Source organism: Ovis canadensis, chromosome 24, assembly GCF_042477335.2.
Source record: "Ovis canadensis isolate MfBH-ARS-UI-01 breed Bighorn chromosome 24, ARS-UI_OviCan_v2, whole genome shotgun sequence".
Taxonomy (NCBI): Eukaryota; Metazoa; Chordata; class Mammalia; order Artiodactyla; family Bovidae; genus Ovis; species Ovis canadensis.
In genome coordinates this window covers 48,790,544-48,931,561 of record NC_091268.1, presented here as the reverse complement: position 1 = coordinate 48,931,561, position 141,018 = coordinate 48,790,544, and the positions used below count along the sequence as shown (strand labels likewise).

The 141,018-nt window shown below is 48.2% G+C and overlaps 5 protein-coding genes, 2 long non-coding RNA genes and 1 pseudogene across 15 annotated transcripts in view; 4 read left to right on the top strand and 4 right to left on the bottom strand.

Moving 5' to 3' along the window:
• The first annotated feature begins 16,319 nt into the window (after positions 1–16,319).
• On the top strand, positions 16,320–18,682 carry FZD9 (frizzled class receptor 9). The gene has a single exon (XM_069569486.1). It carries the CDS (start codon positions 16,559–16,561, stop codon positions 18,326–18,328), a length of 1,770 nt encoding a protein of 589 aa, XP_069425587.1. The 5' UTR covers positions 16,320–16,558; the 3' UTR covers positions 18,329–18,682.
• A 3,374-nt stretch (positions 18,683–22,056) lies between these two features.
• On the bottom strand, positions 22,057–75,736 carry BAZ1B (bromodomain adjacent to zinc finger domain 1B). The gene is made up of 19 exons (XM_069570786.1): positions 75,241–75,736; positions 65,964–66,080; positions 63,486–63,630; positions 60,050–60,251; positions 56,679–56,800; positions 54,488–54,685; positions 45,659–47,360; positions 43,660–43,798; positions 42,747–42,880; positions 41,082–41,187; positions 40,248–40,346; positions 39,106–39,283; positions 37,061–37,243; positions 31,128–31,275; positions 29,965–30,112; positions 28,057–28,172; positions 25,669–25,814; positions 24,440–24,543; positions 22,057–24,185 (listed from the first exon to the last, which is right to left on the bottom strand). Exons 1-19 carry the CDS (start codon positions 75,345–75,347, stop codon positions 23,828–23,830), a joined length of 4,452 nt encoding a protein of 1,483 aa, XP_069426887.1. The 5' UTR covers positions 75,348–75,736; the 3' UTR covers positions 22,057–23,827.
• LOC138429680 (large ribosomal subunit protein eL42-like) lies at positions 51,233–51,589 on the top strand (annotated as a pseudogene).
• A 132-nt stretch (positions 75,737–75,868) lies between the features above and the next one.
• LOC138429359 (uncharacterized) lies at positions 75,869–79,621 on the top strand. Of its 2 annotated transcripts, none has more exons than XR_011252783.1 (3): positions 75,869–75,985; positions 77,255–77,319; positions 78,159–79,621. It is a non-coding gene; the product is annotated as an uncharacterized lncRNA (long non-coding RNA). The 2 variants fall into 2 exon arrangements; XR_011252784.1 differs by lacking the exon at positions 75,869–75,985 and adding an exon at positions 76,077–76,252.
• A 253-nt stretch (positions 79,622–79,874) lies between these two features.
• On the bottom strand, positions 79,875–97,986 carry BCL7B (BAF chromatin remodeling complex subunit BCL7B). Its single transcript, XM_069570785.1, has 6 exons — positions 97,690–97,986; positions 94,513–94,588; positions 84,368–84,464; positions 82,027–82,197; positions 81,176–81,255; positions 79,875–80,938 (listed from the first exon to the last, which is right to left on the bottom strand). The coding sequence occupies exons 1-6, from the start codon at positions 97,779–97,781 to the stop codon at positions 80,846–80,848; spliced, it is 609 nt and encodes a 202-aa protein (XP_069426886.1). The 5' UTR covers positions 97,782–97,986; the 3' UTR covers positions 79,875–80,845.
• A 4,462-nt stretch (positions 97,987–102,448) lies between these two features.
• TBL2 (transducin beta like 2) lies at positions 102,449–109,882 on the bottom strand. Of its 5 annotated transcripts, none has more exons than XM_069571062.1 (7): positions 109,655–109,882; positions 108,041–108,171; positions 107,618–107,802; positions 106,815–106,966; positions 106,370–106,496; positions 105,861–106,013; positions 102,449–105,612 (listed from the first exon to the last, which is right to left on the bottom strand). In XM_069571062.1, exons 1-7 carry the CDS (start codon positions 109,782–109,784, stop codon positions 105,150–105,152), a joined length of 1,341 nt encoding a protein of 446 aa, XP_069427163.1. In that variant the 5' UTR covers positions 109,785–109,882; the 3' UTR covers positions 102,449–105,149. The 5 variants fall into 5 exon arrangements, with proteins under 5 accessions (XP_069427163.1, XP_069427165.1, XP_069427167.1 ...); XM_069571064.1 differs by having other exon boundaries at positions 107,618–107,764; positions 109,655–109,863; XM_069571066.1 differs by having other exon boundaries at positions 107,641–107,764; positions 109,655–109,852.
• A 7,461-nt stretch (positions 109,883–117,343) lies between these two features.
• On the bottom strand, positions 117,344–135,996 carry MLXIPL (MLX interacting protein like). 4 transcript variants are annotated; one of them, XM_069571059.1, is made up of 17 exons: positions 135,609–135,996; positions 131,784–131,890; positions 127,407–127,489; positions 127,151–127,240; positions 126,800–126,844; positions 126,045–126,246; positions 125,844–125,924; positions 122,804–122,973; positions 120,723–121,263; positions 120,463–120,530; positions 120,243–120,387; positions 119,963–120,075; positions 119,740–119,859; positions 119,457–119,584; positions 119,250–119,373; positions 118,418–118,547; positions 117,344–118,124 (listed from the first exon to the last, which is right to left on the bottom strand). In XM_069571059.1, the coding sequence occupies exons 1-17, from the start codon at positions 135,905–135,907 to the stop codon at positions 118,006–118,008; spliced, it is 2,565 nt and encodes an 854-aa protein (XP_069427160.1). In that variant the 5' UTR covers positions 135,908–135,996; the 3' UTR covers positions 117,344–118,005. The 4 variants fall into 4 exon arrangements, with proteins under 4 accessions (XP_069427160.1, XP_069427161.1, XP_069427159.1 ...); XM_069571060.1 differs by having other exon boundaries at positions 120,243–120,384; positions 135,609–135,978; XM_069571058.1 differs by having other exon boundaries at positions 120,243–120,530; positions 135,609–135,978.
• Positions 135,997–140,469: 4,473 nt separating this feature from the next.
• Positions 140,470–141,018, top strand: part of LOC138429469 (uncharacterized) — a 3,507-nt gene continuing 2,958 nt past the window's right edge. The window contains exon 1 of the long non-coding RNA XR_011252810.1: positions 140,470–140,611. This is a non-coding gene — a long non-coding RNA (uncharacterized lncRNA). The remainder of the gene's footprint in view (positions 140,612–141,018) is intronic.

Sequence of the window (141,018 nt, the reverse complement as noted above, 5' to 3'; positions counted from 1 at the left end):
GCACCGACTGAGCGCGACACCTCCCAACTCGGCTCCACCCAGAGCCATGAGGATTCTTGCAGGTGGGCAGAGTGGCGGGGGAGACGCTTATTCATGGGCTTCACCCTTGTGCGTTTCTGAGTCACATCTTTTGGTCAGCCTGGGGGAGACCAGGATTTATTAAGGAGGCAAAGAAAAAGGGGACATGGGGGCACCTCTGACATTCAAATGGACAATTCTGCCCTCTTGAAAACAGAGTGAACTTAACGCCAGTATCTCCTGCTGTAAGTGACCAGGGTCCAGGCTTGGAGAACTAGTTTTCCATAGAGATTATTATGAGGAAAAGGATCCCATCAAGAAGAAGGGGTGGGGTCTTCCTGGGAATCATGGGAGAGGAAGTGGCTGGATTGGGTGTCCCGGTTTGGGGTCCCCCACCCTGGCTTCTGCCTGGAGGGGCAGCTGTGAGGGATGAGTGGAAAGGGGCCCCCATGGGAACTCGGCCATGTCGGAGCAGAAACGGGTGGCCAGCCTGGTCAGGCCGGGGACTCCCTGGATGCAGAGTTCTCCGGGTCCCTCCCTGGGTCCTGCAGGAGGAGCCCTGGGGTAACAGCCAGAGGGTCATCCTCCAGGACAGACAGCTCTCAGACACAGGCAGGCGCCAGCACCAGCCCTGGGCAAGCAGGAGGCTGGACCCTTCTTCGCCCGTCCCTTCCTGCATCCAGGTCACCCTCTGACAGAGAAGAGATGTGTGCAAAGTGCAGTTCTCAGAGAGGCGGGCTTTGTTCTAATATATGCGATGCCCGCCCACCGCACCCCAGCCTCCAGCCCCCTCGTGGCACCTTCACACCACCCTGCAGAGTAATTGCGCTGGCATCATCATCCTCCCCCAGAATATGTCTGAGAGCCTCCTCTCTCTCGTTTGACACGTGCGCCCGTCCCCTTGCCCCTGGGGCTGAGGCCCCTCCAGGCAGGAACCCCTCCCACCCCCAGCCCTGGCTGCAGCTGGCAGCACACTTCCTTCCCCCTGGTCACAGCCCTCCGAGATGGCGCAGCTGGGACGGGAGCCCAGGGAACTGCCGCCCCCCCTGCCGTCTCCCCTGCCCGGGAATCCCTGCCGGGGGTCCCTGGCTCCTGGGCTTCCTCTCTGGGGCAGCCCCTGGCGAGGGTGGCTACTTGGGGACACAAAGCCGCCCAAACCCTCTCCTGAGTCCTGCTCCCCCAGGGGTCAGCAATGCTCAGGGGGTGCAGACCCAGGCCTCCCCATCCCAGGCCTGTGGCCACAGACCAACTGTGGCTGTGGGGTTGGGGTGAGGGGGGCAAAACCCCCAACACCCCGCTTTCCACCCCAGGCCTCAACTTCTCCGTATTTGTTTATTTACCTTGGAAAGAGCCCCGCGGCCCAGGCAGGAAACGGGCCAATTCCAGGAGGCTGGGCCGGGCTGGGGAACAAGGAGCCACATTGTGCTCCATGCCCGGCCGCTCCCCACCCTGGGCCTGCGAGGAGCCCGGAGAGGGGGACCAGTATGGGGGCCCGGCAGGAAGGAGGCGTGGGGCCGAGGGGCTGCCAGCGTTCCCGGCCAGCCCGCCCATGAAAGGGCTTCTGTGCAGGGGTGGGACAGGGGCCGCTGGGTCCCCACCCCGCCAGTGAGAGGATGAGGCGGGGATGCTGCTGGGGGGATGGCCCCTCAGCACCGCCTAGAGCCCACCAGCCCCCGACCTGCCAGCCCTGGGCGGAGGGAAGAGACCCGGGAGCTGCCTGGCCCTGGTGCCCCCAGCTTCTCATGGGCAGACGTCACTCCTCGGTGGGGGGACGGCCTGCCCTTGGCCTCCCCCTCCCCTGCCCAGCTCCTGCCAGGCAGCTGGCCCAAACTCAGGTCTCCCTGCCAGGCGGGAGCCAGAGGCTGGAGAGTCCTGTGGTCAGAGCCTGGCTGGGGCTGATGAGACCCAGGCTGGCAGGTGGCTTGATGTCATGGGGGAAGGCGGGGGTGCGGGGGCGGAGCTGACCCCTCCCCGTCCCTGGGCTCTTCCCCATCAGCAAGTTGGTGTCCCTACAGGCCGATCTTCCATTCATTCATTCGTTCAATACGTGGCTCCCTTCCGCTCTCCTCCTGTCGCCCTAATTTGCGGAGACAGCCTCCTCTAAGCACCACCCCCATGCCACCCCCATGCCCCATCCCAGCATGCTGGTGAGAAACGCAGATCTGATTACGTCACTCCCGCCTCTAAAGGTCTTCAGAGACTTCCTGCTCCTTCCTGGATAAAGAGGTTCACAGGCCCTTTGAGCTCAGCCTCACCTGCCCCGTCAGGCCTGTGACCACCAGTGACCAGGCTGGTGGGAGGAAGGGAGAAGTGAGGGGGTCAGAAGCGAGATGGATCTCTCCCACCCGGCACTGGGGGAGAGGGCCTCTGGGTGGGCCTGTCCTTCCAGCCGGAAGGGAGTCCGAGGGACCTCAGAACGGGGATGAAGACCTGAGACCAGGGAACTCTCAGAATCTCTCAGAACTAGAAACGCGCTCAGCTGTCACTTGGCCAGCGCCTCCACGTCCTTCCGGAACCACCCCTTCCAGCTGAATTGCCACCCCCCACCCCACCGAGGGCCTCGCTGCCCCCCAGCCCTGCTGCACTCACGGCCGACGCCACTCGTGGGTGTCTTCATCTGCAGGTGGGCATGCTCGACATTGTAAAGGTATCACTTCCCCCCAAAGCCATCTGTAAACTTCAGTAAGTTAATCTCTAAATCCAGTAGGATTTTTTCTGGGACTGAATGACAGAGTTCATCTAGAAGAGAAAATGAGGAAGGGGAGCCCAGACAACCATCAAAATAAGAACAGAGACAGGGAGCCTGCCCTCCTCGTAGAAAGGCAAACTGCGCATTTACAACAGTGCAGTCGAGTGGTCCCTGCACGTTTACTTCCTGGTCTCACAGCTGATGCTGTGCTGCCCTTACCCATGCCAGACACTGTCAGGAGCTGCTTTTCCTTCTTGACCCCTTTGACCCTCGAAATAGTCACAGGGTACAGCTAAGGAAACCAGGCCAGCCTGGTCTGCCCCAGGCCCTGTTCTAAGCACTTTGCCTCCAGTATCTCATTTAATCCTCACATCAGCCCCCTGCCATAAGTAGTCTTACTAATTCAGTCCAGCGATTCTATGTATATATATATATAATAGAAGTGATATATATATATATATAATCGAAGCGCATGCATGCTTAGTCATGTCCGACTCTCTGCAACCCCATGGACTGTAACCCAGCAGCCTCCTCTGTCCATGGAATTTTCCAGGAAAGAATGCTGGAGTGGGTTGCCATTTCCTACTCCAGGGGATCTTCCTGACCCAGGGATCAAACCCACTTCTCTTGCATCTCCTTGCGTCAATCTGGCAGGCAGATTCTTTACCACTGTGCCGCCTGGGAAGCCATATATATATATGTTGTTGTTTTTTGTTTTTTGGCTGTGCTGGGTCTTCGTTGCTGTGCGTGGGCTTTCTCTAGTTCTGGCAAGCGGCGGCTACTCTCTGTTGCGGCACCGGGGCTTCTCGTAGCCGTGGCTTCTGTTGTGGAGCGCAGGCTCTAGGCACATGGACTCAGGAGTTGCAGCACTGGGCCCTAGAGCTCAGGCTCAGTGGTTGTGGCGCACAGGCTTATTTGCTCTGTGGCATGTGGGATCTTCCCAAACCAGGGATGAAACCTGTGTCCTCTGCATTTGGCGGCAGATTCTCGATCACTGTACCACCATGGAAACCCGCGACGATATAGTAATGCTATAGAGCAGATGGCCCACTGAGCTTCCAATGGGAGCAAGACCCATCAAGTGAAAAAAAGGTACAGAATGACACCTGCATCTTTTAAAGAAAGCACAGGAAAACTCCTAACCCATGTACACATGTGAGTATGGATGTACGAGCACCGAAAAGTGTCTGGAAGGAAAGGAAATGAGACCCACGTCGTTAACCTCTGCAAAGGGGAGAAGGATGGTGCCTCGCTGTTCACTGAACCAGGGGAGGCAAGGCGCAAGCTAGGAAGAAGCTGGAAGAAGATGTGAGGAGCCGTAGGAACTACAGACATTCTTTATTCGCAACAGCAAGGCAGATATGCTTTACTCTCTAGGGGCTGACACAGCAGCAAGGAAGATGACGCTAGGGCTTTTCAGGTGGTGCTTACATAGGACAGTCAAGTAAGCACACCACGATGGGCGTGCGCAATGCCACAAACGCGCTCAGCTGTCGGACGTGCGAGGAGTGGGGCGAGAGAGCCTGACCCCCGCCACCTGGCCAATTGCTCGTTCCCTGCAGATGGAACTTTCCCTCTTTGCCTCGTACATTTCATGGCCTTTTTCCTTCTTAAATAGTAACATACGACACAGAAAAGTATGCCAGATGTCAGTGTTCACATTAAAACTTGTCATCAAATGAACACCTGGGTGACCCTACCCACTCAAGAACTATTACGCTGCCAGCCCCTAGAAGCTGCCACCTGCCCTTCCCAAACCTGCCCACCCCTGCCCCGACCCCACCTCCACACCCTGCCCAATGCTTATGATGGTCACCTCTTTGCATTTTCTTAACACCTAACCATAAATATCAATCTTGTTTAATTTTGCCCATTTCCCAACTTTGTATAAACAAATCATGCTTTCTATTTGGCTCGGCATCCTTCACTCAGGAGTATGATTGAAAGGCTCGCTGTGTTGGCACCCGTCGCTGCATTTCATTGCTCTGTAGATTCTTTCTTGATGTATTCTAAAGAAAATTTATAATGAAACAAGAACAGGATGATGTAAGAGAAAAAAGTAGAGAACAAGAAAGGGCTGTTGCAAATTAGAAACAGGATAGTTAAAAGTAAAAAGGAGAAGGAGAAATAAATAGTAACATAAGCTAGAAAGATAAAGATGACGAAACTTTCCAGGAATCTACTAAAAAGATCAAGGGGTAGATGTTAGACGGAAAAGACGATTCGAGATGAACCCAGGAGATCCAGCGTCCACCTCAGAGGCCTGTGCATTGGGCTCCAATGGGCACCATGCAGGGCCTGCAGCATTTCTGGGGGCCCACCAAAAGGCTCTCTCTTAAAATTGAGAAAAAGGTAAATCAATTCTAGGTCAGAAAGTGTTTTAATAAATAATATATTCAACTTTGTACTAGCGTGGTCATAAAATACAGTCTTTAAAAGTTTACTTTTATTGGAGGAAGGGGCCCGGGAAAGCACAAGTGCCTGAAGACCGTGAAAATCACAATGCGGGCCCAACGACAGCCTGGCTTCAAGTGGCAGCCTGAGTCGGTAGTTCATCCCGGGTCCTGGAGAGCAGAGTGGAGGATGCGTGTGTCCGGGGGAGGGGGTGAGAGCACGCCGGGGTGTGGGCTGGCCGTGACTGCGGCACGGCTCGCCTGCAGAGCCCGGGGCAGCGCTGGGCAGTTTACCCAACCCTCCCGGCAGTCCTGGGATGTGGGCACGGCCAGAGTGTTCCCTCAACTGCCGGGAAAAGTGCAGCCCAGAGAGGTTGGGCAGAGTAGCTAAGGCGACAGCTGCTAGGCCACCGCACCCAGAAACTGTGTCATCGCCTCCCGTGGCCTGCACACCTCCAGGATACACCCGAGGTGTTCCCTGTGTGGGCGCCTGCGGAAATGGTAATAGCAGCAACAGAAAGAGACCTGTGGGCAGGGTGCTGGCGGAGGGGGGCTTCTGTCCTTCACTGGAAAAATTCTCCCCCTTGCCTCTCCCCACTGCACACCTAGGGAAAGCCTGGACTGGGGCAAGGGCCAGGAGAACCCGAGATGGTTAAAGACCCATCCCTGCCCACGTGAGCTCCTGCTGTAGCCCTCAGCGGAGAGACCAGCGAGGTCTCAGACACACTACCTGGGCCAGGGAGCAGTGGACCCATCTGGCGGGCTGACCTCAGAGAGAAGTGAGGCGGGCCACAGGCCCAGGGTCAGGAGGCCAGGAAACCAGCTCCACCTAGCAGCCTCCAGGGCTCAGTCTCCTCCTCTGTAAAATGGGGGCAAACAAGGTCATGGGGTTGAAAGGGCCTCCCTCACCAGGCACAGGGACTGTGCAACGAAAGGAAGAGGAGGCGGACTGTGCCGTGGAGAGCTGGGCTGCATGAGGGGCCCTGAGGGCAACGTCCACACAGGAAGTTTCCCTCCCCACATCCACCCTGCTTAGGGATGACAGGGTCTGGGGAGGGTTAAAGGTCACCCTCTGCATCCGACGGGTCTCACTGGGCTCTGCCCTTGCCCCTTGAGTGGCCTGGAGCCAGTGCCTGCGTTGGCCGCAGGTTTCTGGGGAGAGGAAGGGAAGGGAAGCGTTCCAGAACACGCTAGGGACAGCTCCCCTGGAGCCTCCCCCAGCAGTGTCAGGGCAGGGTGATAAGCTGAGGTCACGGTCAGGGCCCAGGTATCCTGGAGGCAGGTGACCTTCCCTGAGAGGAACCACGGGGGCCCCCACCCAGCCAGCAGCCTCAGACAGGGTGGGGGTCCCAGAGCCTCCAGGCACCCCCCCTACACACACACACCTCTGGGAGCAGAGTGAGGCCCCCAGTTCCTGGGAGAGCCTGGGCTCCATCCAGGGCTCCAGGCTGGGCTGGGTGCAGGGTTTGGGGGTGCAGGGTGCAGGGGTGGGGCCGGTGGAAGCCAGGCTGGGCCTCTTTCCTCCCAGCTCGGCAGCTGAGGTTATTTTTTTCCCCTCGGCTGCTGCTGAATTTCTCTTCGAGTTGGATAAATAAGAAGCAGGATCCAAGGTCAACGAAACAGGAGCCCGAGCGGCCGCACAAAAGCAGCTTTCAGAAGTGGCAGGCCCGTCCCAGCCGCAGGGTGGCCACAGCGCCCCTGCAGGGCCTGGGGGCATGCAGGACGGGGCTCCCCAGAGGTGGGGGTGAGCCCCTGGCCTCACAGACACCACACGCCTTCCCAGAAGCTCCCCTGGAGCCCCGGCCTCAAACGCCTGCCTCGTCTCCAGGACCCACACGCTTGTCCCTTCTTCTGTCCCAGCCCGCCCCCAGCAGAGCCCATGCGTGTCCTTTGCTCCTGACAGCACGCTGTGCAGGCCGTGTAAAGCCCTTCCTCCCTTAAAACCTTCCTCTGGTGGCCGGAGGGTCAATCCCGGCTTTCCGGCCCCTCAGCTGTGGGCCCCAGGAGGCTGCTTCTGTTTTCTCTCCGAAGCTTTTGCAAAGGCTGTTCCCTCTGTCTGGAACACCCCCGTCTCTTGCCAGCCTTGCCCTGGCTTCTCTGCAGTCACAGACACCAGCTGATCCCAGAGTGATGACCACTCATCACCTGACCGTGAGCACACAGAGGGCAGGTTCACCTCCGGCGCCCAGAGCCCAGCCCAGTCTGAGCTGTGAGGGCACAAAGGAGGTGCCCAATTAACGTTTCCTGTTCCAGATTCCCATAGCGTCACACTAGCCTTCCACTTACAGAAACTCAATACAGACTAATCTGTAGTGACAGCAGTTCGTGGCCACCTGGAGAGGTGAGGGAGGGGACAAAAACTCTCAGAGGGGGAAGAATGTGATTTTTTTTTTTTAATCCAATGCTATCACCTGCCTGAAGCGAGTTTCTTCCACTCTTTCTAAGCCTGTTTCCTCATCTGACATTTAGAATAGTAACCACTTCATGAGGTGTTAAAAGGATTAAATCGAGATGTAAATGAAAACTTAATAGATGGTAGTTTTCTTAAGCTCATGTCATACTATACTGGCCATATATTAATACATATACCAGTTATTAACATTTTATTAGGGACGTCCCTGTAGCTCAGATGGTAAAGAATCTACCTGCAATGCAAGAGACCTGGGTTTAATCCCTGGTTGGGAAGATCCCCTGGAGAAGGAAATAGCAACCCACTCCACTATTCTTGCCTGGAGAGTCCCATGGATAGAGGAGCCTGGTGGGCTACAGTCGAGGGGGTGGCAAAGAGCCGGACGTGACTGAGCGGCTAACACACACACAACGTTTTATTAATAATGTACTACTTCACAGTAGGAGAGTTGCATTTTAACTAGAAGATATTGATTATCCAGATCAATTGTGATGATTTCCCAAGGATATCCTTTTATCAAAACTCATCAAATAGGGAAAAAAAAAACCACCTCATCCAGTTGTACACTTTAAATATACGCAAGCTAATTACACACGTTAAACATGTAGAAGCTAATAAAAAGTGTTAGTCGCTCAGTTGTTTCCAACTCTCTATGACCCCATGGACTGTAGCCCACCTGTCCATGGAGTTCTCCAAGCAAATATACTGAAGTGGGTTACCATTTCCTTCTCCAGGGATCTTCCCGATCCAGGATTGAACCTGGGTCTCCTGGATTGCAGGCAGATTCTTTACCATCTGAGCCACCAGGAAAAGTGCACCTCAGTAATATTGTAAAATAGTTCAAAGACCCATTGGCCCATCGAGTTCTCAGACTCTATGCTATGCAAATAAGAGCTCAGGTGCACTCAGGTCAGGGGTTTGTTTTCTGTGAAGGGCCAGATAATAAATGTTTTGGGCTTTGGGGCCATTTGGTCTCTTATTGTAACTCCTCAGTTCTGCATGTATAACTGGAAATCAACTATAGAGTCTACATAAACCAATGAGCATGGCTGCTGCTGCTAAGTCGCTTCAGTCGTGTCCGACTCTGTGTGACCCCATAGATGGCAGCCCACCAGGCTCCCCCATCCCTGGGATTCTCTATATTCCAATAAAACTTTATTTATAAAAACAGACAGCAGGCCAGATTTAGACTATGGGCCACAGTTTGCAGATCCTGACTTTAGATACATCTACCCACATCGAGATCATAACAGCAACAACCTAATTATCTATTCACGGGGGACTGGCTGAATTTTCATAATAAACCCCCACTGTGGAAATCAGAATAACTATTAAAAACAATGGGGAGGAATCTTGTGTGTTGACCTGGAAAGACATTCATGAGAAATTATTTTTCAAATATTTTACTCCCAAAAATGTAAAAATATACAGAAAATTTAAACAAAGTTCATAGTGAGCACCTGAATGCCCACCATGAGATTCCACCATTATTTTACAACACTTGCCTTTCATTGTCTCACCCATTTCTCCATGATAGATTCTTAGGTAAGAAAAATAAGATGTAAAATGTACAATATTAATTCATTTTCAATAAAAGAAAAGATCAGAAAAAGACTGCACTATGAATATTTGTGTTTGTAAAGTCTAGAAAAAACTATCAGAAGAGATGCCTGAACTTTTTTTTAAATTGAAGTATAGTTGATTTACAATGTTGTTTTAGTTTCAGGTGTGAAACAGTGATTCCATTATATAGATAACTATATATCTATAGTTATAGCTAGTTATATAGCTATAGTAATAGCTAGTGGAGGTGATGGAATTCCATTTGAGCTATTTCAAATCCTAAAAGATGATGCTGTGAAAGTGCTGCACTCAATATGCCAGCAAATTTGGAAAACTCAGCAGTGGCCACAGGACTGGGAAAGGTCAGTTTTCATTCCAATCCCAAAGAAACGCAATGCCAAAGAAGGCTCAAACTACTGCACAATTGCACTCATCTCACATGCTAGTAAAGTAATGCTCAAAATTCTCCAACCCAGGTTTCAACAATAAATGAACCATGAACTTTCAGATGTTCAAGCTGGTTTTAGAAAAGGCAGAGGAACCATAGATCAAATTGCCAACACCCGCTAGATCATTGAAAAGGCAAGAGAGTTCCAGAAAAACATCTATTTCTGCTTTATTGACTATGCCAAAGCCTTTGACTGTGTGGATCACAATAAACTGTGGAAAATTCTGAGAGATGGGAATACCAGACCTCCTGACCTGTCTCTTGAGAAACCTGTATACAGGTCAGGAAGCAACAGTTAGAACTGGACATGGAACAACAGACTGGTTCCAAATAGGAAAGGAGTACGTCAAGACTGTATATTGTCACCCTGCTTATTTAACTTATACGCAGAGTACATCATGAGAAACGCTGGGCTGGATGAAGCACAAGCTGGAATCAAGATTGCTGGGAGAAATATCAATAACCTCAGATATGCAGATGGCACCACCCTTATGGCAGAAAGTGAAGAAGAACTAAAGAGCCTGTTGATGAAAGTGAAAGAGGAGAGTGAAAAATTTGGCTTAAAGCTCAACATTCAGAAAACGAAGATCATGGCATCCGGTCCCATCACTTCATGGGAAATAGATGGGGAAACAGTGGAAACAGTGTCAGACTTTATTTTGGGGGGCTCCAAAATCACTGCAGATGGTGATTGCAGCCATGAAATTAAAAGACGCTTCCTCCTTGGAAGGAAAGTTATGACCAACCTAGACAGCATATTAAAAAGCAGAGACATTACTTTGCCAACAAAGGTCCATCTAGTCAAGGCTATGGTTTTTCCAGTGGTCATGTATGGCTGTGAGAGTTAGACCATAAAGAAAGCTGAGCGCCAAAGAATTGATGCTTTTGAACTGTGGTGTTGGAGAAGACTCTTGGGAGTCCCTTGGACTGCAAGGAGATCCAACCAGTCCATCCTAAAGGAAATCAGTCTTGAATATTCATTGGAAGGTCTGGTGTTGAAGCTGAAACTCCAATACTCTGGCCACCTGATGCGAAGAGCTGACGCATTTGAAAAGACCCTGATGTTGGGAAAGATTGAAGGCAGGAGAAGGGGACGCGAGAGATTGATATGGTTGGATGGCATCACTGACTCAATGGACATGAGTCTGAGTAAACTCTGGGAGTTGGTGATGGACAGGGAGGCCTGGTGTGCTGCAGTCCATGGGGTTGCAAAGAGTCGGACACGACTGAGCAACTGAACTGAACTGAACTATATAGATATAGATATTCTTTTTCAGATTCTTTTCTATTATAGGTTTTTATAAAATATTGAATATAGTTCCCTGTGCTATATAGTAGGTCCTTGTTGTTTCTCTATTTTATACATAATAGTATGTCTTTGTTAATCCCCAGACCTAATTTATCCCGCCCTCTCCCTTTTTCCCTTTGGTAATCATAAGTTTGTTTTCTATGTCTGTGAGTCTATTTCTGTTTTGTAAATAAGTTCATTTGTATCATTTTCCCTCCATTCCACATATAAGCGATATCAGATATTTGTCTTTCTCTCTCTGACTTACTTCACCTAGTAGGATAATCTCTAGGTCCATCCATGTTGTGGCAAATGGCAATATTTCATCCTTTTTATGACTGAGTAATATTCCATTGTGTATATAATGTTCCATCATAAATATAATATTTCATTATGTATATAATATATATATATATATATATATATATATATATATATATCCATTCCTCTGTGGATGGACATTTAATTTGCCTCCATTTGTCTTGCTGGGGCTTCCCTGGTGGCTCAGATGGTAAAGCATCTGCCTGCAATGCAGGAGACCTGGGTTCGATTCCTGGGTCGGGAAGATCCCCTGGAGAAGGAAATGGCAATCCACTCCAGCCTGGAAAATCCCATGGATGGAGGAGCCTGATAGGCTACAGTCCATGGGGTTGCAAAGAGTCGGACACCACTGAGAGACTTCACTTCACTTCACTCCATGTCTTGCTATATTATAGGTAGTGCTACTATGAACGTTGGGGTGCGTATATCTTTTCAAATTAGAGTTTTCATCTTTTCCAGATACATGCTCAGAAGTGGGATTACTGGACCATATAGTAATTCTATTGTTAGTTTTTTAAGGAACCTCCATACTGTTCTCCAGAATGGCTGCACCAGTTTACAGTCCCAACAGTGCAGTAGGATTTCCTTTTCTATACAGTCTCTCTAGCGTTTACTATTTATGGACTTTTTGATGATGGTCGTTTTTAAAAACTTATTTATTTATTCTTGGCTGCACCGGGTCTTTGCGGCTCCTCTTGTCGCCGAGCACAGGCTCCAGGCCGAGGGCCCGATAGTTGCGTTGCACGGACTGCATGTGCCGTCTTCTCAGACTAGAGATCCAACCCGTGTCCCCTGCATCAGGAGGCAGATTCTTTAACCAGTGGGCCACCAGGGAAGTCCTGGATGGATGGCCATTCTGACCAGTACGAGGGGATACCTCCTTGCAGTTTTGATTTGTGTTTCTCTTGTAACTCAGGATGTTGAGCATCTTTCCATATGCCTGTTTGCCATCTGTATGTCTTCTTTGGAGAACGTCTATTTAGATCTTCTGCCCATTTTTTGGTTGGTCTGTTGCTTTTTTAAATAATTTTACGTATTTGTTTTTGGCTGTGCTTTGTTGCTGTGCGGGCTTTTCTCTAGTCACAGAGAGAGGGGGCTATTCTCTAGTTGAGGTATACGGGCTTCTCACTGTGGTGGCTTCTCTTGCTGCGGAGCACGGGCCCTAGGGCGTTTGGGCTTAGTAGCTGCAGCATATGGCTTCAGCAGTTGCTGTTCCCTGGCTTTAGAGCACACTCTCAATAGTTGTGGTGCACAGGCTTAGTCGCTCCGCAGCACGTGGGATCTTCTTGGACCAGACATCAAGCTTGTGTCTCCTGCACTGGCAGGTGGATTCTTTACCACCCACTTACCAGGGAAGCCCTCTGTTTGTTTCTTTGGGAAATTCAGCAAGAGGTCCTTCAACCCCTGATACTGATTACCTGAAGGCAAGGGTTCAGGGGAATTAGTTACGGAAATTTGTAAAATGCTTCTTTAGTGAGAATGGAACAGTCTAGTCCTGCCCTTGACCTCCCAATAAAGGGACCCTGAGTCAGATCCAGGGCTGGAGCTTGCCCTGGGCCTGGGTGAGTGCGTGCACGCACAGTTAACTTGCCCCCAGACCCACATGCCCTGCACACACACATGCTGGCGCCCACTGCTGTCTGCCCGGGCTGCAGTGTCCCTCACCCCGCCCCCGCGAGCAGGCGTGTCAGCGTTGCACCCGCTGGGCCCCTCATCACCACCAGCAGCCCCTCTAGGGATGTCCCGGGCACTGGAGGAGGTGCAGGATGGCCCTCCTCCTGGTTCCTGCTTCCTCACACAGACAGCTCTGTCCCCCAAGGTCCTATCCTTCCCCAACTTCAGGCCCCACTTGCATGTAGCCTCTTCCAGAAGAATCTCCAGCCACCTCCTCCTCATGACATCCTTTTCATTCAACAAACATTTACAGGCGCCTCCTCTAGGCTAGGCACCAAGACACCCAGGAGCAGGGCCCAGCCCCCTGACCTCTGGAAACTCCCAGGTTTGTGGGGAGACAGGCATGGTTATGGTGGCGGCAGGAACCAGGGCCATAGGGCAGGAGGAGGCACATCAGTCAAGCCGGGGAAGGGCCAGGGTGTGCCCAGTGAGGGTGAGTGCTGGCTATGATCAGGGAAGGGCAAGGGCCCTTCCGGCAAGGGCCTCCGGGAGCGTGGGAAGACTAGGGGGTGGGGGACACAGGTCAGGAGGGTGTCCGCTCCCACTTGGGCAGGGCAGCTCATTGGCACATAGCCAAGGGCCCCCAGGAAGGGAGTGAGGAGGGGGTCTGTTCCCACCTCACTAACTCTGGCCCCTCTGCCCAGGGAGCGAGGGTGGGGGTGGGCACTGATGGCAATCACCCTCCTCCTGGTCCCCTCCAGTCCTCCTCATAGTCTCCTTTTCAGTGAGTGCTTGGTGTATTGTTCCGCCTTTGTAAAGAGGGGGATCGGGTGACAAAGCAGAGTGGGTGGGCAGGCGGCCCAAGAGGCCTCTTCTCTCCAAGGCAGCATCTGCATGGGGGAGGGGCTTTTCCACAGCCCCCCACCTCTGGCTTCGCAGGAGCAGCTGTTGTCATGGTGACAAGCCTGGCATCCCATAGCTCCTGGGGGCTCCTGGGGCGTCCTCCCCACTATGGCTGCCAGAGGAAGGGCCCCCGGCCTCTTCTTCACTCTGGTTGGGGGCAGAGGCACACAAAAAAACCTGGATCCCAGACCAGTCGTAGCAGGGGGAAGCCTCCAGCCTTCTCCGCCTCTCAACCGAGCTGCCTGCAGCTCCGAAGCCCCTGCTTCCTACAGACCCTGTGAGGTGGGGGCTTAGCCCATGCACCACTCTCATCCAAGCATCTGTGCCTCCTTGGGGCAAGGACACAGAGAGAAATAAAATGTCCCCAGGGTCCTTGAGCAGCTGCTGGCATTGGGGCAGAGTGGGGGATGAACGGGAGGCTAAGAGCATGTGAGTGTACAAGTGGCAACGGTGAGTGGGCCAGGACTCTGGGCCCACAGAGCAGAGCCTCCAGCCCTGTCCTCGAGAGCTGGGGTCTGCCCCTAGGAGGCTGGTGTGCCCAACAGAGCAGAAAAGGGCCTTTGAGCCAGGGATACTGAAGGCATGACGTGGCATGGGTTCCAAGGAGTTAGGCATGGCAGGAAAGGAAGAGGTTGGTGGGGGCTATACCTGGAAGGGCTCTTGCTGCCATCCCCAGGGGCATGGCCTTCACCCTGGGCCATGGGAAGCTCTTGCTGGCATTTTGGGAACCTCCTTGACCAGGGCATCAAAGTCAGGTCCTTGTTTCAAAGTTACCCTATTTCTGTGCTTCCTCTTTGGGACGATCAGGAGCTTGCCACTTCAGCTGTCACAGCCCAGGTGGGCCGAGGACGTGTCTCATACTGAGAACAGGGCTGGCTGCGTCTCCATGGAGTCCCAACCTCTCGGGTCCTCCTCCTCTCTTCCCTGCTCCAGCGCCGCTCCAGGGGAGGTGAGCACCAATTACAGCCGCTGCCCCGGCTCCGTGCTGCACACCGCCCCTGCTGTGTGCCAGGCTATCCAGCAGGGCCAAGCAGGGCCAGTCGGGCAGGTGCCCTCACGGTGGTGGCGACAGGCAGCCTTATGCAGTGGAAGAGCCTGAATGCCAACCCTGACCCTTGTGAACTGTGTATTCCCAGGCAAATGTCTTGAGTTTTCTGAACCTCAATTTCTCATCTGTAAAATGGGCTCAGAATTCCTTGCGTGGCTGTTGTGAGAGTTTAAAAGTTCACTGTGTAAAACACCTGGCCCGGGGCCCACCTGGCTCACTTTAGGTCTTCGACCAGTTTCCTAGGCCCCCTGCGGTACAGGTCTCTCCCTCAGCCCTTCATCCACTGAGCATCCCTGTGCAGCTGCTAGGGCTGGACCAATGCCAAGAGCTCACGTGGAATCTGAGTCTTCCAGGTACATCTAGGCCAAGCGGGTGAGGGCAGACGGGGTGGGCTGGGGAGGAGGGAGGCAGTTTCTAAGGGAACTCCAGACCACAACAGGGCCCCTTGGGTGGCCTCCTGGATGGCACTTGGGTTTCACCCACAAAGCTACCTGGGAACCGTGGTGGAACCCTGGCTGGGCAGAGGTGGGAGGGCAGAGGGCCTTTGGGGCCCCAGGAAGCCCCCAGCAATCCCAACCTCTCAGAAACACCTTCCCGACCTGAGTGGGGATGAAGGGTGTTATGTGGGCAGCTCAGGGGTCACAGTCTCAGACCCCACTCACTCGCTGTCACCTGTTACCAGCAGGCTGAGCCTAGGACTGCCTTGATGGTTCCATCTGTGCAAAGGGAAGAATAGGCCTCTCTCCTCCCCCTGTTCAGGTGCCGCCATAGAAGCAGGCTGAGCAATAGTCTGGAGGCATCCTGACAGCTGTCAGGTTTAGGTGAGGGGGGGTGTGAGCTGAACTGAAACGTTCCATGGGTGTCACTGTACCTGGCTCCCTACTCTGCAGGCGCAGGAGGGAGCAGGGGGCTCGGGGGAGGGGGACGGTGGAAAGGCACAGGCTTCCTGGGCAGAGAGGAGTTTTTAGGGGAGACCCTGTACCAAGGGAGTGCAGAGGAGGGGAGGGGGCAGAGGAGACTGGGTTTTCAGGCGGTCCCGAGGTGTCAAGGGGGCAAGTGGATTGTGAAGAGACAGACCATGAGTTCAAGTGCTCAGTGGGACGGGTAAGCAGCCTGCGCAAGCCACAGGTGGATTCATTTTGACGGGATTATCTGCCTGTTCTACAGAAACGAAAACAGGCTTACAGCGAAGAGCCCAGAGCCACATGCAACTAGTGAAGAGGCGGAGAGGCTGCGCTCGAATTGTCCCAGAGTCCAAGGTCGAGGCGTCCCAGGCGTAGAAGCCTTAGAAATGGTCCCGCCTGGGGAAAAATGTAGGTGACGCGGAACGGGGTGGACAGGGAAATCCTCCGGCTGACTGTCCTGTCCCGGAGAGAAGTTGGGCAGCAACCCCTCAGAAAGGGGAGAACCGACTGTGAGCGTGCAGACAAGGTCACTACTCGTACACCCCTCCCTGCCAGACCGCGCCGGGCTTGGTCCTGCCGTGCAGCGCAGCTGTGAGGCGCGGCGCCTTTAAAGCCCGGCCGGGGGGCGTGTCGGGCGCGCGGAGGCCCCGCCCTTGGGCGTGTCCGCCAGGGGCCCCGCCCCGAGGCTTGTACCCGCGGCCCCGGGAGGCGGCGCCTGCTCCGGCTCCGCGGCCGTTCGAGTAGAGGCGGCGGCGGCGGCGGCAGTGGCTCGGCGCCTCCTTTCCCTCCGGCGGCTTCCCCGCGCGCTGCCCAGGGCGCCCGGCCGCGCAGGGACACACGCGGTCGGCTCCGCTATGGCCCGCACCCCGCGACGTGGCGGGCGGGCACGGGGGCGCCGGACGGCGCGGCCCGAGTGAGGTGGGGCCGCCCTCCCCGCCCTCGGCCGGGACCGCCCGGGATGGCCGTGCCGCCGCTCCGCTGGGCGCTGCTGCTGTGGCAGCTGCTGGCTGCGGGCGGCGCGGCGCTGGAGATCGGCCGCTTCGACCCGGAGCGCGGGCGCGGGCCGGCGCCGTGCCAGGTGGTGGAGATCCCCATGTGCCGCGGCATTGGCTACAACCTGACCCGCATGCCCAACCTGCTGGGCCACACGTCGCAGGGCGAGGCGGCCGCCGAGCTGGCCGAGTTCGCGCCGCTCGTGCAGTACGGCTGTCACAGCCACCTGCGCTTCTTCCTGTGCTCGCTCTACGCGCCCATGTGCACCGACCAGGTCTCGACGCCCATCCCCGCCTGCCGGCCCATGTGCGAGCAGGCGCGCCTGCGCTGCGCGCCCATCATGGAGCAGTTCAACTTCGGCTGGCCGGACTCGCTGGACTGCGCCCGGCTGCCCACGCGCAACGACCCGCACGCGCTCTGCATGGAGGCGCCCGAGAACGCCACGGCTGGCCCTACCGAGCCCCACAAGGGCCTGGGCATGCTGCCCGTGGCGCCGCGGCCCGCGCGGCCCCCCGAGGACGCCCTCCCGGGCGCCGGCGGCACCTGCGAGAACCCGGAGAAGTTCCAGTACGTAGAGAAGAGCCGCTCGTGCGCGCCGCGCTGCGGGCCAGGCGTTGAGGTGTTCTGGTCGCGGCGCGACAAGGACTTCGCGCTCGTCTGGATGGCCGTGTGGTCAGCGCTGTGCTTCTTCTCCACCGCCTTCACCGTGCTCACCTTCCTGCTGGAGCCTCACCGCTTCCAGTACCCGGAGCGCCCCATCATCTTCCTGTCCATGTGCTACAACGTCTACTCGCTGGCCTTCCTCATCCGGGCCGTGGCCGGGGCCCAGAGCGTGGCCTGCGACCAGGAGGCGGGTGCACTCTACGTGATCCAGGAGGGCCTGGAGAACACGGGCTGCACCCTCGTCTTCCTGCTGCTCTACTACTTCGGCATGGCCAGCTCGCTCTGGTGGGTGGTGCTGACCCTCACCTGGTTTCTGGCCGCAGGCAAGAAATGGGGCCACGAGGCCATCGAGGCCCATGGCAGCTACTTCCACATGGCGGCCTGGGGCCTGCCAGCCCTCAAGACCATTGTTATCCTGACCCTGCGCAAGGTGGCGGGGGATGAGCTGACCGGGCTCTGTTACGTGGCCAGTATGGACGCGGCGGCGCTCACGGGTTTCGTGCTGGTGCCCCTCTCCTGCTACCTGGTGCTGGGCACGAGCTTCCTCCTGACTGGCTTTGTGGCCCTCTTCCACATCCGCAAGATCATGAAGACTGGGGGCACCAACACGGAGAAGCTGGAGAAGCTCATGGTCAAGATTGGGGTCTTCTCCATCCTTTACACCGTGCCGGCCACCTGTGTCATTGTGTGCTACGTCTACGAGCGCCTCAACATGGACTTCTGGCGCCTGCGGGCCACGGAACAGGCCTGCTCGGCGGCCACCACGCCTGGCGGCCGGAGGGACTGCTCGCTGCAAGGGGGCTCGGTGCCCACCGTGGCTGTCTTTATGCTCAAAATCTTCATGTCGCTGGTGGTGGGCATCACCAGTGGCGTCTGGGTGTGGAGCTCCAAGACTTTCCAGACCTGGCAGAGCCTGTGCCACCGCAAGATGGCAGCTGGCCGGGCCCGGGCAAAGGCCTGCCGGGCTCCCGGGGGCTATGGCCGGGGCAGCCACGGCCACTATAAGGCCCCCACTGTGGTCTTGCATATGACTAAGACAGATCCTTCTCTGGAGAACCCTACACACCTCTAGGGACACAGGCCTGCGTGGGGCAGCTGTGGCCCCCTCCTTGCCACTCCCTCCGGAGGAGACAGCTGACTAGCAGCTGCCCAGCTGTCAAGGTCAGGCAAGTGAGTGCGAGGGGCCGAGGAGCAGGGCTGGGAGCCTCCTTCAACCCTCGCTCGTTGGGACCCACTGAAGCTACTCCCCTGTTGCATAGTGCAAGGGGGTGGGCCTGGCTGAGTCCCCACCGGGACCTGGGGGAGCACGTGGAGAGGAGGAGGGGCAGAAGGGGGTGTGGTCCAGCAGAGTTTATTTAATGATGTAATTTATTGTTGAGTTTCTCTGGAAGCTGTGACTGGAATAAACCCCCAAGTGGCAGCGCTGCGTCTTCTGTGGAAAGGGGGACGGTAGGACGGTGAGGGCCCTGGGGGAGCCTTCCCCTGTGAGCGGCGCTGGGAGTGGGTCTTCTGGCTTTCCATCAATCAGAACATCCTGCCGGGGAAACAGCTGTGTTTTGTAGGAGCCCCAGATTCTGCGGGTGGGTGTGTTCTCTCGGCTCCTTTCAGTGGCCTGCTTGCCTGTCTGAGCCCTGGGTTCCATCTTCCCAGAGTGAGATGTCTGCTAGGAGAAGTCAGGGAATCCCCTGGGATAACACGCCCCACTCTGGCCCCAGTGAGTCTGGCGTTTGAGAGCTGTGGGTAAGACTTCTTTCCTCAATTTGCATAAAAAAATGAGGGCATCAGCCTTTCTCGAAGGTTCCCTCGGAGGCTCAGTGTCTGCTCTCGCTGGCTGGCCCCTCCTGTTCCTACCTTGCACCTGAGGGTCGGGGCCCAAGACAGTCCTCATTGCTGTTGATGTGGCCGCTCACTCCTTGGGCCCCCAGTCAGGGCACCCCCCCCCAACCCCCATCCATCTGGGTGGAGATGGGGCTGGAGTGTTACACGGGCATCTTGGGAGCAGACACAGGCACAGACAGCCCTCGAGGAGGGTGGGGATTGGGTCCCCAGCTCCTAAAGGGCTGTGGAGAGACTGCAGATGCTGAGCACAGCAGTGACAAACGGGGCAGGTGCATGCGCATGGCTCCCTCCACAAGCAGCTCCCAGGATCGCGAACCGGGAGAGGAGAAGGTGCTGCGCTGACCTATGTGCCGGGGCAGCCCTGGGGCTGCCGGGACCTGCGCCACCTCCAAGTGTGGCCATCCCGGAAACCCTGGCACTGTCTTAGGCTGGGCTGTGGCCGCTGTGACTCCAGCCAGGGGAGAGCCTTGGTTCCTGTCCCTGGTTCAGCGGCACTGACAGGAGGCCCTGAGGCCCATGACTGAGAAACAGAATGAGCTTATTGCAAGTGAGGGGGCCCAAGCTGGGAGCGAGAGGGGCTGTGGCTGCACTGGGCTGGGCTCACAGGCCTGCACTCGGGTGGGGGCAGCAGAAGCCACAGGAGGATTCTGAAACAGGAGAAAGGCAAATGATGGGTATGGGCCAAGGGTGGAGGGCAGGGTGAGCATCAGGAGTGGCGCCGGATCACCCAATCCCTTGGCAGTCAGGGGACAAGAGGGGTGGAGGGCACTTGGCTGTGTCCTGCTCAGTGGAAACAAGACTGACTTCCAGGACAACTGGGACGGGAAGGGGAGGCAGTGTAACCAGGACGGACCCCAAGGGAGCTTTGCTTTGAGGCTAAGATGATTCACAGAGGCCAGGACCCAGGAAGGAGGGAGAGGAGGGCAGGCCTTGGCAGCTAGGGCTTCTCAGCCTGGGAGCTTGGGATGACACTAATGAAAAGTCCCGGACCCTGAAGGACAGAGACGAAGGAAACATTTGATTCAAGACCTTTTACAGAAGCCCTCCATTTCATCCTCCCCTGTCCATTTTCAGACAAGGGCAGTGCCTGAAGGCCTCGGCTGGCTCAGGAGCACACAGCCAGGGAGACTGGTCTCCAGAGCTGCTGTGACTTCATACCACGGATTCCACCAGGCTGTGGGGTGAGATGGACATGGTGGGTTACAACCTAGGGCAAATTCATCCAGAGGTAACTGCCCCATGGTGGGACCTCTCCCCATCTCCAAAAGGAGACTCTAGAGCCCAAGAGAAATGCCTCAGAAGCCGTCACCCTCCAACCTGTGCACTGCGTGTCCCTGCCACTTCCCTCAGGGGCCTAGCAGCCCCACACACGGCCCCTCAGAGCAGCACATCTGTGCGTGTGTACACACCAGCCGAGCCTGAGCTTGTTCTTAACGGAACGTGTGAGCCCAGATCGCAGTCAGCAGAAATTCCAGGGAAACAAGGCCAAGTTTCCTGGAGTCAGCAGGGGGAATCTTAACTGAGGTCAGACTGAATGGTCCTGGGGGTCAACACCTGCCCTCTCCCTGCTCAGTCCCCCAGGAGGATGCTCCGAACAGTCCTGGTGTGAAAAGGCCTGGGTGTCCTGGGCAGGGGGAGCAATGGAGTGACCTCCTGCCTGGTTTGAGCATCTGCCTCAGGACCCTGGCTCTCAGGGAAGTGGGGGCCTGGTTCCCTAGGGAAGCGCTGCCCGGAGCAGCTGTGTTGGAATCCCGTCACCAGCTCGCTGCCACCTGACTGCCCCTGCCCCGGGGACAGGGTGTAAGGAGAGACAAGCAGGCAGGACAAGGGAGAGGTCTCCCCTGATCACCAGAGTAACGGTCAGATCCGTCTTCAGGAAAAAAGTTGTCTCGTCTCCATTTGCAGTAGTCAAGCCAAATCAGGCGTCTCCCCCAAGGTCACAGCCTGCTAGCGACGGCTGGGCTGGGCTGGTGGACTAGGAGCAGGACACAGACCCCCGCTGAGGTGACGGGGCCCCAGAGGTGCTGTCCTCATGTGGCCTAAGAAACCACCCCAGGAACAACAGGACTTCTCAGATGCAGGTGAGCTGGGGCTGCAGACACCGCTCAGAGGTAGCACAGCTCCTCCAGAGCCTGAGGGCTGCTCAAATCCAGCCTGACCTGGAGGCAAACCACTTCCTCCCTGTGGAACTGAGACTCCCCCAGTGCTCAAGCCTAGCTCACTGTCCACGCTCACCAAGGCCACAGAGACAGTCAGTGGCAGAACCCACACCCAGCGCTTAGGTTTCTCCTCAGATTTCACCCTGTTTTTACCTTCTGCCATCCCCAGTGCAGCTGGTCAGGAACTGGTGGTCTCGCTGCTGTCACTGGGATCACGCAGTGGCCCTACAAAACCCTGGGATTCGGGCAGGTTGCCAGCCAGCAGACCTACTCGAATCAGCCAGTCTGACCAAAGACAGACTCCCAGCGTAAAATATAAAAGGCATGAGTAAAACAAGACTGGCCCCACAGAACTGCTGAAGCGGAGTAGGTGGGAATTTGTCGTAGTTCCGCTGTGCATGGTTCAAGTTTTCCTTGAAAACTATTGTAAAATATCCAAGGCTTCCCCAAAATTAAGTCCTGAAGGACCACAAATTCCCACAGTGAAGCCTTAAAAAATTAGTTTCTTCTAATTCCTAGAAGTTTCCAATAGAATTGGGTGGGGTGGGGTGTGGGTTTGAGACGGAGACAAAGCCAGGAGAGGCTTGAAGGCCATGGCTTCGATTACCCAGGGCACCAGAACGCTGTCCTGGAAGCAAAGAAATCCAGTAGATGGATCTGACCTGTGGTTAAAAAGACCAAGCCAGAGGTCCTCTCCTGAAGAACGGCCTCCAAGAGTCCATGGGAAAACGCGCTCGGGACATACTACTGTCCACTAAGACCTCCAAGAGTACAAAGCAAAATTCACCAGAGTTGTCACTTCTTTATAAACACAAGTACATAATGTTTATTTGAAAGTCCAATTTATTACAAGTTTACCCTTTTAATGGGGCCCTTCCTCCTTAAAGACAGTTTAAAAAACAACAAGTAACTGAGGTGTCACTGAAGTGGGAACACAGAATTCTCACTGTTAACAGAAACAGACTGGCTTCCAGGGCAAGAGGCAGGGACAGTGTTGGAGCGGGGCTGTGATGCTGTGATGTCAGTGCTAGCTCCAAGCCCGGGGAGCCTGGCCGGCAGCCCTGGGGCAAACTCCCCTGGGGCAAACCCCGAGGTGACCGAGGCATGGGGACCACACCTTGCTGTCTCACTTTAACAGGCTTTAGTTCTTGGTGGACTTCTTTTCCCTTCATTTGAATCGGTCCGGAAGCGCTTAGGTGCTCACGTTTTCCAAATTCAAAGTTGACAGAAAAGAAAATTAAACCCTGTTCAGCATTTTTTATCAAAATATGCCATAAAAGGGAAAGAAGACTACAAAGCTTGGCCTATACGTGACAACTAGTGCTAGAATCACTGCGGGAAGGGCCACAGAGCCCTCCCCTCCTCCGCCCCCCGACACTGAGCGCTGAGACTTGGGTTCTTGGGGTCCGAGTCTGAGGCCAGAGGAGCATGGCAGGGGCACTGCACACGGAGGCGGTGGAAGTGGCCGCCAGGGGGGCAGAGGGACTGTCCACGAGCAGGTGGTCCCCACCGCCGGCCCCGCCGAGCCCCAGCCCACCTGCTCTAGAGAGAGGACGGGCTGAGGGAAGCAACCGGGCAAAGGAAAGCAAACACGTTATCATAGAAATCGTACTGTACATGTGCCAAAGCGAGATGACAGAGATCTTTTTACAAGATGTTCTTTATACAATATCACTGCTGAAACAAGCAACCTTTAATAACTAGAAAAGTCAATTTAAAAAAAATTAAACATTTTAAATTCTTCCTGCTTTTCTTCCGCTCCCCTAAGAGCTTGTCTGGTGTGTGGGTGGGCTGGGCTCCAACACCCCTGTGCCAGACCCCATCAAAGGAAAGGTTATACGCATGGTTACAAGCAGGGCTCCAGGCTCTGAGAGAAGTGCCTTAGGTTTTGTTTGAGGGGGCCAGGGGCGGGGAGAGAGCTGTCACAAAGAAGGGGAGGGGTTCTCAGGAATGGCTGTAGGACATGTCCCTTTACTCTACCAAGATCAACTCAACAGACCACAACTGTCTCCCGATGCTGGTGAATCCAGAACTCTGTGGCACTCACTGATACCGCCACCTGAGAGGCAGGGCGGGCGGGCTTAAAGAAACAGGACTGTGTATAAATATAGACTTAAAAAACCGACACTACCTCCCCAGCTGGCCTGATTACCCTTCATCCTTCTACGTAATGTAGTAACCCCTCCCCTGGAGACCAGAGGGCTTGGCACTGCTGTGGTGGCCAAAGAGGGAGGGACCTTAGCAAAGAAGAAAGAAAAGGAATTGGGTTCACGAGAAAAGCCTTGGACTCCTCCTGGAAACCCTCATGAAGAGGGATTAAGCCACCTCTCCCCACAGCATTTCTGGATGAAGACCACCGACCCAGCAAGAGGCTCTCCAAAGTGCGCTGCTTGATTAAGGCCCACGGAGAGTTCTGGAGAGCGTGTGAGCTCGGGTGACAGGCACTCCCGGGCTCCCCGTGACCTCCTCCCGTCCACGTTTTCTCCAGCTTCCTCTCTCGCCTCCCTCCCCCCTCCCTCGCTCTCTCCCTCAAGTCCCCCCGACCTCAGCTCCCTTACCAGGGCCCTGCCTCTCTACTTCTTCTGTCTTCGTCCCCTGGACTGTCCAATGGGCTCTGGCTCACTGTCCCCCTCATCTTCAGCAAGCCGGTCGGGAAACTTCTTGCGTTTCCTACGGACATATGGGTGGCCAGGAAGGTGTTTATGCAACAGAGCCACCAGACACTGTTCCGTCTTCACCATGCAGCTCAGCACGTGGCTGCCCCGGCAGTTGTAAAGCTCAGCATTGGTAAACACTTGCTTCAAGTCAGCAAGAAACTCCTGCACAGAGCGGTAGCCCCCACAGGAACATTTGCTCTGCATTGTCTGGAAGTCCATGGGGTGGGTGATGATGTCATAGTAGTCCTCAGCCTCATCTCTGGTCACGGGCTCCCTGGGAGAAGAACCAAATGGAGAGGTCAGCGCATCCTTGAACCAGGCAGAAACCTGGTTATCAAACCACGGACGTCATCACACATCTCACCAGAATGCCCAGCCCAGCCCACCAGCAGGCAGGCAGAGCGGGGGTGTTCACTTGTGCTCAGAGTGGACTCTGCCAGTTTGGAAGCTCACTTCCCCGCCTCCCACTGAGATATGTCCCAGGGGCTCAGCTGCAAGGCTGGCCCGCTCCCCTGGGCCCAAGCGCACCTGAAGGGCCAGCTGAAGCGGTATTTCACTATCTTGTGGAGGATCTCTTCACACTTCTGCAGTTCCAGGCTTTGCCTCCGGGAGCTCCGTTTGGTCTGAAGTACCTAGAGCCAAAGAAAGAAGACTCTTTATTGCAGGTCCGAGAGCAGAGTAGACAGGACAGAACACACTTTAAAAAGCGTTTTTATATCTGCTTAAAAAAGCAAAGAGCAAAGGTTAGCTGTCTTCTTGGAACAGAGAAGATGGTCAAGATCATCTGGCTCTGTCCAGGGAGCGCTCTGAGTGGCGGCCATCGGCCCACCCACCTCCTCCCTGGTGGACAGTGATCAAAGCAGATAACAGGCAGCAGGGGCCGGGTCCCAGCAGTCCTGCCGGGGCCAGCTAGAGAGGGCCACTGTCCCCAGGAAGCTAGCCCTCTGAGAGCAGGTGGACCTGGGATTTACAGTCACGCCGTGGATGAGTTTAAAGACGCAACTGCAGAATGCCAGGCGGGTTATGGGGACCACCTGAAGTCAATTTTATGGGGGTGGGAATGTCTGAGGGAAGAAAAGTAACAGGCACAGTTATTGTCCTGGGCTCTCCCCTGAGAAGCCGCTAAGAGGCTAAAGAGAAAGGTGGTGGGAACAGGTGTGACTTGCAGCCAGGAGCAGAGTTGAAGGGATCAGGGCCAGGCTTACAGGAAGGGCGCTCAGGGTGCCCGCTGAGCGTCCTGATGGCTTGCTTTAATGCCCCCAGCCCACATCCGACTCCAGTTTGATCTGTCAAGCTTTTTGTTCTTTAAAACTCAAGTGAAATCCAAAGCAAGACTGCTAAGATCGCACTGGCTGAGGAGCGGAGGAGAGGGTGCGTCCCTCCCATGACAACTGTCGGCAAAAGCCCCGAGTGAGTGAGGCTCTGACATTGCTGACATTCCCACCACAGAGACCCAGCCTCGCTGAGCCCCGGGAGACACATGGATACTATTTTAAAGTCCTTAACGAGTCGCAGGCTGCCCGTTAACTAGAGGAGATGTTTGCAGGCTGCAGCAGCGGAATGCCGGGAATAACTGCTCCTGGGGGCCTGCTGTCCCGTCTGCCTACAGGCCCATCCATCTGCCTTATCAGTCTCCAAAGTGGGGGGCGGGGGAGGGAGCAAAGGGGCGGCTCCACCTGTTGTCTGGTGAATTCCTGATGCTGGAGTGGGGGGTACGAACCCGAGACACTAGAGCGCGGAGGAAGAATGATTCTTACCAGCTCGTCCACCTCTGTGTCATCTGCAGGTGGAGCCTTTGGCCGAGCCCTCCTGGCGGGATGCGGCTTCTTGCCTGGCCGTCGGCCAGGCCGTGCTGTAGGGGGGATGACACCCTGCTTGCCCCGGACAGTCTTGCGCGGTCTCACTGAAATTAAACACACACATTCAGAGAAGAACTTAGGATGAAGGGAGCATGCCCACGGGAGGGGTGATGCTCTGGATGAGCAGAGCGGTGAGCCCCGCTCAGGATGGCGGGGGCGGGGCTCGTGCCATCCATTTCCTGCTCTCTGACCTCACAGGGAATATCAAGGGCAGCGGCAGCAGAAGACGAATGGGTGGATATCTTTCATCAACTGCCCAAGACCTTTGAAGAGTCTCTTTAGAAAGCCAGTTCCTTCGGTACATGCGCCCTCTGTCCCCACCCCATCCACAGGGAACGAGGGCTGGCAGGAGTCAACTGTAAACTGATTCACTCGGGAGACAAGGCCATTTGCTGATGGGTCTGCCCGGAATTCCTTCAGCCCAAGCTCAGCCTGAGAACGCATGTATTTACATGACAGAGGGAATCTGAGAGTGGAACAGATCCTGTCTCCTAATTCCCAGAGTTATCCTATAACTCACCACCACAGTCTGCTCAGCGAAAAGCTGATACCTATGTGAAGTCTTCCTCACTGAATCCAACTTAAGGCTTTGATTTCTAAAAAGCACAGACAGTAGTAGGCCAGGCCACTTCCACCAGAGCCCTGCCCAGGAGCCCCCAAGAGAGAAGAGCAACACAAAGGCACAAGACGGCCTCTTTCTTAGTTTACAACAAGCGCTCAATGTCAAGAGAGGCCAGCATCTCTCAACATTTCCCCAAGGAACAAAGCCCCGTCAGGGTTAGCTCAAGACTGCTCATCTAAGCAAACACTTCCTGGAAAATGGGGAGGGGCCCTGGACCAGAGTTAGGGGCACACAGAGGGGGCGATACAGAGAATCAATGAGCTATGTTTGATATTCTCCTTCTAGACCAAGAGGACACTTCACCAATAATCTTAGATTTTCTAAGTTCTGAGACTGGGCCAGGAACAGAGGAAGAAGCTAACGCCAAGGATGAAACACAGGATACACGGAACAGCCAGCAGCCCAGGGCTTTGAACTGCACTAGGGAACCACATCTTTGTGCCCTAAAAGGCAGAGCAGGCAAGAGGCTCTGAAGCACCAAAAACTTCCTGGATCCTTTCAGTAGACGAGGTCCTAGAAACCTGGAGAGCGAACAAGTCCTTGGAAAGAGCAATAACTTCAAAGTGGAAGGAAACCATTACTTGGAAACTAAACAATCAGTACATGGTTACATCCAGAATCCATTCACAGACAATGAAGTATCCAGATCATGACCTGGGCAGTCCTCGGCCATCTCTGTGTAACACAAGCTCACAGACTCCCAGTCTCCTTCCCTCGGATACCTGAAAAGTCATGCCTTGAGAACAAACAAGAGGAGCCCCAGAGGAACGAGAGGAACGCAGGTGTCCCAAACCGACCCCCTGCAGTGCTGGGAAGACGGAGGTCAGGGGCACAAGCCCAGAGCCCTCAGGTTTCGGCAGCACCGATACAGTAAGGACTGGGTCCGGCACGGAAGCCTCTCTCCCAGCGCCAAGTGTGATCGTGGAACTGTTCCTCTCTTCAAAACCTCATCAGAATCTTGGAGCTGTATTAACCTACAAAGAAAGGTATATTTTGCAGGAAAGGCTGCCTGTTAAAAGGCTAGACTGTAGGACTTAATGGTTTAATGAATAAAAAAGACCAACTCTCAAAGCCTCAAGAAAAATGAACGTGAGAGAATGAGTCGACAAGGTGTGGGTGAGTGATGAGACCTTCTCCCTGCTGACATCTAGTGAGAAACAGATCTGAACTTCCTAACACCTATGCCCAAACCATGGGGGAACATCTCTTTAGACTAGCAAACCTGTAGCCCTACACGCTACTGGGAAGAGAAAAATCACTGTAACCAGAGAAAAAATAACTTCTCTCAAAGGAACACTGTACCAGAGGCCAGAAGAATGCAAGGGACAGCAGTGGGCCTGGGCCCTCGTTACCGCAGCCCCACACGGAGGGGCTCAGAACCAGCAGACCTATCACAAACACACCTGGGGCCTGGAACTCCACGAGATCGTGGACCAAGTGGCCTGGCCACAATCTGATGTTCTGAGACCAAGCCACCCAACCTCCTACTAGGCAGGTAGTTAACTGGCATCTTGAAAACCCATTTAAACTACGGCAGCAGAGTCAGCCCACTGCCACAACACGGAAAATGGCACGCTGGTGTTGGGCATCTCTTGCCAACCCAGTCTTGCCAGGTCAGCTGAAAAGACAGTGAGGTTAACTATGAAAGCAAACTGAATACTCACATCGCAAACCAGCCACCTCATAATCCTCTTCCTCCTCCTCCTCCTCCTCCTCTTCTTCCTCTTCACTGCTCTCGTCATCTTCGCTATCCTCAGAGGCAGACTCTTCAGTGTAATTCCTGTGGGAGAAAATACTTGTAGAGACCATGGATCCAGGCCAAAGTGATCCAAAGACAGGTAAAGTCCCACATAAATCATGGCAACCTTTCCCTCTTCACGGACTAGACAGATTTCATGATAAGGGGAGGGAGCCTGAATCGAGGCCAGGACACAGGAAGCACAATGAAAACTTAAGCTTTAACTGCATGTCTCCTTTGCCAGGCCCCAAACACGGTGGCTGAAACACGAATGGCAACAAAAAACCAAGACCCAAATGCAACCCCACCCCTGAACACACAAAACCGTTCCTTTTGTCTTATAAAAACAGCCAGATAATGTAACATTTCAGATATAAAAGCTGTCCCCAATGCTGGGGCGGACTGAAAGGATAAACAGCCCAGACAGGTGTTACTCCACCTGGATGCCCCCTTCCAGGAGCTGAAACAGCTTGCCGATGACCGTAACATCAAAGCACTGGTAATCCCAGCTCAGAACAGCTGGTCCAAAGCCCCACCGATTCCAAGCGGCAGCCTCCCCTCTCTAAGTGTAGCTGGAATGGAGTGAGAAATAACCGAGTAATGCTGTTAGGCAGGGCTGGGATCAAACAGCTCTGTCCTTTCAAAGAGACACCAAGCCAGAGTGCCTACATGCTGCTCTTTTACAACTTCTAATTTCAACGTGGAAAACAACGGTATTAACTTTGGCAAGAGCCAGGCGTCTGCTCTACAAGGCCCTGTGGCCGGCCTCATGGGTGAGGGTGAAGGGCAAAGCTCCACCTCTACTCTCAAGGCAGGAACGACCCCAAGGAAGACAGCGAGCTGGGGAGAAACTGAACAAAAAGGCGAGATGCGACCGTATTCCACTTTACAGACATCAGAAGACGAGCTGGAGCACAGAGAAGGAATAATCCTAAGGATGCTTCCAGAAGGCAGTGCAACTTTAGGTAGACGGTGGGCAGTTTAGCCAGGTAGGAGTTCTGGGGCCAGGGAATATGCCTGCTGGGAAGAAAACACCAGAGGCAAGGATGCCCAATACACAGTCTATAACAAGCACACAAGACGGGAACAAGGGTTCATAAAATCATAAGCTAGTGCTGTGTAAGAAGAGTCTCAAAAGTTAGTCCAGGGACTTCATTCTAGAGGCAGTGGGGAGACCACAGTGTTTCAAGAGGATAGTGACGTAAGCAAACCCCTGTCTTTTGTAAACCATTCTGGTATCACCACAAAGCTGGAAGAAGAGGGAGGAAAATATGAGGTCGAGTTGAGACGCCCCTGGAGGAGGCCAGATGAGCGATGCAGGGGGGCCGTATAAGAGCAGGAGGCTGACTTGCAGACAGCTAGACACTGAACTGGTAACATTTGGCAATACAGAGACAGGGGAGAGGAAGATGTCCAAGCTGACACCAAAATTCTAACCATGCTAAGGAAGGAAAAGAGTAGGCACAGGTAAGGAAAGTAATGAGTTTCATGATTTTTAGCAGCGGGTGGCTGCAGAAGTCATCAGAAATTAAGAAGTGGGCAAAGTGGAAGTAAAAGACAGAGGGAGATATGTTATTTGAAACGAAGGGATGACCAAGAAAATATAAAACATGGCTGGTAATGAAAACTAGAAATGTCAACAATAAGCTAAAATTAAATTAAATCGGAGCCCTCTGAGCACCACTCCCCCACCCACTGCAGTACCTTAAATAAGGGGGCTCAGCACACAAAAGATGAACTTAAAGCTCCCCAGCATCATTCAGTTTGAATAACTGAAGCTCAAGTACAACAGCTACTTATCAATTTATTTGTTTTTAAAAGAAGAAGTTCTCACCTGCCACGGGAGTTGCGCCTGGCAGTAGCAGGCTGGCAAGCTGGGCACTGCCACTCACCATCTGGTACTTCATAGAGGGCCGGCCTCAGACAGAACAGGTGGAAGGCTTTATTACACTCGTCACATAAGATCAGCTTGTCATCCTCACCTGTGAGGAGATAAACATGTACAGCATGGTGGGAGCATGGCCACAGTCAGTGACTTGTAAGAAGGAGCTGCCAGCCTCAATCAACCCCACAGAAGAAAAAACTTGCCAGTGCAGTGCGGCCCCATTTTAAAGAATGCAGTCATCTTCTGAAAACAAATGTAGTATTAACTATACTACAGGTAATTTAGGGTTTGGGGCTTCTAACTTGCATCCCCAAATCGACTCAGGGCCAGACGAGACAGTTAACATACACTAGGAGGCAGCAGAAACTCAAGCTCCGGCAGGAGATTTCCCTGCCCCTCTCCCACTAAGAAATGAACCCCTGACAAAGTATACCTTTCTGCCCTCCTTCCTCTGCCCCGACCAGACAAATGCGTCCCAATTCATATCTATTATGGTTTGGTTTCCTTACATTTGAAAATACACCAAACCATTTTAAATGATCGTTTCCCCTCTCCAACCTTCAGTTTTTAGAGCAACTAAATGACTTTAGAGAGGTCTTTTCATCCTTGCAAAGTATATCCTAACCTGTCACACAACAGCTTTAGACACTGAGAAGTCAATCTCTGAGGGGCTTTTAGAACATAATGGGGCTCCTAAAAGGCCCAGCATTAAACAGTCCCACATGCTTCCTTCTGTAGGATCCAAAATAGCAAAGTCCAAACTTCTTCTTCATAGCATCCAAATACTGCCCTCTACTGGCAGCACCACAGATGAGTAAAATCCAAAGTTTAAATTTGGGTTAAACTAATTTTGCTCCCTAGAGAAAACTTAAAGCTTAGCAAGATCAACTGTTCTTATTTTATACTCAAAACTGAGGCACAAAGGGCCTGCTCTGATTTGTGGGCATGCGACTTTAAAGACCAGCATTTTATGGACTCTCATAAGGTGAAATCTGTCCCCCCACATCTAAAAAACCCTCTAGGGGAAAAAAGAACTTGGAAGTCCACGTGCCTAATACACTCAGATAAGCCACTGTGACTTAAATATACCTTTCTTTCTGACTTAAATATACCTTTCTTTCGACAAACTTTGCATCGAGCATTTTCAGCTGACATATCCCATTTGATACAGGCATCAAGCATCCCAAGTAGAACATGCATTCTGGAAAAAGTCTGAGCCTCACGGATAGCTGTCTTCCATTTTTCCAGAGCAGATGCGACCTAAACAGAGACCAAAGCAGGCCAGCATTACTATAATGACCGCAAAGACACAGAATGTGGACCTTTCACATCGTATTGACAGAGTATACACCGAGAGAGGAACAATATTAGGTAAAGATACAAGAGAATCCTGAGTATACTCACCTTCTAGAGCCCCTCCGGTCTAACCTATTCATCTTACAGAAGAAACCAAGGCCTTAAAGGGTGCAAAAAAGCTGCCAAAGGGCACACAAAGAATTTGGTGGTGGGGGGCTAGGGGGAGGCAGGTGACTAGAGACAAGTCTCTTCTAGTGAAATCCACTTAAAGACTCAGTGTCATTTAAAAGCAGAAGCACCACACTGTGTAAATAATGCTAGTATGCAGCAGTGTCATGGAGCTAACAAAACTGTGGTCAACCAGAGTATCAGTTTCTGCACAATATGTGCCCCAATCCCAGATAACAGGGCCTAGAAATACTGTAGAAATGGATCATTCTACAGCCCTTAAAGTGTGAGGTGCAGGTATGTGGCATTTCCCTTGACTTGCTCACCCGCTTCTAACTGAAGTGACAACTGTGACGCGCTGGAGGTTGGCCTGGTTTCATTCTGGGCAGTTACACTGTCTCCCGCCATCATCAGAAAATGGAAATTAATTTAGAATTAGCAAAAGGGTTGTGAAGGACAAAAATACAATTAAGAATTTTCAACCCTCTCAATAAAACACACATTCTGAGGCAGAACAAAAACACCATTTTAGAATAACTCATGTATTTGTATTGCTGTTTTATTAATTGAAAGGTGATTTGTTTGCAGACACTTTCAAGGCACTTATAAAGCTTAAACGATTAAATGGCATGATAGAGGGCATCACCCTCAACAGTCAGACAACACAGGAGCTGGACAAGGTGACGCTTCGACAGTCCACCAGGAGCTGAGAGCCTCGCGGAGGTCATCCCGCTATCAGTCATGACTGAACCAAAGGCAGACCTGCCGGCTACTTTTACAGTCTGGCTAGCTCCAGCTGACCGACACCACCCCTGATGGGTTTTACTGCCCTGTCGTAAGCAAAAAAGGCCTATTTCAAGGAATAGTCTCTCTCCTGTAAGAAAGCCCATATGGCCTTTTCACGGAAGGCCATAGGCTTAAAACAGAGCTGCCGAGGGAAAAAGACAGTTGAGCTACTTCTGCAACCCTGGTGTGGAGGAGGACGGAGGGGGAACAAAGGCTGTCTTTTTCTTACAGAAACCAAGAGCCTTGTGTGTGTAAGTTTATGAACAACAAGGGTAAGTAACACAAACACACCAAAAATATCTATTTAAGAGGCTGCTCAAGTTCTAGTGAAAACTGACTCATTCCTTACTCCAACTTGCAATGCAGATATTTCAACATCTGCCTCTGAAATACAATTTCCTTCCTTCCCTTTTCAGAGTGCCTCAGCAGGATGTAAGATATACAATCACGGCTGCCTCGCTGGTCTTCAACCCTAATGTAATGAGAGCTGACGTGCGGTACCAGAGTCTCCTACTGTAGTAAAACTTAAATCTTCTTCATTCAATGGAATATAAATTTAATAATTTTAGGTTCAGTTCCTAAAAGAGTGTTATTGAGAACAGCCAGGGAACAGCTAAAATGGGCTTTGGTGTCCTCTAGTGGTCAGATGGACACAAGTTATCAACATTTAAAAAACATTTCCTATCAATTAAAAATCTGAGCACCTAGCACATGTGGCCTCATTAAAACAAACAAACCAAAACACTGGAAGAGACCTTGAGAATAAGCTTATTTAAACCTCATTTTAAAAACAGACTTGAGATACATATTAATAAGTTCCCCCTATTAAATGTATAGTCAATGGCTTTTCACATATTTACAGAGGTTTATAACTATCAACATAATCTTAATTTTAGAACATTTTTATCACCCAAGAAAGACTTGCCCATTTCCTATCCCAACCCTAACCCACAATTCCCTACCCTATCCCACCACTTCCTCAGGCCGAGGCAACCACAGTCTTCCTGTGCTTTATAGGTTTAACTATTCTGCCGTTTCACACAACATGTGGCCTCTTGTGACTGGCTTCTTTAACTGTGAGCGTGTTTTCTAGCTTCATCCACATCCCAGCATGAAACAGTACTTCATTCCACTTAAAATGCGGAGTAATCCATCCATGTTGTTTATCCATTCATCAGCTGGCAAACACTTGGATTGCTTCTGCTTTTTGATAACTCTGAGTAAGACTGCTATGAATGTTTGTGCACATTTGTATAAATGTTCGTTTTTTATTTTTCGTGAAAAGAAATTTGTCCAAGATCTCAGCAATCTGGGCCAGATCTCCTGATCCCCAGTCAGGCGCTGCTGGTATTTGTACATTAGCTCTTGTTTTACCCACTGTGTTATTCATCCAGACCAGCCTCGTCTCAAGTTTACTTCAGTTCAGCCGCTCAGTCGTATCTGACTCTTTGCGACCCTAGGGACTGCAGCATACCAGGCTTCTGTGTCCATCACCAACTCCTGGAGCTTGCTCAAACTCATGTCCAACGAGTCAGTGATGCCATCCAACCATCTTATCCTCTGTCATCCCCTTTGCCTCCTGCCTTCAATCTTTCCCAGCATCAGGGTCTTTTCCAATGACTCAGTTCTCTGCATCAGGTGGCCAAAGTATTAGAGTTTCAGCTTCAGCCTTAGTCCTTCCAATGAACATTCAGGACTGATTTCCTTTAGGATTGACTGGTTGGATCTCCTTACAGTCCAAGGGACTCTCAAGAGTCTTCTCCAACATCACAGTTCAAAAGCATCAATTCTTTGGTGCTCAGTTTTCTTTACAGTCCAACTCTCACATCCATACATGACTACTAGAAAAACCATAGTCTTGACTAGACGGACCTTTGTTGGCATCAAAGGCCTTGTCTCCAACCAGCCTCTAATTTCAAGAACAAAAACAACTGGCACTCAACATTTTAAAGAACATCTTAGTCTCCTCCCATTGCACAAAATTCCAAACAGTCTAGAACATTAAAAAAAAGAAAAAACCACATTATCCAAGACTTAAAAACAGATCAACAGCAGCTAGATAAAGTTTTTACAGTCAACACAGTACCATCAAGTAAATCCTGTCTTGCAGTACTGCCAGGAAGCCAGACACACTATTCTGATGAAAAAGTCAAATTCTCTAACATATTTAAATCAAGTTGGGCCCTAGTTAGAAACAGCAGAAGTGTATATAACAAAATTAAGGGGAAGCCAGCTTATGGGCAAGCCACCATTAATTCCCTTTACCTAACACTAAAAAGACAACATCATATAATGAGGCATCAGACCATATTCTTCCAAAAAAGAATGTTTATAATGGAAAAACAGATAACCGGCTTGTCAAGACAAATGTATCCAAAGTAAACAGAGAGCCTAACAGAACCCAGGATTTCGCCCAACTATAAAACATCTTTCCCACTAAATGCAAGAAAATGAAATAACCATTAAATAATTGAAATAATTGACTACCACATGAAGGGATTTAAGAGATAATCTACTTTCACAAATAAGGAAACTGAAGCACAGATTAGAAACTGACATTAGCTCAATGCAACAGCCTAGTGCCAGCTGAAAAACCCTGGCCCATGCTAAGTGGAAACCTTCAAAGCAAAGGACAGTGGAAAATTTCAGAGCTGTGGCAAGGCTGACCTTCGGTGGGGAACTGCAGGGCATAATGCCATTTTAATGGAGAACATTGTTGAACTACTTAGTCGGCAACCTAATTGATTTTCCAAGAAACTCCTCCATGTTTTCCATTTGTGTGCTATGTGTCTGGGCCCCAAGGTTAAAAAAAGTGCTCATATTTTCCTCCCCAACCAAGCTAAGAATCGTCTCATATGACAAACTGAAAAGAGGTTACTTCACTATGGGGTTGAATACCAAAAAGGAACTTAATGAGAATGCTATATAGCTACTAGTTCCCAATGAGAAGAAAATAATATGAGTAAAGGAATGGCAAGGAAAGATCACATCAAGGAGGAGACTGTTCTGAATAGAACTGGGTTAAAAACAAAACCCATGAAGCATTCAGCAACGCTAAAAGTACGCCTAATGAGAAGAGATTTAGCAAAGGAGAGTATGAACTGTCTGATTTCACCTAGAGGGTACCTGGATGCTGTATTCCTGTAAGACAATGACATGTGTGTGAAAGCTGCGTCTATGTCATGAATTAATAGTTAAGTTTATCTAACTTAGTTCACTTTATTTAACCTTAGTTCTCTGCTCACCTCTCACCTAAAATGTTTCTTGTATCATATATCGCTCTCAGTCTTAGGAAGAAACTCGGGGGGAGCATGACAACTGTGTACAACTCCCAGAGGAGCTCAGAGAGCAAACGCATTCCAGGTCAACTCAGAGGACGAAACAAGGACCAGTGTCAGTGATGAGAGGCAACTCCAGCTCAGACTAACACTGTGCCCACCCCTCTCCACAGCCTAATTAATTTCTATTTGTTCTTTAAAATCCAGCTAACAAGCGTTAAGTGGCCCCTGGATCCCTCACAGGCGAGCCATGGACTGGCCTTCCTGCACACCTGTCACACCGCTCTAAGCATCTCTCACACAGCTCTTGAGGGCAAGGACTTCTGGCTTCTGCATATCACCAAAACCCTCACACTGTGCAGTGTGACCGGCAGAAGCAAGCCAGTCCCAGCCACTATCCAGAGGAATACTTTCCCTTGTTTTCACTTTTCTCCCTCCCCTCCTCTCTCCCTGCCACTTGCTTCAAGCTTGGTCAAAGAAGACAATCTTCCTTGATAGAGGAGGAGCTTTCTTTGCCCAGTGTGCACAAGTAGTTGTGTTCCCTGAACAGAACCTCCAAACAAGCTCTAAAGGCCCACAGAAGCATTATTCACAATAGTCAAAAGGGGGAAGTGACTCAAGCATCCACTGATGGACCGATAAGCACAATGCGGTCTATACACACAATGAAATATTACTCAGTCTTATAAAAAGAAATAAATTCTGGCACATGTTACAACGCAGATAACTTCGAAGTTGTTAACTAAACCAGTCACAAAAGGACAAATATTGTATGCTTCCACTTACATGAGATACCTAGAGTACTCAAATTCATAGACACAGAAAGAAAATGACAGCTGCCAGGGACCTGGGGGAAGGATGAAGAGGGGAGCTTAGTGTTCAATGGGCAGTTTCAGTTTGGGAAGATAAAAAAGTCTGGGGATAGATGGTGGTAATAGTTGCAGAACAATGGAAATGTACTTAATGACACAGATTACATGTGAAAACGGCAAAGCTGTTCATTGTGTATATTTTACAATTTAAAAAACATTAAAAACCACCACCCTTCCAAAAAAGGCTTCCCAAATGGTCAGTGGTAAAGAGTCCATTTGCCAATGCAGGAGACACGGAAGATATGAGTTTGATCTCTGGATCAGGAAGGTCCCCTGGAGGAGGAAATTGCTTGGGAAATCCCATGGACAGAGGAGCCTGGAAGGCTGCAGTCCATGAGGTCGCAAAGAGTCACACACGACTGAGCGCACACATACAAACATCTTTTTAAAAAGGGAATTTGCTTTGGTAAAGGTAAAAGGTGTGTGTGTCGGGGGTTGGGGGAGCGTCTAACACCGTATCCAGCACTGTAGGTAGGGCTGGGCTCCACAGACCAGTTTGAAAACAACATTTGGAGAAAGGGACAAAGATCAGACACTGGCTCAGGAACAGTGCTTATGCAGCTATAAAGCACAGAGTTAGACCATTTTAACAGCAGGTTACATACTTCTACAGTCATAAAACGACACCTTCATTAGCTAAAATACCTTTGCTTCCTCTGCCATTTTTTTCTCTTCATCCACCTCTTCAGTCTTGGCTGAATCTTCGCTTTGGAGTTTTCTTCTCTTCTGCTTGGGAGCCATGAAGCCTTGGAGAAACTTCTTTATGACACTGGCTTGAAGGGCGATCACACATTCACCAAAATCCTTCAGTTTCTCTAGTGAGATCACCTACAAAAGAAGATTTCAAGACTAGACTGAGTAAAAGGCCAAGAGAAAGATGAAAGCAGTCTATCCTCAATTAAATTCAAATCAACCTAAACCGAAATTGGTCACTTAACATTAATTTAACTGGGTGCCTCAGTTAAACGGAAGGCTTATACATTTGAAAGCAGCCAGACTACTTGGACATCCCTGATGGAAGGGCCCCATGAGATGCTGGAACTTGCTCTACTTAGGGAAGTTACTGAGCTCATTCATTCACTCAGCAACCTAGTGCCTACTAAGTACAAATGACAGTCTCAAGGCAAAGAAAACCAGAAGCAAAGTAAAAATTTACCAACCTACTAGCTTACAAACTATAAGCCACTAATACATTTCAGATGACGCTCTCATTGAAGCCTCACATTGATTTTATGAATAGAGAAATACAAGCTAGATCACTTTGATCCAAATTATGTTCTACCGTCTCAGTCACACAATACAGGCTAATTTAAAAGTACCCTCTTATAACTACAAAGAGAATCAAAATATGGTCCACTGGAGAAGGGACAGGCAAACCACAAACCACTTCAGTCTTCTTGCCTTGAGAACCCCATGAACAGTATGAAAAGAGAAGAATGATAATAATCCAATGTTAGCAAGGTATGGGTCTGGGTTTGGCACAAAGTAGGTAACTGATAAATACTTGCTAAATAAAAAAGCAATTGCAATATCTGAAACTGGCAGAGTCCTTTTGGTTGAATAATTCCTATTAAAAGCAAAAACAAATTTGAACAATAAATATGTTTCAATCCTTTTTCCCAGGGAATGTACCAAGAACTCATAATAGAGCTAATGAAAAAAAAAGTTACATATATAAGATGATATATGATTTGCTGATTCAAAGAGCAAAGAAAAAAACAGAAGCCTGACAATAAAATATTTACCATATCAACTCCACGGCTTATTATGCACACCAAAGTGATACAAAGACTAAAAGAAATGGAAAGTTCCTATAAAGGAGGGAAAACTGGGGGGGCAGGGGGATCCCCAACTGCTCATAAAAATCATATAAATGTTAACACATATAATGCATATGAACAATTTGAAAAGACTCACCAATACTGATATTTGGAATTATGTAGACTTCCTTATTTAAAGTTAACACAAAAATTAGCCTGCCAGGCTCCTCTGTCCATGAAATTCTCCAGGCAAGAATACTGGATTGGGTAGCAATGCCCTTCTCCAAGAGATCTTCCCAACCCAGGGATGGAACCTGGGTCTCCTGCATTGCAGGCAGATTCTTTACCATCTGAGCCACCAGGGAAGCCCCACAGCAATAACTGATGGACAGTGTTTTCCAATCTTTTCTCCAGCTTCGATACCTAAACTTATCTAGTGTGAAACACGTTGTCTCTTGAACTGGGTCACCTATAACACTTTAGGGTCCTTCTGAGCAGTAAGTGACAGAACAATAAATGTACCTTCACTGATATTACCTATTTAACAGCATGAGTGTTGCCCAACACAAGATTTATTCCTAGAGAATGGACAAAAGCAGGATACACAAACGTTTCCTACCTTAAAGCACAGGCATCACATGGGAATGGACAGGTTAAATAATGTTATGTCTATGACTTCTGGACTAGTTTTCTTTTAACCTAATAAAAGCTCTTTTTAAACAAGGGTTCTGAGCCAACTGTAAGATTTTTCTGGAAGCCAGCAGACGATGAAAAGGGAAAAATATTATATGTACACAGAGAACTTAGGATTCCAGATGTGTCTTTCAAAATAAACATATGATCCCCAGGGTCATCTACGGAAGCCAAGAAGAGTATCAGGGAATAATTCCAAATTAACAGACTTCAAGGGTATTTTCCTGATGGTCTTACCCGAGCTTCAAATTCTGAGGTTTCTTCCACATAACCAAGTCCTCCCTTCTGTAATCTTGTAGCAACTTCAATGAGATCACTCCGAAGAAAGTTTAAGAGCTCCTGGTTGCCATCACAGGATTTTAGACCTAAATTTGGCTTCCGGGCCAGATGAATAGAATGAATAATGTCCTGGTACCTAGAGAAGTTGAGGGAAAGGGGAGGAGGAGTAAAGGAATTTAAAGAATGATCTACAGATTTCAATGACTTGAATGACATGTGTTATTACTTCTACAAGACTGATTTCGATCTTCTTAACTCTGCTTTTTAATAATCTGTTTCTTACACAAATCTCAAATTTCTTTTTCTTGACTCTTTTAAAAAACACACAGATTGTATTCTGCATATGGTAATTCCAGGATCTTGTGTGTTTCTTTACCTAGCTCTCATTCATGATACCTTATTTGTGTGGGTTTTTTTAAACTTTATTTTTTTACCATGAGTTTCTTGGAATTGTATCTGTGGAAATTCTTTGAGGCCTGGTTTGAAGCTGTGCTCTTCCAGAGAGAATGTTCATTTGTACACTCTCAATTCCCCCCATCCCTCATCCCCTGGCAACTACTAAGCTGTTTTCTGACTATAAATTCGCCTACTGCAGATGTCTCATGTAAGTGAAGCCACACACTGCGTGGCCTTTTACGTCTGGCCTCTTTGACTGAGCATGCTGTCCATCCATGTGGCAGCATATTTCAGCACTTTGCTCCTTTTAATGGTTGAGTTTACGCATACACCACATTTTGTTTATTCATCCATCAGTTGATAAAATTGAGGCTGTTTTCATTTTCTGGCTGTTTTGGATACTGGCAGAATACTTGTGAATACCAACCGATGCGGAACGGTGTTTACAGGCTGCCTAACTCCAGTGAAGCTCTCGGCCTGGTATGCGGCATGTTAGTGAAAAACCCTGCTACCCTGTATCCACATGCTTTAATAGCATAATTTTCCAAATAATTATGAAGTGTCAAGAAAATACCAAACAACAAGAACACAAGAGGGTTATAGGCTTTTAAAATTTTACTTAAGCTTTTATGGCTATGTATAATATGTATGTATAATAACTGACACAGAAAAGAAGATGTGAAGAGCAAGATGAAAACCCTTACCTCTTCTCTAGTCTCTCTTTAAGCTGACTTTCTCTTATTCCCTGAGGGTGAAGGCAATTTAGCAACTCATCCAGTTCCTTCTGACTATCACATAAAAACCTGCAAGGGCCAAAAAAAAAAAAACTTGTTAACTCTGTGTGTGTGGCGGGGGAAGGGGGGGGGGGGCGCGAGGCGGCGGCGAATCAAACACTGTGGTGGTGGGAGTGGGAAAGCAGAATTCCAACCTTGCTCAGAAGCGAAACAATTTACTGTTGCCATAAGACCTAGCGCTAACTTTATCCCAGGATACTGGAGCCAATGTTTCTGCTAAAATGTGATGAGGCAAGTGTACAAATTCACGAAGTTCACTCTTGTCCCTACCCCTTTAAAGAGTAAACTTATATCCAAAACCAAAGGTGAGCACAACCAAAGCAGCTGATGCGATCACAAAGTAGAAGGGACCCTCTCCAAAACCTAGTTCCCAGCTTAAAGCAGAATAGGCACACAGGAAGATTAATGGCTGTATTTATAATTGTTTACTCTTTAATAGAGATGAAAATCTTGCTCTATTCCCAAGCAGACTGAAAGGCATTTTCAGTGCTATATAAGATCTATCCTATAATATAGTTACATTACAACAGAAAAATAAATCCTAAACCTTAAAGCAAACAAATATATTCTTATAAAAAATAATCAAGTCTGCTTTTAAACCAATGAACTTACATATCCAAGAAATCAGAGTCACACAAAATGCTCTCAGTAGTGAATAACTAACTCACTGGTGTCACTGTATCAAATATTTTCTTAACACTGAAAACGAAAAAGAAAGAGCAACCAGATGAATGCTCACATTACCATAGATTCTGGCCTTGTTTGGGTATAGTGGTCTCGACAGCGATTTCTGTTGCTGGGCCGTGCTGTGTGTTCATGCTTACATTTTTGCCTAGGTTTGCTTTCTTACCTAAGAAAAATGTATACGTTAGGCTGAACACAGCGAGTAACTCCACTCCTAGTCTAAGCAGTACATAGACACTGCCTATTGAATATATCCACATGTACAACAGATGCTAATTTCTCTTAAACATCTTACAGACAGCACAGTATCTGAGATAGTTGCTCTCTAGACAGCTGAACAGTTGTACGGGTCAAAGTTTAAGAGCATCACAACTTACAATGGAGAGAGACGACTAAGTATCTCAGAGCACATAAATAATCTGCTCCTGGTACATGATGATGTTTGGCACAAAGGTATCTGTCGTGATGTAGACACAACTGAAATATATAAACTACTACAAGTTTAGCCCTGGAAGTGGCTGCAAATGTCAAACAGGATGAAGTTTTTTGTAAACCAGCTCCTGTACCTGAATATATGACATTACTAGATTGACCTAAAGCCAGCATTTGAGGCTTTACCTAACCCTACAATTGGTTCTCCCCCCTGTTCCCATTCTCCCGCTTTAACCTGCACATCTTCCCTGCAGATTTCACATGTAACCCTCTGTCTTTTCCATCAGGGGGTTCTGAAGAAACCCTTCCAGGCTGGAACTAGACAACAGGAAGGAGTAACATCCACCAGGATGCTCTAGTGAAGAAATACGGATGACAACCTCCTCTCAGGGGAAACTGTAACTGTGGGACTGGATTTCTAAAAGTAGCCATTAATTTTCTGAGACACATAATAAAACCATAGTCCGTCATCCCACTGGAATCACTCTCAAGTCTGAAGATCCTCACTTCACACCTGCTGCTCTCACCCGGATATTTACAAAATCTGCCCAAACTAGATTTTTCTACTAACAGCCACATTTGGACACACAACATAATTCAACATGAAAAATGCCTTATATTTGAAGTTTAGAGATATACATTAATTTCATTATTTAACAATTTTGTGAGTTTAAAATCTGGACTATGAGTTTCTCTAAAATGAAAGAAAATACTTTTTAAGGAGCAGTTTTCATTAGGTTATTATAAAGTACAGCTGGAAAGAAGCTTATGGATCATCTAATGCAATGGTTCTCAACAGAACGCCAGACTGCCTCTTAGGGGACATCTGGCAATATCTGGTGGCATGTGGTTGTCACTAACGGCATCCAATGGGCAGAAGTCAGAGATGCTGCTACACAACCTACAACGCATAGGACAACCTCCTGCTACAAAGAATTATCTGGCCCCAAACGTCAACAACAGTGACACTGAAAAAATTTGATCTAACCAGCTGGTATTTTTAAATTTAAAAATTTTTTTCTTTTAATTTCTTTCTTGGGAAAAAAAAAGAATTACCTTAATTCCAGCTTTTGAAGTACCCACAAAGAGACTCCCCAGGGAACAAAGTTTGAAAACTACTTGTATAAATATAATGCCCAAATATCCTAATACTCAAGTTTTACAAAGCTGGTAATCTAAGTTTTCTTCCCTTTTCTAGGCATTTCACATCTTCCCACCTCACTCAAATAATTCTACCTAAGAAGATGATAAAGACAGTCTTGAGCAGGATAAATAACTAATAGATATACATACTCCGGGGACAGTAGTCCTCATCAGGAGAGTCTGCGTGGTCTTTCCGGTGATGGCTGAATCGGTAGTCAATGCTGTCATGGACCCAGCCTTTCTCAATGAACAAACCTGGAACTTCATCTGAGAAGAGCCAGTATCTACAAATCACAACCACATGTTAATATAATAATAAAACACCGTGAGCACAGGGTAACTTCCTTGTTGAGCAAGATGATTACAGAATGTCACTGAACATTGAGCAGATACAAATTCTAAAGTAAAGCACAGCATACTAAAATTTGAGAATTTGAGATTCACTTCCTATCTATAATTTTTATGACTACTAATATTTCTCTGCTTTAGGTTCCACACAATGTATGCAGTTAAAATATCTTACTATTTTTAAAGACTTCTATTAGGATTACATTTCTCCTACCACAATTAAAGCTTCCTATCTGTTGAGTCTTCAAGGACAAGGTCATGTCTTATCTAAATTCATAACCCTAGCAGTTGGCACAGTAATATACAAATAAATGTGTGATGAGCAATTCTGTGTCCAATATCCACAAACGGGGAAGCCTGTCTAATCTTAACACTAACTAGCAACACTATAACAGCCCTGCTGCTGCTGCTAAATTGCTTCAGTCGGGTCCGACTCTGTGCGACCCCACAGACAGCAGCTCACCAGGCTCTCCGTCCCTGGGATTCTCCAGGCAAGAACACTGGAGTGGGGTGCCATTTCCTTCTCCAATGCATGAAGGTGAAAAGTGAAAGTGAAGTCGCTCAGTCGTGTCTGACTCTTAGTGACCCCATGGACTGCAGCCTGCCAGGCTCCTCCGTCCATGGGATTTTCCAGCCAAGAGTACTGGAGTGGGGTGCCATTGCTTTCTCCAATAACAACCCTAAGAGATGATAAAAACTGAATTTAATAACTCACCGGTTATGGTTTCGATCTGTACCAATTGGAGTCCTCCGCATGACTAGTTTCGCCTTGGCAATTCCTTCCTGGAAAGCCTTCTCAGCAGCTGCTTTGTGTTTTCGTATTCGTTCTTCTTCAGCTTCTCGTTCTAGTTTCACTGTTGAAGGTAAAAAGAAGCAATAACTAGTGAATCTTACAAATTTAAATAAGGAGTGAAAAGTGCCTGGTATAAAGTAGATATTCATCAAACCTTCATTTCCTTCTCTTTATTCTGACCTGTTGTTAGGAAATAACATATAAGGCACCAATTTCTATCTGGTCCTTCTATGGTCTTTGAATTTCAGTGACGTCTCAGCCATCAACTCAGTGTAAAATCTGTTTTCTCCCAAACTTAATGTCTTATTTATTTTATAATAAATTAACTTTATTTTATTGACAATTAACTTTAAATGTAACCTGAAAATAGTCCTCAGGTGGAATTAACTGAAACATTTTCTGACAGGACTAGCCACAGGGTCCTCAAAATGATCAGGATGAATAAGACCAGAATAGTTATTTCAAAACAGAATGTATATCAGTGCTGAGGAATTTTGAAAAAAAGAACTGAGAAAGCAAGAGCAGAGAAGCATTGGCAGATAATAGCAATTACTGCCTACTTAACACAATTTATCAAGTTATTCAAGTTCACACTGTCAATGATGAAAAAATTTTTTAATCCATTTATTTGTGGTCATTCCTAAGTTTATTCTATCTAGATAGAAATCTCCCTCAACAAAGAAAGCAGCCCAGGAATTTTGCCTTTTAAGTTTTTCCACAACTGTCACAAATTCTGATACTGTAAATAAAGGGTACTGCTATTTACAATGCCAGAAATGCTACTGCTCTACTGATTGTAACACTTACAAAGCAGCAAGCAACTGGAAAATGCATCAGTCTAGAGATGTTACTTTAAAAAATTAAGACAAATTTCATCTATTTAAAACCAATACAGGGAAATGCCTAGGAGGTACAGCAGTTCGGACTTGGCGCTTTCACTGCCATGGGCCCTAGGTATATACACCCATGAAAAATGAAAACATATGTTCCCACAAAAACCTGTACAGCAATGCCTGTAGCCAGAGAGTAACACAAAACAAACGGCCAAACTGACAAACGAAGAAACAAAACGTGGCGTAGCCGAACAGTGAACAATATTTAACCGTAAAAAGGAATTCAGTGTTGGAACATGCTATAGCCTGAACCTTGAAACCACAGTTAAGTGAAAGAAGCTAGTCACACGAGACCACATATACAACTCCACTGCTATGATGTAACAGAATAGGCAGATACAGAGACACGGCCATGAAGGCTGACTGCTTAGGACTGGGCCGGACGGGATCATGGTAACTAAAGGGCATGAGGTATTTTTCTGAGACGATGAAAGTGTTCTAAAATTGATTGTGATAAAGACTACAAATATCTGTGAATATATTAAAACAATGAACTGTACAATAAACATGGATGAGATGTATAGTGTGTGAATTATTTTTTAATGAAGCTTTTTTTTTTTTTTAAGTTCAGACTTAATGGTGATAGAAAGCCCCCGGTTTTTATTTCCTTACATCTTAATAAAGGAAAGATTAATATCTGAGGTGGTGACCAAGCTGAGGGCTTCAAATACTTTGTCATTCAATTGTTACAGCAATCTTGAGCATATGAGGATACACAACTTGCTCAAAGAACTATAGCTAAGTCAGAGGTGGGGTTTAAACTCAGGTTGGCCCATTCCCAAGTCATATGTTGCTTCCAGCACGTCTCCTTGTGGATTTGGTCCTTCACTAGAGCCAGAAAAGATGCGACCATCACACTAATCCAAGTCAAACTACGCCTGTCAACCAGAACGCCTGGCTGAACACTCCTGCTAGACTCTTACTCACGGGGGGTTCGGGTTATCACACACAAACTAACCGAACAGTTGTGACACATGAAGGCACTGCCATGACACCTGAGCGACCTCCGTCTTTCCACAAGATTTTACCTTTCATTTCTCTCTCCTGAATCTCTCGCTCCTTCTTAGCCTGAATGGCAAGCAGTCGTCTGCTCTTCACAGCACTGATCATGTCTTCAGCTTCCGTATCTACCTGGGGCTCAAACTTCACGACTTCTTTTTTCCTGTCAGCCTTGCCTAGCCCATTCTCCTCTTTTCCATTTTCTTTGTTCCGGGCTTCCATTTCTTTCCGCTTCTGCTTCTCTGCTCTCTTCTTATCATTCTCTTCCTTCAGCACAGCAAGCCGCTCCTTCCATAGCTCTGCAGACATCTGCTGCCTGGTCTCCATGTGATCCTGCACGGAATACGTCATGAGAATCCGGTGGCAGAGGGCTGTCAAGATCTGCAGTTTCTCTTCTGATGTGAGTTCAAAAAATTCAGAGGTCTCCAGCTTTTCTAGGAACTCATCTTGGACCTCATTGTCCTCGAATGACGCAGAGTCTTTATTGTCATCTGCGTCTGAGCCCTCACTATCTTCCTGAACGTCAGATTTGCGCAAGCAGAGCCGAACCAGCTCTGACACAGAATGCAGGGTCAGAGGGATTTCCGACAGCTTCATTCCCAGCTCACCATAGTCTTCTGCTATTTCGTCTTGTAACAAGGTCTGCAGGAGAATGACCAACACTCTATTCAAGTATAAAAAGCCACCCTTCTCTGCGCTCAAGGCTTCCATGAGGGACACGGCAGTGATGGGATACTGGGCATCTGGTAGGAGTAACCCGGAGTAACAGCTCAAGAACTCCACCACCATGGCCACGTCCCCAAAGAGTGTGTTGGGCAGCCCCTCGGGGGTATCTACCAATTTAAATGTTGGAAGGGTTTTGCCAGTTAACTCTTGGTCCTCGTACCGCTTCTGTTTCTCTAGTCTCTCGAGCATTTCTTTCTCCCTCCGCTCCTTGGCTTTCTCCTTCAACTTCTCTTTCAGCTCCTCTCGTTTCTTTTTCAGATATTCTTTGCGCTGCTCTTCAGACATAGAAGCCCACCTCTTTTTGTGCTCTAGAAGCTCGAAGCGTTTTTGAACAATACCCCGCAGTTCTTCCGGGAGGCGCGCTCTGTCTTCGCTGGAGAGGAGACGCGCTGTCTTGGAGATCACGCAGGACAGAGCGCTCTTCTTGTCCTCCCTGTCTTTGTTTTCTTTGTAGTAGGCGATGAGGTGCAGGGCAGCGGGAGGCAGGTGTTTATGAGGCTTGCTAGAGGACCTGGGGGTGCCCCCGGAATTCCGTGGGGCTCGAGTCATCTTCTGAGTGCCTTTGGCCATGTCCAACAAAGTCATCTGTTTCATTTTGGTTTTAGGGGTCTTCAGGCCCTTCTTGGGAGATTTCGAATTCCCTGCGGATTTCTGTCCGTTCAAGATGCCTTTGCCTCTGCCCTTGGCTTTCAAAGGTTTGTCACTGTGCTTCCCCGACTTCTTGCCAGGTGGGCCTTTCTTAGGAATGTGAAAGTTGGCATGTAGCTTGTTGGGCGACATCATCTTCATCACTTCCTCCAGATGCTCCTCTGGAGATTTGGAATTCTTTGAGTTCTTCACTTTGAGTGGTGAGCCGTTCAAGGATTTCTTCAGGTGTACGTGACACCATAACTTAGGATTTAGTGGTGAACTGAGAGAAGAGTTGTCTGTTTTGGATTTCTTTGAGGGCTTCCTGTCCGGAGATCCAGTATTCTTCCTCTTAGTAGATGGGTTGAGAGTCATATACTAGAATTTAAGAAGAGAAGTAAAATTAATTTTAAAACCTAATTTAAAGAAATACTATTTAAGCATCCTAAAGGCCCTCTTCCCATCCACTCAGGTAAAGCTACATATTCATTCTCTTAATGGACACTCTGCCCCTGAGAAAACAAAGCCATGAATGTTAGCTAATATTTTATTTAGCCGTATCAACACATAATTCTCCTAACACCAAGACTTAAAAATCTATACTCCAGGATGTCCCTGGAGGTCCAGTGATTAAGACTCCATGCTTCCACTGCAGGGACACAGGCTGGATCCCTGGTCAGGGAACTGAGATCCCACATGCCATGCCACATGGCCAAAAAAAAAAAAAAAAAAAACAAAAACACACCTATAATATTAGGCATTTCTGTTATGAGACTACTTTCTTACATATAGATTTTGAGCCTTTAAATACCTTAAAGAAATCTGTGAACTCTTTCCCTGGAAACATACAAAAATCATGTACACAATTTCAGAGTCCATGGGACCTGGATTAAGGACATCTGATCTGGATGATAGCAACATCTGAGAAATTTTAGTATTTACTGCTCGAGACAGATTTGGATTTTTATCTTTTAAATTTCTGTTACAACTGGCGGTATTCTGTGCTTAGGATGAGAGAAAGTATACCATCTAAGTATTTTTGTTTAAATTCAGAAGCATATTTCCTTATTAAGAGTATCAGTAAATATATTAACAACAAAACACTGCTCATAAATAGGAAGCTCTCCTGATCCCTGGCTTCACACACCTCAAGAACCCATTCCCATGAATACATTATTAACTACAAGTCTGATAAGTTTTCAACCTCATACAATTCTCTCCTTGATTATCTTCTCACATCTTTCAAATTCACTCACTTTAGCACCCCAACTCCGCAATCCTTCAATCCTAGCAGAAACGTTAATTCATTAACCCATTAATTCTATCACATTTTTACCAATCTCACTTCTTCATCCTTTACCCAGATTAAATTCCAGTCAGTCATTCCAATCAACCTTGCATGAATCTACAGTTCCCTTGCTCTACTGTAACTAGTTAGTCCTAGCCTGCATATGTTCAGCTTAAACATGACTAAAATAAAAGACACAAGGACAGTGTGCGGACTTACTTTAGATCTCCACCTTATCCCAATCATACAGAATTACTTAACAGGTTAGAACCCAGTCAACCTGTCATGATACCACTGTTTCTACTTCAGTGTTTATTAAAACAAAAACACTGCTGATTTCAGTATTTTGAAAGGCTATAACTACAGAGAGAAAAGCCTGGCAGTTAAAATAAACTACATGAAATAATAACCAAGCAATGAAAAAGTACCATCAATCTAAAAAAATTTTACTGTTTTAAGTGATTAGGAGAAAGACTAGGTAACTCCTAGAATACTTGATTTCTATTACCAAAAGCAGTTAAGCACACAGAAGGCACTCAGACACTCAGAAGAGTGTAACTTCAAGTTTCTGCCTTTAAAGGACTAACTTATGAAGAAGCAGGCTGGAGGCAGTGGAGAAGACAGACGGGGGAGATGAGGCTACAGAAAAGGAAACCACTGGAGACCATCAAATACGAAATCAGGACCCTTGAAAAGTCAACAGGGAAACGGCTATGGTGAAGCAAGTCTCAGTGATCATACAGAACACTTATGCTCTTGTCAGAAGTAAATAAAACAGGTATAGTAAAATTTAATAAGCTGTACTACAATGCCAAATAGGGTTTAAATATCAAGGGTATATGATCATCAGAGAAACAAACTCACAGAACCTAAGTCACAGAAGACGTAGAAATACGGTCTGTAATGAATGAGTGGGCTACAAAAGAGCAATCCTTCTGGCTAAGTTCTCTAATTTTAAAGGCCAATCTGCCCTTTAAGAACTATAAGCAATTGTAGGTTACCATTCCCCTAGCAGGCTGTTTTCATTCCTTGACTAAAACTGGACGTTCTGTTCCCCAATTATCCTCAGTATGGGCTGATAAAAAGATTTCATAGTTTATAGAATATATACATTATCTGTCACTACAGGGCACATTTTCCCCAGAGGCAAGAATTTCCCTGTTCTAGCTCCCCATAACTCTATTTCAAAATGTTAAAAAGATTAAGCAAAGGTAACTTATGTAAGAGTCCATCCTTCTTGTGGGCAAAATAGCAACAAAACTTCAAAGAAAACAGTATTTCAGAGACCACCCTACAAATCACAGACTAAGGCCCAAAATTACCCTGGCAGGAATTAAAGATAAATATGTGCTTTCCAAAAGTTAATCATCCACTTCAGCTAGACTTGGAAAATCTTCAGGGTATAGACATAACAAACTGATGCTTTTTCTAATGTGCAGGATAACAGATGATTTCTAAAGTCATTCCAAAAATTTATCACTAAAAAGGAAATGAGTATGAGACTTCATTTTTACCATTTTTAATAGATATCTTGTAATAGGATCTATTATAACTGGGTCACTTTTAAATTTACTGATTACATGTTTATTCAAAAAGCCACTCAAGCATAAATTTAGCATAAATTTCTTCTACTTAGAAGCACTGTATTACGCAGAAATGATTATGCAAGAAAGAGCTGGGAGGATGGCTTAGCCATGAGATGGTCCAGCAGCCCATTTTAATTTATAAGGTGTGTTTCTTTGCTAAGCCACACCATATATATACAGATAGTTGTTTGTTTTTTTTTTCTTAAAAACGAAAGAAATTAACTCACCCAACCCCCTCCCAAAAGGCCGGCTCCCCGCGTGAGCAGTCCTTCAGTAACTGGATCATCTCAGCATAGGGCATGCTGGGCAGCCACAGCCAGTGGGAGCCGGCATGGCTGGGCTCAGGGGGAATCTGAAAAAGTATAAAACCACGTATGTGCTAAGGGTCTACCCTGTCCCCCATTCAGCAAAAGTAATCTACTAGAACAGTGCACAGAGAGGGAGAAAAGAATGGGCACCTGGATTAGCAGTATCACAGCTTTTCTGGCAAAGACCCTTCTTAACTGATAAACAGGAAAAAATTATTTATGTCTCAGGAACATAAGAGGCTATACAATTCCATAATTGTATCTACAATTCCACACTTGTTCCCTGTTATCTGGAACAAACCACCACAAGTAAGGAAATCTAATAAGATAAAAATAAACATATTTATAGCAGCTCATTCAGACGCTAAATTTAACTTAATAGTTAGCAGTTAAGAACCTTGAATTAGAAAACTTTGGCAATCTACATTCTGATTCTTATTTTCAAGATAACATTCACAGAGTGGGTTCCTCTTGATTTCCAGATGCTTTTATCGGCAAATGTGTGAAATGTGTTACTATAAAATAGTTTTAAGTGCTCTGAAAATCACTTTATTTTTCAAAGTACTTCAGCTCTAGTCTCCAATTCATAACCAAACTTCACAAACCAAAATTTATTCAAAGAAAAATTTTAGGACTATAAACGCTTACTTGAAATTTCAGTTATTAGGAGAAATAAGAAATATCTTTTAAAACATACAATAATTAAGTTTCACTAGAAATGAGACAAAATTATACCACATGCCTTCTGACATGATTCACTGAGAATAATACAACGACAATTCTGTGGTATTTCTAAGCATGAGGATATAAACTCAAACTGAGGAGCATTATGCAAAATAACTGAGTTGTATTTTTTTAAATGTCAAGGTTTTTAAAAGACAAAGGAAAACTGACATTAGAGAAGACTACAGAGATGTAACAGGTAAAGGTAATACATGATACTACGTTAAATCCTACTTGGGCCAAGACAAAATCCGTTTGGCTAAAAGGATGTTATTGGGACAATTAGCAAAATCGGAGTTAAAGCTGTGGCTCACTTCTTCCCACACTGACAGCACTCTCGCAGATATGGTGACCATTCCTAAAACCTGCTGGACTTTCTGTAGTCAGTGCCACAAGCACCAGCCCACAAAGAGACACAGTCCAAGAAGCGCAAGGAGTCTCTCTATTCTCCACAGAAAGAAGAGTTATGACAGGAAGCAGAGTGGCTATGGTGGACAGACTAAGCTGGTTTTCCAGAGAAAGGTTAAAACCACAAAGAAGATTTTGAGAGGCTTGAATGCACTGAGCCCAACTGCAGATCTAAGAGAATGCTGGCTATTAAGATACAGGCATGTTGAGCTGGGAGGACATAAGAGAAAGATCCAAAGTGATTCAGTTCTAAGCTTCCTATTTTGTTTTATTATGAAGATAATAAAATCTTGAGATTATGGCCACTTAAAAGAAAAAACTCTAGATCAGGTAACAGTATTGCTTTGATGCTAATTTCTTGATTTTGGTAATTGTACTATAGTTATTAATAGAAAATATCCTTGTCTTTAAGGAAACACATATTCAAGTATTTTGCAAAATGGCATCCTATCTTATAACCTACTACCAACGTCTCAGAAAAAAATGTGTGTGTGAAGAGAAAAAAAAAATGTGGTAAATATTAACATTTGAGGAATCTACTTGAAGAATACACAGAAATTCTTTGTAGTATATGTCAGTTTTTCTGCATGAAATTACTTCAAAATAAAATACTTTATAAATGTATTAAGAATCATATTAAACGAATCCAAATTACTTTAGGACTCCAAATGTCTTAAAAAGTATTATTTTCTTCTTGTTGTCTCTATCTGAATGCTTTCCAACTAGAATACACCAGTTCAAAACGTTACAGACAGGGAATTCCCTAGCAGTCCGCTGGTTAGGACTCTGTGTTGCCACTTCAGGGGGTATGGGTTCGATCCCTGATCATGGAACTAAGATCATGCATCCTGCATGCTGTGAGGCAAAAAAAAAAAAAAATTATGGACAGACTAACAAAACACTACAGCGGCAATGTATTACAAGAGGGAAATGAGCTGAGATGGCTGATTTCGTCTTAGATGAATGTTATTTTATATCCAAGTGCCTTATATATCATTCCTCCAAGTCATTAGGGCTACAAAATGTTTTCCCTAAACTCAACTGTCAGCTGCATTTTTCTCAACGAACAGAACTTAAAGAAATGAATTCACTAGCCACGTACATATTATACCTGCGCTAAACATCACAGGATATTAGATGAGTAAAACAGTTCTTAATCTCAAGTAATTTATGTTCTAAGGTTTACAAGACCACAAACACATGCCTATCACCGTATCAGGCTCTGCTCAGATAACACTCAAAAATTCTACTTTTCTAAATAATAATTTTTCTCTCTCCCACTTAAGCTCTCCCCATCAGTCCTTTCCTAACACTATTACTCACAACTTGCTTCCTCTCTCCAGACCTCATCTCTCTCTACAGTAGTTGTATTCAGCAGCCTCCCAAAACACTAAATTCTACTAAACCAAAGACAAAAAAAGTTTTAACCTATTGCTTTTGGTTCTGATTTTAATGTAGGTGTTACTGAAGCAAGCACAAACCCATTGCCTTTGGGACAGGCAGATCACAAATGATCAACTTTAATTCTCCATGAATTATTTTAAATTTCCTTTATATCAGGAAAGGATCCAAAGCACTCTTGCATGGTCTACTTATCTGTGCCTTAAGACAGCTGATTTTATAAAAAGGAAAAAGAAACATATACAAACTCAAAAAAGAAAGACCAGTGAAATATCAAATAGTACTGGGGAATAAGAAATTACTCTTTAGGGACACAAAATACATGATAAGGTAAGTCTATGCTCTTGATTTGTAGACTGGTTATCTTACATGACTCCCCATTTCTCCAAGTAGAGTCACTGTCTTCTTACGGCAGTTCAGTCTAAACAAGCTTGTACTCCCTAGGCTCCATCTGAATTATAGCCAAATTTCATTAAGTTAATATTTTAAGCCCTCATTAGAAAATTTCACAATAGCCAATTTCTTCAGAAGTTGCTTTTCAACAGATAAATTCCTGGAATTCTAAGTCTCTGGCTCCTACAATAAGTGTGGATCAGTTTTTTTGTCCTAATAAAACCCAGAGACCTTTTATGTTATTTGTATTATTTGATTATTTTGATATTCCATGTTATTCATATTATTTGAATCACTAAGCTAAAATACATAAAAGACAACTGTAAAATTTTAAGAGGAAAATATTTAAGGACTTAAAAGATTCAAGAGTCTTAAAAATCATTTAGAGATGATTTCATATAGAATTCTTTATTTTTGCTTGATCATGCTGGCCTAGAATAAGAAAACATGGTGATGCTAAACCACGGTTGGAGGTCTTTTCCAAGGTTTGAAAAAATATATATATTTCTCAATATAGTTTTGCTAGTGATATCAACATAAGATAATTGACATAATTTAGTTCATGACTCACTTGTAAGATATCCTTAGTTTTTCATAATTACAAGGAAGAGATAAAAAGAAAAATCCTGAATTCTGACTTAGTTTTAATGCACCAGCAGCCCTCTCCTGATCACATTCTGGCCCTGAGATCAAGATGAAATATCAGTATGTAAATAAGTAATTTTTATCAACAAAAGGAAATAAATACCCTCAAAACCCACATTTAAAAAATATTACTGAAGAAACCCTGAGATGGAAAAGGCAATAAGAAATCCAAGGCCAATGTCTTAGCGCTTCTGTCATTTACTTTCTGCTGGTTCTAATTAGACTAGTCTCAGTTTCCCCATCTGGAAAGTAATATTAATACAAATATACCATATAACTTCATCAGAATATTGTGAAAACCCAGTGAGATAATTAAAGGGAAAAAAACAGAGGGGAATGTTAGATTTTCTACTAATTCTTTTCAAAGATGTCAGTATGTCTGACCTTATCTGACAATACAAATATCAGCTTTCATTTTTAGCAATCAATTTTCAAAATATTTTCAACACCATACCTCATTCCAAGAAAGATCTGAGACCAAAAAGCACATGCATGTAAATGTTTCTTTGTTTTAATTATGCAACCACAGTAAAAATAAGTCATATTAGAAGAGGAGATATTCAATGCAACCTCTCTCCTACCAACCCCATTATCACCACCTATATGACACAGATACATGTGAAAAATTTTTGAATTCATTATTTAAAATTAGAGTTTAAAATCTACTGTAAATCTAATCCTATTGGAGCCATCAGAGAAAATAAATTCATTTAATACTGTCCTATCCTTCTGTCCAAAATTAAGGTGCCTTACCTTGTATGGATCAAGCAGAAAGTCACTGAACTTGCTGGGCAGGGAGTATTTCTTCACTAATTCATCTTCTACCACCCAAGGTGCATTTTCACCAGTACCAGCCCGTAACGCATTGTGCCGTATAAAGTATCGAAGTATCTCCTTATTTGGTGGGCGTTCTGTACGAATCAAGCTGTCTGCTGGCACATTACTGATGATCTAGATTAACAAAGAAAAATAACTCAATACTGGGGTCAAAAGCAATTAACCAAGGAGAACAAAGATCTATACTTTCTCTAGAGAACTCCTAATTCCACCTATAAAATAGGGTTATCACCTTTTTCAGAGACAGAATGTTAATATATCTCTAGTCAATTTGTCAACATATATCAAAGTCTGAAAAATGCATATATCCATTGCCCACAGTTCCTCTTATTAAGAATTTAGAAATAAATGGAGAGTCATCATCAACTGCTTACCAAAGAAGTTGGGGGTGGGGGGGAGGAAGGGAAAATACATAAAGGTATATCCATAAAGGACTCATGTTTCAAATTAAAATATCCACATAGACACTATGCAGACAAGGGGGCAAAGAGTTTCTCAATCAGGACAGTTATCAGAATCATCTAGGGTGCGCTTAGAATGTAGATGCTTGGGCCTCATCCCAAAGCTACTGAATCAGAAGAATTTGTGGTGGTTAAGTCTGGAAATCTGCATTTTTAATAAACTCCCTTGGTGACTATCATACATACTTAACAACCTGAGAATACTGTTTTGGAAGAAAATTTAATGATACTCATACAGTAAATGAAAAAAGCAAGTTACAAAATATTATATACAGAATAGTCCCACTTTTGAGAGTCATTTGAAAGCTAACCACCCATTAACCACATCTACGTTCACCAATTATCATCTTTAAGTATGGGATCAGAGATACCTTTTTTCTTATTTGTATTTTCTATTTTTCTATAAAACCATATATCACAGTAAACCATACTTACTACATGTGAACCAAACAAGTTACAATCATCAATAAGAAAACAAACATTAATTAGAGAAGTGATTGAGACTTGCTAGCAATGTTTTAACAACCCAACTTGCTGAATGAGACATAAAACATTTAGTAAAATAAATTGTGTTTAACACTCAATTTTAAAATATAAAGAAACCCTGATAATGCAGTTAAGTCTTCAGATCACTAACTATAAAACAAATGATTCAAAATGAAATAAGACTTGTCAACATTTTGACGTGGGGAAAAGAAACAACACTCTAAAAGAGGCTTTCTCAGGCCTTAGCTCCTTCTTCTATAAAAAAACCAGTGTACAGCTGCCTTTCACCCCTAGCTGCCCCACAACTTTCTAATGATAAGATTTTATACATACAGAAATACAAGTACCTGAAAGCAACATGCCATGTTTCATGAAATCTAAGATGTTATTAATGAAAGACACATTACTTTATGCACCAAAGAAAAAAATTCTTGCCAACTGATATTAAGATACATCCTGATTCCAAAGATACAAACGGCTATATATAAAAGATAAACAAAGTCCTAATGTATAGCAGAGGAAATTATATTAAGTATCTTTTAATAAACTACAATGAAAAAGAATATACATATGTATGTGTAACTGAACACTGCTGTATATCAGAAACTAACACAACACTGTAAATCAAATATACTTCCATTAAAAAAAAAAAGATACATCCTGATTCTGAGCATGTAAAAATATGGAAATTGAATATCTCAGCACCAGTAATACATAGTACTAAGTTACTTAAACGGTATTTACCATTTTAGATGATTAGCTCCACAGATTCCTTGTGAAAGCACTGGTTAGAATTAACTCAGTTTTTGAGCTTATTTTATTACAAATAGCTCTACTTTTAACTGGGAAGAGCTGTTTCCTCAGGAAGTCCATAACCACTGGAAACAGATTATTTTTTTCAGACAACTAACTTTGAAGCTCAAATGCAAATTACTCTTACACTCTAATAATTCCTATTAGGAAAAAGCATGTGCTCTCCTAGTAATGAAAATTCAATTTAACTTAAAGTCATAATTATGAAGACCAGAAAACCACTCAGAATTTGTTGTAGAAACAAATTCATTCACACAGCACATCTTCTATGAGAAAACTAGCTCTTCGATCCTTTCTTAAGCAATACTTACTATGTGTAAGAGGCTCAATATAAAGTGCCAACTAACCTTATCTTCATTCTGTAGCTTCACATCATATTTGTGAGGCAGAAATTTTGGAGGAGCCCATTTCCTCTCTCCTTTTTTTAATGAAGTAGGAAGTTTTCGTGGAGATCTGCGTGCTCTGTCATCTAGTCAAATAAACAGAAAAATTAGTGAAAAAAAAAGTAATTCTTTTAATTCTGCCCATTCATTCCTTAACAGTAACTTTACTGAACACGTACTCTGCAACCAGGCACCGAGTGATGGGACCCAAAAATAAATTGTAAAGCCTTTACCTCAAGGAGCTAAAGTCTATGGGAGAAGTCAATAATAGTTACAATACAAGGAGAAAAATACATAGAGGTTGATATAAAAAATTACTACAGGGAGAAAAATACTCAAAAAGAGAGAAGTATGAATTTAGCCTGGAAGATAGGCAGAGAAGACCTAGAAAGAACATGACCTGTTCAGAGACTACAAATAATGAGATACAAGTGAATATGATCTACATTATAATTTTTTTTTAAACAAATCAGATTATAGGACTTCCCTGGTGGTCCAGTGGTTAAGATTCCAGGGGGCACACTGCAGGGGGCACAGGTTCAATCCCTGGTCAGGAAGCTAAGATCCCACATGCCGCATAGTATGGCCAAAAAAAACAAATTAGACTAAAGAGGTAAGTAGAGGTTTATAAATTATAATGAACCTTGCACAACACTTAAATAGATTAGAATTTGTCTTACAGGCATAGGGAAATAAAGGATTTTTGATCAAACTAACCAGATGTACATTTTGGAAAAAAGAATGAATGTGAAAAATTAAGAAAAGGAAAAAAACACTTTCAGCAGTCAGAAAATCAATAAAATGTGAAGGTGAGACTGAAGAAAGGAAATCAGAAAATATAATCGTAAACATCTGAATTTATGTATCAGGAATGGTGAAGTGAACAGCTGAGACGACAGACCTGGAAACCAACTAGATGTGAGAGACGCTAAAGGCTTCCCAGTGTTCTGCCTTAGAAACCAAGCAGATGTGTTGAAAAATGAAAAGGAGGCAGAACAAAATCATATGAAAACACACAAAATCTAAAGAACAGCAGTGGGGAGAGGAAGCAAAAAAAAAAAAAGTAGTGGGAGAAAAAGGAGACCCTGATATTAAATAAACAAAAAAATCAGAGTGACCAGCAGTGTAAAATATAATAGTAAATAAAGCACACTAAGAAGAAAGCAGTGGATTTGGCAATTAGGGGTCACCTAAAACCTTACTAGGAACAGTTTCAGGAGTAAAGAAGCACAAGTTAACAGCATAAGGAATAAACTGATGGTCAAAAAGTAGAGACAACATTCTCAAGAAATTTGGCTTGAATGAGTAAGTCAGAAAGAGAACAACAGGATCAAGGAAAAGTATGTTTTGCTTTTGGAAAATGGGACTTCATTTATAAGTTGACAATAACCATTCAAAAGCACTGCAGTGCAGAATAATAAAGTTAACCCAATCCTGAGAAAGCAGGAAGGAATGGAATTCAGAGCAGGTATTGTGACCAAGAGGAAGGACAGTTCTTTTCTGATAGAGGAACACAGAAATTCATAACAGTGAGGTTAAGAATACAAAGCTGAAAAGTTCCTGCCTAATACATTTCCCCCCATAAAGTAGAAGGAAGGCTACCTTGTAAGAAAACATTTTAAATACTGGAATTTGTCTATCATATTTCTATGGAAATGCAAAACATTCGGAGTACACTGTAACATTCTTTGGCCTGCCTACTTTGGCCACCTGATGTGAAGAACTGACTCATCTGAAAAGACCCTGATGCTGGGAAAGATTGAAAGCAGGAGAAGGGGATGACAGAGGATGAGATGGTTGGATGACATCACCGACTCAATGGACATGAGTCTGAGTAAACTCCGGGAGTTGGCGATGGACAGGGAGGCCTGGCATGCTGCAGTCCACGGGCTCGCAAAGAGTCAGACAAGACCAAGCAACTGAACTGAACTGAGCCCGCCTACCATCCATTTCTTCCACAGACTAGCAATAACATTATATCCCAAAACTGAAACCTAAACTAAGGCATATAACAGCCTAAAAAAGAAGCCAAAGTCTAAAACTAGGGGTTCCTAAGTACACAGTGCTTAAGGAATAAAAATAACAGCTGTAACACATTACTGGTATTCCGATGATCTGATTCTATGATCTTCTATTTTTGGCCTAGCTTGGAGGGATCTCAGTTCTCCTGATCAGGGATCAAACCAGTGCCTTCTGTGGTGGAAGCGCAGAGTCCTAACCATTGGACCATTAGGGAAGTCCCTTCCAATGATCTGATTCTAGTAGTGTTAGAAGACATATCATCAGTCAACACTTAACCAAAACACTTATCAACCTCAAGTCTTGGATATGTAAGTAAACCTTCAGTATCAAGAAGAAGGAAAAGAGAAACTGAAAAACACTGATATCAGCATTAACAATACAGAGTGAAAAAACTGAAGCATCAACAACTGAGATGGACGCATTACAAAAGTCTCAGAAGTTTCCTTGGGACAAGAAAAAGACATCCCTTTAAAACCATCTGCACACGCCCAAAACATAAGGAGACACAAAACAGAATGGAAGACATACAGCATAATGCTCTAATGAAATGTTCTAATTCAAACTTTGTAACAGTTACATAATGAGGTAAAATTTGATCCTCTGATAGTCAAGAGGAAGAAGCTCAGTATATTCAAACCCTGTCAGTACTCATATCTTCAGAGATAGAAGAAATCTATCCCAGTTAAATTCCTAATTGACACAGATTTTTTTAAAAGGGGGGAGGGGGGAGGGAAGCCTCAGAGGATAAATAAATTTCCCAATGTGTAATGTCTCAGTTCGTCAACTTTTCAAAACATTATGTTAGGCCTCCAGGTCCCTAAAAATCACTTTTAGACACCATAGTGCTTCAGAATTCTGGCAGTGCCCATCTGAGAAGGAATGCAAGTTACAGATAACAGACAAAAGGAAGTACTTCAAAACCATTACACTGGCTGGCAACGTGAAGAGAAACAGGGATTAGAATTTATCCCTTCTACTCAGATCACCCCACTTCCATGCCTATACAGATAATTCCAACTTAAAAAGAAAAAGAAGGCAAACCTTCTTCCCCATCTCGAGTAGCTTGGTATGTGCACACAGATTCCTAAGCAACTAGAGGAAATGACTTCCCAATCCCTTAATTGTGAAAGGAGATTTAAATCCTGAGTGACAGTATAGGTATGTTTTCCAAAGCATAAACAAACAAAAGCACGTCTATCTAACAACAAAATTCAATTACAAACTGAGTTGCTAGAGAACTCAAAAAAAGATTTGTGCATAATAAAACAAACAGAGTTGCACAGCTCAATAAGGAAAGACAGTATCATACATACTAATACTCTCCCTCCTTCCTTCCTCTTCTTTCCCAATTGCCTCCTTCTTCTGATGGTCCTGAGCGATTTGGCTAGAATTCTCTTTGTCGCTTGAGGGAGAGTCACAAGAGCCATCAGATTTCTTCTCAGTGGCCTCTTCATCTACTTTCTCCAAAGGATGAATCTTAACAATCCTCACTTTGAGCATTTTCTCCTTTCCAACCTATAAGAAAAGACAGGAGAGAGTCAAAGATAATAATTAAGAACCAGAAACCCAAAGGTAACGGTGATAAGCATTCCATATCACCTGACCAAAAAAGTACACGAAAACTCTAAAGGAGCCAGGTACAGTGATTTTTTTTCCCAACCTTATTTCCCAGACCTCTAGTTTGAAATAGGACATCTTAAAAAAATAAAACGATCACCATCTAGTTCATAATTCATGTACCAACATATTAAGGCCAAACAGTAACTACTATACAAACCTGATATGTGTAAATAAAGTTCAAGAATTTCCATTTTCTAAAAAAAATCAATTACATACGGATATCCAATTATTCCAGAACCATTTATTGAAGACTATCTTTTCTTCACTTTAATTACCTTTCCACCTCTATCAAAACGCAGCAGACTATATGTGTGTGTGTGTGCGCGCATGCATGCGTGTGCGCGCACGCATGCGTGTGCACACGTGTCTATTTCTGGATGCTATTCGGTTCCACTGATGTATCTGCCTATGTTTATACCAAATTATACCATCTTAATGTTTTAAAATAAGGTTGAAAACCAGAGAAGATTAGGATTCTACTTCTGCTGTACTTTTTCAAAGTTGTTCTGGCTAGACTCTTTGCATTAAATTCACTCTGAAATTTTTTTATCCAATCTGACAATCTCTACCTTTTAATTGAAGCTTTAAAACATTTATCTCTGGAGAAGGAAATGGCAACCCACTCCAGTATTCCTGCCTGGAAAATCCCATGGATAGAGGAGCCTGGTGGTCTACAGCCCACTGGGTTGCAAAGAGTTGGACACAACTGAGCAACTTTCACCTTAGAACATTTATATTACACGTAATTATAGATATGGTTAGATATTTTCTATTTGGTTTCATCAAAACTAAAAACGTCTGCTCTTCTAAAGACACTGTTAAGAGAATAAAAACACAAGTCCTAGATTGGAACCGAAAAAAGCATATATATAACAAAGGATTTTTATCCAGAAAATATAAATAAGTCTCACAACTTAAAAACAAGAAAATAATCCAATTTAAATTAAATTTAAATTTTAAAATGGAGGAAGATTTGAACAGACATTTCACCAAAGGAAACACAAATAAAAGGTAGCAACAAGCAGAAAAGGTGCTCAACATTATCAGTTATTAAAAGAGAAAATACTTAAGAATAAAAACCCTAGTTACAGGGCATATTGTATTCAGTAATACCAAAGCAGTTACCGAAATAGTTAGCAATGGATGAGCAGCTCCACAGCCTTGTCAAAACTTGGCATTATTTTAACTTTTCTTTATTCACTAATCAGATGTGTATAAAATGATCTCACTGTGGTTTCCACTTGACTTTCTAGATTCCTGATGAATATAAACATCTTTTCATACGTTCACAGACACACCTCTCCCCCTCTTCTGGAACTTCTCCTCCTCCACCTGGCAGTATTTTCCTTTTGCCACTCCAAGTCCATCTCAGTCTTTTCTACATTACTCTGTGCTTAAACAGACTGACCTTAATGAACTACACCAAAGGGCTCCTTTCTCCCTAGGTTTTGAGTTCAATCCATGGGGTGCATAAGCAGAAAATCACAGGGTGAGAGAAAGCTGACAGTGGGGTGACACTGGCATCCTCCTGACTGCCAGCCTCAGCAGGCTGGTAGCTTCTCACTACAGCAAGCGCTTTCCTACAATGACATTATTCTCTCCTAGTCCCAGTAACCTTCCCTTCCCCTCATTTACTTGGGAGTTTAGACGCAGTAAAGCCTCTCCACTATTGATTGCCATGAGGTACTTAACCTTTCCTTGTTGGTTTTCCTTGACCTAGATCAGACTGTGATCTGAAGTTTCTTTTTCAAACTCAATTCAATTACACCATTTGAATAATACCATCTGTTTCCTGCCAGCACACTGAATGATATAAAGTGTGTGATTAAAACCCAATGATGATTCCACAGACATTACAAATATAAAAAGTAGCTGGGAGATACAGGGAGTCAAAGTAAACTGAGGAAAGAACAAGAACTTTGGAACCAGACGACTTCCTGGCTACTGCTGGGTTAACCTAAGCCATCCCCCTCCTCCTTTTCTCCCTCCTTCTTTTGAGGCTTCAAAAAAAGGGGAGGGAATAAAAAAGGGAGTATTCACTTTCTTAGCCCCCTTGTAGCTGAAGACGGTTATGTAAGCCATGGTGTAGTCAATAATATGTAAAGATAAAAGGGAATGGGGAAGAATATGCTTCTGATAAAGATTTTCTTACTATCCTTAGACAAGCATTGGCTTGCTCTGAATACAGTCACAATTTTACAACCAAGAGGCAACAAAACTAAGGACAAAACCAAACACTAAGAACAGAACAGAAAGGCAGAAGGACAGCCTCTACACCAAACTTGGAACTGCCTGCTTCTAAGACTTACTATGTGAGAAAATCAACCATCTTCACTGGTTAAGCTGATGCTACCCAAAATGGTTGTCCCCCGGGTGTTCATATCATCACATCCTGGAGTGTGTTACAACTGTAAACTTTCAGGTCCTACCCTAGATCTTCCATGTAAAGTCTCAGGGGATAGGGCCCAAGAATGCATATTCAGAAATCCTCGAAGTAATTTTATTTAGGCTAAACTTTGAGAAGTCCTGACCACTGTCAGTCAGCTACTTCATTACATACTAGTACACTCTATCAACCTGAACAAGCTATTTAAACATCTAAGCCTGTTTACCACCTCAGCCTTTCTGTGCAGATTCTGTAAGATATTATACAAGCAACCAGCCCAGTATCCAGTACATACAGAACTTCAACAAACGAATCTTATTTTAAACTTTCAAAGGACTATATAGGGATTGCTTTAGTATTACGCAAATAGTTAACCTATGTACTTTAGTAAATCCTTTAATAATAGTAATAGTTATCCTACCTATTTACTTCAGTGACAGTTATCCTCTAGTAATGGGCTGGAAAATTAAACAAACTTATATAGAAAGAAGTCAACTCAATCACTGTTGTAGGGAAATGGAAATCTTTTGCCTTAGATTCCATAGATTTGGACTAAAAACAGCTGAAAGTCTTTTACATAGTTCTAAAATTTAGTGATTAAAATACTTAATATTAAATGTTTAAAAATATATTTGATACTATTACGTAAAGGGGACTTCAATATTACTCACATAGAAATAATCTTGTCATATGGTTAGTGAATCAAATCACATTTAAAAAAATAAGTAAAAACAGGCGCTCACCTCAAAGTCACACTCTTCTCCGACTGCGTATTTGGTCATGATCTCCAACCAAGCAGTATCCACTAGCTTCTCTAAGGAGGCTGTGTTATGGTGAACCATTTCCAGGACAAGTTTCTCATACCAGGCGGGGAACTCCTCCTTCAAACTAAACAAACAAGTCATCAGTTTCCAAGAAAATGAGGAAAAGACTATCCAGAGAGTTATTTGGGTCAACTGAAAAAGTCCTTTAGCACATACAGGCAAGGTACAAAGATTATTCACAGAAGTAAATATAAACACCTTACCCTGTCCTCGGGAGCTGGGCACCAACTATCCTTCAAGTGTCACCTACTTCATTAAATCTCGTGGCGTTCTCCCCAGCAACTCTAAGTTAGTCTTGCTAACCTCTGAATTCCCACTGTACTTTATTCCTTTGTGTGAAGGAGAGCAATTTATTTTCATCAATTCTCTGATCTGTTCCTAACAGCTGTCCACCTGATTGTCTTTGGGTTATCCAGGTACATCATCATATTACAAGCAACAATAACTGATCTCCCCCTTACTACTCTTTATTTGCTATAGGTTAACGGTTACCATCTTTCATTCCAAGAGAACTTTTACACACCCAGAAACACATCCAGAAGGTAGCATTATCTCTATTTTGTAAAGAGCAAATTGTACGTGCTTTTACAGTACAAACGGTTGTGCCTAGGCACTGTGACGAGTTTTAGCATAAATGAAACATGACACCTGCCCTCTAGCTTACAGGCTACTACAGGTAGCAGCAGCAGCCTATGAGCCAACTCCACCCTGCTACCAGTATTTTCTTTGGTAAATAAAATTTTATTGGGACCTAGTCACTCCCATTCAGTTATGGTATTATCAATAGCTGTTTTCACTGTACAACATCAAAGCAGAATAGTTGAGACAGAGACCATATGGCCCACAAACCCTAAAATATATTAACTGGTACTCTACAGAAGAGGTAGGCCAACCCGGAGTCTAGTATACTATCAAGGTATAAACATAAATAACGCTAATTCAAAACGGAACAACGTCAGTGACCTAAGCAAAGAAACAGGCACCAGGTTAACAGACTTGACTAATTATTAATCAGTGATGGAGCCATTGCTGAGCCCAGGTCTCAAGTGAAGACAGTGCTCTGTTACACAGGCAAAAGAGCAGAATGGTATTGATCACTAAACTGTATGCTCTCTGTTTATATACTATTAAGGGAAGTCAATGAGAAGTCCACAGAAAACGTTTTTACTCTGAATTTCCAACAGGACATTGTTTTTCTATAATAACTATAAATAGTTGTCTCACTGTATCTCACTGTTCGCTGAACCCGTGGTAGGCAAGGTGTGCTCAGGGAAGCTGGAAGAAAACTCAGGGAGCCATAGGAACCGCAGACATGTTTATTTCTCCGGGCTGGCACAGCAGCCGTGAGGCAGCCGTTCTGACCTAGTGGACATGGCCATAACGAAGCTGCAAGGGCTTTTCAGGTGGAGCTTATATGCGTTTACAGAACCAAGTGGCCTGTGCCCAAGCAGGTACCCATCGTGATGCGCATGCGCAGTGCTGTACATGCTCTCAGCCATTACATAACCATCTATTTACAGACCGTGGGGTGAGAGCAGGAGAGCCTGACTACTACCACCGTGGCTACTTTGCGCTTTCCCTACACAGAGCATATGCCTTTAAAAATTATCAATCAGGGACTTCCCTGGTGGTCCTGTGGCTAAGACTCTGAGCTCCCAGTGCAGGGGGCCCAGGTTCCATCCCTGGTCAGGGAGCTAGATCCCACATGCTACAACTAAGACCCAGAGCAGCCAAATAATAAAATTTTTTTAAAAAAATTATGAATCACCATACTGTACACCTGAAACATATAATACTGCATATCAACTATATTTCATTTTCCAAAAAAGTACTGTTTTATCATCCCTAGTTCCTGCTTATCTTTGCAAGCATCTGTTGTCTAAATTCTGAGTATTTTCTTTGAAAAAAAATACCCAGACAAAATATACCCTTTGAACACACATAGAATTTTTAAGATACCTCATTTAACCATCCCACTCAGGTAAACGATCTTCAAACTGTGTATTTCTTTTCAATAGCTGCTATAAATACTGTCTTAAATTTCAAATGACCACAAAATAAAGAAAATCCTCACTAATTCGCTGCCTCTGTATTACTTCTAGATTATATCAGCTTCCTTTGCTTAGAACCACATTCCCAGAGTATTTATAAGGGAAAAGTACACAGCAAGAACATTCAAAAGCCTGGTACGTACCTAAGTTAAGTGTACGCACAACTGTATATCCCACATACTGTGTTACTCACAAAATGACAAGAGGCAAGACACCAGTACATCGATATAACGCATTCCAATTCAAGCCCCATAAACTTACATACAAATACTGTTTTGTGGTTAACAGTCCCCTTTTCCTAATCATGTGAAGACAGCGTTAGAAGGGCAGTGCTTCTCCTACTTACAGTTCAGCAACTTCCTGTTCCTCCTCCCAGGCCTCCTTGTGTGTGAGCTGACTGCTCCCGGTACTTTTACACGTCCAGATGCGCTCACTGTATCTTTCCAAGCGGGCTTCATACTCTCTGTGAGCAGTGGCTCAGGAAAACGATGCTCAAGCAACAGAGGCAGACTAATCCACAAACTACTTATATATGGAAAAAACCAAAGTATCCTTTCTGTAATGCACAGCATAAACTGAAATCAGAGTTTTCAGCTGGCAAATCCAAGCAAGATGATTAACACTACTCACCCAAATTTCACTTCACAAGACTCCCACAGAACTAAGAATTATAAGAAAGAAAATTAAAGGCAAAATAAAACACAAGAGCTAAGGAGTAAGAATCTAAGGTATGTGAAATTCACAACTCAAATGGTCAGCAAGTTTAAGAATCAGTTCCACAGTAAGATAAAATGGCTACACCAGTTTCCCAGGGAGTTTGGAATAATAACCCTGTGCACACGCTCATGATCCATTTACTAATAACCTTCTAGTCTACCTTGGAAACAGTTCTTGATTCTCTTGGGTTTAAAAAATAAATACCACAAAATCCTAAAAATAATTCTGGCATAGTAGCACCCCACTCCAGTACTCTTGCCTGGAGAATCCCATGGACAAAGGAGCCTGGTGGGCTGCCATCTATGGGGTCGCACAGAGTCAGACACGACTGAAGCGACTTAGCAACAGCAGCTACTGCTAAGTTTATGTTATCTGCAGTAACACCACGTTCACAAGTCATTTACCAGTAATTAGTCCGTCTTTGTGAGGGAGAGAGGGAGGAAGAGATCATACAACTAGTGCTGTGAAGATGGGAACTTTCCACACCACCCCAACTGGAATTCATTATCAGCCAGCCACGTTCAAATTCAAGTGACAGGCAGAAGATGCTACGCAGGAAAACTGACACCACAACTAGAGAATTAACTGCCAATCTCTGTACTTTCCAAGTGACAGCTTCTAGAATGGTTGAAATAAAAAGTATTTAAACAGCTCCTCTTGTAACATTACTGAACAACTAAACAAATAATTCATTTTTAATATAAAGGAGATTCTTGGTCTTCTAGGGCTATTATGAGTTAAAAGAAAAATGACAAGGATAAATCCATAAATAATCCAAAACTGTAGTTTTAGTCAATAAATAAGTACCTTCTCTCACTGTATCATTCTCTGGATCTGCCAAAAACAATACGTCTCTTTTTCCTCAGTGGGGTGATGATAATATTTAAATGATTAAACTATTAAAATAGAGTACCAGTGAAAACCAGGAGTCAGATTTCCATAGAGCCCTATGCAAATCCAATCACTGAAAATTTATAAAATCCTATGGTGAAAACGAACTAGCATGGCTTCCATAGGGACATTAACCAACTAACCGACAAAATGGGTTTGTTTTCTGTTTCTCTATTTGCACCTGGGGAGAGGAGATAAAATAAAAACAATCAGTAAGTGGATTTATTTAAACATTCAAAAAGCTTAATAACATTCTAATACATCATTCGGCTACACTGAAGCAATTCACTGCATCATCAGAGAGAATGTGAGGTTAACAAATATATCCTAAAGAGAAAGCATTACGTTTTTATTACTGTTACTTTCAAAAGTTGGAATAACGTGCCAAGTCCATTCTCCTCAGACTAAGACCCATATGGCCAATAATACACAGGACTGCTCCCACTCAGATGTCTCAGTGATTCCTCAAATCCAACTTTTTCTAAACTCTCACTACCCCTCCACTCCTGCTCAAACCTGCTCTTTAACAGATACTCCCAATCTCACTGAATGGTCCAAGTCAGAACTCAGGGACTCATCCTAACCTCTTGAGCCCCCTAACTGTAACCACTTACATACTTTTCAGTTCAGTTCTTTCTCTCCCATAACAGAGCCATTTTCCAAATTCAGCTTCTGATCCTCATTTCTCAAGCAGTCATAACATTTTAAAACATCTAACTGTCCTCACTGGTAATCATCTTCTTCTCAGGTCCTTTGTGCTTCTCACACTCACATCCTTTTTTCCCAGTCTTGTTTGCTTTTACACCCATTTCTTCTGATTTAAAAATCTCACTTGCCCTCAGGCCCCTTGAAATGCAAACATGTTGCAATGGGAAAAATACTCTGACCCCCCCCCCCCACAGAACTGAAAACCACTTACCAAGATTTTATTGGGTTTTATTTTCTAAGATTTTTATTTTCAGAAGGAAAAAAAAAGGAAACTAGTTTCAAACAATATATATTTAAATAGCAAATATTGATTGATTATGGTTTTTCAAATACAGTAATGAAAGTCCCTTCTACCCTGATACAAGTCTTTCCTGCCCACCTTTGAAAATCTTTATCAGTACAGCATTCTCGTTCTGGGTGGCCTCATCCACTCCTATTAACTTTAATTACTATCTACAAATGCTAATAACTTCTATCAACAGCTTAGTCCCCTCTCTCTGAACTCCAGGCCCATATATAGATATATACTAGTAACACATACATCTCCATTTGGATAGCCTCAGCAATTCATCATATAAGAATGTCCAAACTAAACACTTCATGACTCCACAGTCAAAACAAAATGAACAACTGATCCTCTTCTAGGTGAAACCCCACGTCTCAGACTGGGACTCAAACCCAATTACATTGCAGATGGGACTTGAACCCAGTCTCCCTGCTGAAGTCACACACCTGGTCTCAGGACTTAATGAAGCTCAGGTTCTTTAGTATCAGCACAGAAGGAATTCAGCAAGAAGCAAAGCTATAGGGAAGAAGTAGATTTATTAACACAGAACACTTGTGAAGGATGCAAGCAGTCAGGCTCTGCCCTAAAACCTAAATGGGAAAGGTTTATTTAGGGAGACACACATTCCACAGTGAGGGCCACCTCAGAAGGTGAGAGGCCCTGAAATACGGGATGGTTAGTTTTTAATGGGTTGGGTAAATTCACAGGCAGTAGCAGAAGGATTATTCTAACTATTTTGGGGAAGGGGCAGGCATTTCCAAGAACTGGGCCACCACCCACTTTCTGGCCTTTTATGGCCCAGCTTCCAAAAGGTCTTGGTGCCTGTGGGAGTCATTTACCATATGTTAAAGTATTACAAAGAATATTTATAGTGAGATTCAAGGTTACTGGAAGTCCAGGCTTCTGCCACCTTGAGCCTATTTGGTTCTAACCACTTTATGTCCTCAGGGGATATGTCTTTCTTCTCTTCCTTCCAGTCTCATAGGGCCCTCTATGTCACAGTCAAAGCTAGAGTTATTCCAGTAGTCATGTATGGATGTGACAGTTGGACTATAAAGAAAGCTGAGCACCAAAGAATTGATGTTTTTGAACTGTAGTGTTGGAGAAGACTCTGCAGAGTCTTGGACTGCAAGGAGAGCAAACCAGTCCATTCTAAAGGAAATCAGTCCTGAATATTCATTGGAAGGACTGATGCTGAAGCAAAACTCCAATACTTTGGCCACCTGATGCAAAGAACTGACTCAATGGAAAAGACCCTGATGCTAGGCAAGACTGAAGGCAGGAAGAGAAGGGGACGAGAGAGGATGAGATGGTGGATGGCATCACCGACTCGATGGACATGAGTTTGAGCAACCTCCAGGAGTTGGTGATGGACAGGGAAGCCTGGTGTGCTGCAGTCCACGGCGTCGCAAAGAGACAGACACGACTGAGTGACTGAACTGAACTGATGTCACAGGACACCACTAACCAAATGATAACCAAAACATAACCTGACTCCGTCTCAATCAATCACCAAATCCTGCCAAATCTACTTATTTCAGAAATTCACAAACTGTGCTTCTCTCCACTGCAAGGGCTACTGAATTTATTCAGACCGCTGTTGTCTGTCTAGTGCTGAGATGACTTAATCACCGGTCTAGGTCTAGCTGCCACTGGTCTCAAGGCTACAGAGCCACTCTTAACTATTCTTAATGCTGCACCCACAGTAATCTTCCTAACCTAAAAGCTTGCTTCTTTGCTTTTCAAATTCTTTTAACAGCCTCCACTAAATTTAAGGCAAAGTCCAAATTCCTCAGTCTATCTCACAGCGACCGGTAATGCAGTCCCAATGCAGTCCCATTCGTGTACCTCATCACTGCATCTCCATTCCTACTTTCTCACTCCAGCCATATGAAACTGATTTCAATTTCTCAAAAGCGGGCATTCTCTGGTGTCCCGTGGTCAGGACTCAGTGAGTTTACTGCCATTTGCCCGGGTTCCACAAGTGCAACGGCACAAAAAAATAAAAATAAATAAAAGGTTTTAACATTTCTTTAATAACTTTTTTTTTCAAAATCAAGAACCATCAAACTCACAAGCTCTTCAAAAGATGTAGACCTCTTCTTCATCTAACTAAACGTTTTTCTTTGCTGCGCCACCTGGCCTGTGTAGGATCTTAGTTCCCTGACCAGGGATTGAACCCATGTCCCGTTAAATGGAAGTGCAGAATCTCAACCACTGGATCTCCAGGGAAGTCCCCATCTAACTTCTAACCATCCTTTAGATCTCAACTTAAAAATAACTTTCCCCAGGAAACATTTCCTTAACCCTAAAATGTGGCAGACAGTACTATTCTTTCCAAATATCCACTCCAATCCGTAAGAGGATTCTATCAATACATCTCCACCCACTACCATGTGGCTTGAAACGCCTCCTGGGAAGAGGAAAGTGCATCAGCACCCCATCACCACCTTGGGTCTGACCACATGACTTGCTTTGACAAATAGATGGAACAGAGGCCACCTCCAGGAAGAAGCTTAAAAAGCCATCAGTTTCCTGTTGTTCTCTCTGCCACCAGAAAAAGATGCTGCAGTGAAGGGACGGCTCCTTCAGCCTGAATCTTGGAAAATAAGAAAAATGTGTCTTTCCTTTTTTTCACCCATTTTCCTTTTTTTCAAATGTGGCCACTAGAAAAAATTTAATTACATGTGGCTCACATCACACTGGGGCTTCCCTTGTAGGTCAGTTGGTAAAGAATCTGCCTACAATGCAGGAGACCCAGGTTCAATCCCCGGTCTGGAAGACCCACACCAGTATTCTTGCCTGGAGAATCCTGTGGACAGAGGAGTCTGGCGGGCTACAGTCCATGGGGTCTGTACACGACTTAGCAAACAAACCACCACCACCACCACCACATCACACTGGACAGCTGCCAAGTCACTTCAGTCATGTCCGACTCTGTGTGACACCATAGATGGCAGCCCACCAGGCTCCCCCGTCCCTGGGATTCTCCAGGCAAGAACACTGGCATGAGTTGCCATTTCCTTCTCCAATGCATGAAAGTGAAAAAGTGAAAGTGAAGTCACTCAGTCGTGTCTGACTCCTAGAGACCCCATGGACTGCAGCCTACCAGGCTCCTCCATCCATGGGATTTTCCAGGCAAGAGTACTGGAGTGGGTTGCCACTGCCTTCTCCCCATTGGACAGCGGTACAATCCTAATGCTTTCATCTAGGAATGAAGGTCCTCTGACAACACAATTTTTAATTGACTACTTATTCAAATTAGATTAATTTTAAAAATTTAAAACTGAAATTTCTACAACAACCCCTATCATGAGGTACTTTTAAGTTTATATAACTCTTTTCTGGTTATTCATTTGACTTGATGTTTAAAAAAATAAAAGGGGGGGGGGAAGCCCTATCAGAAGGATATTGAGTCAGCTGCCTCTGAATCCTATTTCAAATTTTAGGTTACCAAAATAAGTCACTCACTCTCAAATAACCCCTCAGGGCAAACGCCAATTGAAGTTTTTATGTTCCAGCAACTGCTGTACTTATAATTGCAGACAAAATGTCAAAGCAATTCTCCAAAGGTTGTGTATGCTATAAATGATAAGATATTTTCAAATCCTAGACTAACTCATTATGCATCTCCCTTTTCAAGAGTTTAAGAGGTACCTCCTTACCACCATATGCTGCTTCTTTGTTCTCTTTAGCCTTTTAACTATGGTTTCTTTCAATAAAGTACTTGATAGCCTGAAAGGAAGAGGCCCAGAAAAGTATGGAGGTTAAATAAGTGTAACTATGACCCTGGGAGTTCTAAGTGAGAAGACAGAGCAGCAACGCAAGGTTTGCTTTTTAGCCTGTTTTCTCTCTTTGGACCAGCCTGTCATTAAGTTAAAAATAACTCTAATCTGGTAATAACTTGTTACTTTAAAGAAATTCAATTATGAAAATCAGCATACGAACTCAGTATTCCAACTGTCCAATAAAATCCTGTCTTGAAACTATGATTTAACCCCAGCTCTTAAAATGCTTGTCATGTTTTTCTTGGCAAATAAAGTTATTCTTACCTAGAGCCAGAATAACTGTATATTCTAACAGCTTCTCCTTATTATACCATCTAAATCTTATCATACTGATGCTACTAAGGTTATGAATTCGTTTCTAGGCTTTAGAAACTAGGGTAGTCAAAGCAATACAAAAAAAAAAATAGTAATAATCTACAGCAGGCTGCCTTCAGGTTCAGTTCCTTCCTAAAATCCATCTTGACTTAAATACAGTCAGTGCAGACTTCTGCTGTCAAACAATCAGATCAAGAAGCGATTCTGATAAAGTTAACTTTTCCAGGTAAGATCCAGGCCCTTGCCTGTAGTAGTACTATCCTGGGAAGCAATGTGCCATAGATTTAAAGATACAGTACAACAATCATGGATATACAACCCAGTCACTAAATGCGTGTGCGTCATTAACAACGATCACTGTAAGTTCAATGAAGACATACAACAATGCCTTCAAGAACACAATGCTCATAGCTTTAAGTCAATAAAATACCATGCAAATTTGCCACAGAATATACATGCAATCCAAAGGGAGGAATCAGGAGAAAATTAAAGTATGAAATCCTATTAAAAACATAACTGTAACTATAAACTTAAAAGTGAAAAAACCAACACTTCAAATGCAGCAGTTACCCAACCACATACTCGTTCTCCTCTATGAAATTACTAATAGCCTAATAAAAAAATATGCCAACCTGCCAACCACACAGTACAATAGTTTAAAAACCATCCTCAAAGTGATTCCACTTGTAGAAATTCCCAAGGGAGCAATTTCTCTCCCAGCAGGTTAACACAATTTAAGAACTCCTTTGTTAAGAGTTCTAAAAACTGGTAGGGGAGATTTTAAAGATGAAGAATTTTTATTAAATACACAACACTTTAAAAGTTACACGCATCAGTGTTCAACTGTCATCATTAAAAGAAACGCTTCATATATACCATTATATTTCAACAATTTCAGTAAATGATACGAAAAAACCCAGGCTGCCAGTTCTAAGTTAGCTATCTACAGCCATTTTTTAAAAAACAGAGCTCAGTTCCTGTTAGAGACTCAGAATGTGTCTCCTCCCTATTGCAGTTTCTTATACTTCGCTAGGACCAGACGTGAAAATCAACATCCAGTAATACTAGTGTGATAACCGTCAACTGCTCAAAAGCCATGTGAAAAGGATACAGTATATTTCCACAAGTAATTTTTTACTTCACTGATGTTTTGGAATGTTATTTAAAAAAAAAATACGGCACTTTTAGAATAATGCTGTGTTTGGGAGAGCTGGAGCACTTCTCCAGAACGATCCTCCCAAAGCCCTAATAGGACAAGAACCAGATTACCACTTCAACCTCTCCCTTAAACACACCCTAACTTATACCACAGGCTTCCCAGGTGGCTCGGTGGTAAAGAGCACAATCGCCAATGCAGAAGACACCAAGAGATGGGAGTTCGAACCCTGGGTGGGAAATGGCAACCCACTCCAATATTCTGGCTCGGGAAATCCCAGGGACAGAGGAGCCAGGCAGGCTATAGTCCATGGAGTCGCAAAGAGCCGGAGCGCACACACATAAACATCTTGTGCTACCAGCTGGAACAAACAGTGGATTCACATCATTAAAAGCGAAGGAACTGCATTCCATGTTCCTTTTGTGATCTACTTTCAGGCATGAGGTACCAAGAGCACTGGATTCTCCTGACTCTTCCATTTACAAGCCTGTGATCTCAACTGTCTGGGCCTACCAGGCATACCCAGGCAGGGGAACCCCACCATCTCCAGGATCTAGTTCCCTCTGAGATACTCTGGCTGCATTTCTTCCAGAGTCTTCCTACAGCATGGACTCATTTTCCAAGGCCCTTCCTGCGTGAACACCTAATATCCTCAAACTGCACTGAAACAACCCCATAAAGCACTACATTAAAGGGAGGATCAATGAGAAATATAATCAAATGATATGGCTCACACTCGCACTTCCTTCTACATGGGAGCAAACAGACACTGCTGAGAAATCAAGTCCTTTCAAAGGGAAAGCGGTGATAAAGCTAACACAGTAGCCTTCACTCTTGAAGCTTTCTCTACACTAAAAAATGCTACATTCGAAAACCTTTTTTACGGTTAAGATTCAAAAAAGATGCATCTGGCATCCATAAAAAAAAGTAAGAGTGGTACAAGTTTAGCTAAGAGAGTTGACAATAAGCTTGATAGCAAGAAACCTTAAGCAATGATTAGGATGCCTCTCATTTAAAACATCAGCCTCGTGTTCCTACAATACAACATTAAAACTGTAAGCGTGTCTTTGAAAAACGCTGTTTAAAGATAAATACCGATATTGTACACCGTCAGAATTCCAAATCTGTGCAAGTCCAGGGATAGAAGGCATCGGCTCCTCCAAGGTAACTTTTTTACTGTCTTTCCTCTGAGTCTGGAAATTCATTCTTGATTTTGATCCCGTCAGTTCATCAGCCTCCAGTGCGCTCGGAAGGAGCAAAACACAAATGCTCCCGCAGAGATCCGGATGGGGGAAGGGGGGTGGGGGAGAACGCAATCGCGCCTTGTACAACCCGGATCACGAGGCCGCGCAAGTACGATTTCCAAAACTTAAGTGGAAGGTTTAATTTTAAAAGAAAAAAGCAGCAGCAAAGGAAACCCCATTCATCCCCGGTACTTAGGGCCTAACGCCAACCCCCGCTGGGAGTGGGATGGAGGGTCGCTCCTCCATAACGAGGCCCGGGGACAAAGTGCGGAGCCAGGGGAAGGATGGAGGGCTCAAGGCTCGGAGGCGGCCTGAGCCCGGCCGGCTGGCCGGCCCGCCCGCGCACCCCCTACCTCCCACCCCCCACTCCCGGATCGGCGGGCCCGGGGCTCGGGCTCCGGGTGCAGGCCCGCCGGCGCCGGGCTGGCTGACAGCTGCCACCGGCGCGGGGCTGCATGGCCCACCTCGCCCCACCCCACCCCGCGGGCGGCCTGGCCGGCGCTGCTGGAAAAGGATACTCCCGGGTGCGGAAGGCCTCCTGAGTGTGCGCGATCGTGAAGAGCGGCTCTTCGCCGGGAAGCGGCTTCACCAGGGGGAAGGGCTTGCGGCCCAGGAGCGGCGCCATCGCGGCGGCGGCGGCGGCGGCAGCGGGGAAGGCGGAGGCTCCTCGGTGGACCCGCGGCGCAACACTAGGCCCCGCGGCCCGGAGCGAGCGCCTGGCTCCCGGGGGTGGGGTGGGGGAGGGGAGGGGTGAGAGGGCGGCGCGAACTCGGCTCCCTCACTGCTGGCGCCGCCGCGCTAGAGCCATGGAACGGGACCCACGGGCACAGAACTCTCTCACACACTTCCGCGCCGTCCCGAAGCCTCCGGCCAACCTTCGCTACGGGTCCCCACGTTCGGCAGTCACGACTCCTCCTCAGCTGCACCGGAGGAAATTATTGAAAAATGGCGGGAGATTCCCCTCCACCCCCCCGCCCGGCCAGCGCGCACACTAACTTGCTCCCCTGTGGCGCCGGTGGCGAATTCTCCAATAGGCGGAGAACTGGTCAGCACCCAGAATCTATTGGCTCAGAGGAGCTGCCGCTCTGCGGTTGGGTCCCGCCCCCTTCCCGGGCCGCCTAGTTGGGTTGCAGCTTACTAGAGGGCAGTATGAAGAGGTGAAAGGTCACGTTATGTAAGCGCCAGTGACAGACGCGCGGGCCTCCGGCGGCGGAGTTGAAAGTGGGGAAAAATGGGGGACGGAAAGGCCGGGAATTCAGAGAGGTCAGGCCAGAAAAGCCCTCTAACATGTACTGATCTGCGCCATCTGTCACTGAAGGCGACACCGACATCCGGGCACCACTGTCCGTGTGGTGCGCCGGAGGGGGGAGGGGGAGCGCGCGGCCAGGGGCTTTGTCTTTCCACTCGGGCTCCGCCTCCTTCTTAAAGGCACCGCGCTCGGCCACGCCCGGAGATGCGCGGGTGGGGCTCACGGAAGGAGGGGTTGGCGGGAAGTAACCCGGAGACTTCATCGGCATAGGTTCTGTTGAGGTAACTTGAGGTTCAGGTTGGGTCCCCCTAAAGTTAACTTCTAGACTAGAGTGGGGTAATAGTATAATGCTTGCTTCTAGGAGTTTGCTGGAAAGGGTAATATAGAAGCTTCGTTGGAAAAATACATTAAAGGGCATGTCTATTAAAGATAAATTCATTCACTCATATAGTCTCTTTTAGCACCTAAAATGTTCAGGGCCCTACGTGGGGTGCAACAGGGGAAGAAAATAAGACAGAGACTACTGCTTTGAAAAAAATAAGAGATAATCACTGTTCTATGTGATGAACGCTATACATAGGGTGCTGTAGAAAAACAACCGTGGCTGGAGAGTGAGAATGTTTGAGCTACTTCCCTAAGTAGACTGCAGTCACTCAAAATCTGTTTGCCCATCCAGTACAGTCAGAAACACACTTATTAATCATTCATCCCTATTAAATTGTTTTTTGTTTATTGTTCAATCGCTAAGTTTTATCAGACTCTTTGTGACCCCCTGGACTGCAACACACCAGGCTCCCCTGTCCTTCACTATCTTCCGGAGTTTGCTCAGATTCATGTCTATTGAATCGGTGCTGCTACCTAATCATCTCATCCTCTGTCACCCCCTTCTCCTCCTGCCCTTAATCTTTCCCAGCATTAGGGTCTTTTCCAATGAATTAGCTCTTCCCATCAGAGGGCCAAAGTATTGGTGCTTCAGCATTAGTCCTTCCAGTGAATATTCAGGATTGAAATCTGGTTTGTTCTTGCAGTCCAAGGGACTCTCAAGAATCTTCTTGTTTACTACCTTGGTTCAAAAGTCTGCAGTGGCCCAAGAACATATCTTTCCAGCCTAGACAGGTCTAGACTGCTGGGTGTCCCTGAATGGCAACATGCCAATACCAGACCTTTTTTTCTTTTCTTCTCACCTTAAAGTGAGAAGGATCACTGCCAGTAAAAGGTAAATTCTCATTTTTCGACTGAAAAATGCACAACCTAAAAGTTGTAAATTATGTTTTATTTGGCAGACAAAACCAAGGACTTAAGCCTGGGCAACAGCATCTCAGACAGTCTGAGAGACTGCTCAGAAGAGGTAAGGGAGGAGCCAGGATACATAGGAGTTTTTGTAACCAAAGGCAGGTAATCAGAACACGGCAAGATTACTGGGATTTTTGTTTGTTTTTTTTTAATATTTATTTGGATGTGCTAGGTCTTAGATGCCACATGCATTCTCTTTAGTTGTTGCCTGCAAATTCTTAGTTGAAACATGTGGAATCTAATTCCCTGATCAGGGATCCAACCCAGGCCCCCTGCTTTGGGAGCAAAGAGTCTTAGCCACTGGACCACCAGGGAAGTCAAGAGAGATTACTGTTAATTAAAAGAAAACCAAGTATCTCAAGTTGAGGAATTTAGTGCTTTCCTATGGATGGAAAGATGCAAAAGTTCCGGCTCACTGAAATCTTTCCTTTGATATGCACCTCAGCTATCTGGGGCCAGTATCCTCTGCTTTTTCATCCTGAGTTTCCTGGGGAGGGGTGGGGAGGGTGGACCTAGATGGCAAGCATCCTGTTTCTATCCTAAATTCCCTTCCTTTGGCCGCTGTAAGGTGATGGCTTGATGCCTGCAACATCTTTGTTTACTGATGTGGCAGGCAACATTTCCACCACCCCCCTTGATCTAGGTCAGACTACAGCTCTTTGAAGCCCCTTCAGGCCATCTAGGCAATTCTGGTGGCTCAGACAGTAAAGCGTCTGCCTGCAGTGCGGGAGACCTGGGTTCAATCCCTCGTTTGGGAAGATCCCCTGGAGAAGGAAATGGCAACCCACTCCAGTACTCTTGTCTGGAAAATTCCATGGACTGAGGAGCATGGTAGGCTACAGTCCGTGGGGTCGAAAAGCGACTGAGCGACTTCACTTTCTTTCTTTCTTTCAGGCCATCCAGCAGTGAAGAGAGCTTATCTCCCTTCAGTAGCCATTTCTTCTAAGAGGATTAGGAGAAACCTCAGAGGCCTTGTGGCATTTGAGCTGATTGTGAAGAGATGAAGTTGCAGCTCGCTAGGCAGAAAGAAAAGAGGGATGGACATCCTAGGCAGGAGGAGCAGTAGAGCAAACTTGATAAATTCAGGGCCTAAACATAGGGATCTCCAGGCAGAAAGTATCAAGAGAGGAGAATGGCAAAGGAAAGTTCTCATTCTGCCACAGCATTTGAGGGTTGAATGGGACTGATCACCTGGAAGGGAATGGCAGGAGCAGTGATAGGGGCAAATGGTCAGCAAGGTCGGTGAAGACAAGTGGCCGGACTTGAGAGGCACAGACAAGATGACTAAGGGCATGGATGCTTGCAGGACTAGACACCTAATGGCAGACTACACGCAGAGTGAAAACTCCAAAAACACTGTGAGGGGGGAGGGAAATGGGGGGCCATTTCTGGTATTTCCAAAAATGCACCCAGTTGCGTATCAGAATGGGCACCATAGTCATTCCAGTGCTTATGGCCGCTGTGGACCGGAACCCAGCCCTGGTGTTGGTAAAGCAGAGATCTAAAATGGGAGACTCAGGGATGGGCTTGGGCTCAGCCCTAAGAACTGGAGGTACCCTGGAGAACCATCAAGAACAGCTGGAAATCCTGCCGGAAGTAGAAACTAGAGGTGGGGCTTTATGAATAGAGAGTATCAGCTGCAGCTCCACAAAAAGGAGCTGAAAAGTGGCTCTCCAAATAAAAAACAGTGCTTACCTTGGAGAGACAGGAGTTATGGGTGGTTGTTATTTTTTCTTTCATTATATTTTCATGTATTTTTCCAGTATGTTTTTCTATAGTGATATTTTCATTTTAAAATAGAAAAAATAACAAGCTTTAATGTGACTGTTGCTTGGCAGTTGTCCTCCATTTCTATGGCTCCAGTTTAACACTCATCTTTCACTGATACAGACCTAAACCCTTGATTAGGCGGTTTCAGCTTCTGTCACTTTTTTTCATTGTGCCATGCAACTTAAGAGGATATAATTCCCTGACCTAGGATCAAACCTATGTCCCCTGTAGCAGAAGTCTGGAATCCTAACAACTGGATGGCAAGGGAAGTCCCTACAGCTTCAACTTCTGGCTGGTCTTTTCCGGCTTGTCCTGTTGGTTCCTCAACCTCAGAACATCCCAAATCCACTGTCTTTTATTATTTCCCTTCCCTCCATCGCCTTGGGGGAGGGGCAAGTGGGAAGTGAGGGTTTAATGGGTGCGGGTTTCTGCTTGAGGCAATGAAAACATCTGGAGCTGTAGAGTGGTAATGATTGTGCGTTGCTGTGAATCCACTTGGTGCCACTGAACTGTGTACTTTAAAATGTTTAAAATGGCAAATTCTATCGTTGTGTATTGGTTACCACAATAAAAAGTTAAAGGAAAAACTTGAAGAGTCAGCCACCTAAGGATCTGGAGCTGTGGGAAACACATCGCAGGTACACAGGGGCAGAAGTATAACTCAAAGGATGTGACAACCTCAAACAGAGTCTCCAAATCATTTTCATTGAAGTCACTCTGTGGGAGTCAAGACAACTGGCCGGGCCCAGCCCACAGTGACTTCACAAGCACTCAGCCACCATCACCACCAGCCCCTGCCCCCACAACCCTCAAGAATGACACACTCAGCTGCCAACCAGACATATTTCAAATAGTTTAATTTTAAAAATATTCTATTCAGTGCTAAAATATGTCTTCACTCACCGTTGTCCGTTTCCATTTTCTTAAACTTTTTTGAAACAAAAAATAAAATCACAAGGTTCGATGAAACATGCAGATTTCAAAGAAAAGGGAACTTTCTAGAAAGTCTGGGCTGAAGGAGTACTGTGGGGATGAGTACTGTCAGAACCTCAAATTCTCGCTGGGGCAGAGTCTGCGGCAGGAGAGCTGGGGACCATGGCAGGAGGCAGGGGGATACTGGAATGAAATGTCCAGGTGGAAACAGCTGCGAGTATGTGCGTGTGTGTGTGTTGGGGGAAGGGGGTGGTTACAGTTGGGGACAAAGGACTGTCAGCAGCCAGAGAGCCCACGAGAGGCAGGATGGCCTCAGGAATGGGTACAAGTGCCAGGACAGCATGAAGTCTAGGTGGGACTTTTCTGCCGTCGTGTGGAGTTAAGCCCTTCCCTTCCCTCCAGAGTCTACTCAGGCATTCTCCAACAGCAGCCTACAGGGTCCTTAGCCCTATGGGCAAGTCCATGAATCTACAGTCTCCATTCAAGTTCAAGTTAGCCCTCGGCACGCTCTTCTCTGGAGGGTGCCTTCCCCCACTCTTTCCTCTTGCAGAAGCACCAGCAGCTCAGTCCAGAGGCTGTGGAGCAGAGACTGCTACTGCAGGTGACAGATGATCCTGGAGCGGCTGAGGTGCCAGCCTCCTTGGGGTGCAAAGAGGACAGGAGTGCTCCTCTTCTCAGGATCAGGCAGACACAGGTGCCAGGGACGGGAAGATGATGCTACGACCCCAGGTTCCGCGTCCGCATTCCAGCCCAGAAGGCTCTGAGGTGCAGGCTCTGGACCCCGGTGCTCGCCCTTACCCCAGAAACACAGCACAGCCAGAACCAGAATGCAATAAATAGAGGCATGGGGCCTGGAGGTGAAGGGCGCCAGGGTGGTGCTAGCTTTCCGACGCTGTCTGCGGCACTGCAGGCTGGTCCATACAGAAGCGTTTCAAGGGAGGGGCACTTGAGTCTTCCTCTTCCTCAGCAATCTAGACGCAGCCAGAGCGTGGAATGACGGGGCATCCCTCTGAAGCAGACCTCCCCTTCCACCCTAACCACAACCCCGACTGTCTCACAGATCACAGGACCTCTTCCCTACCTCCTAACCAGCATCCGTCGCTGCCTCCCCACCCCCACTACATCCCTCCCATACTAGAGAGCCCGTGCGCATCAACAGAGCCCTGACATTTCCCTTAGAAACTAGGAAACCCAAAGCACCTCCTTACCTGTGTCTCTAGAGGAACTGGTTCTTCCTTCGTGAGGGTCGGAGGTTCATCAGCAACTTCCGAGGCAGGCAGGGAGGGCTCTAAAAAAGCAAGGTCAGTGTAACTGCAGGGCCTGCTGGGACCGGAGACCCCCCAGGCTGGGGGAGTGTTCCTGAGAGGCGCCTTGGAGAAGGGGTATCCACTGGTTATAGAATCAACATACGTTCTAAGAAGAAATTTGCAGAATCCAGTACAAAGGGCACTAACTCCGAAGTTAGAAGGAATGAAACAAATCAGGCAGTTCCACCAGCTGTGGGATCGTGGCCAAGCAACTGAACTTTTTAAGACAGCTTCCTCATCGATAACATGGAGGCAACAGTCACTATTCCACAGGCTTTGAAGGAGAATCCTGTTTGCTGTTTTAGTCACTAAGTTGTGTCCAACTCTTTTATGGCCCCATGGACTGCAGCCCGCCAGGCTCCTCTGTGGGATTTCCCAGCAAGAATACTGGAGTGGGTTGCCATTTCCTTCTCTAGGGGATCTTCCCAACCTAGGGATCAAACCTGCATCTCTTGCACTGGAGGCAGATTCTTTACTGCTGAGCCACCAGGGAAACCCGAGACTCATACCAGGCCTCAAATATGAAAAGTACCTTCCTTGCGGACAGCCTGGCACTCAGTCGTGTTGCTGTTTCTTTCCATCATTCTGTGAAAGGGGAAAATACAACCTTCCCCAAAAGAGCCTCAAACAACGGACAAACGGCTTGAAGCTGCCAGCTCTGAGGCACTGTCTCTAACCTGTGACTCTTAAAAAGATCGAAAGCAAGAGCACGGCCCCTCTAAGACACACGTCCTGGGCCAGGGAAGACTCACCCTCAAGGATCTCTTGGCCCAGCGTGGGGGGCTGGGAGTCATCTGTGCGGAAGTCAGAGGTGTGCGCAGGGCTCAGGGACTCACTCTGCTGGGGGCTGGGGCTCGAGTTGGTGCTGCTGTCCACCTTGAGCTGATAGACATCAGACACGGAACTCTGGTTGCTGTTTTCATCTGAAAATCAAACAGGACAAAGGCAATGGCTGAGGACGGTCACACTCAAGGAGGACCCAGTACAGAGCCAAGGGCCTGGGGTCTCTGCAGACAGCGTGGACACAGCTGGGCACATACCAATCACAGCTGCAAACAGCCCCTAAACCAAGGGCAGGCATTCCCAGGGCTTCTGCACACCGCAAATTACCAACAGAATCTAAATTGACGAATTTAAGCACATGTTATTTTATGACATATATTCTAAGCACCACCGGATGCAGCCAGGATCTTTAAGTTTATGCAACATTTATATGTCAGGAAGGTTAATATAAGCATACAAGTCCCTTCTTTAGTATCCACTAATTATAGCTGGAATCTGGTATTTTCTCACAATCCAGTGAATGGAGGGATGTGGCTCTGCCTCTCAACCTCTCTCACGAGAGGTGTAGAAAATGACAATCTGTCTGGCATTCTCAACTATCTGAAGGAGGGCGACAGGGTCTGGAGGTGGTCAGCTCAGGCCTTGCACCTGCCCAGGCTCTGCCTCACTGCCTCATGGACCACTGGATCCCACCTGGGAAATGCTGTTGAAGGCTTAAAGTCACCACCTAAGTTAAAAACCAACTCAACAATTCCTTCCCCTCCCCCAGCTGGGGAGCCAGTCACCAAATCGGACCCGTCCTACTGCTCTGATGCCAGGTGTGTCCACTCCTTCCTCCTCCACTGCCTCAGCTCAGGCCTGGGCTCTGGGAACAGCCATCCAGCTGCCCTTCCTTGGGTCTCAGCCTCCCCGCCAGGGACCTCACACCACTGCCAGAGTGAACTTTTTAAACCCTTCTGTGGTTCCCTGCTGCCCACTAGAGGGCCCTATCACATCCTACACACTGCTCGAATCTCCAGGCTCACTGCCTGCCGCTCTTCCCGCGTACGCTTGGCTCCAGCCAGGTCGGACCCAAACCTAAGAGCAGCTACCAGCACCGTGTCTGGTATGACGTGCTCCTTCCCATCTTCCTGCAAAGCCCCGACGCCTGCCAACGGGCAGCTCAGGCATCCTCTCCTCTGCAGAGCCCTGGGTCCCAAGCGCCCTTGGGTGGGCACGACCACCCCCTCTCATGCTCCTGCTGCTTCCTGTGCACACCTGCATTTACTATGTTACACACTGGTCTCCCTCCGTTACATCCGGTGCAGGCAGGCTCTGTGGCTCACGGGTCCTTGAGTCTCCAGCACAGTACACAGGACCTGGCACCCGGCAGGAGCGCATTACACGTTCACTGCATGAAAAGGGTGAGAAGGTGGCCAGGCTGAAGAAGCGGAGCCTCCCGTGTCTCCCAGAGCTTTATGCTGCGGGGACAGCTCACGCGCAGCTGGAGAACTGTCCCCCTGTAGTCTCTTCTGTACCACTCGAACCTTGGGGTGGGGGCGGTTAGGGGAGAGGGAAGGAGGGGATACCTGGTTGTTCCCAGTCTAGCTCCAAAGAGAAAATCGTAAGCCTTTTCTAGTCTTCATCTTGCAATGACCACTATCTTCTACACTAAAACGGAAGCAGCATTTTATTATACAAAACAATAAAGTTCTGTCACTCTTCAGCTTAAGTAGATACTTTTCTTCTCCAAGTATCAGTTTCCTAAAATCGGGATGACGGTAACTGCCTGGTTTATATCCCAGGCTCATGCAAGTGTAAAAAGGAGACGCTGAAGGGATAGTGCTTCATAAGCAGTAACTGCCACAAGGTATACAAGGTAGAGTTCTCAGTGCAGTGCTGACTCAGGCTGTACGTCTACCGAAGACTGGTTTAGGAGGCAGAGCTTGGCCTAAGTGTAGGCAGACAGACGCCTCAGCCTGGAGTCGGGGAGGTGCTCCTCTGAAGTGCTCTCATCAGATGCACAGTCTAAAGAACAGAGCTTCTGATCCAGAAAACCAGGACCTACCACGGGTCCTCACTTACGAGCGACTAACTTCAGACATGGAACCTCGCCTCCCTGAGCCTCAGTTTCCTTAACTGGAAAGTGAGGAGACTCATCTGTCCTGCAGGGTTACTGTGAAGTTGAAATGCAAAGACTTCTGTCAGGTGCCCAGCAAGATACCAGCAAAACTGTGGGCACTGAAATGACACACAGACTAGTCTTCAGATTATTGATGGGTCATCTAAATGTTCATTTTCCTGCAAGGAAGACATGAGGATGCAACTCACCCTGGAATTCAAGAAGGAGAGAGGAATTGGCTGAGGCATCAGAGGGAAAGCCATTAGGTTCCCGGGCTGCGGAACTGTTCGATTTTGACTTTTCTTTCTAGAAAAGGAAAAAAAGAGGAATATGACAGAGCCAAGCAGAAGACTCACTGAGAGAGAGAAAGAAGGTGCTGAGACACCACAGAGGTCTGGATTAGGGACATGAGGAACAACAGTGGTTTTAAGACCCGAGGAATAACAGGATCCTGGACAAGGTGTCCCCACGCCTCAGTGGCTCTTTCAGTAAAATGGACCCTTCCAGCGCTAATCTCATGACTCACAAGAGAGAGGCAGCTATATACATCTGCTTCCACTGGAGTTCTCTGTGGGACCCTCCTGCTTTCTGCCCTGATCAGAATGCTCTGCTTGATCCTTCCCTACACGGAGAGGTGAGAATTACAAAATACTCACTTGAGAAAGATCGCTGTTCAGGAGCACAGCTAGGGGTAAAAAGTGAAAGAAGAAAGGCCCTTTGACTAGACAAAGGAAGGAGTCACTTTATATGTAATGTGAGCAGGGACAGGACAAGGAGCCCCTGCAAGTTCTACTTCTGACCAATCCACCCCCTCCACTCACAGTGACCTCCCACGTCCACCTCTGCCTTTAGGTGGGATGCAAGTCACATGGGTGGGGAACCACAGTGGAAGGTAAGCACTAGCTTGCAACACACCAGCCCACAGGAAAGACAATCACCAGCCCAAGCATTTGCAAATGAGAGCATCCTCACAGCTGGAATTTCAAATCTGGACAACCCCAAACTTACTAATCCATACTTCACATACGTGTCACTTCATCGTACATGCACTGCACTGGTAACGCAGCTTAGTTTTTGTGAATACTCTCAATCGTAACTCAGCAATAAGTTAACTGCACATATAGATGTATGCAGTCCTTCCCTTCGTGTTTTATATGCAGACATAATTTTAGTGCAATTACACTTTACCACTTAACTACAGAGGCTACCTAAACATGATTTTTACTGGCTGCATAATATTCTAGGCGTCATACTCACTCACTCACTACTCAACTAGCAGGCATTTAGCTTCACCTTATTTAGGACTGTGTTTGTTTAGTACTAGTAGAAATAAGTCTACAATGCTTACCTTTTATTTTTCCTGGATTATTTGGCTATTCACACACACAAAAAAAAATCTTCTAGATCAGAAAGTATAAAGATATTTCTCTTAAAATACCCTGTGCCTCCCTACTCTCTACCAGAAGGCTGGCAATACATTTGGAGTATAAGCGTCACAGCACCCATGCCAACTTTTGGTGTTACTGTTATTTTTCCCTGATCTCTCCTTAGTGCAATGATTCTGTGCTCACGTAAAACATCCATTCACTATAAGAAATTCTGAAAATACAGGAAAAGAGATGAAAATCACCTGCACAACCAGAGATACCCGAAACATGTAACTGTACGAAATGAAGCATGATTCAGTATAACTTGCGCCCCACCCCAACTCATCACATTAAAAACGTTTTTCTATGCCATTAAGCAGTTTTTTAGACCATCTTTTAAAAGGGTAAAAAATCTGTACAATATACAGGTGTACAATAACTTAAATTCTTTACAGCTAAGATCTTCCTTTTGCTTGCAATTTTTAAATACCACGAACAATACTGGAATACTCAACACTGCAGATGTACTTTGTACACATCACGATTACGTCCTGAGGATAAATGTCTAGAGATAAAACTTCTAGATCAAAGGCATAAATATTTTGAAGGCTCCCACACACACACACTCTCAGCTTTACTGAGGTATAACTGACAAATAAAACTGTACAATATTTAAAGTATATTCTTGGGAACGCATGTAAGCATTAAAGATTTTAAAATTAAAAAAAAAAACAAATAAAGTATATCCTGGGGTAATTTGATATGTGTATATATTGTGAAAGGATTCCCAACATCTGGTTAATTAAGCTTTTATACATATATGATCAACCTGTAGAAAGTCTGTCCCAGTTTATTCTCCCATCAGCAGTGTCCCACTCCCTTACATCCTTCATGTATTCTTTACCAATTTGATCATTTTCGATTTTTCCTAACCTAACAGGTCTATGCTAGTACCTTCGAAGCTGGCACACTACCACAAACCACTGGAAGGTAGATAAACCAATGGACCTCAGGGTCCAGCCCACAAACCAATACGAACACTGTGAGAAGTCCTTTGGAGAGACAAAGGGAGCTGAGTCCCCCGGACAAGCAGAACCTGAAATAGCAAAGGGGGATGTCCCCCAGGTCCAGTGGTTAAGATTCTGCACTTCCTACGCAGGAGGGGCAAATCTGATCCCTGGTTGAGGAAGTGAGATCCCATATGCTGCATGGCACAAGAGGAAAAAAAGGAAATAGGAAAGGGCCAGGGGCTTCCGTGTGAACACTGGGGAAGGGGGCGTCGGCAGTGTCCTCCCCACACGAGATCGAGCAGCCTGACCTGTGGCCTGTATGGTATTGGCATTACCAGAGCCAAGGGTAGATGAAAAACAAAGGGTGGCCCCAGAGCCCCTCTAACTTTTACCCACCGGCTCCATGAACTCGGCGAGGATGGCTGCTCGCAGATAAAGGCAGTGTGTGGAGACTGGTACTAGAGAGCTCCCTGGGAGACAGCAGATGAGAGGAGGGAAAGGGAAAGGCTGAAGCCCAAGGCTAATCTCATCCCCTCACAGAGCTTAGCTCACGTTCTCCCTTCGGTTACATGTTTCTTTCTAGCCAACACAGCTCAAAGTTGAAAGAAAAAGATGAGTACACAGAGAAAACTAAGCAGACACTGGAGGAAAACAGGCCCCATGAAAGACAATTAACAGAGCAAGCTGTACCAGGAAAAGTGCATTGACAGGACCGAAGAATTTAAGTAAAATACGGCAAGTCTCCCAGAAAGACAAGGAGGACACGGGAAAGTCATTCTGAACCACCGCCAAGGATATTTGGTATGAGCAATGAAATTGTTCAAAGTAAAAATTAGGTGAATGAGTTTATTAGCAGAAACAGGTAAGAGCTGAAGAAAAGATTATTGAGCAAAAACTAGATGAAGAAGTCAGAATATATAAAGAAAGGATAAAGAGATGAAACAAACTAAAAGTTAAGAAATGAAGCTAGATGTCAACATTACAGGATGTTCCATTTATGGAGTTCCCTGGTGGCCCAGTGGTTAGTATTCCAGGCGCCCAGTGCTTTGACCAGGGTTCAGTCCCTGGCCAGGGAACTGAGATCCCAAAAGCCACACAGTGTGGCCAAAAAAAGATGAAATTCTGTTTAAAACAAAGGACAGGGTAGGGATGAAAGGGTTGGGGGAGGGAGGCGATGGAGACCAGAGGCTCAGAGGAAAAATACAGAATTTGATAAGCTTTATACATTGATATGGAAAATTAGTGTAAGTCTTATTAGGTTGGAAGTTGCCAATAAGAAGATTAAAAATAGAATGTAGAACTTCCAGATCAGCAGAAGAAAATCTGTCTAGTCACCATGAGGTGAAGAGGAAAAAAATAAAAGGAAAGTGCCTTATGACTGAAATCCTTGTCCATAAAAATAGAATTTTTAGGTGGTCACACTTTCCCAGCCTTTCTGGCGCCTAGACATGCCACAGCTATTATGAACACTTAGTATATACATCTTAAGGAGACTTCTGGGAAACTCCTTAAATTCATGGAAACACTATTTGCCAACCCTCCCACTCTCTTAACTGCCTTGAACTTGAATATGCTGAATGATGACTGGAGCTCGAACTTGAAGAAATATAAGGTCAAACAAGAACAGAGGAATGGGGAATTATTTAATGGGTACAGAGTTTTTTTACCTCTGCAAGACGAAGAGTTTCAGAGACGGGTTATACAAGGTGAATGCACTCAACACTACTGAACTGTACACGCTCAAGAGGTTAAGATGGTAAACTTCATGATATGTGTATTTTCCCACAACAGAAACAACGAAAATGAATAAAACCATTACTCTTTTAAAAGCAAATTTAAAAACAAAAGGAATAGAGAGGCTGCCAGAAACCTGGGTCCCTGGGGACTCTTAGAACAAAATGACCACACCAGTCCTGGACTGCATACTTCTGTTCCTCTAAGAACAAAATAACTGCTTTAAACCACTGCTATTTTGAGTTTTCCGTCACCCACAGCTAAACCTAATCCTAATATTGCCCAATAAGCAGAAAAATGTAAAACGGGGAAAAACAGTATTACAAGACATACCAGGCAAATACAAATCAAAAGAACATGGGATATAAAGTGTAGTATCAGATAAAACAGAATTTGAGGTGAGAAAGGGACAAAGAAGGACATTACCTACTGGGAAAAGGAGGAACAGGTCAAGGTGAGGTAGGAATCATAAACATACATGTATCAAAAATAGAGCTTCAAAGTACAAAGGATAAGTGACTCATAGACCATGAAGGATACAAAGAGCTAACTCATTTGAAAAGACCCTGATGCTGGGAAAGATTGAGGGCAGGAGAAGGGGACGACAGAGGATGAGATGGTTGGATGGCATCACTGACTCGATGGACATGGGTTTGGGTGGACTCCGGGGGTTGGTGATGGACAGGGAGGCCTGGCGTGCTGTGGTTCATGGGGTCACAAAGAGTCGGACATGACTGAGCGACTGAACTGAACTGAGACCATGAAGAAGCAAACAAACCAACAATTTCACACACTCTTTTCAGAAACATATAGAGTGAACCATACAAAGATGAGCAAAGATACAGAAGATTTGGAAAACATAACAAATCCTTCAATTGTTTAACTTCATATCGAGAGTATATATCTGTTTTAATTATAAGTGAACTGCCCACAGATCAGATCACAAAAAAAGTCCCAGTAATCCCAAAGAACAAATACCCTACCAATTCCATAGAATCAGAGCACCTTTTAAAAGGACAGCTTTCAAAAACCTCACATATCTAAAAACTAAATATCATTCTATTAAATAACCTTTGGGTTAAAGGGGAAACCAAAGAGAAAGCTATGAAAATCTCACAGCTAAATCTTACACCATCACAACATCGTGACACTCATGTATGTCCAAATCTGTGGGAGGTAACTAAGAAGTGAAATGGGCTGCAAAAAAAAAAAGCAAAGAAAAACCAGAAAAAAAGTGCTAAGTGTTCAACACAAGACGTGGAAAAACAGAATAAAACAAAAAAACGAAAATAACCAGGGCAAAAATTAATCAAATAGAGAACAAAGCAAAATGAAAGAAAGATGAACAAAAATTACACGGTGATTCTTTTAATAAAGATTTTAGGACCATGTTACATGGAAAAAAAATAACAAATCTGAAAAAGACAAAATAATTACCAACAGAGACTTTAAAGTACAAAAGGATAGTATAAATGACTACACAGCAGTACACATGAAAACTGATCAGTGTTCATCAGCAGGGGTACTGCTGGCCTTCTGGACAGGCTGATTAATTCTTCACTGCACAGGACTGACTCATGTGTTGCCAAAAGCTTAGCATGGCTGGCCAACCAAACAGTGCCTTGCCTCTTTTCTAAACACTCTTGGGGAAGTGGGTAAGGGTGAAGACTCAGCACTGTCCCCCATTAGAGAAATAATCCCCTACTTGAAATGGAAACGTTTTTTGGAAAAGACACAAAACAGCAAAATAAGTACAGAAAAAAGGAAAACCTAAATACAGTAATCACGATGAGAGCCACTATAATGATAATCAACACCTCTCCTGCCACCAAAGACCCAGAAAGACCCAGAAAGACCTAGAAAGTACTAAAGGTAGGGCCTTCATTTTATGCAAGTTGTTCTAGAAATCAAAAGAGGGGAAACTGCCCAATTTGTTTCAGGATGCTGGTGTAAACAAGGTAAAGATAACATAAGAAAGAAAATTACAGACCAATTTACAAACCAGATGCAAATACCTCAATTATCTGTGAACTGAATGTAACAAAAAAAAGAAGAAAGGCATGTCCAAGTAGAATTTGTCTTAAGAATGCAATGGTTCAAACATCAGAAATTCATCACTTTAATAGATTAAAGGACGAACATCCCATGAACATTAAAGCAAACGCAGGAAAAGCAGCTGGATTAAGTCCAAATTATCTATTCATAATTTTTAATAAGCCTTAAAAAAGTAAAAAGAGGAGGGAATTTTTCACTCTGGTAGACTATCTTTCCAAAAACCTTCAAGAGAGAAAACTCACCCTACTTAACATGAAGACACTCTAAAAGCACAGTAAATAAATCTAGCACAGAAACAGATAAAATAACAACAAAAAAATGGAAAGCTCAAAAACAAAACCATGTGAATACAGCCTACAATAGGGATGACATCACATACCAGTGAAAAAGGACAGATCATGGAGTGACCAGTATTAGGGGTAGTGGCTCATGATATGAAGCAAATTAAAATTAGATTCTTATCTTCACCATTAAAAAAAAAAACCTACACAGATTAAAGGTCTAAAAATGAAAGTTAAAATTAAAAAGCTAGCAGAAGATGCATAAGTCCTCTATAACCAGGAAATGGAGAATAATTTTGAAACATCACCCTGGAAGTAAAAATCAGAAGGAAAAAGTTAACTTGACAGAAAAAAATTAAATCCGCTGGAGAAAGAAATGGCAACCCACCCCGTAATCTTGCCTGGAAAATTCCATGGACTGAGGAGCCTGGTGGGCTACAGTCCATGGGGTTGCAAAGAGTCGTACACGACTGAACAACTTCACTTTCACTTTCTTTCACCGACAAAGTTATCATATGTGACATGTTAGACAAAGACAACTGCCATGTACAAAACTAATTCGAGTTTTCTGTATCTATAACATAAAAGAATCAATGCAAATCACAAAAGTAAAGACAGGAAGTCCAATATAAGAATAAGGAAAATTTAAGAAATCAGAGGGGAATTCCCTGGTGGTCCAGTGGTTAGTAGGACTCCATGCTTTCACTGCTGAGGGCCTGAGTTTAATCCCTGGTTGGGGAACTAAGATCCCGCAAAGCCACACAGCCAAAAAAAAAAAAAAAGAAAGAAAGAAGACATCAGAGAAGAGGAACTCTAAATGTATAAAAAGGAAATCTGAAGAGATTAAATTATCAACCTCCCTTAGTGTTCAGAGAAACGTAGAATAAACAAAGAGACACCACTTTACATCTACCAGACTAACAGAATTTAGGAATTAGGTGTTCAGTTCAGTCGCTCAGTTGTGTCCAACTCTTTGCGACCCCATGAATTATAGCACACCAGGCCTCCCTGACCATCACCAACTCCCGGAGTTCACTCAGTCTCATGACCATCGAGGCAGTGATGCCATCCAGCCATCTCATCCTCTGTCATTCCCTTCTCCTCCTGCCCCCAATCCCACCCAGCATCAGAGTCTTTTCCAATGAGTCAACTCTTCACATGAGGTGGCCAAAGTACTGGAGTTTCAGCTTTAGCATCATTCCTTCCAAAGAAATCCCAGGGCTGATCTCCTTCAGAATGGACTGGTTGGATCTCCTTGCAGTCCAAGGGACTCTCAAGAGTCTTCTCCAACACCACAGTTCAAAAGCATCAATTCTTCAGTGCTCAGCTTTCTTCACAATCCAACTTCTACATCCATACACGACCACAGGAAAAACCATAGCCTTGACTAGACGGACCTTAGTCGGCAAAGTAATGTCTGCTTTTGAATATACTATCTAGGTTGGTCATAACTTTTCTTCCAAGGAGTAAGAGTCTTTTAATTTCATGGCTGCAGTCACCATCTGCAGTGATTTTGGAGCCCAAAAAATTAGGTGTTAGATGATACCAAATGTTGGTGAGGATTTGGGAAACTGGAGGTGACTATCCAGGGAAGCCATTCAGGAGAGAGATCTGGCCACATTGAGTAAAAACAATCATGTATGGGACTTCGCTGGGTGGTCCTGTGGCTTAGAATCCACACTCCTAATGCAGGGGGCCCTGGTTTCAATCCCTGATCCAGGAACTCGATCCTGCCTGCTGCAACTAAGACCCAGCACAACCAAATAACTAACTAACTAAATACTTTAAAAAATCTATCATATATGGACAGCCAACAACAGAGCAATCTCACTCCAGGGCATATAATCCAGAGAAAACCTCTCACAAGTTCTCAAGGAGAATGGATGAAGGATGTTCACCACAGTCAACCAGGCTACCCAAAAAACCTGGCAGCAAAACACACAAACAGACCCATATCTATACTTGAATACAGCAAAAGTGGTTCTACAGAGCAAGAAGAAAAGAACAGTCTCTTCAAGTGGTGGCACAAATGCATATCCACATGGAAAAATATGAAATTGGGCCCCTACTTCAAAATACACAAAAATCAACTCCAGGTGTATTATAAATGGGAACAGAATAACAAGCTTGTAGATTATATGGAAAACTATCTTTGGAACCTCAAAAAAGAAAGATTTAAGACATTTAAAAGCACTATAAAGAAAAGGATTTTATTTTATCTACATTAAAATTAAAAAAACTTCTGCTACTCAAGCCTGCATAAACAGAGGGTGAAGACCAGCCATGGAATGGAACGAGGTACAGACAGTATTCAGTCAATAAATATGTGTCCACAACACAAAGAATCCCTACAAGCTGCAAGAAAAAGACCAGAGCCAAACAGACTTAAACTGGCACTGCTTAAAAGAGGAAATCCCAAAGGATGCTGAAAAAGTTCTCTATCTCATTAGTAATTACACCCTTAATCACCCTATCAAAACTAAAACAAGGTATCTTAATACATGAAGTCCAACAACACCAACTGTTGGAGCCGTGAGAACTCTGGTATGTCAGGTGGGAACATACAATGGCACAATCACTTTGGCACTCCTGGTACAGGTCAAGATACACATACCCTAAGACTTGGCAATTCTACTCCTAGGAATATACTCTAGGAAAACTCGCACACATGTTGACCTGTATACAAAATAAGAACGTTCACAGGAGCTTTGTTCCTATTATCCCAAACTGGAGACAATCCAAATACCCATCTACAGGAAAATGGGTAAGATATTAATAAATCATGGTACAGTCCTGTAACAGAATTCCATACATCAAGGAAAAGGAACAAACAGCTCCAAAGACAACATGGATGACTCTACACAGGTAACACTAGGCAAAAAAGTCAGACCCACAAAAATAGATACTTTGTGATGCTGTTTATATAAAGAAACGTTTACACATGACTAAAGAAGTAGTCAGAAAAGCAAAAGAAGGAGACTGATCTCCCCTGGAGGGGAGAAAGAGGGATGATGGGAAGTTTCAGAGGCTGCTAGGGGAGTTAGCAACGTCTATCTTTTGACATAGGTCGTTTTTACAAGGGTATTAGCTTCATATTTTTTTCCCTGTAGAGTACATTATGTTTTAGATACTTTTGTATGCTTTTTATAGTTTAGATCTTTTAAAAACAATTAGAATAAAAAGAGGGGGAGAAACCTGGGAGTTTATCACTCAGGGAATGTATAGATAAATGTGGTTACTGTACATAAGAGAATATAATGCAAGAGTAAAGATAATAATTTTATTTACAATTATAGAAACATGTTTGAGTTTTCAAACAAAAAGAGAAAAGAGGTTTACAGCACAAAGTTATATATAGATGCAAAGTTTTGAAAATACAAATATGAAACAAAGCTATGTATTTTTCAAGAATATACAGATGTACAAATAAAATCATGGAAGGGGATTAGAAAGGCATACATACATACAAAATACATCTAATATGCTACAGTGGGCAGCAGGAGTCCACACACTTTTTCTTACGAGGCCAATAATAAATATCTTGGGCTTTGCAGGCCATTAGATGTTATGGCCTACTCAACCCTACCATTACAACTCAAAAGCCACCACAAATGAGGAAACCAGAGGGCACAGGTGTGTTCAAATTAAACTACATGGAATCACAGGGAGCAGGCCTGGGCTGCAGTTGGCCAAGCCCTGGAAAAGAGGAATGGGTTAAGAAAAGGGAATAACGGGGAGAAGGGGGAATCTAATAAAATGAGAGGCTTTGCATAGACCAATGACAGATGAGTCCCTGAAGTATTTTCAACTCAATTCTGGGGAAATAAATCCCATAACAGCTAAGAGGCAATCAAAGAAAGAAAGAAGACGTTACCTTTTTGTTGTTTTGATTTTCTTCCACACTTACCTCCTTGCTGTCTGTCACAGGAACCCACTTAAATATCCTAAGGGACGTGTCACCCACAGTCACCCACTTCTTCTCCCTAAAACAAAGACACTTCTCAGAACCGATAAAATAAAACAGATTTTCTGATCAGAACTTGTGCTTTTCTACTTCTCACCAGATCATGTTGTCAACCTTAAATGCTTCATAAACTCTCTGTTAAATCATACTTTACTTTTCAAGGCAAAATCACCCTTTCCAGAAACACTTCACTATCGAATTCCTTTAGCCCTGAACCTTCCGCCTGTCACCTCTGCTCACATGGTGTACCAAAACCATTTTTTTCCTCACAGACTACAGTAGTATGGAGTATGAGCGCATTTGCAAACTCAGGTATCCATCTTGCATAACTTCATCTCCCCCAAATTAATTCAATCCCACTGATAAGTCCTATTATACAAAGCCTTACAGGCGATAAAAGGATATATAAGATAGCGTCCCTATCTTGGGAACTCATAGCAATGAAAGATAAGTAAAGAAATCATTGTAATATGTGAAGGCGGCAAGAAAGAAGGCTGAAAGATCAGGATGGAAGGCAAAACTCCTGTGAAACTCTGGGTGCCTTAGTCGCTCAGCTGTGTCCGACTGTTTGTGACCCCCATGGACTGTAGCCTACCAGGTACCTCCACCCATGGGATTCTCCAGGCAAGAATACTGGAATGGGTTGCCATTTCCTTCTCCGGGGGAATCTTCCCGACCCAGGGATCAAACCTGTGTCTCCCGCATTGCAGGCAGACTCTATCGTCTGAGCCACCAGGGAAACTCTGGGTTGAAACACAATTCCAATAACCAAGGAGCAGGACGTGATGCTTTCAGCTAACAGAACTGAGCCTCACACTGGCTTTTGGAAGAGGTGAAGGCCAAGCGCCATGAAAAGATGACTTTAAGATTTCGTTTTACAGAAGAGGGTACTTTTGAGATAGGCCTTAAAAAAAAACGAGTAGCTGTTCTCCCCTCCCCACACATACCTGGGGAGGGAAAGGCAAGTAACATTCTTGAATAAGGGTGCAGATTACAGATGGCCAAAGTTGGGGAGCCTGAAGTGTGACTTCTGAAAGTTTCGAGTCCCAATGTGAGCACAAAAAAGCAAAAAAAGTAACTGCTGTTATTGATTTGATTCAGCAAATGACATCACAAAAATATAGAGACTGTGATGTAACAGAAAGAAGAATGAACTAAAGACTTAGAAACTGGAATTAATTCCTGGACAAGCCACTCATTTAGTCAACAAATATTTAATCTACGACCCTCTGCTAGGTCCTGGGCACACGGAACAAGATGCACAGTCCTGACTCTCCCGAGCCTGAATTCCAACTGTAAACAGACACCACACAACTCATTTCAGTTAGAAACCGGATCATTAGATTCAACCACATCAAACTGCCATTTCTGCAGATAAAAGAGGCAAACATAGATGTCTTATGGTTCAACCTAATGCCACTGTGGAAAGTTCCATTTAGGAGAGGACCCGATTTAGACTGGGGCTCTTGAAAGGTTTTGGTGAGGAAGCAACTGCAGAGCAGAGCCAGGCATTAACTAGGCAAGTGGAAGGAGTGGGTAGAGGAGAGTTGCCAGGCGGAAGGAAAGGTAGTGTGGCTCCAACTGAAAGATGGCCAGCATCTTGCGAAAGAGGGCAGTTTGAGCCAGTCTAGTGAGGTATGAAGGATCATTTTTGGTCTTTATCCTAAGGACAAGAAGAGATCAATGAAGCATTATTTCCTAAGCAAAAGAGTGCTAAAAAATTCACACTTGAAGAAAAATACAAAGTAATGAATGGACCAGGGAACTGAGCCAGTCCTGAAGCAGGCACAGATCACAGGGAGCCAGGTACAGAGTTCCAGGTGACAGAAGATGCTCAACTGCCCTTGGCTGCAGATGAGGAGAGAGATGGACAGAAGAGGAAGGGATGCCCAGTCCTAGGTTTCACAAAACCTAGACCATTAGATTCGGAGAAGGAAAATCATTAACTATTTAACTAGTATTCTTAAATCCTTAGAGATGAGGAACTTGGTCCTGTAGCAAAATGGACAAATAAACATGCAAATAAAGTCCAAGGTAATGATGACCCTCAGTTTTCCAGGTGGCTCAGTGGTAAAGAACCCACCTGCCAAAGCACAAGACGCGGGTTCGATCCCTGGGTTGGGAAGATACCCTGGATAAGGAAACGACAACCCACTCCAGCATTCTTGCCTGGAAAAAACCCATAGGCAGAGGAGCCTGGTGGGCTACATGGGGTCGCAAAGAGTAGGACGTTACTTAGCGACTAAACAGTAACAATGACTCTGAAGGGAGTGGAGGGTGAAGGGCAGGAAGTCTTGGAGAAGGCTTCTTGGAGGGAGCTAACACCTACCCGGCTTTAAAGTTATTAGTAAAGTAAAAGTTATCGGTAGCAATCGGTAGCAATCAGCTAGAGAAAAGTACTCAAGAAGTTGGTGAAAACACCTGGCTGTAAAAACTTAGGGTGATAACGCACTGGAACTCCCGGTACAAAATAGGCGGTCAGCCTGCGCCTGCAATGAACATGACAGGAGCCGTTTCCAAACAAGGGGGAGATCCTGATTCTTCTACTAACAGCTCCCAGGTCACCAAGAGAAAATGCCTATCCAGCTCGCGCGCGTGCGCCCTATTAGGAGAAAGACAGCAATTTTTATTCTGACTCCCTGGCCCCGTGGCAGGTGGCTTGCCTTAAAGTTCTCACCTAACCGAGACGTCTTAATACGCAGAGTGCTCAGTCTGGCCAACGGGAACCCCTCAGAGATTGTTAGTTAGTATACGGGACAGTTCAGAACGCAAAAGGTTCCTCAGGCAGGCGGGCGCGGAGACTACGCCCGCGCGGACCCGCAGCTAAACAAACCCCCCAGACTCCGCGTCGCCGGAAGCCGGCCGCTCCCCGCCCGCGCCGCGCTGCCGGGGGTAGGGGGAGGTGGGCGGGCCCGCGGGCCGGGAAACCCTCTGATTGGTCGCGGCCGGCGCGGCCTCTGACCTCACGCCGACGCGAGCGGCTCCCTCCTCCCGCCTTCTCCGCTCCCCCCTCCCCCCAAGCGCCTGCCGGTCGGCTCCCACCCTGCCCGCCAGTTCAGCGCTGCTCTGGACCCGGGCCGGCGGCCTCCCCCACCAGCACCCTTGGGCCTGGCCCCTCACCATTTCCGCACTTTCTCGATGGCCGCCATCACCTTCTTGATGTCATCCTTGGCCCGGCTGCGGGTCTCGGCCCGGACCGACCGACCCGACATGGCGGCGGCGGGAACGGCGGGGGCCGGGGCACTGCTCCCAAGACACCGAGAATCGCGCGCCTCACGCGCCGCCGCCCGCCCGGCGCAGCAGCGTCACCGCAGCCGTCGCCCCCTCCGTGCGCGCGTGCGCGAGAAGTGCGCGCACCCGCCCTCCCCTTGGGGCTCGAGGCATCAGCGCGCCTGCGCGCTCCGCCCCAGGTGCCCCACCCCGGGCGTCCCACCCAACAGGCCCCACCCTGGGGATCTCAGAGTCCCCTGGGCTCCCCAGCGAGCCAGGGTCTGCGGGCCAGCTGGCAGCACGTGTTGTGTGCAGGGTGAGGTGCGAGGCACTGCCAGTGGGGTCTCTGGCTTTTTCCCAGAGCAATATCTTAATTCTCTGGCCAGGCTGCAACCATAATCTATATTTTATGGACTTGACACCAGTGTTACTGAGGTTCTACACTATCCTGTACAGCTGTCTCTCCTGTTTGGCCCCTCGCTCCCCAGATACACCAATGTGCTCCAACTGTGGAGAATTTCACACCTTCAGTGTGAATTCACACACTTCAGCCTTCCAACGTTTGCACACCTCTGTTCTCACCTGGAATTCTCTTATCTCTTCTTGATGACCACTTACTCTTCCAACATTCAGTTAGAATTCCAACAAGACTTCCCCCTGAGATCCTGAGGTGCCAGTTTGTCCATACTTGACACTCTACATCAATGTCTCGTTTAATTCAGCAATCGTTGATTAAATGATGCCTGCACTGCGCGAGTTGGCAGGCAAAGTGCTGAGGACAAAATTGGGTTTTGCTTTCAAAGAGCTTCCAGTTGAGCAGACCATGCAGACCAGAAAACAAGCATTTCAAATGCCATTTTATAAATGCTAGGTTAAAGGGAAGTGCTTTACAAGGTGCAGCCTTAATCTAGATGAAGGGTGTCCAGAGGCATCGGGAAAAAATGACCTTGAGGTTGAATTTTGAGAATACAGTAGATGCAATTGCTCTAAGTCCTCACTGTGTCCACAGACGCTGTAGATGCTCAGTAGATGTTTGGGTGAATATTCAGTCTTCAGTGCAGCTCCCTGTCTTCCCGTCACCCCAGGCATTTATTCATGCTTTCCGTATGCAGAGAGGGCCCTGAAGCAGTCGCTTCAAGAAACAGAAAGGAAGCAGGTGACAGTTTGCATTGCTTGGTAGCGGCTACTTCTTTCACCTGTAGAGAAACTTCCTTCTGTGTAGCCAGAGAACTGTCTCACTAACCCTGAACCTGACATAGCATCTATGACTGTATCCCCTCTGTCATCCACTAATATCACGGCTCGATAAGCACGTATCATCTTGCTGATGAGGACCCCAGGAATAGTGTCTGCCCGCCTGAGGAGTGAAAGAGCTGAACTACCATGTGGAGGGAAGGATGGGTCTGCTAATAGTGGGATCAAAGGTAGCACATGTTTCTCAAAGCCGTTGATTCAAAATAACTGAACCAAAGAGCTATCTTGAGTATCTGCTACATGCCCTACAGCGGTGGACACTGAGGCAAGGATGAGTAAAACACTCCCCCTGCCTTTCAGGTGAGGATAAGGAAAGCAACAGAGAAAGAAAACTCAAGGCAGAGCATGCTAGGTGTGGTGACAGAGGCCAGCTCTCTAGAATTCTCTGGTTCTCTTCTTAGGGCCCCCTGGTCTAGGCACAGAGCCCCAGGCAGTTCTCTCTCACCCTGTCCAAGTCCTGGCCAGTTCTCCCTCCGAGGTTTCCTGTCTATAGCTTCTCTGCTCCACAGCCCACTGCTCCTCCCAGCAGCATTAGCCTCCTGTGCCCCTCTCTCCTCCAGCCCACCCTGTCAGTCACCACCTTCCTCAGGCCTTCCCCGCTCTGAAGACCCAGTGATCCTCCTGATTCCCGCTCACATTTGTCCACCTCGCCCTACATTCCCCACCTACCTCCCATTGAAGCTCTCTCTATGTAAGAGAGTGGTCAAAATGAGCAACTGCCAACTACTCCCCGAAGCCTGCACAAATGCCCTCTGTTCTTGACATACTTCTCTTTAAAAAAAAGTCTCCCCTTGGGACTTCCCTGGCAGTCCAGTGGTTAAGACTGAGTTTCCAATGCAGGAGGTGTGGGTCTGATCACTGGTTGGGGAACTAAGATCCCACATGATATGTGGAGTGGCCATTAAAAAAAAAGAAAAGAAAAATTTTGATATATACCTGGCTGAATGTTCAGGAACTCACAATAAAATACTGTTTTTCATTTCTGATGTGTTAAGAAGAGTTTAGCTTAGTGAACTTGAAATTGCAGGGAAAAGATGAAGTGTGGTCAACAGAATGAGAATGGTTAACAGTGTCAGATGTGGGCAAGACGACTCCTCCAGAGGGACCCATCCTGGCCCTGCCCTCCCATGCCCCTCCCCACGAGGCACAGTTGCAAGACCAGGGAGATGTGACCACCTGGTGCAAACGGCTGCCATCCCATCCACCAAACCCTGGACTCCCTGTCCAAACAGATGCAAGCCTGCTTCAAGGGCTTGTACGAGCCTTTCCTCTGGGTCCATCCTCACAGAGGTGGCACTGCCATGGTGCAAAACCTGAGGCCTGAGTGGTTGGTGGCCAAGGGGTGGGTGTTTGTCTCGCAGGGATATGATGGCATATGAGGTGTGGGCTGGGATGTCCCTTGCAATGTGGAAAAGAACCCGGTGGGAAAAGGAGAGTGCCCTTGATTATGGGATGGTCACCTTTGACAACACACTGTGGCACAGACCTGAGTCTGAGAATTCTAAATTTGAACATGGCCTTCCAGGCTGCTGTATCAAGGTTGGAGGATAGCACATATTGGTGCTCACCTTAATTTATAACAGTAAAACTTGGACAGCATGTGGGTCTCCATCTGTATTCTTATCTCTGGCTTTACACGTTGGTTAAAGGAATGTATTTTATTGTGTGAAAGTATTTGAGTACCCGCTAAGCTGCTTCATTCATGTCCGACTCTGTGTGACCCCATAGACGCCAGTCCACCAGGCAAGAACACTGGAGTGGGTTGCCATTTCCTTCTCCAATGCATGACAGTGAAAAGTGAAAGTGAAGTCGTTTAGTCGTGTCTGTCTCTTCATGATCCCATGGACTGCAGCCTACCAGGCTCCTCCGCCCATGGGATTTTCCAGGCAAGAGTACTGGAGTGGGGTGCTATTGCCTTCTCCGACTGAGTTCCTAGATAGGCCTAAACTCAAAGATCTGGGCAAGCCTTTTATTGGTTATGTGTGGTGGGCAATTAGACTCCCTAATAATACTGATGTCAAGGCTCTCTCAGTTGCAAGACTATCCCAATTCAAATTGACAATCACACACAGGACTTTCTTGGCTCTTAGTAACTTAGTGTCCAGCGGTGGCAACCTCAGGTGTGTCTGGATCCAGCAGCTGAAACAAGAAGCATCCTCAGCTTGCGGTCTCTTTGGCTGCTTTCCTGTGTTGGTTCATTCTTGGGCAGGACTACACAGTTAACAACTTTACATCCTACTTATTAAGCAATCCTAGCAGAAAACTAAACATATTTTCACTTTTTTCTAAAGTCCAGCAAAGTCCAGGAGTTTGCTGATTGGTTATATGCCTACCATTCTTGCCTGGAGAATTCCATGGACAGAGAAGCCTGGCGTGCTGCAGTCCATGGCGTTGCAAAGAGCTGGACATGACTGAGCGACTAACACTTTCACCTTTCATGGAGGGTCAAGGCCTATCCTCTATAAATTGTACAGATAGAGATTCAGGGAGGTGGTAGTTCACCAGATAAACACTAAGATAGGGTTGTTTCCTGAGGCAAGAACAATAGTGAGATAGTAGGGATTGAAGGCTTAGCACTCAATGTGGGCCACTATCAACATGAACAAGAAAACGCAAACACACTTAGACTGGGTATGTCTACTGAACAGAAAGCGACTGGAGATCATGCTCATTTTCCTACTGCCCTGAACTCTGGGATCAGAACTGGAAGCTTGAAGAAAGCAAGCTTCATACAGTCACAGTCTCAAGGCCTTCCCAGGTTTGTGTTTATGAATCATGCTTTCAGTTTCTGTGGCTGATTCTGCAGTGCCAACTTGTGTCATCAGTAAGCCTCAGTCTCAAGAGCTGTGTGCTGAAACCAAGGCATGCTCACCTGGAAGACTCATATTTCTGGAATTTTGTAGAGAACATGAATCCCAAATTACTAAGTTTCTAGACACACGGCCAATTTGGGACACTGCTGGGTCTATGATATAACATACCATCACTGGTAACTCATCACAACAGTATGTGTTTCCTACTTACCTGCTATAATCTCCAATTATAAAACATCTTTTAAAGACAAGTCTTATTACCTTAACTGAAATTGATGAAGACTATCAACAGACCTTCAGATGTATACTTTTGCACTTTAAGCTTATTTTTAATGACTGATAAAAGTAATCTATATACCACCATTTTTTAATTTCCCCAAATTTTTATTCTGAAAACTTTCAAACCCATATAAATTGAAATAGTAATATTATAGTATTAACACTGCCTTCACACACAAGAATTTTTTATCAAAAAAAAACAGTGGCCTCTGGGCTACGTGAATATCCAGGTAACTTTCACCATGCTGACAAAGGAAGCAGCCTCATCTTTAGTGAGAGGAACTGTTTTCTGTCCCCCGGAAATCTCTGTAATGACTCTCATGTAGTGTTTTCATTCATTTTATTAGAAATTCATAGCCCTGGCAAGGCATGCAGGGCCAGATTTATTTCCATTTTACAGATGAGGAAACAAACTCAGAGAGGTGAAGTGATGTGTCTGTTCAATAAGTGCCCCAGCCAAAACTGGAACCAAAGACTTCTGACTTCAGTAACTCAACATTCTGCGATCACTGCCCCTCCTGGATATGCAATGAGAGTAAAGCCAGACCCAAGCAGAAATGCAAAGTGTCTTAGTCTCATTCTTCTGACAGTCAGAAAGCAAAGTTTCACCAGGACCCAGGTGCACAGCATTGTCAGTCAGAAGTCTATTCTTAGGAACATCAAACCGCAGTGCACAGAGGGTTCTGACGTTTCTGTTAGCTGCCCTGGTTCGAGTTCAACATTTATTGAGTGCTTACTCTATTCCAGGCACTTTGTGTGGGATACAGAGCAAATCAGACAAGTCACATTCCAGTGGCTTAATGAGCAATCCAAAAGCTGCCAATGAGAGACTGCTGGGCTCCATCCTGCCATTAGCGTTTTGTTTGATTCCTACAGTGCTTAATATTTTTCTTTTTATAATTGCCAACTTCTGGCTTCTCTGAAATGGGCAACTTCTGCTGGATTCCTGAATATTAAGTTGCAGCCACCCCTGCCCCTGACCCAGGACAAAGGCCCTCTAGAGATGACTTCAGTTCCCACCTTTCCTATTGTCTTTCATCCAGACAACTGTGGCCCAATTCACCCCTGAAGCCAACAAATATCCAAACAAAATAATTTCAGATAGCATTAAGTAATGCAAACTAAAATATAATGAGCTAATGTGATGGAGGTGGTATGACTGGTGGAAACGGCTACTTCAGATTGAGTGGTCAGGGAGGGTCTCTAAAGTGTAACTGAAACTGAGAACTGAATTATGACAAGCATGGCAAGTCTGCCAAGAGAAGGGAAAAAAAAATGCTTCTAAGCAGAGGCAAGAACAGAGGCACAAGTCCCCTTTGAAGCTGGAAATAACTTGGCTTGGTTGGAGGAATGGCACAACTGGGAGAGTGGTAACAAGATCACAGGAGGAAGAACCCAGATTACACAGGACCTTGTACGCCACAGTGAGAATTCTGGATTTTATTCCGAGTGTGATGGGGAGTCTTGGGAGGGTTTCTACATTGGGAATGCTGTGATCTGCTTTACATTTTTCAGAGACCACTCTGCTATGTAGAAGAGTGACTTAACAGAGGCAAGCCAGGAAGCTGGAAGGCCAATGGGGAAGCTACATTATAGTGGCCCTGTAGATGACAGTGTCTAGGACCAGGATGGTATCAGAAGAGATGGAGAGGAGTAACGGATTCAGGATTTACTGCCATGTAACCCAAAGAAGTTTCTGGTGGAGTGGATGGTAATCGTGTAGTAGGGCAGAGGGAGTGTAGAAAAGGGAGTAACTGAGGATGACGCCAATGCTGTGATTTGTTCACATTTATATGAGTTGGGGGTGATTAGGGGAAGTCCAAGTTTTAGGGAGAGGGAAGAATTTATTTTGGATAAATTTTGCTGAGGCTCAAGTCTTCCTAGATTCCTCATTTCCCTTAGCTCTCCCATCCAAGCAGTCCTCAAAGTCCAAAAACATGAACTTCTAATACCCAATCTATTCAATCTATCCCTTCAACCTCATTGCCTCCGTCCTGATTCAGTCTTCTCTCTTGCCTTGACTTTTACCACAGCCTTCTCCAGCTGTGAACAGATTAACAAAAAACACTTCACAGACCTGTGTACCCCTTGTCCACCAGCCTTCTTCGATGGCAGAAATCATGTCTTATTCATATTTATCTCCAGTGTCCATGCTGCACTGGGCACAGAATAGGCAAGCAAATGTTGGATGAACTGAAAAGTTCTCCTCAAACAGGATATAACCTCCCGGAAGAGGAGAGCCCTATCTTGGGATTTTGTGATTCCTCCACCCAACTTAAAGCAGAAGCAACTATGAAATGTACAATCAATCAAATCCCAGAAACAGCTTTCCCAAGAGATTCAAACTGCCCTGTTTGAGTCCCAGTTTTACTCAGTAGTTAATAAATGATATTTGACAACAGATTATGACTCTTTTCCACTTTTCTTTCAAATCTAGGAAGGAGGTCAAAAGATAATTATTCTCCATTTGACAAACAAGAAAACTGAGGCACAGAATGAAATCCCATAATTACTTCTGGATGAAGTTAGGCGCTTTGCCTGGGTTAAGATCAGCCTTTCCCTGAGCCACTCCCCAGTTCTGGAATAAGGAATCTGTCTTCCACCCCTGTAAGACTGCTGGTTAGCACTCAGGTCTTCCCTGGGTTCTGCCTCCACAATTACAAGCTCCTTTGTATAGCAGGGTGTGTTGTCCCAAGGTCAAAGACTATGTGCTCTCTCTCTTCTAATTACCACTCTCCTCCGTGCCTGGTGAAGACAGACTCCACCCCTTGGGCCTAGGAAAAAGAAAAGCACCTTGGTCATTAGCCTGGGAGGTCGTCAAGTAGGCCAGGAGTCATCACCAGCAAGAGGAGAGAGAGATCTGAGTAGGCTGGAATAGCTTCAATGGGGAAAAGGAGAGAGAAGCTGCCATTAGGAAAATCAGGACACTCCTTTCACAAGGCTTCCAGCTGGAGAGTACCAGGGAAACGGCAGCAGTGGAGACAGCAGGAGGTCAGATCCTTCCTACTGTCCCTCCTCCCAGAGTCATTTCTTCAAGGCCCCCAGGTTCTTCAGGGCCTCCTGAGCCTGCGTTAGCTGCTGCTGAAGCCTCTGACGGGTGCTTTCGTTGGAGGCTCGCTTCAGGAGGGCCTGCATTTCCTCCACCACTGCCCGGTAGCCAGGCGTGTTGTGGAAGAGCCGCACTGCTCGGTCCCCACAGGAGGCCAGAAGCCGGCCAGTGATGTCAAAGGACAAGTCACTGATACACTCCCCGTGGACCTGCTCGAAGCTCTCCTCCTTCTCACCCCTCCGGGTGTTGTAGAGATGAATACTGCTGCCACTGGCCAAGGCCAAGACCTGGGCATCAGGGGAGAGCGCCAGGCGGCATGGCACAGTGCTCGCTTCTTCAAAGTGGCCTGTCCTCAGCAAGTAGGGGTCCTGCTGCTTCTTGTATTCCACGTCTGTGTCCCACAGCTTCCACGTGCCGTCCTTGGAGACAGAGGCCATCCTGCAGCGTGGAAAGTCAGGGCTCTAGCCTCACACCCGCTGGAGGGGAGGGTGCTGGGACGGCACTTGGGGATGCTAGCTGGGAAGCCAACTCCACTGCTGTGTCTACTTCCTGCTGAGGGCCAGAAAGCCCCCCCCCCGCCCCCCACCCCGCGCAGCTGCTGCAGAGAATGGCTGAAGGCTCCTGGTTGCCAAGAGGGGCTGGGAGTCTTGGTAAGAAACTGGTAAGAATTCAGAGAATTCACTCACCTCCGGGAGTCATTGGAGAAAGCGAAGAAGTGCACGGCTGCAGAGTGGCCCTTCAGTTCAAAGGCTCGCACAACCTCCTGGAAGTCCCCTTTCTTCCCAAAGCAGACTTCCCAAACTTTTACATCTGGGGTGAAGCCACACGAGGCTACAAACCTGCCGGACAACCCAGGCTCCTTTAAAACTTAATTGTAAGGGCAGCTTTTCCTGAAGATCCACTAAATTCCTTTCCTGAGAGTTCATAATCGTGTATCTAAATAACACTGTCTTTTAAAAGTGCTTTTATACATGAGGTCAGTTCATCCTTACAGCTATAAGATACATAGTACCCCTGTCCCAACCTTTTATATGCTTTAAATGAGTAAGTAGAAACTAAGGACTTGAATCCAGGTGTCCTGATTTCACATGCCTGCTCCTTCTGCTACTTGAAGCTGGCTCTCAACTCTCTCTCCACCCTAGCCCCCAGCGCCAACCTCAGCCCACATCCAATGCCAGAGTCCCCTCTTCCTTACCTGCTACAAGGGGATATAGCAGCATAAGTATTGTTCATGTGGTTGGTGTTGATGGTGGACAGCACCTGACCTTTCAGATTCCAAATGAGGATGGTTGTGTCACTGGAAGCAGTCATGATGAACTTCCCTGGGGGTGAGGGGGCGTAACATGAGCTGAGGTCAATGACCTGATCAAGTGACTTATGAAGGCCTCTGCTGCCCTTCATATCATGCTCCCCTCCCGCACCAAGGGTCACCAAAGACAAGGATATAACTGAAGACTGTGATTACCTGCCTCTCCTGGGGACTTGCTATGGCTCCCAGGAACTCCAGGGGAGCCCAAACAAGGTCCCTTTTGTCACACCAGAACTGGGCACACCTCTCAGGCTGCATTCACTCATTCAGTGAGTATAACAGTCCATTCCCTCTTGCATGGGGCAAGCTCCAGCCTCTGAATGCCTCTCACCTGTGTCAGCGATGCCAATGTTGACAATGGGTGCCTTGTGCTTTTTAGGAAAGTCCTCTGGGGTGGCCATGAACGTATAGCCCCCATCGTCTCGTTTTATCATCTTGAAGACACGGAGGGTGTCTCCATTAGCGAGCCAGACGATGAATGCTCTAGAAACAGGGAGCAGACAAGTCTCTCACTCCTTCAGACACAGAGACCTGTGTGTGTGAGGTCCTATGCTAGGCAGGCTTTAAGGAAAATCAAGATCTCCTCTCAGGACCTATAGTTCAGCCTCACAACCCTTAATTCAGAATCTCTTAAAACTCCTTAGAAGGTTAGGACTCTCATACTTCTGGCTTCTTTAGCTTCTCTCTAGGGTTTAGAAAACCATGAGAGCTTCTAAGATTAATCTGGAAATCAATCAGGCTTTGGTACTTTCCAAATAGGAACAGATTTTCCCCACTCTACCTCCTTATTGCTGCTGCTGCTGCTAAGTCACGTCAGTCGTGTCCGACTCTTCGCAACCCCATGGACTGTAGCCTACCAGGCTCATTGGTCCATGGGATTTCCCAGGCAAGAGTACTGGAGTGGGTTGCCATTGCCTTCTCCACTACTTCCTTGTTAGGTAGCTGCATAACCCTCCAGGGAGCCTCAGACAGTGTTCAAGCTGTCCCCTTCTGCCTTGTGGTGGCAGATGTTCCCTTCTGCCAGCACAAGGAAGATGCTAGGTACCCCCCTCAGTATCCCAAACAAGGTATGGGAAGGACCTAGGCCTGGGTCAGGGCTTCTGCAGGCACACCTGGGGCTCCATCCTGTCCCACCTGCAGTCAGGGCTGAAGCGCACCAGGATGGCATGGTCCAGGTCCACGTTGGCTCTCATGCTGCGGTGCTCCCGCTGCAGGAAGTCCTTTGTGCTCCAGATGCGGACGGTACGGTCGTCTGCACAGGTAGCCAGGTATTTGCCATTGCTGCTGAAGTCCATGCAAGTTATGTTCCCACTGTGGCTCTAGGGCAAGGGCAGCAGCAGGTATGAACAGGAACCCCCTGGGCAAATGCGGAAACCCATGCAACCATGACTCAGGGGCCCTGTTGCTTAGATCAACAGCAAGCTGCTGATGGGATGTCAGGAGAGGAGATGGGACAGGGTGTCCCCCCTGATCTGGGTCAGAGGCAGAGAAATCTGTAACACGCACAGAATCCTACAAAGGAGAAGTCTGCAGGGCTGTGCCTGGGTACCCGTGTACCTTCAATGCTGCAGCCAGAAGGCGGTGAGTGAAGTTGTGTTGCTGAGGCTTCTCCTTGCGAATCCGCTGTTGCGGTTTCTGCTTCTTGGATTTCAAGGACTTGTCAGGTGGACATCCGTTTGCTTTTTGGCCTATAAGGAAGGGCCAGGTCAACTATCCATTTACTCGCTCAGTGAGCACTCAGTGACCACGGATGACTGGCCAGGCATTGAGTGGAGAGGCACAAGAGATGACCCCGTCCTCGAGAAGAGAGAGGAATACATGGGAAAAAAACAGAAGCTTTGGAATCAGACCTGGGTATGGACTATGTCTCTAGTGATCCTGGGGAGGCTGCTTGCTATTAGTGTATATAACATAACCATACAGCACCCCACTGCACATTAGAGAAGGTGCCCTCTCTGGGCAGGCACAGCTCAGTGGGTTCACAGAAAGGCCAGTGGAGAGCAGATTCTTAACCAGGCCTCTCTAAGTGAGGGATAATGTGCACTACAGAAGCGGCTGGCGCTGCTCTCAGGTTAAGTTACTTAATTGCTCTGGGCCTTGGCTGTTCTAGAAGAAAAGTTGAGAACTGGGTGAGATAATATATACGAAGTGACATGCATAGTACCCAAAGCAAGCACTAAAAAAGGCTCAGAGGGAATCCCAGAGAGAACCGGAAAATGAGAGGTAGTCAACATGTGCTGAACACGTCCCCTGTGCTGAAAAGGCTGCCAGTCATTTTTGTGTAAAATAGCTAATTTAATTGAGAATCAGGACCGGTGCAAAGTGGGCATGTGTCAGGTCACTACAGATGCTCCTCAATTCCTACAGGAAGAAAACTCCGGAGGCCACTGTTACAAAGGCCAATCTGCCCTCTGCTTGCCTCTCCAGCCTTGTCCAACAAGCCCACTCCTCTCCTCTCACATCACAGTCAAACCAAACACTGTTTCAGGACTCCTTGGCTTCCTGCACATTGCTACTGCCAGGAGTATTCTCCTTCTCTTGGCCGTCCTGGGAAACCCTTACACTTCGATCCTTGAGGACCCCACCTTCAGGGTTCTTTACTTGACCCCCGCCCACCGGTGGGAGTACTACTACTGAGCTAGTACGAGTATTCTAATACTGATCTTTCTATGAAACCCACGACACTGTATTTTTCACTTACATTTTCAGATGTTCTTTTACCCGACACTGGACTCCCCAAAGGAAAAGACCCCAAAGCCTCCAGGAGGTAGTATTCAATAAATGTTGTATGTCGGTAGACCAGAGCGTTCACAAATGGAGGTCTCTGTCCCTTCCTCCCCGTTTTCATAAAATAACGAACACGGAGCGCGCGGGAAAGTTTCCGAACGGCCTCTCAGCTGTGCTCCGAGGGAAGAGGGGCTTGGTCTCGGCCACGGAGAGAGCGCACAGTCGCGCGGGAAAGGTTCTAACAGATCGCCCCAAAGGGGAGCGATGGGCCGGGCAAGGCGGCCCCTACTCTAGGGAAGGGAAACTCGTGTCACAAGAGGAGAAACTGAGGAGGGGAGGGCGGGTCACGGACACCCCCACAGGCCCGAACAGTGGGTCGGACCCCCGAGGAGGCCGGGGAGCGAGGTCTCGCGGGTGGCTCCTACCCGTCCCCGCCACACTCACCGGCGGACTGGCCGCTCGTCTCCTCCTCCGCGCGCAGCCACCCCCGCGCTACCGCAGCCGTCGCCACGAGGGCCAGCAGCCCGAGCAACAGCGACAGCCCCATCAGCTCCGGCATCTGCGGGAGCTCCATGTCGGTAGGGCCACTGCCACCTCAGCCTCCAGCGGGGCGGACGCCTGCACGTCTTCACGGGGCCGCGCACGCACACGGGGCGGGGCCCCGCCGTTGGTGCGTCCCGAGGGGCGTGGCCTGGTCTTTGGTGAGTCTCCAGGGGCGGGGCCATGATCATTGGGCTCCCGGAAGGGCGGGGCCTGGGCTTTGAGGCTGCGTGGCCGCTGGAGCGTTGCGGGGTCAGTAATGTAGTGCGCGCAGTCCAGGCTCAGGCCTTCGCTGGGCTACTTTACTGATAATCGTTAGTAAAGGCATTATTCCAGCCGTCATCACACTGGATCCTTTCAAGGAGGCAAGGGTCCAATTATTACTCCCGTTCAACAGGTGGGAAAGTCTTCAGTTCAGTTCAGTTAAGTTCAGTCGCTCAGTCGTGTCCGACTCTTTGCGACGCCATGAATCGCAGCACGCCAGGCCTCCCTGTCCATCACCACCTCCCGGAGTTCACTCAGATTCATGTCCATCCAGTCAGTGATGCCATCCAGCCATCTCATCCTCTGTCGTCCCCTTCTCCTCCTGCCCCCAATCCCTCCCAGCATCAGAGTCTTTTCCAAGGAGTCAACTCTTCGCATGAGGTGGCCAAAGTACTGGAGTTTCAGCTTTAACATCATTCCTTCCAAAGAAATCCCAGGGCTGATCTCCTTGTAGTCCAAGGGACTCTCAAGAGTCTTCTCCAACACCACAGTTCAAAAGCATCAATTCTTCAGTGCTCAGCCTTCTTCACAGTCCAACTCTCACATCCATACGTGACTACTGGAAAAACCATAGCCTTGACTAGACGGACCTTAGTCGGCAAAGTAATGTCTCTGCTTTTGAATATGCTATCTATGTTGGTCATAACTTTTCTTCCAAGGAGGAAGCGTCTTTTAATTTCATGGCTGTAATCACCATCTGCAGTGATTTTGGAGCCCCCCAAAATAAAAGTCTGACACTGTTTCCACTGTTTCCCCATCTATTTCCCATGAAGTGATGGGACCGGATGCCATGAGCTTCATTTTCTGAATGTTGAGCTTTAAGCCAACTTTTTCACTCTCCTCTTTCACTTTCATCAAGAGGCTTTTTAGTTCCTCTTCACTTTCTGCCATAAGGGTGGTATCATCTGCATATCTGAGGTGATTGATATTTCTCCCGGCAATCTTGATTCCAGCTTGTGTTTCTTCCAGTCCAGCGTTTCTCATGATGTACTCTGCATATAAGTTAAATAAGCAGGGTGACAATATACAGCCTTGACGAATGCCTTTTCCTATTTGGAACCAGTCTGTTGTTCCATGTCCAGTTCTAACTGTGGCTTCCTGACCTGCATACAGATTTCTCAAGAGGCAGGTCAGGTGGTCTGGTATCCCCATCTCTCAGAATTTTCCACAGTTTATTGTGATCCACACAGTCAAAGGCTTTGGCATAGTCAATAAAGCAGAAATAGATGTTTTTCTGGAACTCTCTTGCTTTTTCCATGATCCAGCGGATGTTGGCAATTTGATCTCTGGTTCCTCTGCCTTTTCTAAATCCAGCTTGAACATCAGGAAGTTCACGGTTCACGTATTGCTGAAGCCTGGCTTGGACAATTTTGAGCATTACTTTCCTAGCATGTGAGATGAGTGCAATTGTGTGGTAGTTTGAGCATTCTTTGGCATTGCCTTTCTTTGGGATTGGAATGAAAACTGACCTTTCCCAGTCCTGTGACCACTGCTGAGTTTTCCAAATTTGCTGGCATATTGAGTGCAGCACTTTCACAGCATCATCTTTCAGGATTTGAAATAGCTCAACTTAGTATTGGGAAATTCAGATGAAAGTTTACTGTTAATGGAGAAGGGAAACGGTAGTTTTGGAATTAGTGGGTGGCACAGCCTCAGCAAAGACTTGAGCAGGAGGATGCTGTGTGGAGGCAGGGTATGAGTAAAATAAAAAGCCGGTAAGGGAATTCCCTGGCAGGCCAGTGGTTAAGACTTCATATTTCCATCGCAGGGGTCCTGGGTTGGATCCCTGGTCTGGTAACTAAGATCTGGCAAACCAGGCGATGCAGGCAAGAAAAAAAAAGTAGCAGGTAAAATTGGAAGCTTCCCAGGTGGCTCAGTGGTAAAGAATCTGCCTGCCAATGCAGGAGATGCAGGTGTGATCCCTGGGTCGGTAAGATCCCCTGGAGAAGGAAATACCAGTCCACTTCAGTATTCTTGCCTGGGAAATCCCATGGACAGAGGAGCCTGGCAGGCTACAGTCTGTGGGGTGGCAAAAGAGTCGGACGCAACTCGGCAGCTAAACAACAAGATTGGAAAGGTGTTTGAGGGCCTTGAGTGCTAGTTCAGCCCAGCAAACTAGCCTCTGCTAGTCATTCCAGGGTGAGATAGGTCAAAATTGGTTATATTGGAGATTCTATGGATGGACTAGTGTGTGCCAAGACCAAACAGATAGAAGGAAAGCCAAGAGATGGTTGCAAGAGTCCAAGACGGAGGTGATAAGAGCCTGGACTCGGGGGTGGGCTGATGGTAGAAAGGAAGCTGAAAAGATTTTTTTTTAATTTGGCTGTTCCATGTCTTATTTGCAGCTTGGGGGATCTTTAATTGCACCGTGTGGGATCTAGTTCCCTGACCAGGGATCGAACCCAGGCCCCCTTCATTAGGAGTGTGGAGTCTTAGCCACTGGACCACCAGGGAAGTCCCTGGAAATATTTTTAACAACACACTTTAAATTTTGAATTATAGACACAAAAGGAGTTGAAAAAAAAAAAAAGAACAGGAAAGTCCATCGACTCTTCCCCCAGGTTCCCCCAGTGGCAACATAACTGTAGTGCAATATCAAAAACCAGGAAGTTGGCAGAATTTAGTCACCCACACATGCACGCACACACACACAAGATATTCTGAAAGACTAATGATAGACCAGACCCACTTTAGACGGAATGTTCCTATAAACAAGTGTGCTCCATGGGCCTCCCAGGCCCACAACTCAGAACAAGTGGAAGTACCAGAGTCAGGGCTGCCAGATTCAAACGTTTCCCTGGCCACCAGGGAGCCTATCCTGGCAGTGTGGGCCCTCTGGCTCTAGAAGGACCCTCCAAGCACAGAGGCTGCTGCAGAGACTAGGGGACAGACAGACGCACCCACAACCTCGGGTGAGGAAACAGATCCACTCAGAGAGCAAATGAAGTGGCCTCATTTCCTTCCCTTTTGTCCTTGGTGAGGGGAGAAGGGGAGAAGCTGGCATTGACTCAGCTGTGGGCAGTGGGGTGGGGAGGGCCAAAAGGGAGGTGTCCAGAGCATTCTGGGGCCTTTCCTCCTTTATTTGCTGTTTATAACCAAAGGCCCAGTCCTGAACTACTTTCTCCACCACCGAGAGACAATGCGGTACTTTTAAGAATTTCATTCACCAAGCATTTTGCTGATGACATTTGTTGATCCAGGAGCTTGCGTTTCTTTGAATCTTCTCACATTCCCATCCCACAGATTAGGGGACTAATGCTCTAGGAGATGCTCACTAAGTGATTTTCCAGAGGTGACACAGATGAAAAGTGAACCTGGGGACACCTGCAGGTCTGTGACACTAATGTATTGATGTGGGGGACAAGGAGAAGCAGGAATAGGGCTCTGGTTCAGTTGAGAGTACAGGATTCTTTGACATCATGAACTCAGTTGATCCTCTAAGACAGAGGATGCTAAGAAATAACTTTAACCAGACCCCCCAAAAAACCCTAGGCTCTGGTCAAGTAACTTACCCTACATCAACAAGGAAGCCAGGAATCAAACCCAGAGTCCAACTAGGGTCTGCTACACTCCAAGATCTTTATCCATCCGACCTTGCCACGGGGCTGTGGTAACAGCCTTGTTTTTACCCCCAAGTGCCCTACAGCCCAACTGGAATCCAAAACCAACCCTCAGAAGGACAACTGGTGACACAAAGCAGAATGGGGGAAAACTGGGCAGATCAGGGAGAGAGGTCAGCTGATGGGTTCAGAAGGGCAGTGAAATTCAGCTGTACCCTCAAGGGTGGGCATTTAGAACAGGTGAAACAGGATAAAAGGGAATTCTAGGAGGGAAAGTAAGGCATGAGCAAAGGTATGGCTGGAGGGGTAGCAGGGTCAGTCACAAGGCACCTTGAACATCTGCTAGAAACCTGGTCTCATCAGAGGCGAGCAAGAGCCAGAGAAGCAATGGAAGCCCAACTTCACTTTGCAACTGAAGCTCCACCTGGCCTTTCTTGGTGCCTCCCTTCCTACCCCTGGCCTCTCTGTCAGGTAAAATGATACATTTCCTCATCGTTTAAGTAGTGGTTCTCTAAGTAGTGGTTCTCAATGTGTGGGCCCTGGACCAGCATCATTAGAAATGCAGATTCTTAGACTTCACCCACCATCTGCTGACTCAGACACTCCAGAGGTGGGGGCCCAGCAAGCTGTTAATTTTTTTAATACTTATTTTTTGTTTTTGTTTTTTTATTTAGCTTTGCTGGATCTTAGTCACCATGTATGGGATCTTTTTTGCTGTGGTATGTGGGATCTAGTTCCCTGACCAGGAATCAAACCCAGGACCCCCTGCATTGGGACTGCGGAATCTTCGCCACTGGCCCACAAGGCAAGTCTCAGCAATCGGTATTTTAACAGGCTTATTAGGTGATTCTGATGCCCACTGCAGTGTAAGAACCAACGATTTAAATTAACTTGAACCCCAGACGTAGGCTATTTGTAGCTCACAGACTCTATTACAGCGGTTGTTAACCTTGAATACATACTGGAATCACTTTTTTAAAAAAGATGCTTATGTCTCCTTCCCACAGCCAGGTATTCTGATATAATTGGCCTGGACTAGACCTGCTCAAGAAGGTTTTGAAAAGGCCCAACTTATTAAAATGTACATTTAAGTTGGCGTTCTAGCTGCAAGGGATACCAGAGGCTAATGCAGGAGTCTATGTGTAAAAGTGATGTTTGTCAGACCAGGGCCGTGGCCATGGCGATGGATACTTACAAGATCAACTAGAGACAAGAGGGAAGGGGGCAGGGTACAACCATTCAAAAGACGACATAGCCACTGAGGATACAACAAAAACCAACTAGACTCAAGATGGCAGAAGATTTAACTAACTTCCAGCGGGCCTGGAACCTCACAGTACAGCTCACTCTTTGAGATAGGTTACCATATGCTGCATGACGGACTCACCCAAGCCGTGAAGTGGGCGGGTAGCCCAATTCCCGGAAATCTCTACCCTTTCCCCCCAAACAGTTGGAGTAACCCTCCCACTCGTTGGCCTGTGGAATCACCCAGCCCATAAAAAACTAACCACCCCAGATCTGGGGGAGCTCTCATTTTCCCACTTGACCCCCGCCGCGAGGCCGCTCTCACCTTCTGAGACAGACCAGGCAGACCGCATGCTCCCTGGGGAATGTGTGCACACGTGAACACACGTGTGCATGCTTGAGTCGTGTCCAGCCCTATCCCGTGGGCTGTAGCCCAGCAGGCTTCTCTGTCCATGGGATTTTTCAGGGAAGAATACTGGAGTGGGTTGCCATTTTCTACTCCAGATGGAATGTGTACCTCTCTCAATAAACCTACTTTCACTTTACCCGGGTGCTCTTGAATTCTTTCCCGTGCAAAGCCAAGGACACTCACTTGGTGGTCTGACCCAGAGGCTCATCCCAGCCTGGGACATGCCCCATTTTCCTGCAGCAAACTGGCCAGACCTTGGTAACAGACCAGAGGGCAGTGGGGAGTGGGGAAGAGCTGAAGACAACTGTTTTCCAAGTGTCTGGATAGTGGTGCCCTTCCTGGGCTTGGGAAGCATGGAAAGGTTCAGGTTAGAGGGTGAAGGCTGTGAGCTGCAGTCTTAGGGATGCTGAGCTCTGTTTTGGCTCTTTCAAGGTTAACAGAGCTGTGGTGGGCAGCACAGATACAGGAAAATAAGCCCTCAGCTGAGAGGCCGGAGGCAATGGCAGGGCCGGGAGCTTCCCATAGAGTGAGAAGGGAAGCGGGCTGAGGAAGGGACTGGAGGTGGAACTGGGGGAAAAGGCTCCCACAGCAGGGCCTGGAAGTCACTGCCAGCGGGGAGGAAGGAGAGCCTGGGATTTGCAGGAAAAGAGTGATTCATAAAGGAAGTCCAGGGGACTTCCCTGCTGGTCCAGGGGTTAAGAGTCTACACTCCCAATACAGGGGGCCCAAGTTCAATCCTTGGTCAGGGAACTAGATCTCTCACAGGCCGCAACTAAAGATTCCACGTGTGGCAACTAAGACCCAGCAAAGCCAAATAAATATTTTTTTAATTTTTTTTTTTTTTTAAAGAAAGAGGTCCAAAGGCCCCGGGAGCACTGCAAAGTGGTTGTTGGATTTGGCAGTGAGGGAGCCAAGTGACCTTGGAAAGAGCAGAGTCAGGGCAGGGGTGAGGCTGGGGTGGAAGTGGGGAGGGAGGAGGAGCCCAAAGGCAGGGGTTGGAGGCAAGTGGGAGGGGAGGTGGGGGACAAGGCAGGTGTAGACTCTCTTAAGGGAAGGTGGCATCTAGAGGGGGACACAGGGTCAAGGGGATGTCTTCTGGGGACCTTTCTGGCAGGATGAGTGAAGAGCCAAGGCCACCGTCTGGTCCATAGTAGGCCCTCAGGAAATTTTTTTTTTTTTTTTAATTTACTGGGCTGCACCAGGTCCTAGTTGTGGCATGCAGGATCTTTTAGTTCTGGCATGTGGGATCCAGCTCCTTGACCAGGGATTGAACCCGGGGCCCCTGCACTGGGAGCATCCACTCTTAGCCACTGGACCACTAGGCAAGTACCAAATACTTGTTAAATCGGTCGATGAAAGGAAATTCCCTGGTGGTCCAGGGGTTAGGACTCCATGCTTTCACTGCAGGGAGCGTGGCTTCAGTCCCTGGTTGGGGGACTAAAAGACCACTCAAGGTACATGGTGTGGCTAAAAAACAAAAGAAAAGGATCAATAAAAGGCTCGAAGTATTGGGGCCATTTACCCCAGCTCCCCATCTGCAGCATCAGTTCCTGCTAAGACATCCAGACCCGGCGGCCACCCACCCTCTGCTTGCATTATCTCACATGGTGGGGTGGTCACGACCCCCAAGGCAGCTTTCTCCTCCTGGATGGTTCCGATGGATGGCCCTGTCGCTTCCACCCCGTGGTCCCGGCCCTGCCCTCCTCCCACGTGGCAGGTGCCGAGCCTCTCTGAACCTGCCCGGGCTCTTCTGTCCATGGCATTTCCCTGGCAAGAATACTAGAGTGGGTTGCCGTGCCCTCGTCCAGGGGAATCTTCCTGACCCAGGAATCAAACCCGAGCTTCTGAAGCTGCCTGCCTTGGCAGGAAGGTTCCTTACCACTAGTGCCACCCGGGAAGCGTCTCCGTGCTTCCACCCTTTACTCCCTGCAGCCTATTCTCAACTCTCCTCCAGAGGGATCCCGTTAAGGTCCCTCTGATCTTGTCCCACCCTTCAGTCAAAGCCCTCCAGGGGCTTCCAGCTCAGAGGACAAGCTAAGGTCCCTCGTGGCCAGCAAGGCCCTCTACAAGGCCACAACCACTCTCCATCCCAGAACAAGACACGCTGACAGTCCCTGCCAGTTTCTGTTTTTATTGATCAAGAATTCTTTACAAAATACACACACACATGTATCCACACACACACGTATACACACACACACACACACACACACACACACACACACACACACACCAGATACCTGCCCTGGTTTGGTCAACCCCTGCCCACTCTCTCCTGGGATCAGACCTTCTTGGCCTCATCCAGGGATGTCACCCTGTGGCCTCTTCCCCTACCAGCGGAGGGGCACAGAGAAGGAACCGCCTTTGTTTCCCTGCTTAGAAACACAGGCTGGGGCCCCACCTGTCGGGGGAGCAGGTAGGACTGACAAGGAAGCATCACCCCCTTCCCTCTTTCAAATTCTCTGAGTTGCCAGGTTAGTTTCCCAAGTACCACAGCTGCTAAGGCCTTGGGATCCTCTTCCATTCAAAGCTTCCCCATCCCCATGTTGCAGACTGAAAAATGGAGGTCTAAAGAGGGAGGAAGAGCCCCCCTTACCCACCCCCGCCCAGATCACAGCATTAGTTGCTATAGTATAACAGGGACTGGAACACAGTTCTTCCCGGCTTCCGGGAGATGAGCAGGAACCCTGCTTGACAGCCAGGTCTCCGGGCAGGAGGGGCGTGCCCAGGGAAAGTAGCCCCAGGGTAGCTGAGTGAGCAGCAGGGTCTGTCCAGCACTATAAAGATTTGCCAAGGGTGCCCTCTGTGACTGCCCGTGTGGCTTGCTCGGGTATACAGTCTGGATCCGTCAGGATGCTAGTGGATGTACTCAGCTGTCGTAGGGAGTTCAGAACAGCTGGGAAAAAAGAGAAAGAGAGGGAGAGGGAGAGACACTTTCCGGGGTCAGGGGTCATCCTATACTTGGATGCTAAAGACAAAAGGATCAGGGGAGGAACTAGTTAGCAAGACTGTCAGTCAGCCCCTCCTAGGAGCTCTGTCTGCGGGTGTCCTAGTGGTCCACCCCGGAGCGTGGTGGGGGATGGACAAAAGTCTAGGCTATACTGAGGACAGGGTGGACTGGGGTCTGAGCAGGGTGGGCCCCCCGCCCCCTGCTATGAGGCTTGGACACTCTGCTGGGCAGGCACGTACTTGGTCGGAGAGCAGGCAGGGAGCAATACTGGTCCAGCCAGGCCAGGGAGGTCTGGCGGAGGCTCTGCAGGCTTGCTGTAGACACCATCCCGTTGAAGGACTCAAACAGGGGCCGGATGAGAATGCTGAACTGGAGCCAGGTCAAGGAGCAGACCTGGCCTCTGGCTGGTACCCTCACCCACTTCACATGGAGCCCTGATCTCCAACCACTGTCCAGCCTTGAACCCCAAGGATCCCTATTGTAGCCGTCCTCCCGTCTGCTGAGGTCCTCCCGCAGCTCTCTGGCTCTCAGCTCCCTCCGCCAGCTCCCCCGTGGCCTTCCTTGGGCTAGCCCCCATCCCTGGGCTTCCTGCTCTGGCTCAGTCAAGGGCTCGACCAGGTTAAGGGAGTGAGAGATTCGAAGTCTTCCCGAGGGTCCACCCCAGTCATCTTATTCAGAGTTTGGGCCTTCCCTGGTGGCTCAGATGGTAAAGAATCTGCCTGCCAATACAGCAGACCTGGGTTCAATCCCTGGGTGGGGAAGATCCCCTGGAGAAGGGAATGGCAACCCTCTCCAGTACTGGGTTCTCCCAAACTGCCCCTAGGACCTTCTGAGGGCAGGGCTGTGGTCCTCTCACCCAGTGACTCCCCTTCAGTTTCCCTCCACTCCCAGCCCATCACCAGGCGATGCTGCTGGCCAAGGTGCCAGGGGGCTGGCAGGAGGGGGTGGAATTGGAGCCTCTTCCTCCAGGAGCAGCCCTGAGACCCTGCCTGGCCTGGGGAGCAGGGACTGCGTCAGGTACAGCTTGATCTTGCTGCAGCACACACCGAACTGCTGGCCCAGTGAGGATACTACCCAGAACTTCCAGTTGTGCAGTGTGCGGGTCCGGACATAGTCATCGAACATGTCTCGCATTTGGTCGAACCGCTGGTGTGTGATGGGCACCCCAGTAGCAGGCAGCTGCTGTTGGCACAGGCTGGGGGCGCGCGGTGGGTCAGGGCGGGGAGTCAGGCAGCAGGCCCCCTGCTGGCCCTGCACACCCTCCCCGCCCCCACCTACTTGATGGCGGCATTGAGCTCCTCGATCTGGTCCCGGAGCTGCTGGGCCTCCTCCTGCTTGGCCGCGCGCTCCTGCTGCAGCATGGCAATGTACTCGGCCGTCTTCTGCAGCGTGGTGGCCTTGCTCATCTACGGCAGCACCAACCAGGGCAGCCTTGGGTACTGGGGCCCCGGGGTGAGGCACTGGGCAGGGTGGAGGCCAGTGGGTGTGTGGACTGCCTGGGGGTTTGGTCTTGGGTGGGTGGGAGGGGGTCCACGTGCGGCTGGGGGGCCTGGGCACTCACCTTGAGGTTGGGCTGGGTGCTGAGCGTGCTCACCAGCCCATGCAGCGTGTCAAAGCCCAGCTTGATGTTGAAGCGCCTCTTCTGCTCCGCAGAGATGTGTGTGATGCGCCGGTTTTCTGTCTGGAGGTTGGGGGAGAGGCAAGAGAGCCGGCGTGAGCCTGGGAGGGAGCGCAAGAGGGCCTGGGGTAGAGCAAACAGACCTTAGGGAGAGAACGGGTGCCACCTTGCTGTCTGGACGGCCCCGGCTCAGCATGGGTTGCGGGGGAGAGATACGGATGCTCAGGGCCCCTGGGCCCGGCAGCGAGGTCAGCTCCGCAGACAGCCGCCGCTCACCACCTGTGCCGGGGACAGATGGACTCACAGACAGACCCACACAGGGGAGAGAGTCCCGTGGCCCTGTCCCTCTCATCCTGGCCCCAGACATCGTCCCCCACATCCCCCTTCCCCTCCTTCCACCCCGCAGACCGACCCCCCCCCCACCAGCTCCTTCAACCCCTCTTTACCGCTGGGTGCTGGGGGCGAGAGCCGCTCCAGTTTGGGGACAATCAGGGGCCTGGGAGGGGCCGGGGTGGCCGGAGGCAGTCGGGGTGGTGTGGGGGCCGGGGTTGGGGGAAAGAAGGTGCAGGGGAACTCGGGGAGAGTGTCCTGCTGGGGTGGAGAAGGGCAGAGAGTCGGGGTGAAGGCCCGGGGTGCAGCCCCACCTCCCAGTGCCCGCTGTCTTACCGGTGACCCTGGGGGCGGAAGGAGAGCGCCGGACACAAGCGGTGGCTCCAGGCCTTGCTCAGGCTTGGCTGTGCACAGACAGCATGCTGGGGGCCCCATCCATCATCTCCCAGCCCCACCCCTCCCTTCCTAATAGCCCATACCCCTTCCGGGTTCAGGGTTAAGGACCCAGGACCTCCGGCTGAGCCAGCCTCTCACCCCCCACCTTCTAATCCGGCAGGCTCTCGGAGTCCACACTGGGTCCCCATCTCCCGACTCACCGGCTGTCAGCAGCTGCGTGAGGCAGGGGTTGTTGCTCCCGGCAGTGGCAGTGGGGTTGGCAGAGGCAGGGGCCACGGTGGGGGCGCCGGGCTTCCGCCCTCTGGGGGTCGGGGCAGGGGACTTGCCTCTGGGCCGCGTGCCTTGGGGTACCGGGAAGTGAGGCCCAAATGGGGCCTCCGAATAGCCAGAGGGTAGCAGGTCTATGGGGAAGCGGGCGGGGCCTGGGCCAGGCTGCCGGGTGGGTGGGAAGGCCGTGGGAGCAGACAGCGGGGACACTCCCGGGGCAGGAGGGACGGCAGGGAAAGCGAACCTGGGCGAGAAGAGGGGCTCTTCTTGCATTAGAGTAGGGGGCGGGGCCATGGGAGGGAAGGGGGGCGGGGGACAGGGCTCCAGGCCCAGCCCTTTGGCAGGGCTAGGGTACTGGAGGAGGGGTGGGGGTGCAGGCGTGGGTGGGAGCTTGGGCTTGGGGTCTCCAGGAAGGAGGAAATCAGAGTTCAGGTAGGTGCTGGAGTTCAGGGAGCCAGGGCAGCTGCTCCGAGCCTGGTTGGGGGACAAAAAGTGGGGAGAGAGCTGGCCTTCTGGGGGCCTCCCAGGCAGCCTCCTGCCTGGCTGAGCTCTGGATTGGGCACTGTGGGAGCTGAATAGTCCTTGGCCTCAGACACACACATCAGGGACATTACAATCTAATGAGGGGAAAGAGTGGGGCACATTTATACACAGATTTAAGCATGAGAAAGAGCATCAATCTTTCCGCCTGCTCATTCATTCACTAAGTTATTTATCAATCCATCCACCAACCCATCCATCCATCCGTCCATCCAACCTCCGTCCATCCACCTATCTATTCTCTCATCTGTGAGCTAGCTCATCCACCTATATTTCCACCAGTCCTCCAGGTACTAACCCGTTCACCAATCCATCCAACCACCTAAACTTCCTTCACTCACCCACCAACCTTTCCATGGTCCCTCCATCTATCCACCAGCTACATATCCATCCACCAGCCCATTTATTGATCCACCATGTACCACGTGGTTGTCGCTAAGTCGTGTCTGACTCTTTGCAACCCCCTGGACAGTAAACCCGTCAGGCTCCTCTGTCCATGGGATTCTCCAGGCAAGAATACTGGAGTGGGTGGCCATTCCCTGCTCCAGGGGATCTTCCCGACCCAGGTAATGAACCTGGGTCTCCTGCATTGCAGGTGGATTCTTTAACATCTGAACCGCCAGAGAAGCCCTTTATTGATCCACCAAACTACTTATCCATTTACGAATCCATCCACCAGCTCATCCACCCAACGAACCACTCACCTAGCTATATATACACCAACAGTACAAGCATCTACCCCCATCTACAACCCAGCGATCTATTCTCCAACACACCCACCCATTCACACACTCATCCATTCACTGACTTGTTCAATCACTGGGCAACCATTTTTGCCTGCTGTGAATGTGCTTGAACGGTGCTCAGGATGGGAAGACGCAATGTGGCAAGTGTGAGGATGTGGTGAGTGGGGCAGAGCCCTTCCAGCAAGGAGCTCATCATCTAGTCCAGCAGACAGACCTCTCAAACAACGAACTAAGACAGTGCCAGAAAAGTCTGACGACAGAGGAAAAAGGCAGCTACCCTAGCTTTGGGCGGGGGTTGTGGCGGGGGGTGGGGGGGCAGCATCGGATTTGGGCCTGGAGGTCCTGAGCCAAACTGACAAGAGTCACAGCTTCCTAAAGGCACGTGCTCAGCTTTGGTTTCCATGTTTCCGTTCACGCTTCTCCTCACATCCAGCATACCCTCTACCAGTCTCCTCTGCTCAAACCTGACTCATTCACAAAGCCCAGAACCACCCCCTCTTCCAGGAAGCCCTCCAACAAGCAGCCTAGCCCCATGCTCCTCTGTCCTTAGCCTCCCCCCACCCTCAACCATCTTGTCAGCCCTGCTTCACGAGGGTCTTTCCTCCCCAGCTGAACTATGCCCTCCATTCTCTCTTGATGGACCAAGAGCATACCCAGGAAGTACCCCGAGGACCTCCTGGGCGTGGGCAGGTGAGCTGGGCAGGGTGGGGCGGGGTGGGTGAGCTCACCTGCAGGCGGTTATGCCCTGAGAGGTGGGTCATGCCCGAGCAGGCAGGGGGCACCTCCGAGCCCAGGATCCCACTGCCGAGGACAGGATCAGCCATGGGCCCGAAGCTGTGGGGCTCTGGGAAGTTTGACGGTGTAGGCGTCTGTGGGGGGCGGTAGTTGGTGAAGAAATCTGGAATTCACATGCACAGGGTGGCAGCCGTCAGAGCTAAGGCCGTGGCTGGAAGCAGCGGGCTGGCCTTGTCCCCGGCTGGGTTGGCGGTGGGGTGGGGGCCGGCAAGACAGGGGGGCCTTCCAGGGGAGATTGTGAAACTGGGAGAGTTTCTGTCTCACTCAGGGGAAGCAGTGGCGGAGGCTTGAGTGGGATGGGCCTGAGTGGGAGACAGCCGGGGAAGGGCGTGGGGGTGTCAGCAGGACCCCAGGAAGCAGCCCTCCCACTGAGCACCCAAACTGGCTCCTGAGGACCCCCTTCCACACCCCCAGACCTGGGAGCCCCAGGCCTTGTCTGCGCCTGCTGGGGACATAGAAAGTGTGTTGGGGGAGGAGGGGGTGACTACAGAGTGCCAGGGAGAGAGAGGGTGAGGTCCAACGGGAGGAGGTCTGCGATGGGGAAGGGCATCATCAGGGTGTCAGGAGGTCACAGAGTGAGTCGGGGGAGAAAGAGGTCAGAAGGGCAGTGGATCTGGGACAAGTTGGGTTTGTTGGAAGATCAGTGGGTAGGGCTACAAGGGTGGAGGCCAGGAGTCAGGGGTGAGAGGCCTAAGAGGGTCTGAGCAGGGTCAGAGGGTGGACTCAGAGTAGGGGCAGGGGTGAGGGGGCGCTAGAAGGCCTGAAAGAGCTGGCGGGTGGGGGGCAGCCAGATTGTTGGAGGTGGGGGTTGTGTAAGCCCCAGGCTATTCTGGTTTTGGGAAGCAGCTGTCCGCGGCCTAACCACATCCCGGGCCTGGTCGCCGCCTGCCCACCCGCTCCCTTCCGGGCACCTTTCTCTGACCCTGAGCAAGCCTTCTGTCTGCACCAGCTCCCAAGGCCTCCTGGTCTGGTCAGAGGCAACCCCACTGGCTCCAGCCACCCCGGCCAAGACAGCTGGTCAGGCTTTCTCCCAGGGGCCCCTTGAAGGAAACCCAGGAGTAGGATAAGCCAGCATCAAGCCGCGAGCCCAGTGGGGTCTTATTTGTGCGTCTTACGGGACGGTGGGGCCCAGGTGTTGCTGGGCGGCTGGTTCTGCATGTGTCTGTCTCACGTAGCATCTGCCTGTCTGCCTCCCGTAGCATCTGCCTGTCTGCCTCCCGCTGTCTGTCGCTCTGTCTGAGCCTTTGTGTATCTGCCCTGGTGTGACTTGGCGTGTACATGTCTGCCCTGTGCTGTGTCTGTGTTTGGCTGTGTGTCTTTCTCAGCCACGAGGTCAGGATCCTCCAGCCTCCCTTCAGCAGAAAGACTAGGAGGTGGAGGGTGAACGCCCACAGACCCTGCACTCCCAGCCCCGCGGGGACCACGGGCCTCATCCCATCGCCCCAGGATGCTCAGGGTCTCAGAGCAGCCCCTCTGACAGCTGCCGCCCACTCCCCAGAATCAGGCGGGGCGCACAGAGCAGCAAGCTCAGCCCGGCCTGAGTCACCAGGGTCCCTTGGCCATAGCCAGTCCCCACCCCACCTTGGTTGGCAGAAGTCACTTCCTAGCCCCAGCCACCCAGGGAACCCTCCCTGGCCTGTTCCTCTCCACTGACCTGCCATCGCCTTGCTGAGCACCCCACCCACCCACCCCCATGAAGCCCCTTCCCTCCCGAGAGTTATGGCTCCCTTCCTGGGTTTCCTCTCAAGTGAGGACCTCTGGGGGACAGAGCGGCAGCTCTGAAGGCCCTGGTGCTCCGGACGCTCCCTGTGTGACTCAGGCCCCCTATGGCAGGTCACCCCAGCTAGACCCCACTCCCGCAGCCACCCTGCACTTCCTAGCCTGATGCTCAGATTTTTGCCTAGAGCCCTGGGGTGGGGGCGGCTGGGCTCCTACCTGTGGCAGGGGTCTGTGGGCCCCGATGGGGCCGCTGCCCTCCCAGGCGGGTCTGCTCCCGGGGCACTGCCATCAACACGGCTACGGGCCCTGCAATGCCCCCCCCCCCACCCTCAGGCAGGGGTGGGGGTGGTTCCTCATTCCCTCGTCCCCGCCCCATGGGCCGCCACTTCTCAACTGACAGGCCCAGGACCCCGCCAGTCAGGAAAGAGTGGAGGGGTCACCAAAACCAAGCCTTTATGCCAGGAACCCCTTTTGTGTCCCCAAGGCCTCGGCTGAGACAGGTTGGGCCCTGGAGTCCCCTAAGCGTGTGACCATCAGGAGCCGTCTCCAAGGCCGACAGCTGAGTGAAGAAAGCAAAGTGGGAAGAAAGCTGCCGTGGAGACCAAGAGACATTTGTCCACGTGTGCTGTACAGACGGGACGTCTCTGGAGGGAAACGAGACACCAGTGCCCGGTGGCCCTGGGGCTCAGGAGAGGGAGGTAGGGCAAAGGGCTACTTTAAAGAATGCTTTATAAGATAAGATTCCTGGGATTAAAAAAGAAAATTACGTAGGAGGAGAGAAGTGGGTGAGTTCTAGATGAAAGAAGAATGGCCACGAGTTGATAAATGTTGATGTTGGTGAGGGTTCCATGGGGATTCTCTCTCCCTACCTGTGTGGGTGCTTGAAATGTTCTTTAATAAATAGTTCTTAAAAATGAGTTATATAAATACGAATAAACAGGCTCAAACAAAGGAGAGGGATCAAAGCCCTTCTCTCCTCTGAGAGAGTCCATGCTTTCCTGTGAACTCCCCAGAGCTGGTGGCTTCAATGGACCTGATCCCCTGTCCCCTGCCAGGTACCCTGATCTCACCGGAGGCTACTCTGGCTGTATCCCAAGGCCCAGACACAAAAGGAGACCAGGAAGATCCCTCAGAAATCACCTGGATCATCTACCCTTCCAGAGGGGCCTGGGACCAGCCTGACGTCTCAGTCATACTGGGGCCTTCCTACCACTGACCTGTGGCCGCCCACCTAGGGGGCGGGGCCTGGCCCACCTGAGATCTCCATGAAGTCATCCAGGCTGGGCTGCAGCGGCGTCAGGTCTGGCTGGATCATGTCAGCGTTGCCCACGTAGGCTGGAAGGGGGCAGGGGTGATGTCAGGAGTGTTGGGCAGGGTGGAGGTGCCCATGCCTGGCCATCTGCCCCTGGCTGCCCGGATCCTTTCAGGCCTCCCTTCCCTGGTGCAGGCCCTCACCGTCCTCGGGGGGCAGCTGCAGGGGTGCGGGGGTGGGCTGCGTCATGGTGAAGAGCGTGTCAGAGATGTCGGACAGAAAGCAATTGAGATCCAGAAGCTGGTGCCCACCGGGCTCCTCCTCCGGGCCCCCCAGCAGCACGGGTACCACGCTGGTAAAGAGCTGCTCGCACCATCGCTCCGGTGGCTGCCACCCCCCTTCCGCCTGGGGAGACAGAACCATCAGCAGCCCCAGGAGACCCCACCACCACCACCCCAGTCCTTCCAGGCCTGGAGACCCAGGGCGCTCCCACTGGCCCTGGCTCTTCCTGGTCGCCCCCTGCCTGGGGGGAGGGGGTGATCAGCCATCGAGGCGGGCAGCTCTCCTATCCTCTCTCAGGTGGACTCAAGTTTGCTGCCTAAAAGGCTAGGGTCACCGCACAGCCTCTGACAACTCTCCCCAGGAGATAGACTGAGACGGGCTTGCCGAAGAGCTAAGGGTCCCCTCCTGTCTCCTGCACTTTCGCCTACCTGGGTCCAGTTCTTACAGCCCTCTGTTCTCCCATGCCTCCCCACCACTTTGCTTAGTCAACCAGAAGTCTTGGGGTCTTTCCACTATTGCGCTCCAAGGCTGCCCCTCCCATGGGAAGAAGAGGTCAATTCAGCAACCACAGGACAGCGGCGACGCCCACTCCCCTGCCCTCCCTCCCGCATCCTACCGCCACTGCCTAGCCCACCCAGAGGCGACCGTCCATCCTCTGGGTCCAGGGAGCACCCACCTGCTTTGGGGCCAGGAGATCCCCTTCCCGACTGGACTTGCGGAGCTGCGGGAACACACAGAGGGGGACACTGGACCCCCTGCCCCCATCCATCCCTCCCCGCCAAGGCCTCCCCTACTCGCGGGCTCCCCGCCAGATCCACCGGATCCCTCGCGGCCCCTCAGGAGCTCTTCGGCGGTAAGGAGGCTGCGAGGAGGTCCTGTGGCCACGCGGTGGCGCTGTCGGCCTGGGTCTTAGTGGAGGGCCGGTGGCGGGTGGGGGTGCAGGGTGTGTGGGATGAGGGCGTTCCCCCAGGGCTCTCGCAAGCCACGCGGTGGCAAGGGGAAGGGTCCTCCCGCCGCGCCCACTGACCCGCTTCTTGTAGTAGATGCGCCACTTGTGGTACTCGCGCATCACCACCTCGATGCGCCGCTTCCAGTAATTTCCCTCCAAGACGACGGCCTGGGGAGGGCCAGGAAAGGGCCTCAGTGCGGGGGCAGCACTGACCCCACCCTCACCCCAGTCTCCCTCTGGCCCAGTCCCCTCCCGCTCAGCACGAGGAGTGGGGGGCAGGAGGGGGCCGGGTTTGGCGGGGCGGCAGTTGATTGGTCCAGTTGGTCTCGGCTACCTGCGGTTTCCGGTGCTCATCAGCCTCAGGCCCCTGCAGGGGGGTCACGAAGCCACACACGGGGCTCTTCCTCCGCTCCACATCTGAGAGAAGGGGGCCAGGTCAGGGGTGCCCAGCTCCCTCATCTGCCACACTGTGAAATCCTGCCAGGCCTTCCATGCTCAGATTAAGTACCACCTCCTCCAGGAAGCCTTCCGGGCTGCTCTGGCCTTCCCAGATCTCCCTTTTTTATGAGACCCTGTGACACAAACCTCCCACGTGCCATCTGCTCCTTTGGGAGCTTAGGAGGTGTGCAGGCAATGCTTGCTGAGTGGGAACTGTGGGGCCACAGGGAGTGAACTGTCCAGAGAAGGTCTTGGTCTGGCTGGCTGGCTAAAGGTCCAGAGCCCTGGTCCCTGCCTCAGGGTGCCCATTTCCATCTCAGAGAACCATCCCTGCTCCGCTTCAGGCCACCTGCCTGAGCCCTTTCTCCGCCTCCTCCTCTCCCATCCCTGTCTCCAGCCTGATCTCTCCCCAGGCTCCTTTTTGGCCAATAAACAAGTGCCAGGCTCTCCTTTACCTCTCAAACCTTCCCTTTGGCTTGCCTCCCAAGCTCTGGAAGAGCTGTCACTCGCCACCTCCACTTCCACGCCTCCCAGTGGCATGGTCACACCTATACCCCAGCATCTGTTCCCACACTCACCCCTCTGACCCAGCTCCTGAACTCAAGGCTCTGGCCCTCCCCAGCCCCATGCTCCTTGACTTTGGCTTCAGGGTAACCCCCTCCTCCTCCCTAGGCCCCAGGAGACTTCCCTCTGTTCTCCTCTCTCCCTGACCACTTTTCCCTGGCCCTGCTGCCAGCCCACCACACCCCGCCAGCACCCCCCCGCCCCCGGCCAACCTCTGTCATCCTGTTCCTTTGCAGCTTCAGACTCATTTTCCAGCTGCCTGGGGGAACCTCCACTAAGCTGTCTCAAAACATCCCTCTCAGATGTTTGGGGACTTCCCTGCCAAGCCAGAGCCTCCTCTGGACTGCCCACCTGGCCTCCCAGTGCCCCAACCTCCCATCACCTCCCAGCATCCGCATGTAATCCATGGACTGACCCTCTCAACCTCAAGGATGTGTGACATTTGTTCGACCATCCCCTCCCCTCCATATGCTCACTCTCACCCCCTGGTCTGGTGTCATTTCTCACCTAGACCTCCCTGACTCCAGCCTCACCCTCTCCAGCTCACCTTCCTCTGTGGCCAGGTCAGTTCTTCCTACACCACTGGCAGTACTGGCCTAAAACCCTCCATGGTTCCCTGAACCTCCTAGGTAAAGTCCACGCCCCCTAGCCTGACTTCCAAGCCCCTGTGACTGGCCCCACTGCTTCTCCTGCCTTTTCATCTCCTTCATAGGCCCCCCCTGGAAGCCAGACACCCACCCCACCCCCTGCCCCAGCAGCCCTCTGGTTTTATTCTATGTGGAATGCCTTTCCCTTCCCTCCTTTGCTTCATCTACCCGCATCTATGCCCCCATCAGGATAGCTCAGGACACCCTCTCTTCTGGGAAGCCTTTCCTCGTCTGAAACAACCCCTCGGTCCCGCCTGCCTCACCCTCTGCCCTGCCTCGGCCATCTCTCTGCACGCTGGCCTCTCTGCTGGGACTGAAAGCAGGGGCAGTGCCCTTTAGCCCCAAATCCTTGCATCTGGCACAGAACTTGGCACACAGCAGGCCTTTAGAACCCTGGAACCCGCCCCCCACCCCGCCTCCCCACCCCACAATGAAGTGACTTTTCCTGGCAATCTTGACAAAGAGGACTTCCGGGGTGTCCGTGGGGCCCATCCTGCTTCAACCCACAGCCAGCTTCCTCTGACACAAAGGAGGGGGCACCACCTGACCGTGGAATTTATTGGGACCTTCAGCATCATTTACAATGTTCTGTCCTAAAGGGCATTCTCCAAGACTATCCCTGTGTGAGTGGGGATGGGAGTTGTCCCAGTTGCTAAGCACGGCTTGGACAGAAAGCAAAGGGAGGGCCCTTGGTTGTGTGAACTCCCGGGGATGAGAGCAAGGAGGATCTCAGGGTCTCTGCTCCTGGCTTCGTCGTTGAGGATATGAGCCAGGAAAGATCGGACTTGTCCAGGGTCCACAGAGTCAGCGCTGAGCAGGCCTGGTCAGGCTCTGCCCTCCCCAACCCGGTGACCCTGTGCTCTGGATGGAAGGGCAGGGATCATGTGACTTCCTAGGGCTGAGGCATGCTTTACTTAACAATGGTAAGTTCATCAGTTCGTGTGGCCTCCTAGCCCCTTGCACCTGTGCTGGGACAGGGGACCCATGGAGGATCAGGGATGAACCTCCCAGCTTATGGGGAGAGACAAGGAAAGCACACACATCACAAAAGCTAAAGCAGGGTGGCAGGTCTGCCCAGAAGAGGTCCTGGGAGCTCAGAGGTAATACAACGATTTGGTGGTGTGGAAAAAGAAGGGAGCTTGGAGGCCCGGAGCCTGCCCAAAAGAGGCAAGTGTGAAGGGGAGGAGGCAGGCAGCCCCCCAGCAAACCGGCTCCTCCGCGTTTCCTGAAGCCCACTTTCAAACTTTCTGGGCTCAGGAAGGAGGAGTCCTGATACTGGGTTCCAGGCCTGCTGTGTGCTGTTGTTATTATCACAGTAATAGTAATCAATCCCAGCATTCACCTGAAGGGAGCCCTTGTGTGTGTCAGGCCCTGTGAGGTGACATGGATCATCCGTCTTGCTGAAAACCCACAGCAAGCCTGAGCAAGAAGGTGTTTATGATTCCCACTTTACAGATGAACAAGCTCCAGCTGGGGGAGGCGAGGGCCTTGCCCAAGTTCCCAGAGCTAGGACGTGTGAGAACTTGACTTAACTGCCCTGTCTGACTCAGAACTCGGGGTCCTTCCATCAGCTTGTGCTATAGTCTGGGTGAGGGCCCCTGGCTGGCGTCAGAAATTCCTTCTGCAGAGAGAGAAGGGTTTGCATCCCATCCTGCTTTGGAGGGAAAGCCTAGAGGGGGGAACCTCAGGGTGGCATGGGATGGTGAGGGAAGTTAGAGACTCCTTCTCCCCCTAGCCCACCAGCTTCCTGGTTTGGGCAGGGCCTGTCTTGAGCATTCTCCCTGGAAGCCAGTCAGCTGGAAGCAGTGGAAGGGGTGTTGGGCTGAGCTGGAGAGCCCTGAACTCACAGCCAGACATAGCTCTGCTCCTTTTATGCTCCGTCACCCCGAACACGTCAGTATTCATGCCTGGAGAATCCCCATGGATGGAGGAGCCTGGCGGGCTACAGTCCATGGGGTGGCAAAGAGTCAGACACAACTGAGCAACTAAGCACAAACACCCTGGACAAGTCACTCTCCTTCTGGGCCTCACCTGCTCATCCATAAAATGGGGGTAATAATAACTTGTGTCCCCAGGTTGCTTGGAAGCCTTAAGTAAGATGATTTATGAACCTGCCAGGCACATAAGGCAAATAGAAACCAAACAAACAAACAAAAAAACCCCACTCCTTTTCTCTGCTTGAATGGAACCCAGTGGGGCCAGTACAGAGAATACCTGGGTGGGCCCTTGTGGGCTATGTGTTCCCAGCTCAGCACAGCCTTCGATCCTGCAGGAGGACCTTACTGAGTGGGACAAGGTCCAACACGGGATCGACCAGCCTCTCAGCCTCTGCTGCCCTGCCATCGGGGATGGGTGGGTTTTGCATCCCCAAATGAATGACCGTGACCTCCTCAAGGGTACATCAGATTCAACCATCGTTTATTAAGCGCCAGCTTTGTGCCAGGCCTGTTCATACCTGTGATCCCCATGCCAGCCATGAAAGTTAGGACTCTTGGCCTCCTTTTATAGATGAGGAAATGGGTTCAGAGAGGTCAGACAACTTGCCTGCAGTCACACAGCCAGCAAGGGCCAGAGACAGGGTGGGAAACCAGCCCTGGGTGACTCTGAAACCGGAGTCCCTTCCACTCGACCACGTGGCCTCTCTGGGCTCCCTTCCCTCAAATCTCGATGGCAGAGGGGGCACCAAGGACCTCACGGGAGAGCTGGTGGAGACCCACCAGGATCTGAGTTCCCCTTTGTGACTGGCCCAGATAGTGCTGAATGCCTCTTTCTACCCTGGCATTTGAGGCGCCTGACTACACTAATGGGGTGCAGAATGGGCTTTCAACTGTTTCATTCTCTTAGGACTTCTAAGGGGTGACTCCTGCTTTGCCCAGCTTTACAGTGGAGAGCACCTTCGGGACGGATATGTGCCCCACGACCCTCTGGGTTTAGAAGCTGTCCAGGGGTACTGATGCTGGGGACCCCGGTCTCCCCTGAGGTGCTCTGCTGGAGCCGGTGTTGAGGGTGCCCAGGGCAGCCCCCGCGTCAGCCCTCCTGCAGGGCCCGTGGTGCCCACTCACACTGGATGTACCAGGCCCTCCAGATGGCGTTGTTGAGGCGGATCTTGTCCCGGCACAGCAGCTTGAGGCCTTTGAAATTCTTCCACTTGGGAGAAACCAGCTTGCCACTGTCAGAGGGAGAGGGCTGGGTCAGGGTGCAGATGTGGAAAGTTAAAGGGGGGTGGTGGGCTCCACTCTCTTCCTGGGCCCTGGGGCACTCATCTATGGTGGGCCATTTGAGGGACCACCCCCAAATCCTGCCCCTCACTCACTCTTACCTGCCTAAAATGACTACCTTTAAAATATTCTCCCAGGCCCCACTCCAGGCCTCTGTGTTCCTCTGGCGAGACCTGCTGAGACCTGTTTCTGAGCTCAGTGCTTGGAATGACAATGTCTGTCCATTTCTTACTGAAGAAAACTGAGGGTCAGGAAGTAAAGGGGACGTGCCCAAGGACACACGGTGGAATCTCACTCAGGCCCTGTGTTTTCTTTTCCTTCATCCATCTCATTGGACCCCTGAGCCCCCAGGGGGTTGGTCGGGTTTGTCTGAGTACAGAGGGAACGGGTTCACCAGAGGCGACCTCCAAGCAGCCAGCCGCTGCCTTTTCACTGCCTGTCTGGTGTCTGCCCGGCCCAAAACCCCAGCATGGCAATCTGGACTGAGCTGGAAGGTACACTGTTTCCCAGAGTGTGCACAACACGACCGCCACCAGGGCCCAAAGGAAGGCAGCTAGGATGGTGAAGTGATGGTCAGGGGCTGAGACCCTGACCCAGGTAGTCAATCAAATCCACATGATGGACTGGGCTCCGTCAGGTGAGGGGCTTGACTCTCAGGTTCCTGATGGTCACAGGCCAAGTCTGCCACCCCCAAGGAGCTGGCCTAGGAGGTCAAGACCCTGCTGGTCTCTCCCTCTTTCCTTTGCCCTCCTTCCGCATGGTTCACCAGCTAGGGTAATATACAAGTCCCCTCTGGCCCGCCTTCTCTTGCTCACAGGGAAGGCTGAGGCCCCAAGGCTTAGTCTTCCAGAAGACCGAGCCTGCCTCTCTGGGGGCCTCTCTGGCAGGCTGGCTCCTACAGCCCCTTGAGTACCTGAGTCACTGGGTCCCCTCTGCTCTCTGGTCTCCCAGCTCCTGTGTTTGCTTTGGGGTGGAGTGAGGGGACTACTACCCCAGGGCACAACAGGCCTCATTACCCAAATAGGGTACATGGCCCAAGCACCCAGCCCTCTGGCTGCCCACCCCCATCCCTCCTAAGTTAGGTAAACACCATCTGTCCAGTAGGGAGACAGACAGAGGGGGCACTCTGATACCTCCCGGGCCAACTTATTTTGTGGCACCTGGGGGGGCTGGTAATCCTGAGTTTGTGGCCCCAGCCTGTATCCCAGCAACCTCCCAGCCCACTCTGATCCCCCAGTGCCCGCCCTCATCCCCCACCTGCCTCCCTCCCTCTGCCACTTCCCCACTGAGGTTGTAAAGTCTGTGGCCAGGCAGGGCTCGGGGAGGTGAGACAGTGACATCCAAGCCCAGGAGGAAAGGATTTGGCTGGGAGGGGAGGAGAGGGGCCCAGCCTGGAGCAAAAAGCCTATGGCCAGAGTTCAAAGGATTTTTTATGACCAATAGAAATTCTGGGAATTTAGGGAATGAGAAGACGAAAATGCAGAACTCCCCCCCTCCTTCACCCCACATATCTACCTTGCAGAAATTCCTTTATAGTTTTCCCTGATAGCGTCCTGATTGTTCTCACTCATCCCTGAGGCCATTCTTTCCTTAGCCAGCCAGCTCTGACCATGAACAGGTATTTTCTCAGAACTTTCAGAACTTGCCTCCCTGAGACTTCCACCCACAGAACCGTGGAACACGGGGCTCCTGCCCATGCGCTCAGTCTTCTCTCTGCCCACACGGCCTTGCTGAGGGTGAGAACTGACCAGACGTTCGCAGGCTGTCCCTCCGGGTCAAACTGACCAGTTCCACCCAGCACCCCTGGACCCCCCTGCCTTGCTGTTCCTCCCCATCTACTTTCTCTCTTGGGACACCCCAGCTTCGTCATTGCTCTCCCCTCCAAGGAACCCCTATAATTAAAAGTCTTTACGGGCTAAAAACACTGTCCGAGTCTGACTCTCAGTTTTTCCCTCTGCCAAATGGGAGAACTCAAGAGTCCTCTGGTACCAAGCCACTCCCATCCCTACCCCTTAGGCCCCCACTCAAGGCCTGCCACAGAGATGGAATATTCTTGGTGTTTAGGGAGAAAGCCCAAATCTCTCTACCCCAGCTTCCCCTAACTGGGGTCACAACAGTGTCGTCAGCCTCCTAGTGGGGGTGGTTCTGGGAGTGGGCTCTGTCCCCTGCCTGGCCTTTTCCCCTGAATCTCCCCTTTGGGTCACCCATGGTCTGGGATGGGGGGTGGGCCTGAGCCAGCCCAGGCAAAGCAGTATGTGGTATAAAGCAAGAAGCATAAGTTGGGAATGGGTAGGAAAAGGGGACCCTGGAGGACCCTGGGAGCAGGTGCTCCCCCTGGCCAAACCCCACATTCGGTGTCCCGTGACCTTAGATGCCCTGTCCCCTGAAGTCCCGTGATGTCCAAGGAGGGGAGGGAGGAATGGGATGGGAATTTGAACTTTCCACACAGGTCTGGCTCTCTGGGCGATCAGATTGCAACATGACCTGGGCCGGGGGCCAGAGCGTGTGGGCCAAGGTTACAAAGCGACCAGCCAATGGGGTCCAGGCTGGGCGCCACAGCAGGGGGTGGGCAACACTCCCCCGCAATCCCCACCCCTGCTCCCCGGCTCCCAGTCATTGCCAGTCTCTAGCCAGCGGTTCTCAGAAGAGGAGGAGGCACCGCAGAGGAAGAGGAATATTTGCACAGAGAAAAGATCAAGGCCGGCCGATCCCCCTTTCTCTTCTACGGGTTTTCGGTTGATAATTTATCCTGGTCCCTCCGCTCCGGGGAACTTTGCTCCGGGGCACCGAGCCAGGACCCTGGTTCGCGCCCTCCCCTGGGACACAGGCGTGGAGCTGGGGCCGGGGCGCGGCCGGCGTGCTCTGCGACGCCCGGAGCAGGGGTCCCAGGCAATATTAGGCGCAGAACCTCGCGCGGCGACTCGGGGAGGCGGTCCCAGGCAACGCCCCCCGACCTCGGTTCCCCGGGACCAGCCCTGCGCAGCCTGTATCACCCCATTCCGGACCCCGCTGGGAAACTGCAAGGGAGCGCCTCCTGGGTCCTCCCCAGGCACTCTCTTCCCGCCACCCTCGACCCAGCAGGTTAAGAACAGGTTAATTGTCCCTCAATCGAGTGGTGCAGGGTGGACTAGAGACTGGGTTTCAGTCGACGTTGGCTATGAACTGGGACAACCAAGGCGCGAGGAGTATCGCGCGGGTGCAAGAAGAGTCGGCCTGGGCAGGGGCTTCCGTATTGGGAGCAGAAGGCTGCAGGTGGTCAGGTGGAGTGACCCCCGGGGTGAACGGTGCGGATGTTAGGACCGCCTAGGGTCCTGGGAGTGCGAGGGATGCCCTGTTGGCATTCTTTGGGGTCGGAGGGGTCAGGACTCGGGGAGAGAGGCCGGAGGGGGGCCCCCGAAGGTCGAGGGGGAGGGCAGGAGGTCCCTGCCCTACGAAGAGAGTCTTGGTGGAGAGAAATGGGAACCCGGGAGGGATGCAAGTCGGGGGGCTAAGTGGAAAGGGCGGGATCAGAGACACTCCGGGGTGGAGGAGAGGAGGGGATCCAGGATGTGGCCCGAGTCTCTGAGAACAGCCGGGACCAAGGCTTGGGGCCGAGTGGGTTGGCCGGGAGCCCCAGAGCAAGGTCCCGCCATGGAGGGCCGAGGCTGTCGGCCCCGGAGCCGCCCTCACCTGTAGGCCAGGCTCATGCACTCGAACAGGCGGGTGAGTGTGGGGTCGATGCTGCGCGGCCCGAAGTCGGCGTGCCCCAGGGACCCTTCCTGGTCGCGCCGCCGGGTCAGCGAGTCGCTGTGCGGCGACGACACCATGAAGTGACCGCTGTGGATGACCTGCGAGCGAAGCAGCCCGCCCGCGCTGCGCCGGGTATTCGGGTCCTCCGAGTCTGTGTCTGAGTCTGAATCCGGGCTGGGGACGACCCGCGGGCCCTGCAAGCCCGCGACCAGACCCGCCAGCGCCCCGGCCATGGTCATCGCCGCCGCCGCCTCGCCTGGGCTCGGGGCAGCTGCAGGCGCAACCCGTGTGGCCAGACCGGCTCATTAGCATAGCCACTCCCACCTCTGTTAGCATAGCCCCGCCCCCCACCGCGATAGGTCGCTGGAGGGGGCGGGGCCTCGGGGCGCGAGGGAGCAGACGGGGCGGGCTTATATTAATAGTCAATACGCCAGGCGTGAGAACGCCGGGTCAGAGCTCCCGCAGGTCTAGAGTTTGGGCAACAGGGGGTCTGTTATCTCCTCTCCCGTCTTTCCTTATGCTATGACCACCTGGAGTCCTGGTGGAACCGCCCCTACGTCACCAAAAGGGCTCTCAAGAAGAGTCGTTCACTCCTGAGCCAGAAAGTCGTCGGTGCCAGGGATCCCTCCTCCCCGGGTCGCCCTCCCGTGAGTTCTCTCATCTAACTCAACCCCTGCCCTCTCTGACCTCCCGGCTCATATTCACTCCCTCTCCGTGCTTCACACAGCTGAAAGCACCAAGTGTTGCGTGGCCTGACCCACAGGAAGGTCCGGATACCTCCAGTTATCATTGTAACCATCACTGCACCTGCCCAGAGGTCCTGGGGGGTTTACCTGAGTGTGAACCCTGCCTGGACACGCGGGGTCCGTACCAGTGGTGAAGGGGAAAGGAGAGCCGTGGTCACCCTCCCCTGAACACTCCCTAGGCAGCCCATCGCTCTGGGCCCCCTCCTCCCACCGACCCTGTGGTCCAGCTTGTGTTCTCATTTCTAAAGGCCCTGTTCTCACCCAGAAGAGACAAACTAGGCCGTTTGGTCTGAGGCATGTCACACCTGTCACCTCACTGGCGCCTTTAACAACCTTTAGGGTGGGTTCTTACCCCACATCAGAGGGGGCTCCAGAATCCACAGGCACGGAAACAAGCCTGGAAGAATTCCAGGCTTCCCACCCAGAGCCGTCTCTGATGGTGGTGGTGGCGGGGCAGTCGGTGAGGGCTGGAGGCAAAGGTTAACCTCCCTTGACTTTGTGGAGGGTGTGGTCTATGTTAAGTCACAGGCAGACCAAGGGAGGACATGGTCAGCTGGGGGCTGAAGGCTTGGACAAGGCACCCCACACACTTTCTTCCAGCCCATGGCAGGGTCACACAGCTCCCAGAAGCAAATGGCAGTGCCCTGAGGGCCACTGGGACCTCTTCAGGTGCTGAAATGGTTACCCAGGCTGATCACAGGCCAGCCCTTCCACCCACCATGTCCCCTGGACATGTTCCCTCTGTCCCTGCCAAACAGTCACCACATGTTCCCAGGAGCCCCAGCGACCCTGCACCACTTCCTCCCTGCTGCTCTCTGCAAGGGGTGGATTCTCCCTGCCCACCTCTCCCAAATTCTGGGGAGGTGGATCCTCACGTGCCCACCTCAGCCTGCCCTCCTCTGGAGAGAAGGCTATCTCTAAATGGTCCTTTTGGAATCCTTGGCTCAGTGAATTATCCCTCATGTGCCTGTCTGACTTCTCCTCTGGCCTCCAGGCCCTGAGGCAAAACTGTGTCCTGGAGTATCTGAGCCCCCACACTGGGCACCCAGGGACTTGGGGGACACACTGTGGGGATAGAGGTGGGAAGCAGGGCCTCCTCTCCCTTGGAGCCTCCTTGCTTCAGGTGGTGATTTAGTCGCTCAGTTGTGTCCAACTCTTTGTGATGCTATGGACTGTAGCCCACCAGGCTCCTCTGTCCGTGGGATTCTCCAGGCAAGAATACTGGAGTGGGTTGCCATTTCCTTCTCCAGGGGATCTTCCTGACCCAGGGATCAAACCTGGGTCTTCTGTATTGCAGGCAGATTCTTTACTAACTGAGCTAAAACAGACATCTGAATTGATCCCTCTCTGCCACTAATTCCATGAATGACCCTGGGCAAGTCTGTGTCTTATGGAGAATCTGTCTGTAAAATGTGCTCAGTGTATTGCTCATTCACTTCAATCGTGTCTGACTCCTTGCGACCCCATTGACTATAGCCCGCCAGGCTCCTCAGTCCATGGGATTCTCCAGGCAAGACTACTGCAACTCACTCGGGGATCTAGTGAGGAGGGGATCTAGTGAGGAGGGGATCTTCCCAACCCAGAGATTGAACTTGGGTCTCCTATGTCTCCTGCATTGCAGGATAGCAGGGACTTAGAACCAAGAGTGTTTCAAGTTGTAGGACCCTAAGACAGGGGATTCCCTGGAGAGGGGAAAGGCTACCCACTCCAGTATTCTGGCCCGAAGAATCCATGGACTATACAGTCCATGGGGTTGCAGAGCTGGATACGACTGAGTGACTTTCACTTTCTTTACTCATTGAGCCACCTGGAATGGGAAAGTTGAATTCAGTGATGTCTTAGGGTCCTGCAACTTGAACCACTCTTGGTTCTAAGTCCCTGCTATCACCATTCCAGCTCACACTCCTATGCTCCTCCAACCTCCTGTCCCAGGAGAAAATCTAAGAGTAGTGTTCTGTGCTCAAAAGACTCCCCTGGGGGCTTCCCTGGTGGTCCAGTAGTTAAGACTCCATGCTGCCACTGCAGTTCAATCCCTGGTCGGGGGACTAAGATTCTGCATGCTACACAGCATAGCCCAAAAAAGAAACTTTCCTCTGAGCTAGTCTTCACTAGGGTGGGTTATCTCCCTTACTTCATGCCTCTCTTTTTGCCCAGACATCAGTTGGCTCTCCACAGGCATCTGTACCCCATCTCTGTACTCCTGAGGCCTGAACACTGAAAATATAATCCCTCTGCACATAATTCAAAACAAAGCATCACTGCAGGAAATAAAAGGAAGTCCACAATAAACGAGACCCTACTTTATAGCATGGAGAGCTATATTCATTATCTTGTAATAACCTGTATCAGAAAAGAATCTGAAAAAGAATACATATGTGTATGTGTGTGTATATTTTATTGTTATTTAGTCGCTGAGTCCTGTCCGACTCTTTTGCAACCCCATGGACTGTAGCCCACCAGGCTTCTCTCCATGGGATCTCCCATGCAGAATACTGGAGTGGGTTGCCATTTCCTTCTCTAGGAGATCTTCCCAACCCAGGGATCGAACCCAAATCTCTTGCACTGGCAGGGAGATTCTTTACTGCTAAGCCACTTCTGAAGCCCATATGTGTGTGTGTAACTCAATCACTTTGCTGTACACCTAACAATCTAATACAACACTGTAAATCAACTATGCTTCAATTAAAAACAAAAAACAAAAAACAAAAAACAACTTGACTCCCAAAATACAAAAGTTACCCAAATGAATTTTGGGAAAAAATTTAAAAATTCATTTATTTGAGTTAAAAAAATGGAGTCCACAAATTCTAACTTCTCCCATGATGACATTTCAATTTTTAAAAATGTGTGTATCAATTAATAAAACTTAAAAAGTGTTCTAATGCCTTAACTTTGCTGAGGCCTTGGATATATGCTTCATTCACCTTGTCTAGTCTCCTCCAACCTATCTGTTGACCGTTTAAAAAGAGTTTATTTTTTTGGCTGGGCCACATGGCTTGTGGGATCTTAGTTCCAGACCAGGGACTGAACCCGCACCCTCGGCAGTGAAAGCTCGGAGTACTAACCACCGGACTGCCAGGGAAGTCCCTGCATCCAACACTTTTGAAACATCATCTCTAACCTACTGAAGTTAGGGGTCACTACCTTCATTTTACAGTTGAAAAGACAGGCTTGGAGAGGGGAAGCAGTCATTCAAGGTCCCCAGCGGAGAGATGGCAGAGCCAGATCTGACTCAGAAGCCCAGGTGCCTTCACCTGTGAGGCTGCCGCCCAAAGCTCACCTCTCCTAGAAGTGCCACTCTGGCCTCTTCCCCAAGATACCACAACTCTTGTTCAGCTGCGACTGCAATTTCATTCGGCCCTGGGTTCACATGCACACACCTCTCTTTCCCACTAGATGGCAGCATCTCTGAAAGCAAGAATCGCATCTCACTCTTCAGGGACCAAATTCTTAAGTGCAAACGTGGAAATGGGTATTTGCTGAATGAATGAGTTTATATCTATTTAGACTGAGTGTGCTCTCCCTAGCTATCCATCCATCCATCTACATCCACACACATAGATAATATTTATTAAGTGCACATTATGAGCCTGTCCCAGTGCTAAGTATTTTGCTGAGTTAAAAAACAACAAGGCAAAGATCTGGCACTTTTATTTATTTATTTTTAGCCACACCACGAGGTGGGATCTTAGTTCCCTGACCAGGGATCAAACCCATACCCCCCGCATTGGAAGGATGCAATGTTAACCACTGGACCAGCAGGGAAGTCCCTGGCACTTTTAATATCTATAGGGTAGGAAAATGGAAAATGACTACTGTGGGTACAGGGTTTCGCTTTAGGGTGTTGAAAATATCCCAGAATTAGATAGTGGTGATGTTTGCACAACTTTATAAATAGAGTAAGAGCCGGTGAAAAAGGGTACATGCGTGAGTGCTAAGTCTCTTCAGTCGTGTCCCACTCTTAGTGACCCCATGGGCCGTGGCCTGCCAGGCTCCTCTGTCAATGGGATACTCTAGGCAAGAACACTGGAGTGGGTTGCTGTGCCCTCTTGCAGGAGGAGATCTTCCTGACTCAAGGACTGAACCCAAGTCTCACGTCTTCCGCACTGGCACCAGCCTGTCACGGCATGACCTGCGTCACCAGCTGACTCCTGCGCTGGTCACTGCACGGCCACTAGCACCACCTGGGAAGCCCCAGTAAGTGTATTCTATTTCAGTAAAAAAAAAAAAAAGGTACTTTAATATATTTAACTTATATTTAAATATATTTAATATATTATTTAACTGACTGGTAATCTGCTCCACTGTGTGTGTATGTGAGTGTGTTTGTATTTTCATTGCCATTTTACAGAAGGGGAAACTCAGGCTCTGGAAAGGGAAGTGATTCAGAGGCTGTTACGAGAATTAACCATAAATAGCTAATGTTTGTGGAGCCTAAACTGCTTGGTCTAGGGTATCTTTCTGACAGTCCCATGACTTTCAACTCATTTTGTAGGCAAGAAAAACAGGCTTTGCTGAAGGTCACGAGTAAAAAGAATGGGATTCAATCCCAGGCAATCTGATGGGGGAAGCCTGACTCCCAAATACCCAGTTTCTCAAATTAA

Bases quoted from the DNA above. Each gene is read 5' to 3' on its own strand.
- FZD9 (XM_069569486.1), top strand. From the start codon at position 16,559: ATGGCCGTGCCGCCGCTCCGCTGGGCGCTGCTGCTGTGGCAGCTGCTG.
- TBL2 (XM_069571062.1), bottom strand. From the start codon at position 109,784: ATGGAGCTCCCGCAGATGCCGGAGCTGATGGGGCTGTCGCTGTTGCTC. The intron at 106,497-106,814 runs GTGAGAGGCATT...CCTCACCCCCAG, and splicing joins CATTGGCATCGCTGACACAG to GGAAGTTCATCATGACTGCT. The intron at 105,613-105,860 runs GTGAGTGAATTC...TCCACGCTGCAG, and splicing joins TTCTCCAATGACTCCCGGAG to GATGGCCTCTGTCTCCAAGG.
- MLXIPL (XM_069571058.1), bottom strand. From the start codon at position 135,907: ATGACCATGGCCGGGGCGCTGGCGGGTCTGGTCGCGGGCTTGCAGGGC. The intron at 120,531-120,722 runs GTGAGTCGGGAG...GTCTGTGCACAG, and splicing joins CACGCAGCTGCTGACAGCCG to CCAAGCCTGAGCAAGGCCTG. The intron at 118,548-119,249 runs GTATCCTCACTG...ACCTGGCTCCAG, and splicing joins ACAACTGGAAGTTCTGGGTA to TTCAGCATTCTCATCCGGCC.
- BCL7B (XM_069570785.1), bottom strand. From the start codon at position 97,781: ATGTCGGGTCGGTCGGTCCGGGCCGAGACCCGCAGCCGGGCCAAGGAT. The intron at 82,198-84,367 runs GTGAGTTGCATC...TTTGATTTTCAG, and splicing joins TCTCCTTCTTGAATTCCAGG to ATGAAAACAGCAACCAGAGT. The intron at 81,256-82,026 runs GTGAGTCTTCCC...TTGCTTTTTTAG, and splicing joins GGGCCAAGAGATCCTTGAGG to AGCCCTCCCTGCCTGCCTCG.
- BAZ1B (XM_069570786.1), bottom strand. From the start codon at position 75,347: ATGGCGCCGCTCCTGGGCCGCAAGCCCTTCCCCCTGGTGAAGCCGCTT. The intron at 56,801-60,049 runs GTATGTATGATA...TTATTTGACTAG, and splicing joins AGGAAGGAGGGAGAGTATTA to ATGACAGAGCACGCAGATCT. The intron at 54,686-56,678 runs GTTAGTTGGCAC...TTGTTAATCTAG, and splicing joins AGCTACAGAATGAAGATAAG to ATCATCAGTAATGTGCCAGC.